The sequence below is a fragment of the Lynx rufus genome, unplaced genomic scaffold, assembly GCF_022079265.1.
Source record: "Lynx rufus isolate CCGP_SWC_20201006 ecotype Redwood Valley unplaced genomic scaffold, mLynRuf1.p SCAF_27, whole genome shotgun sequence".
In the NCBI taxonomy this organism is placed as follows: Eukaryota; Metazoa; Chordata; class Mammalia; order Carnivora; family Felidae; genus Lynx; species Lynx rufus.
Window position 1 is genome coordinate 10597997 of NW_025814842.1, and position 140096 is coordinate 10738092.

The following is a 140096-nucleotide window of genomic DNA, read 5'->3' on the forward strand; positions in this document are numbered from 1 at the left end:
CGCGCCGTCTCCTTCCTCGCCCTCCCGTATCCGTTCCACGCTGCACTCTGTCTCAGACACGTACCGTCACACCCGCACACCCACTCACACTCCTGATTGTTTAAGCGTGCGCTGTTCCGGCCCCGGCAGACTTGAGGAGGAAAGAGAGAGGAGGCTGTGGATTCCCAGGGCTCGGGGGGTTAGGCCCACTTCCCGCAGGCCCAGCCGGGGTCTCCTCGCCTGCGCCTTCCTGGGCCCCACGGGCCCTCCTCTCCCTGCCGGCCAGGCCAGGCCCACCGATCTGTCGGCATCCCAGAGGGAAGTGGCCGAAGGCTGCTGTCACGGAGTCCCCGATTCGGTCGGGGTGATCTGGGCCGAGGCCCCGCCTTTGCCACATCCCGGCCCCGGGGCTGACGGTCAGGGTGCTCGAGGCTCGACGTCCTGTTCTGGAAAGTGAGGGCGGTTGAGAGATTTAACCAGACATCGGGGTCTAACCCTCCTGGGTACTCAGGAGGCAGCCACGTTGCTCTGTTTACTCCCCTCTGCTGAGCCCCTGGCAGAGAGTGGCGACCCGGCCCCATATCTTTGACACTTGCTGTTTGGGGCCCGGGTCTGTTCGGGCGTCCCCTGTGTGTTGCTCTGGACCCCTGGGCCCACGGTGCGGAAGACTGGTACCTGAGCCCCTGCCATCCAGTGCACAAGCCCTGCCCCAGTCTCTCTCTGCTTGCCTCCAGCCGGGAGCCTGGCCAGCCCCACGGGCCTCTTCGGCCACCTTGCTGGCCTGTCACCATGCCTGGGTTTCCACCCTGAGCCCCATGCATCAGAATTAGAGGAGTCCCGCCCCAAGTAGGAGCAAAAAGGGACTGTGTGTGCCAGATGTCCCCAACGTCATTCTGGCTTGGTTGCTCCCTTTTGAGCAGGAATGTCCTAGAGGACTTGGTTTCTTTGCCCTTAAAATGGGCGGAGTCCCCTCCCTTCTGCCCGCTCCCTGGACAGAGGTCACAGATGTCAGGGTGCTTGTGAATGAGACAGCAGTGTCCGAGGGGACCCTGGTGGGCAGCTATGTCAGTGGTCATGAGGGTGACCTCTGGGAGAGGAGGAGGGAGTTGGTGGCAGAAGCAGGGCAAGGAGGGGGAGGGAGAATGGGGGCGTGGGACCCTCAGATGAGGGGGCATCCAGATGCTGGTGGGGAAGGGGAGATTTACTTACTTCATTTATTTACATGTTTATTTTGAGAGAGAGAGAGCAGGGGAGGGGCTGAGAGGGGGACAGAGGATCAGAAGCGGGCTCCGTGCCGACAGCAGAGAGCCTGGTGTGGGGCTCGAACTCATGAGCCATGAGATTGTGACCTGAGCCAAAGCCGGACACTTAACCGACTGAGCCACCTAGGTGTCTGGGAAGGGGAGTTTCTTTTTTTTTTTTTTTCGTAAATTAAAAGAAACAAGTTTATTTATTTTTGAGAGAGGGAGAGAGAGACAGTGTGAGTGGGACAGGGGCAGAAAGAGAGGGAGACACAGAATCTGAAGCAGGCTCCAGGCTCTAAGCTGTCAGCACAGAGCCTGACGTGGGGCTCAGACTCATGAACCGTGAGATCGTGACCTGAGCCGAAGTCGGACGCTGAGCCCCCCTGGCGCCCCCCAGGAAGGGGAGTTTTAAGTGGGCAGGGCTGGGGGTTTATCCGCAGCCCTGGCTTTTTTGCTCGCATACCCCCTCCCACCTCCGACCCCATCAGCCACTTCGGCCAGCTCTTGCGATCATTGTGGGAGGTCAGGTGCTCGGGAGAGCAAGCTCCTGTCTCCCCAGGCATGCAGGCCATGGGAGGCAGAAAGGACGAGCGCAAGGACACCCCCCACGGAGCCTTCCAGCTGGCCTGCAGTGCCCAGTGCAAGGTGTTTGGGATCGAGGTCCCCAGCTGAGGGTGCTCTCTGCCAGCGCTGGCCCCCGAGGCCTGCCGGGGTGGGCTTTCTGGGCCCGACTCCCATTGGGTGCCTGCCCACTGGAGACAGGTCTGCCTTGGGTCGGGGCAGTGGTGACTCAGACAGGGACACAGGCGCTTGGCTGATCTTTGGCTCAGAGACCGGGCTGGCTCCAGCTCTTGGCGGCCTGCAAAGCCGCTGCTGTCTGGGCAAGGGAGTCCCCAGCTGCGGGGGACGTGGGCAGCAGGCAGGGAGAGCAGAGCTGCTGGGAAACTGGAACCGTGCCCGGAGATCATCCAGGCCCTACCTGGCTGTGGGTCAGCCTTGCCCGGGAACTTAAAGATACAGTGTCCCCAGCCCGGCTGCTGACCTGTCGCCTCGGGGCTTCTCGGGGGCGGGAGGCTGGGATCACAGATACAGAGTGGTGGGGCAGGTGTCTTCCCTCCGTCTCCGCCTCTTAGTGACCGTTCCCTGTGGCTCACACCTGGTCTTCAGACAGCTCAGGAGAGTGCCCTCCTCCTGTCCTTGAGGTCTCCCTGGACAAAGTGGTCCTGTCCCCTCTCCCGGGACCCCCCAAGCCTGCCTCTCACCTTATTAGGTAAAATTGATTTTTCGGACCTGGAAACAGGACCTACTGGCCATCCCTTTGCCTCCCTGTCTGTGTCGTTCTCAGCAGCTGGGAGGGACGTTTTGGGCTTCTGGTATATTAGTCCCTGTGTCGTGGGGTGACCAGCTGTCCCAGTTTGCCCCGGACTGAGGGGTTTTCCAGGACAGGGGACTTTCTGTGCTCAAGTCAGGAAAGTTCCAGGCGAACGAGGGGACGTTGGTCGCCCTCCTTGTGTATCATCCGTGGAGTCCATCAGTTGATCTTTCTGTTCCCCGAGTCCTGGTGGGTGAGAGGAGTACAGTCCCCCCCGCCACTTCTTTATTTAGTTTATTTATTTATTTTGAGAGACAGAGCACGTGGGGGAGGGACAGAGAGAGGGAGGGAGGGAGAATCCCAAGCAGGCTCCACACTGTCAGCACAGATCATGAGATCATGATCATGAGATCACGACCTGAGCTGAAGTCAGATGCTCAACCGACTGAGCCACCAGGCGCCCTTTACCACCTCTTGAAGACAGGACCAGGCTTGAGGACAGACAGACAGACAGACCTTATCCCTGCTATCCACTGACTGGGGGCCTCGGGCAAGCCCCTCTGCGCCTCTGCGTTGGAGGAGGAAGCAAGCAAAGAGGGTTAACTCACCACTGATGCCCCCCCACAGAGCAGTGTCCAGGGGCACCGATGCAGGCTGCTCAGAGGAGTACCTGTCCAGGACACCTGTCTGAGCCAGCAACCTCTGTCAGTTTCACTTCCTGGACTGTTCCTCTGATCCAAGTACATCCCGCATTGTAGTGTCCCACATTGCCCCCCCCCTTTTAATTTTAGTTTTCTGAGAGCCTGGCAAGCCCAAAGTTGTCACTCTGTTTATAGCTTATGAGCGTCCCAGTTCCTGCCTGACGTGGCCGACTGTCACACCGGTTAGTTCCCCGAGGATTCAGGGCGTGCCCATGAAAACCCGAGCAGGCGTTCGAGGCAGTGGGCACACCGTAAACCCAGCAGGCATGGCCCTGGCCTCCCGGCGCTCACGTTCCTGTTGGGGAAGTCGGGTGAGAAACACACGAACGGGTCCCTTCAGATTGCAGCAGGTTCTGTGCGGAAAATAAGAGACGGGGAGCCAGGTGCCTGGGTGGCTCAGTGGGTTAAGTAACCGACTCTAGATTTCGGCTCAGGTCCGGAGATGGGGTGCGGAGACTGCTTGAGATTCCCTCTCTCCCTGTTTCTCAAAGAAAGACAAACTAAATTTATAAAAAAAGAGTTGGGCAATCAGTGGGGGGGGGGGGCTGCTGCGTGGTCTGTGTGGTCAGGGGCCGTGCACAGAGGAGCTGGGGCTGGTGGAGCGGGGGAATCCGTGGGAGTTGGAGGCCTGGAAAAGCCTGCTGCGCAGGGGAACTGCAGGCAGGAGACCCGGAGAGGGGAGTGCAGGTGGCAGGTGAGGGACACGAGGGGGAGGGAGCCAGAGCCCATTGCAGAGGGGAGAGGGCAGATGGGCCAGAGAGGGCAAGTGGGCCCAGGTCACATGGGGTACGCGCTCAGGGAGGTGTTCTCTCCACTCTTCTAAGCAGGAGGGCAGCGTGAGAGCGACGTGGCTGCTGTTTGCAGGAGGGACCATGGGGGCAGGAGAAGGGCGGGGGTGGGGGGACAGCGAGGGGTTCTTTGCCGAAGCGTGAGCAACTGAGGGTGGTGGCCCGGGTGGTCAGGTGGCCCTGGTGGTGACGAGAAGCAGGCAGATCTGGGTGCTTTCTGGAGCCACAGCGACGTGATTCTCCCCCGACTGTTTTAGACATGAAGAGTGGTGCCTAGGTGGCTCAGTCAGTTGAATATCCCAGGTCTGATTTTGGCTCAGGTCATGATCTCACAGTTTGTGGGTTCGAGCCCCACATTGGGCTCCATGCTAATGGTGCAAGCCTGCTTGGGATCCCCTCTCAAAAATAGCTAAACGTTAAAATTTCTTTTAAAAATAGGGGTGCCTGGGTGGCTCAGTCAGTTAAGCATCTGACATAAGCTCAGGTCATGATCTCATGGTTCATGAGTTCAAGCCCCACATCAGGCTCTGCGCTGACAGCTCAGAGCCTGGAGCCTGCTTCGGATTCTGTCTCTCTCTCTCTCTCTCTCTCTCTCCCCCTCCCACCCACCCCTGCCATAAATAAATAAACACTGAAAAAAATTAAAATTTTAAAAACAAAAAAACAAATGAGAGAGAAGGGAGATGAAGACAAGGCCTCTGTTTGAACCTGAGCACCTGGGCGAATGGCCGGGAGAGGCAGGTCTAAGCAGGGAAACACGGGGCCTACTCCGTTTAAGTTGCTTGTTAGACGTGGAAGAGGACAGGTAGGGAGAGAGAGAGAAGCCCAGAGTCACCAGCCTGTAGGTGACATTTAAGCCAAAACATTGCAGCGAGGGGCAGAATTGGACAGGGGAAGAGGAGGGCCGGTTGGGGGTGGGGGGACTGAGCCTGAGCCCTCCTCCCGGGTTAGGTTAGCAGTCAATGCCAGCAATGTGAGTGGCCAGGAGGTAGGAGGAGAATCAGGTTGCCGGCACCCTGGCAGCCTCTAGAGAAGAGTCTGTCGAAGGAGAGGAGAGAGACAGAACTCGTGGCCTCCGGGCCCTCACAGGCCTCGTCCATCCAGGAGCCCGAGGGCGGCTGGCAGGCCCTCGCTGCTTGTGCCTTGCTTCTGGGGCCAGCCACCTGTCACCTGAGGCGTCACTTCTGGTGTCCCCTCCTGGGGACCCCAGAGCAGCTCTTGGCTGCCTCCAGCCCGGCCTGGCCTGGCCCTGGCCGCCAGTGCTCGAGGGCTCCAGCTGTGGCTTCTGTCCTCACCACGGGCCCCCAGGCCCCCGGCGTCTGTCCTGTTTATGCCAGGCACTTGCCTCCTGCTTTACTACTCTCATCTTCGTATTCTCTGTTCTGTGTAGTCTGTTGGTTTTATTGAGTGGTTTTCTCCCCGCCTCAGGTTAGAGCCAGCCCCCCACCCTACAAACGAGGAAACTAGGCGCGATGCCTGGGTGGCTCAGTCAGTGAAGCGTCCAATTCTTGATTTCCGCTCAGGTCCTGATCTCATGGTCGTGAGTTCAAGGCCTACATCAGGCTCGGTGCTGACAGGGCAGAGCCTCCTTGAGGTTCTCTCTCTCTGCCCCTACCCTGCTCGCTCGCTCGCTCTCTCTCAAAATAAATAAACTTTAAAAAAACACTTAAAAATTTTTTTAAAGTTCATTTATTTTTGAAGGAGAGAGAGAGCACGAGCAGGGAAGGAACAGAGAGAGAGAGAGAGAGGGAGACACAGAATCTGAAGCAGGTTCCAGGCTCTGAGCTGTCAGCACAGAGCCCCACAAGGGGCTCAGACTCACAAACTGTGCAATCATGACCTGAGCTGAAGTCAGATGCTTAACCGACTAAGCCACCCAGGCGCCCCCCAGAAACCCTTTAAAACAAATGAGGAAACTAGGGTTTGGGGTAGTTGACCCGACGTGGTCTCCCCGTGTGTGTGGCTTACGGCTCCCGGCCCGGCGCTCTGGCCCCTCTGTCCCATCCACAGCAGCTCTGGCCACATGGGACCCTCTCTCCGAAGCCTGGCCGTTTGTCAGAGGGGGGACTCTTCTCCGTCTTGCCTCCCGAAGTGCTCCCACCTGCTCGGGACAAGGAGTCAGGGGACAGCCCAAGCCGAGCCCCCTTTTCCTCCCTCCCTTCGTCTCTGAGTCCCTGGTTCCTTCCTAAATGGATTAGGACTCTGCAGGAAGGAGCCAACAGCGGTCTGGGTGACCCGGAGGCCGGGGCCGTCTGGTGCCTCCTGCTTTGCCCTGATTCAATTTGGGCCTCAGCAGCTGGGAGGCTGGCAGGCTGAGGTCCGTCTGGGGACGGCTCGAGGGGTGGCCAAAGGGAGGGGAGAAGCCTTCCAGCGCCCCAGGCGGGCAAACCTCTCAGCTGCTCACACGGCAGACCTTCCGGTGGTCTTCGTGCCACAGAAGGCTCCAGGGGAGGCCACCGGCCGCCTGCTGGGCCCTTGGGATGTCCCGTACGTGGCCTGTCATGCCCTCAGCATCCCTTAATACTGTGGACTTCAAGCATTTGTAAAATTGCAACCTGGGAGAAGAAAGGAATTTTATAAACATTTAGAAGTGAACCCAATTCACATTCCAGCCAGCGGCTGCCTGGCCTGTTGTTAAAATCAATATTTATTCACAGCCAAATAGCAGACTGGGGCCAGAGCCGAGGCCGGAGCCGGGCTCCAGAGTGTTCCTCGTTCGTTTGCGTGTTTCCATAACCGAAGTTCGGACGCTTCTCACCTGGTTATGTGTGAGGCACTCTGACACTTGTATTGCGTCACTGACCCATGACTCACAGGAAGCCTACAGACTGCGGTTTGGACCACACCCCCCCTTGGCCCGTCATGCACATCGGGCCTGAGCTGGGCCCCGGGGGTCACCAGCCCTTGCCCTCACAGGGCTTACAGTCCAAGGGGCAGCTGCGGTAACAGAAGGCATTCTGGGTCTGGCACCCTTTAAGGCAGCAGGCCCAGCTGTCAGCCCGCCCCCGGCGTCCCCGTGTGCAGGAAGCGAACGGGACGGGATCCACAGACTCCCTCGGATGCTCACTCCCCTGAACTGGCCACCGGCACCTGGCCTGGGGCCCATGTACAGAGCCCTGGAGGAGCTGAGCCCAGAGAGGGAAACCCAGAGTCCCTGCCTCCACTCTCTGCCCTCTCCTTTGCTTGGATTGGCGAGGGAGCAGCCGCCTCTGGAAGGCCCTGGCGCTGGGACAGCCTGTGGTGTGGGGGGGGGGTGCCCCCAAACCCTGGCCCTGACTCCTGGGGTTCTGGTGAGGGAGGGGCAGGGAGGAACTGGAAGCAGGGGAGGCTGACCTGTGTATCTAGTGGGTGCCCGTTCTGGGCTGCCTGGGGCAGCCCTGACATTGGGCCCTGGTCTGAGGGTGCCCCAGCGGGGAGAAAATGCACCTCTGTCCTCCAGGATCCTCGTGACTATGGGACAAAGTCCTGTCTTGGGGAAACCCTGTTCTGAGATGAAGTGGCCTCTGCCCCACGGTATCTTTCTGAGCTCGGGGGGGCCTCGGGGCAGTGGCCTGGCCTAGGGAAGCCTGTGGCTTGAGAGAAAGCTGTGACGGAGGAGCCTGGGGACATGTGGGAGGCCAGCAAGGACGCCTGGCCCAGCTGGGGCAGGAAGGGGCAGGAGGTGGGGCAGCGGAGGGCACCTTGCCAGCAGAGGTGACCATTAAAAGCAGGGCAGGCAGTCGGTAGAGGACAGAGGGACACTCCGGTCGGGGAGAATGGATGTGGGTATGTTTCAGAGACGGTGATGCTTGGCGTACCTGGAGCGTGGGGTGTGAGTGCGGGAGCTGGACGGGGGACAGGAGTCCAGAGGTGGGCAGTAGGGAGCCACGGAGGGTGTGTGAGTGAGGCAGAGCCACTGCCAGAGCTACGTGCAGGGGGAGAGTTGGTGGTTGAGGTGCCAGGCAGACTGGCCCTGGTACTGGCATTGCAGGTTCGGGGGACGTTTCGTGGAGCACACTCCCCAGTCTCCTGCCATCTGTGCCCGTGCCCCCGTGGAGCTGTGTGCAGGCGACTGTGTCTCCGGGCCTGTCGGGGCTCTAACGCCTTCATGCGTACGAGACCCTTGTGTGAAGAGGTGGCCAGCTCTTGATTCGTCCCACCTGGGAAGCAGAGGCGGCCCCTGGGGGCCTGGGCAGTGGGCAGCTGCCGAATGTGCCCCGCACACCCATCTCCTCCTCCTCCCTCCCTCCAGGTGACCATGGCCTTGTTGGGGAAGCGCTGCGACATTCCCACCAACGGCTGCGGGCCCGACCGCTGGAACTCCGCCTTCACCCGCAAAGACGAGATCATCACCAGCCTCGTGTCTGCCTTAGATTCCATGGTGAGTGCCCCCGTCTGCCCTGGAGGAGCCGAAGCCAACCGCAGAGCCGTGGTCTCACTCCCCAGCCTGAGTCTCAGTGGCCCCATCTGCAACAGGGCCCTCTGCCCACGTCAGCGGGCGGGAGGCTTAAGTGATCGGGATGGAAAAATCCAGCCCTGCGAGTAACCGCTGTCCCCTCGTCCCCTCTTCTTCATTACCTCGTGCCATTCGAGTCCCATCCCTGGGAGGGTCCCAGGCTTCCCTCCCTCCCCTGGGGTCCCCTGGAGAATAGCGTGTGGGCAGTGATTCGTGCGAGAGCTGTAATCCCCGATGTTAAAAGCAAGATCTGGGACTGCATCTCAGGACCAGGAGAGAGAAACGCGGCCTCAGAAATTGTACCTAACCCTATGGTAGTTTGTTCCAAGTAAGGAAATAGTAATGTCATTTTCCTGTAGCCTTTTCCTGGGGGAAAGTTCTGTGACAGAGGTTAGGTGGGTGTTAAAATCTGTCTGGCATCAGTTAGCTGCGCCCTTGCATTTTAGGATGGTGACATTCAAGTCCAGAGAAGGCAGTACCTTGCCTGGAGTCACACAGCTTGGCCAGTTTTTGTTTTATTTTTTAAAAATGTTTACTTAGTGATTTTGGAGGCAGGGATGGAACATGCACACGCTGGGGAGGAGCAGGGGGAGAGAGAGTCCTAAGCAGGCTCCCCAGCTCAGAGCCCAACGTGGGGCTCCATCCCACGAACTGTGAGATCATGAGCTGAAATCAAGAAGAGCTGGACGCTTAACCGACTGAGCCACCCAGTTACCCCTTCATCTTTATAGTTTTAACATGTTTGTGTCTCTAAAATTTTTTTTAATGTTTATTTATCTATTTTGAGAGAGCGAGATAGTGATCAGGGGAGGGGGAGAGAGAGAATCCCAAGCAGGCTCCCCACTGTCCACACAGGGCCTGATGCGGGGCTCGATCCCACAAACTGAGATCATGAGCTGAAATCAAGAGTCGGACACTTAACCGACCGAGGCAGCCCAGCATGATCAGTTTTTAAAGTGGCCTTTCGGGTGCAGAGTCTACGGTTTCCAAGAACAAGGGCCTCCTTCCAGGCTGTTCCTGCTTAGGGAGCTCGAGCGCTGTTGAGGTGGTGCGTGTGGGCCAGAGGCGGTAGGCACCGCTGGGGAGGTCGGCTGGGTACGACCCTGTCCCCGTGCAGAGCGTCCTTCGTGAGGAGGGGAACCCCAGGAGCTCAGCCGTGCCTGCTGCAGGGGCGGCGATGGCGAGGTCAGCTGTGACAATGGGCAGTTACGACCCGGTAATTGACATTTAAATTGTAGTTAGTCGAGGGGCGCCTGGGGGGCTCAGTCGGTCAAGCGTCCGACTCTTGGTTTCGGCTCAGGTCACGGTCTCACGGTTTCGTGGGTTCGAGCCCCGCGTCGGGTCTGTGCCGATAGTATGGAGCCTGCTTGGGATTCTCTCTCTCTCTCTCTCCCTCCCTCTCTCTCTCTCTCTCTCTCTCTCTCTCTCTCTCTCCCTCTCTGTCCCTCCCCTGCTCCCGCTGTCTCTGTGGCTCCCAAATAAATAAGTTGTAGTTAGTTACAATGAAATACGGTAGTTCAGTTGTTCAGTTGCGCTGGCCTCATTTCCGGGGCTTCGTGGCCACAGGTGGCTATGGCATCGGGAGTGCAGGCAGAACATTCCCATCGAGACGGAGAGTTCTGTTGGGCGGCACTGCCCTAGAGGGTGTTACGGAGGCTCCTCAGGGGAGCAGTGGCCCTGTAGCTGTCCTGGGGGCGTGGACAAGACCCGCCTCCCCCGGCCTTGGGTCCCTTTATGGCCTTCCTGAGGGACCCTGAGGATAACAATGACACTTGCTGTGCCGTGACCTGGCTGTGGCGTTGTCTGGGGCCCAGGGCCCGGGGCCTGGGTCCTCGGGTGGTCTGCATGGGGCCAGACCTCTTTTAGGGCGTTTCCTCACAGTCCAGGTCTCTGTGTCTCTGGGGACATCAGTTCCCGGGGAGTGAATATCTCCTCCAACAGCAGGTTGCTTTAATCTTCAGAGGAAATCAGCACACACCCTTCACCATGGGAGAGCCTAGGGGACAGGCTTGCTGGCTCTACAATGTCCCTGCCCCCCCCCCCCCCCCCCGCCTCCTCAGCAGAGCGACTCTGAAGCTGAAGCTGCCGCAAGAGGCATGATCATGGCCCAGAGAGGTTGAGGAACCTGTCCTAGATCACACAGCAGCAGGACTGTGATGAGAAGGCAGGCTTCCTCACTGCCAGCAGAGCTCTAACTCAGATAAAAACCAGCATTTATGAGGCGCCGAATGCAAGCTGAGAGCTTCGCAGGCAGAGTTTTTCTGCTGACCTAGGTCAGAGGGCTGAAACGCTCGTGGTCTCGGCTGCAGGGCCCCTGTGTGAGGGCTTCCTGTGCTGTGGGCCGGCCAGCCTCAACTCTGGGACTGCAAAAGTAACCTCTCCGATTGTGTACCCACACGAGGTGCCCCGGTTTAGAGACGTGTTTTCATGCCAACCAGGCCCCACGACCAAGCCCATTGAAAGCCTGGGCACTGGGCCGTTTGGCCCCATTAGTCCCAGAGCAGGAAGGCGCTGATGGGGGATTGAAGCCTGGATCTGTCTGAGCCTTGGTTCTCCTGGGGCCCCCCACCTCCTCCTCAGTTAGGACTTTGAGAAAACCTAAGACAGGATTGTCCCTGGGGCTGGGGCCAAGCCTCAGGCCGGAAGCCTCCTGCCCCCAGAGCAAGGCAGACCTGGGAGGAGGGACGGGCAGAGGCCATGTGTCTTCGTTCTCCTGTCTTCTCCCCTGACCTTGACCAAGCTTCGGTGGGGGCGGGGGGCATCATTCACTCATTCCTACTGCAGAACTGACCGAGAACATTGGAGGGGTGACCTCCCCCTCGAGCTGCTGGTGGGCTCTCAGGCAACTGGGAACTCCCATCGCACCCCCAGAGCCGTCACTGGAGGTGTCCCCAAGCAGGGGGAGCCTTCCCCGGGCTCACGTACCCTGCTCCCCCCTGCAGTGCTCGGCGCTCTCCAAGCTGAATGCGGAGGTGGCCTGTGTCGCTGTGCACGATGAGAGCGCCTTCGTGGTGGGCACCGAGAAGGGGAGGATGTTCCTGAGCACACGGAAGGAGCTGCAATCAGACTTCCTCAGGTTCTGCCGTGAGTACCCCGGGGCTCCGGGGGTGGGGCCTGCGGTCCCTGAGGGCAGGGGCTCTGGCGCATCTCTGGGTCCCCAGAACATTACCAGGTGGCCCTGTGTCGGGGTGGGGGGTGGGGTTATGTAGGCTTCCCAGTGTGGCATCGTTATGGGGGGCAGAGTTTTTATTGGAATCAGACACACAAACCCCAGGGGGGGCCAGGCCTGACCCCTCCACCTGCTCATTGACAGAAGGGGACACTGAGGCCCAGTGTTGCCCGGTTCCTGTGAGTCTCTGACATGGGGACCAAGTGCATCTGTTCACCTAATACTTGCTTAGTCCCTGCTGTGTGCAGCACCCTTTACAATGCTAACTCAGTTACCCAGGGCGGGTAGGCACTCTCATTGTTATAGTAACAATCTTGGAGCCGCCTCCTAGTGGCTCTTGGGGACCAAGTGACTGAGGACCCATGCAGCACGAAGGAAATGCTTGATAAACTCGATCCATAGGGCTTTGGGCCAAGCCGTGTGCTCAGCAAATACTTACCTCTGGTTTACAAATGAGAAACTGAGGTCCAGTGAGCATAAGCCACATCCCCCAGGGACACACAGCCGACAAGCGGTAGAGGCCAGGTTTCTGTTTTGAACACCGTGCTCTTTCTGCTACGCCCCTTCAAAATAGGGGAGGGACACCAGGACACCCCGCCCCCCCTGCTGGGAGCTCTGAAGCAAGGGTCTTTCTGAAGCCTCCAACTCCTCAACGCTACCTGGGCCTTTACACCCTCATAACTCAGCCCCTGGCTCTGCGTTCTCCCCTCCCAGCATCCCGCGTCCTCACCGCAGGCGGTGCTGTGCTGAGTGCTGGCTCACCTCCAGGTGCATTCTCACCTCTGCCCACTGGAAGGCCCTCCCTCCTCTCCCCTGCCCGCAGATGCCTCCCCGGCCTCCAGATTCACATTCCTCCCGCCCAGGCCCCCTCTGTGCCGCTGCCACTCCTTGTCCCCCACCCCAGCCCTTGCTCCCCACACTGTGCCAGCTTCCCATGCCCTAAGCTTCCATGCGTGCTCCTGGTAAGCTCCTGAGCGAGGTCAGCGTCACCTTTGTGGTGGGTTAGGTCCTACAGGGTTGGGGCCTGGCCCCAGCGCTGAAGGCCAGCATCCCTCCGGCCATTCAAGCCCACGATTTGGGACTCAGAGCTCTTGGGGTTAACAGAAGGCCCTGAAGTCAGACGTGTGGGGCCCTATCCTGGCTCCGCCACCTGCTGCCCAGTGGGCCTTAACCTCCTTGTCTGTGAAAGGGGAGGACAGTGCTGCACTCCTCGAGGGTCGATCCGAGGATGAAACAAACCTCCTAGAGGTTAGAACAGTGCCGGGCACGTGGTTTACACACAATATACGCTGGCTGTTTTTGTCCTTGCCACTATATTAGCATCTGCCTTATACCCGGGGTCTGGACCCTAGATCAGCCATTTCAGGGAAGGCTGTCCCCCGGCACTGGACTTCCAGTGCTCCCGGCTTCCAGATGCTTCCCCAGCCGCCCCCACCCCTACACCCACTCAGCTCTCAGAGCCTGTGCCCTCTCCCCAGGTTGGGTGGGGGCTGGACCAGGGTAGAGTAGACAGTGCCAGGGTCCTGTGGCCCCCGATCGGCCAGGCTGGGGTGTGTGCACCTGGCTTCCCGGAGCCAGGCAGAGCTGCTATTTATAGCCGGGAGCTCGGCTGGTTTATTTCAAGCTCCACGGATCCCGGGAGGGGAGCCGGCTCCAAGCTGCGAGGGGCCCTCCAGACCCTCCACCCATCCCCTTTCCAACGCATTTTCTAGCATTTCCCTACCCAAAGGTTCACTGATACTCCCAGGGCCCCACCCTGGCCCAGCCTGGCATGAACGTGCCTCTTTGCGGCCCCTTGGCCTCCTGGCGGTGTCCCCATCGTCTCCTCGTCTGGCAGAGCAGAAAACTGGGGCCTCGATCGTCTAAGACAGCATTAGTGTCAAAGCCCAGAGAGGGTTGGATGGAACAGACCTTGGCTGAACCCCGGTTCTGAGCCAGGCCAGCCGGTTTTTATGCGAGAGCTCACAGACTGAGGCCCAGAGAGGGAAGGGACTTGCCCAAGGTCACACAGTGAGTTAGAGGTGACCAGGAGGAAACCCAATCCTTATGCTAGGCACTAGGAACTCAGAGATGACCAGCCTTGCCCTGGGCAGGGGTTTGGGGCAGGGCCCGCTTGTTCATTCGTTCATTCGTTCGTTCGTTCATTCATTCATTCCTGTTCCGTGTTGAGTGTCTCGCTGCAGGGTTCAGCGCGGGGCAGGGACATGTCAGCTCGCTGGGCAGGTGGTGACGTGGGTGCTCGCCATGGCCCGACATGCTCTGTGTCCCGCAGGAGGGGCCCCATGGAAGGAGCCGGAGGCAGAGCATCCCAAGAAGGTGCCGCGGGGCGAGGGTGGCAGCCGGAACGTCCCTCGGTCTTCCCTGGAGCACGGCTCGGACGTGTACCTTCTGCGGAAGATGGTAGAGGAGGTGTTTGATGTTCTTTATAGTAAGATCCTTCCTCATTCCATTTGGGGCCCCCGGGCGGGTGGGAGCCCCGGTCCCTGCCCTGCTGAGGAGGCCCCTCCCGGCCCCACCGCGGGCCCAGGGCAAGACCTCAAGGTGTGCCCCCCCCCCCCAGCCCTCCCTCGTCTTGTATCCCCAGGCATGGCTCCTCCACCCCGGCCTTGCTTCCTGAACCACCGTCCCCACTGCCCCGGCCTGCCTGGCGCTGGTCACTGCCACCTGTCGCCTGGAGATGGCCCCCGGCTCGCCCTAGTCTCTTTTCGCCTGCGGGCTGGCTCCCTGCTGCCCCCACCTGTCCTTGACCAAGGGCCTCTTCCTAAAACACAAGTCTGACCAGGAAGCTCTTCCTTCCACTGCCCTGGGGGTTCCCCATTGCCCTCAGTGTGGCCTAAGCACCCACGTGGCCGGTCCCGCCCACCCCCAGCCATGCTGCCCTGCCTGACGGAACCGTTTTCCTGTTCTCCAGCACACTCCGGCTTCATTTCACACCTCCTCGCCTTTGCACCGCTGTGCCTTTTCAGACTGCCTTCCTCTCTGTCTGGTGGACGCCACATTACTCTCTAAGGCTCAGCTCTGGGAAACCCCCTGCCCCACTGGCTTAATGCCCCCTTTGGGTACCCACTGTGTCCTGTGTCCTCACCAGCGCAGTGCTCTCTGGGGTCAGGGTCTGTGCTTGCCTTTTCCGCTGTTCCCCAGCCTGTAGTTCAGGGCCCAGCAGCGGCAGATGTTGACAGGGTGTTTGTTGAACGACTGAGCGACGGCTAACTTAACTAGTTAGCCGAGTCCTTCCTGTGGGGGAGGTGGGCAGGCCTGGCCTCCCTCAGAAGCGTCAAGTTGCAGAATCTCTGGCCCAGTGGTAGCCTTCACACTCTCTAGGTGACCTTGGGCAGGTCCCTAAGGGTCCCACCTCTGGCTTTGTTCCCTTCTCTACTGCAGTCTTTGGTTGTGTGGAGCAAAGGTCTGTGAGGAAACTCCCCGCTGTCATCTAGATGTCAGGAGGAAGAGGAGGCCTGGGTGGGAGGGGAGGCCCGGAGGGCCTGGGTGGGCACGCTGGCCACCCTGGGAGGGGAGGACTTGTCACACGTGGTTGGCCAGGCAACCGCCCTTTTGGCAGCTACGGGGTTGGTGCCCACAGCCCCCCACATGCCTCGCCCCACTCTTTCCCACCACCGGTGGAACCTGAGGTGGCCCTGAGCTGAGCGGCCTCTTACTGGCTCCAGGTGGGGCTGCAGGGTGGGAGTGACAACAGTCATTCCTCACCCAGGGCCCCTGGGCCACCCTGAGTCCCCAGCCAGTCTCCCCTCAATTCACCCCTTCTTCAACCCCACCACCTTCTGTCCATGTGCTTCCTCTCTTCCTGAATCTGTTCTTCCTGTTTCCACTCCCCTCCCTCACCTCCTCCCTTCCTCCCTGCCGTCTCTCTCCCGCCCTCCTTTCTCTCTCCCCTGTGTCTCCTCCTCACCTCCCACCTGCAACCCTGCACCCCACCCTCCCCTCCGCCCGGGTGCCCTGAGAGAAGAGAATGGCGAGAAGCTGGGAGCCCTGTCCGTGGGGGAGCCCTGGCCCTCGGGTGCACACAAAGGGGACTTGTCCCTAGCGCTCGCCCACCCCTCCCCCCCACTTAGCCTGTCCTGTGTGAAGCTCACAGTGAAGGGGCCCGTGGGGTCCAGTTTCCTGGGAACCCGGCACCACAGGGAGTGACTCCACGTGGCCCCAGCCCAGCCTGGCTGCCCTCTCACACTAGACCCTCTCCTCGACCCCCTCCCCCACAGGCGAGGCCCTGGGAAGGGCCAGCGTGGTGCCCCTGCCGTACGAGAGGCTGCTCAGGGAGCCGGGGCTGCTGGCCGTGCAGGGGCTGCCCGAGGGCCTGGCCTTCCGGAGGCCAGCCGACTACGACCCCAAGGCCCTCATGGCCATCCTGGAGCACAGCCACCGTATCCGCTTCAAGCTCAAGAGGTGAGTGGGCCCGGGGCCTGGTGGCTGGACTGTGAGGTCCGGACCAGGACGGGCCAGGAGGGCGACCTGCTTCCATTCTGGCTCAGCCACCTGTGGCCACTTACCCAGTCACGGGGAGGGGACTTCAGACACCCGAGGGGGACTAAAAGCTCCCAGCCTGGCGGCGGAGGTGAGGCAAATGCCCAGTCGTAGAGCATGATCTGAGCCAGGCGTTATGTCACGGGGGCCCCCAGGGGACTTCGGTGTTGCAAAGAGGCTGGAACAGCCCTGGCCGGGAGCCACATCATGTGTACTCGCTGGGGTTATGTCAGGGGCTGGGGGGAGGCGAGGAGGTGGAGGCTGGCGAGCTGGGTCGAGCGCTGGGGCTGCCTGGAGACTGGCCCGAGGCCGTGGCGTTGCCCATGAGTGTTCAGCAACCACCCTCCGCGCACAGGCCCAGAACAGGAGGGATGTGGTAGGAGCTGGGGGGCGACCGGGCATGTGATGGCTGGGTGGGAGGCACGGAGGCCGAGGGGCAGGGCCCAGCTCCTCCAGCGGCCCTGGGCACATTACAGCCCTGCCCTGGCCTGCACCCCCGCCTGTAAAATGGGGACTAGCTCCCGTCCTGTGTACCTCGCAGGCCGCCATGTTGTGCGGGGGCCGGGCTGGGGGACTAAAGGAAGAGGTGGAACCTTCTGGTGGGTCAGGTGTATGAAGCCATCATGTGTCCTTCTCTCCTTCACCCAGGCCGCTTGAGGATGGCGGGCGGGACTCAAAGGCCTTAGTGGAGCTGAACGGCGTCTCCCTGATAGCCAAGGGGTCTCGGGACTGCGGCCTGCATGGCCAGGCCCCCAAGGGGCCACCCCAGGACCTACCCCCCACCGCCACCACCTCCTCTGTGGCCAGCTTCCTGTACAGTAGTGCACTCCCTAATCACACCACGAGAGAGCTCAAGCAGGAGGCGCCCGCCTGCCCGCTTGCCCCCAGCGACCTGGGCCTTGGCCGGCCCGGGCCTGAGCCCAAGGCCTCTGGTGCCCAGGACTTCCCCGACTGCTGTGGTAAGCTGCTGCCGGGACCTCTAAGTCTGGGGGTGGGACAGGGGTCACTCGTGTGGGGGCACCCTCCCAGGGCAGGTCCGGGTGCCCGGGCCCACCCCAGGCTGAAGGAGGCACGTTGGGACAAGGAGCTGGGACAGGACAGCTGGCGACCCTGGGCCTCCCCTCAGCCGTCTGTGAACAGTATCCTTGGCCTGGGGCCAAGCGATGTCCAGAGGAGTCTGTGGAGTCAGTAAACGTGCTAATCGGTCACATGCTGCATCCCCAGCCTGGGTTGGGGGTACTGGAGATAGAGAAGGGACACCTGGATGTGAGAGAGACCTGTGTTCACATCCTCGGGCTCCTTGGCTCAGTGGCTGTGTGTCCCAGAGCAAATCTCTACCTCTCTGAGCCTCAGTTTCCTCATCTGTCAAGTGCAGATGCCAATAGAACCTCTCACAAGGTTATCGTCCGGGTCAAGTTCCCGGGCCAGTCAGAAATGCACATTCTCAGGCCCTGCCACAGTCCTGCTGAATCTGAAGCTTTGAGGACGGGGTCCGGTCGCCTGTGTATTCGAATCTGCCAGGTGATTCAGATGGTGCTCAAGCTTGAGAACTGCTGTATTAAAGCACTGAGTCCGGGGCGCCCGGGTAGCACAGTCAGTTGAGCATCTGACTGTTGATTTTGGCTCAGGTCGTGATCCCAGTGTCATGGGATCGAGTTCCACATCGGGCTCCATGCTGAGTGTGGATCCCGCTTAGAATTCTCTCTCTCTCTCTCTCTCTCTCTCTCTCTCTCTGTCTCTTCCTCTGCCCCTCTCCCCACTTGCGCTGTCTCTCTAAAATTACACACACACAAAACCCCTGAGTCCAATGCTTAGTACATAGTAGGTGCTTAGAGGGGGCTGTTATCAGGAGGAGAATAAAGGGCTTCCCTCCCCTCCCCACCGCCAAATGTGTGGGCTGAGCAGCCGGTGGGACTTACACACCTGAAATAGGTGTCCCCGCCTGTAAAAGGTGTCCTGGGACATCACAGCTTCTCCCTGATCTCCCGTTTGGATAGCAGACTCTGCCCCTGGTCAGGGAACTTGCCTAGAGTTCGCGATCACAGGGCTCAGTTCTGGGGTCTCCCTGATGGATGAGGCTGTTACCCCAGAGCCAGAGTCTGCGCACCCAGGCCAGATCTGGGGGAAGCCCTCTTGGGGCCCACCTTGAACCTGTGCCTCTCCTCTGCCTTGTCCAGGACAGAAGCCCCCCGGGCCTGGTGGTCCTCTCATCCAGAATGTCCACGCCTCGAAGCGCATCCTCTTCTCCATCGTCCATGACAAGTCAGGTAGGACGGTGCCCATAGCAGTGCCCTGAGCAGACTGGGGACCCGGGGCTGGGGGTGGCGCTTCCCGAAATGGAAATGTGTCCACTGGGTCTTACAGGAGAGCTGTGCACGAGGGACCTTGAGTCAAACCAGAGTATGACAGTTCTGCATTGCTATGTGACAAACTACCCCGGAACATAGCTTAAAACAGCAAGTGTTTCCACCTCATGGTTTGCGTGGGTCCAGAATTCAGGAGCAGCTTAACTGGGTGGTCCTGGCCCCAGATCTCTCATGAGGTTGTGATCGGGTTGCCGGCGGGGGCTGCGCTCATCTGAAGGTTTGACCGGGGCCGAGGATCCACTTCCAGGCTCACTCATGTGGCTGGTGGCGGAAGGCTCCTTCCTACTGCATGGGCCCTCACGGGGCTGCTCGAGTGTCCTCGTGATGTGGCGGCTGGTTTCCTGACGTTAGCAATCCCAAGCAGAGTAGGGAGGAAGCCACATGTCTTTCATGACCTACGTCACAGGTCACCATCAGTTCTGCCGTGTTCTACCCGTTGTTTTTTTTTTTTTAAGTTTATTTATTTTGAGAGAGAGAGAGAGAGAGTGTGTGTGTGTGCGTGTGTGTGAGCAGGGGAGGGGCAGAGAGCGGGAGAGAGGGGGAATCCCGAGTAGGCTCTGCACTGTCAGCACGGAGCCAGACGCCGGGCTCGACCCCACAAACTGCGAGATCATCACGTGAGCTGAAGTCAGATGCTCAACCGACTGAGCCACCCAGGTGCCCCCGTGTCCTACCCTTTAGAAGCCAGAAATGAGCCACCCACGCTCACAGGGAGCGAGAGGAATTAAACTGCACCTCTTGAAGATGAGAGACAAAAAAATTATGTGGGCAGATATTAAAAGTACCACACGGTATTTGGGATTCATTTATACCCAAAGGGCTGAAGCAAGACTGTCCAGCAATTATGCCTTGTGGAGATCTCAGCCTCGGCTTCAGTGAGAGGCTCCTTAAGAAGACCTAGTCCCCTGGGGCGCCTGGGATGGCTCCGTCGGTTAAGCGTCCGACTTCAGCCCAGGTCATGATCTCACAGTTCGTGAGTTTGAGCCCTGCGTCGGGCTCTGTGCTGACAGCTCAGAGCCTGCTTCAGGTTCTGTGTCTCCCCCTCTCTCTGCCCCTCCCCTGCTTGTGCTCTGTTTCTCTTTCTCCAAAAATAAATAAACATTAAAAAAAAATTAGGGGCGCCTGAGTGGCTCAGCCAGTTAAGTGTTTGACTTTGGCTCGGGTCTTGTGGTTCATGGGTTCGAGCCCGGCGTCGGGCTCTGTGCTGACAGCTCAGAGCCTGGAGCCTGCTTCGTGTTCTGTGTCTCCCTCTCTCTCTGCCCCTCCCCCACTTGCGCTCCGTCTCTCAAAAATAAACGTTAAAAAAATTTTTTTTAATTAAAAAAAAATGAAGATGAAAAAAAATTTAAAAACGAAAATAAAAAAAAGACCTAGTCCCCTGAAGGGCGCCTGGGTAGCTCAGTCAGTTAAGCATCTAACTCTTGATTTCGGCTCAGGTCATAGTCTCGTGGCTTATGAACTCGAGCCCCACGTCAGGCTCTGTGCTGACAGCGAGGCTGGGTAAGACCCCAGACGTACAAGGTGTGAGGGTTAGTAGTCTGAGGTCAGGACTCGGCATCTCAGGGAGAGCACCCTCTCAGCCCCCTGCCTGTCTAGGGCAGGAGACACCCAGGATGGACAGGCTGAGCCTACGTCATTAGCCACTGCCCGTGGGGGCAGACAGAGGCAAGAGGAGAGAGCAGGTGTGGAGACCAGCAGGGCGTTGTGTAGGGCTGTCTCCTGGAGGAGGCTGGGGCCTCAGGGCCCCCAGTGGGAGTGGGTGGAAGGGGTGAGGCCCCTCCGGGGGGCTCTGCTGGAGAAAGCCCGGTGGCCTCGGCTGTGGAAGGAGTGTGGCTGTCCTGGTGCCCCGGCCCAGCGAGGAGGGTCTAGCGGGGAGCTGGACGCTCGTCACGAAGCAGCCAGGCCCTGGGCTCCCCGCTCCGACCCGCCCTCACTCGTACCTCCTGTGTTTTGATAGAGAAGTGGGACGCCTTCATAAAGGAAACCGAGGACATCAACACGCTCCGGGAGTGCGTGCAGATCCTGTTTAACAGCAGATATGGTGAGTGGGCGGCCCGGCCCGCTGTGTGGCCCCGGCAATGTGCTGAGCATCTCATTACGTGGCAGTCACTTGTGTTCCCTAACATGACAGCGGGAGCCATATGCTGGCACACCAGCAGTGCTAATGTCATCTCCTGTCTGGCTGGGGGGCGGTTGTGTCAATATTTCCCTTCCAGATTTCTCCGGGGGGGCGGAACTGATGGCAGAGCCCCAGCCTTGACTCACCTGTGGGAGGCGGGCGGGTCGGCATCCAGAAGACCCAGAAAAACGGCCGCTGGCCTCGCGCACTTGCAGGGTCCGCCCCATGCTGCGCTGTTTCCTGCCGCCGTGCCTCTGGGCCTCTGGGCCTCTGGGCCTCGCCCTCCGCCCGCTATGCCCCCCGCGTGTTTGGGGAGCACACTCCCACTCGTTCTTCGAGACTCAGCCTAGGCCGGCCAGGCCCCCAGAGCCGTGATGGGGTTCTCTCTGTCACGCGCCCTGCACCTGATGCCCCTTGTCTGTATCTGTTCCCGTGACGGCCAGGACCGCGCCAGCCCCTCCCTGTGTCCCCAGCACCCAGGACAGAGCCGGGCTCAGGGCGCATGTCTGCCCTCTGCACCTGGCTGGTCGCCGGGGCGGGCGTGCCTTCCACGCCGTCCAGCTTCACGCCCAGTGGACGGCGAGGCCACTGGTTGGCTGGAAGGTGGGGGCTGGAGCAGGTGGTCTGTAAGCCCCTCCCACCCTGGGTGCTCTGAACACCCCCCCCACCCTGTGCCACGCGCTCCGACACACCCACTCTCCCCGTCTCCCCGGCAGTCCTTGCTCACTCTGTCTTTATTGAGCTCCACCTGTAAACCCCACTCAGCGGATGGCCACGTGTGGCCCTTGCCTGCGTGGGCGGCTCTCATTTAACTGTGGAGATGAGACTCAAGTTCCCACAGGTCACCGCAGGCGTGACAGCCACCACCCGCTGAGTGGTGCCGCCCCACGGCGGGGAGTCCCTCCGTGGATGGGGCCAAGGGAGGAGATGGGGCAGGGGCCCCGGGAGCTCCCTGAACGTGCACGGTCCAGAACGAGCACTGTGCTGGGAGTCCATAGCCACTTGCCGGGTGACCTGGAGTTGGCTGTCACCCTCGGTAACCTTGGCCTTCTCAGCTTGAGCAGAAGGGACAGCGTGGGGCTTCACCCTCCTCTCTTCCTTCTGTCTCCTTCTGTCTTTCTGTCCTCGCTCTCTCTTCCACCCTCCCCTCCTGCCTTGATAAAGGAAAACCCTTTCTCCGACACTTCTGACCCCGGAAGGGTGGGTTTCCCAGCCCCAACAATTCTCCAGGCCTCTGGACACCAGCTGGGCGTCCTACAGTTCAGTCCCGACGCAGACCCCACAGGTTAAGGGCCCAGTCCCAAAAGACAGCCCCGCGGTTAGGCCGTTTGAGGCCTACGGTCATTTTTCCGCATCTTCCGGATGGTTCCCCAGACGGGCACCCGCACTTCTGTCCGCCTCTGCTACACATCCACGGTTCGCATGACCCCTCAGGCTCAGCCAGCCAGCCTGCCACAGTGGCTCACAGACCCCGGAAACACCTTGCTTGCCTTTACCTGTTTATTGTGAAGGGGGCGGACGAACAGCTAGAGGACGAGGTACACGGGGTGAGAGGCCTGGCGAGTTCTCGAGCGCTGGAGCTTTTGCCCTGGTGGAGTTTGGGGTGCACCCTCCCGGCACGTGGGTCCGGCAGCTCGGAAGCCCGGGGGAGCCTTTGGTTTAGAGTGTTTACAGGGGTCCCAGTAAGTCGGAGGGATTGGTTAAAACATTGTCCCGTGGTGATTCGCTCGATCTGCAGCCCCTCTCTGTCCGGGGCGGTGGGGGTGGGGCTGAAAGGGGCAACCCTCTGATCACGTGCCCCCCCACCCCGAAACCAGTCCCCGTCCTGAGGGATCTGGGGGCACCCCCCTCATTATCATAAACTCAGGTGGGTTAAAAGGGGCTTAATATAAATAACAAGGCTCTTCTCAGGCCTCTCTCTCAGGAAATCCCCAAGAACCTGAGTGCAAGGCCACGCATGGACTTCTTATTAGATCACGAGTTGCTCCCTCCCTTTTTTTTTTCCTCACGCTTTCACTGGTTCGCCCACTTATCAGTCATGCATCCTGAGCCTTCCCACCTTGTGTCGTGCACGCTGGCCAACGCTGGTCTCAAGGCACTTCAGCAGGTGCCTGAAGATGTGTCTTGGGTTGTAGTGTAGTGCCTGGCGGGGGGGGGTGGTGGTGGAGGGTGGTGGGAGGAGCCCTTGGAAAGACAGGACCACACAGAAAAAGGTGAGGTCTTCACAGGCTTGAGCAGTCGGGGGTGGCTTCATGGAGGAGGTGCCCTTTGATCCACGCTGGGGCTAGGGAAGCCTAGGCCTGCAGGCTTGGCAGGCTGTGCCTTCTGGATTGGGGCAGGGCTGAGCCAGGCTCTGGAGGCCTCGTAAGGAATCCGGCACAGCCTGGGCGTCTTTGATGTGGTCTTTCTGGTAGACCCGCTCCTCCCCTCTTGCCTGGACCGTCCCAGGCAGGTGTGAGCTGGATGGGCAGTAGGGGGAGGGGATCTGGGGAGGACTGGCTCTGTCTGCCTTGGGAGCCTTCTGCCCCAGCCGGGCTGGCACGGCGGCCTCCAGTCTTCCCGCCTGTAGTGCCCTCTGGATGTTTCCAGAACGCTGAACCTTTTGCGGATGCCAGCACCTGGCCTGGCCACATCCAAATCCAAGGAGAAGCACTGGGCTTGGAGTGGTTGAGGCCGTGTCCCTTCTCCGGTTTCCCCAACTCTGAGCTTTCCCTGCAGCTGTGCCGGGGAGAAGGCAGTCCCCAGGGGCACGCTGTGGCTGGCCTGAGGTATCCCACAGACCCTGGATAAGTGGATCCTGCCCCTGGCTCTGCCCTTTCAGCCACCAGCTCTGGGTGAAGTGGGCCAGCAGTGGGGCTGGGGTGCAGAGTAGGGGGGCGGGGAATAGAACAGAGAAGAAATGGGGGGAACCCCAGCCTCCAGGAAGCCTCAAGAACATTGTCACCCGGAAGGAGATTGAGACTACGAGGCACTGAGGATCCTGCACGGTGGCTCCGTTCTCCCGTCTCAGTGGGCAGAGGCTGGAGGCCAGGTGGGATTGACCGCTGTCCACTGGGTCCCCTTGCCTCCGAAGAGACAAGCCCAGCAAGTGAGAGGAACCCGAGTGGAGATGAATTGACACAGACTCGCAGAAGCCACCGCTGACGGGCTGGGGCTGGGGGTTGGGGGAAAGACATGGTTTGACAGCTGTTGAGATTTCGAGGGTTTAATTTGACAACGAGCTAAGTGTGGCTTCGCAGTGGGATCTGGCTGCCAGAGCCGCCAACGCAGACCCGGCTGTGTCAACAGAAAAACAGTCTTGACGGTGTGCCAGGGAGGGCCCCAGGCAGCTCGGCCCTGTCCCGCTCCGGGTGTGGCTGGAGGGGAGTCCAGCTCGGAGCTGGCACCTGCTGGGACACGGAAAAACGCGGTGCGGCCGGAACGGGGAAGGGCCTGAGGAAGGGCACGGAGACGCAGGACCACTGGGGAAGTTTGGAGGGATGAGGCAGGAGGGAAGCAGACACCCAGCCCAGCAGGTCTCCTGAGACCTCCCAGGCCCGGGGGGGGGGGGTGGGGGGGGGAGGGAGGGGAACAGGGACCCATGAAAGTCCCATCAAGCACATAGTAGGTGCTCAAAAAGTACTTGGTGCCTGAATGAGTAAGAACACGGGACGTAAGTGAATGATTGAGATGGCCTGAGACCGAACCCAAGGGTCCACAAGGAAGGAACAAGGAACCCACTTTGTAAACCCGGATTCTGCCTGCACTGCTGTTGGCAAAGTTTCTACAGTCTCATTTCTGGCCCTGATGAGTAAGCATCACGTGCACCCCCCACACCTCCCTGGAGGAAAGAGCATGTCTGGAAGGCTGCAGGAATCCTGTGCCGAGAGCCCCCTCAAGCCTGGCTGCCGTTCACTCGCTCACCGAGTACAGGGAGCAGCTAGTCTGTGTCCCATCCTGTCTAGATAGATCCCAGATGGGGAGCGGTTGGCCGCCTGTGTCCCCGTGGAACTGAGGTTCTGGACAGTGAACCAGCATACAGACGAATATGTGTATAGTGTCAGGTCATGGTGAATGTGGGACGGAAAACAAAGCAGGGCGAGATGGAGGGGACTGGCGAGGTGACATCTGGGGGGACGCTTGAATGGGGAGAGGGAGGAAGGGCAGTGTCTGGTGATCTGGGAGGAGAGACTCTGAGTAGCTGGTAGAGCATGTGCAAAGGCCCTGGGGCAGGTGCGTGTCTGACATGTTAGGGAGGCGACAAGGAGGCTGCAGAGACTGGGATGAGCAGAGGGGGCACAGGAGGGAGGTGAGTCAGAGGTGATGGGGTCCTGGTCACGTGGGGCCTCGTAAGCCCAAGTAGGACTTTGGCTGTCACCGAGGGGGATGGGAGCCCGTCGGCATTTTTCAAGAGGGAAGTGACATGCTGCTCCATGGCCGGACGGGTGCAGGGGATGGGGTGGGGGGAGGTGATGGTGACCACGGCCCTGGGGCCCCGCATGTCCTGCAGCTTCCGTCCCGCGCTCAGCCTTGCCGTTGCCCTTCCAGCGGAAGCCCTGGGCCTGGACCACATGGTCCCCGTCCCCTACAGGAAGATTGCCTGCGACCCAGAGGCCGTGGAAATTGTGGGCATCCCCGACAAGATCCCCTTCAAGCGCCCCTGCACGTATGGGGTCCCCAAGCTGAAGCGGATCCTGGAGGAGCGACATAGCATCCACTTCATCATTAAGAGGTACAGGGCGGTGTGCGGGCCTGGGCTCGGGGTGCCGCGGTGTAAGGGCTGGGCAGGGCGCCACGGCAGGCGCGAGGCCGGGCCCGGGGAGGCGATGATGACGCCTGGGTGGGATGAAGAGGCTCTGACAACCGAGAGGATGGGCGGGCCAGGGAGAGAAGTCGGCCTCCTTAACCTGACGGGAAGGCTCTTCCTTCCTGGCCTCTTCTGAGGATTGAACGGGGAAACTGAGGCATGGCGCCTGTGGACACTCAGTAAGGTCTTAGTAAGAGGTGTTTGCCTCCCCCTAAAGAAGACTGAGGCCTTTCAGCTTACCTGCCCCTGGAGGGGGGCCCACCTGAGGTCACACCCCACCTTGGGCTGCCCTACCTGCTGGTAGGCTGACTGCCTCTCCTGTCTCCCCAGGCAGCCTGGCGCAGGTGTGGGTAGGTGCGAGAAGGCAGGACAGGATGCACTTGAGAGCTGCAAACCCCCAGGGTGGCTGGGCTGGCGCGTGGGGGGAGCCTGCTGCTGCCCATCCCGCAGTGTCGTTGCCCGAGACTCTAGCAAGGAGTTTGCCCTCACAGCCGGTTGGACCCCCACCGTGCAAGCATGGGGTCTCCAGGCAATGCGTGGACTCCCTGGGATGTTTCCTCCTAAGTGGTTAGAGGCGGAGGGTGGCCAGAAGCCATGCCGTCCAGCCCCCTGCCTCCAGGCAACAGGGCACCTGCTCCGGGAGCTCTCTGAGGGCACGCCTCCAGGGTGTGCGTGTACTCACGGGCGTGCTTCCTGGACTAGAGGCAGGCACTGCGGGCGAGGACTGCGCGTGGCTCGTGGCTGAATTCCCAGTGCCTAGAACAGCCCCTGGTATGCAGTAGGTGCCCATTGTGTATGTGTGCAATGAGTGAATGAACGAACAAATACTTGTCCGGGGGTGCAAGGAGGCTGGGCATGGGCCTCCGGGGGTGCAAGTGGCCTCCGGGTGTGCATGGGCCTCCGGGGGTGCAATGAGTGAATGAATGAACAAATACTCGTCCGGGGGTGCAAGGAGGCTGGGCAAGCGGCTGGGGATCCACTCAGGGCACAGAGCTGTTCTAGAGCAGTGGGCAGGACCTCTGCAGGGTTGCTGGAGGCCAGAGCGGGGTCTGCTGGGCCCCTTGCTTTGGGGGGGGCAGCGAACAGCAGGCTCTAGGGCGACCAGGGCCCTGGAGGTGGGCAGATTCGGGAGGGTGCTGTGGCATCATCCCGGTTGGCGGTGGGTGGAAGGAGAGAGGTTGGCTCCATTTGGGGTGGATTCCGAGCTCTGCTGGGTTCGCCGGTGGGTGGACGGTGGGAGTGTGGAGGGGAGCACGGAGGCCAGGATCACGCCGTGTTTCTGGGCGTACAACTGGGGGAAGCAGGTCTGGTGTGGGGTGGAGAGTTCACGTGGGGTATGCTAGCCTGGAGATGATCGGATACGGAATTTTGAGAAGTCAGAAGCTCCAGAGGGAGGTCTGTGTCGGAGATAAGATTTCTGAGAGTTGTCCTCATGGGCCAGGTAGGGCTCTCGCCAGGGTGGAGATAGAGAGGAGAAGGGAGTCCCCACTTTAGAGGCCAGGGCGAGGAGGAGGAGGGAGAGGAGGAAGCGGGGAGGAGCCACCAGCAAGGAGACTGAGAAGTGGGGGGTGTGGGGGGCGTGGTGGGAGGGCAGATTATTCTGGAAGTCCGCCCTGACCGTGTGGTCTCCTGTTTGGAGCCCTTTCCAGCCCCCGGGGTACAGTGCATACTCTGGCCCCAAGGCATGTCGTCAACCCCCCCTGCCTTCCCTCCCTCACATGGAGCACAGCCTTGGACACCCTTCTCTGAGTCCAGGCCGCCTTACCGCCTCCAGGCCTTGGCTGAGGCTCCTCCCTCCGCCCGGATCAGCTCTCCCCAGCTTCCCACCTGTGTTCATCGTTCAAGGTGTGCTTACCTCTGGTCTGAGAGTCCTCCCCGGCGCCCTCGTTCAGAAAGGATTTCCCCCCGCCACGTTCTGGAAGTGAATTGAAACCAGTCGCCCTTCTGTCAGCCAGTGCCTGGTGCTGTGTAGCTTAAACGTGTCTTGCTGCTGCTGGGTTCTTTTCCTGCTTGACTCTCGGGAGGGGGACAGGGGGTAGGTGAGAAGAAAGCTTCAGGGACACCCCAGCATCCCCCCATGTGCCTGGCCATGGTATTTGGGTCCTCACCGTGGCTGACCTTGATCTCAGTCTAAACCAGAGCTTAATTAATTCTTCACTAGTATTTGCCAAGTGCCTGTTACAGGCTCAGCCCTTTGCTGGGCTCTACTGAGGACTTCACAGACAGCAGGCAGTCCCCAGAGGCCACCACCAGTCACGGCAGGAGGCGTGGGGTGGTCACTCCTGTGATGAGTTCAGGGCACAAGAGGACAACAGGTTTCCAAGTGTCGAGTCGATGGCAAGTGGCAAGCGGCAAGCCGGTGGGGCTTCCTGAAGGAGGAGGCTTTGGCATCAGGCAGATGGGGCTTAAAGTCACTCGAAGCACGATTACCTTGAATAGCCCTTCTCTTCTGAGCCTGTTTCTCGTTTGTAAAAATAAGGACAAGGTGTGGCCCTCTCCCCAAGATTTTCTCAACATAAAATGAGGAGGCAGGCCTAACACACCTGACCTATAGTAGGTGTTCAATAAACATGAGTCCTTTCACTTGACCTCATCTTCCTCACATATAAAGAAGTAGTCAAGTGCATCGGTGTTGACGGTCTGAGTTTGGGTCCTAGCCCTACCTTTCCCAGCTGTGTGTCCTTGGGCAGGTCACTTAACTGCTCTGTGCCTCACTTTCCTCATCCGTAAAAGGGGGCTAGTGGTGGTCCTTGCCTCACGGCGCTGATGGGAGACCACATGGCGGGAGGTGAGCAAAGTACCTAGAACAGCAGCTCCTCCCTCCCGAGCCCTCTGGACCTTTTCTGCTGTTACACATCCTCGCCTGGTCGGTGGAGCATTTGAGATGTGAGTCGGGCAGAAGTGAGTTGGGAGGCAGGGCTTGGGAGCTGCCAGCAGGCTTTCTCTGCCGTGGCCCATGTGTCTGCAGGGTCGGGGGCAAGTCAGGGGGAGAAGCTGATCCACAAGGCCTGGGGGTCTTATTATCAGCGGTAGGGGGCTCCCTGGCCCCCCAAACGCCCATTCTCACCAGGACACCAGCCCCGAGTGTCAGGGTCCAAGCTGACACCCGAGGGGCAGACACATCAGTTCTACCTAAGACAGAACTTAAGGGGCAAAAGCATGCGGAGGGGGTCCCGGGACTCTGGGATGTGTTCGGAAGATTGACTGCAACTGCTGGTCCGTGCCCGTCAAGCAGCCCTTGCGGGCCTGGCGGCTCCTGAGGGCATCTGTCATGGTCCTGGAGCCTCGTCAGACCTCCCTGTCATCTGCCCCCCAATCCTCCTCCCAGGGAACCTGGCAGGCCATGGGCGCTGTCTCCCTGATGGACGACGGTAACACCGTAAATGATAAAACCAGAGTCGAGGCCAGCAGCCTCCCTGTCACCGGGTGGGGCAGAGGAAGCAGGAAGCAGGGCTCGGCGAGGAAGTCGGTCTTCCCAGAGTTAGTCCCATGGCTGCTTCTCAGCCTTAGGGGACCCAGATAAGTGGGGGACCCCAGGAGCAGCGGGGAAGGCGGGGCCCCTCAGAACGAGAACGGGAGGTCAGGCCCCGGGCCTCGCCTGCCTCCCACGCTGACTTTTTGGCCTCTGTTTGAATTTTCTGCCAGCCTGGCCTTGGGCATTACTAGGCCCTTGTGTTGGGGCTCCGACATCCTTTCTTGTGTCTCGTGTAGCATCTGTAGCCTGAGTGTCACAACCGAGGCCCTGTCCCCTCGTCCGGCTGTTCCATGGCACACAGACTCTGCTCAGGAACCCCCACCACTAGCTCCCCACCCCGGTGGGTGCCACCAAGGTGGGAGCCCGGGTGGACAGAAAGAATACCAGCCCTGAAGGCCGACAGGCAGCTGACCCCAGCTTCCTTGCTGACCTTCACCCCACTCTCGTATTCCTGGCTCAGACTTCAGGTGTCTCTCCGGGATGACGCGGGGGTCCCGAATGGTCGCAGGCCCCCAGCCACCCCTCCTCCAGTCCGCAGTCTGTGTGGTGATGGGGTGGTCTGGAAGTGCCACGTTGCCCTCGGAAGCTCCCCATTGCCCACGGGGCAGAGAGCACGTGCCTGAGCCCAGCATGGAAGGCTGTTCCCCTCCCCCACCAAAGTCTTCCCAGACCCCTTCTCAGACTGGGGCGCCTTGGCTCCCGTGTGAGGGGTCCCCTGTGTCACCCGCATGTGGTGACAGGCGTGGCTCGTTGAAGTCAACACGGAGCTTCTTGGGAGCAGGGTCGGTCCCCGTACCTGTCACTGAGACACAGGCCATGACGGGTCGAAGCCCACAGGGCCCTGGCGGGAAAGGGGTGTATATCGTCTGCCACCTGTGGCCAGAAGGAGCTCGGGGCTGGGGCACCGAGATGGACAGCTCGGACCCTCCAGGACCAGCCCGCCTTGGCTGGAGAGACGTGCTCCTGGCTGTTCTGAACGGTGGCCTCTCCTGCCCCCACGCGTGGCCAGCCCAGGACTCCGGGCTGCAGCGGCAGCCGTGTGCCTGGGACTGGAGTGAGCATCACCGAGGGGGCCTGGAGGCCTGTCCCTGAGCCCCGGGGGGGTGGGGGAGCCCTCGGCCTGCATTGCTCTCATACCTGTCTCTCTCCTCTCCCCAGGATGTTCGATGAGCGAATTTTCACAGGTATGTGCGGGTACCATCCAGTCCGTTCTGAACCTCTGAGCTGATGCCCCCGAGGGCTTGAGCCGCCATCCCACGGGGACCCTGGCGTGGGGAGGGGGCCTGGGCGTGGCCACCGCACCCCGGGCAGACACAGCCCCCAGCTCCCGGTGCAGACGCCCCCTTCAGGGACAGTGAAGCTAACGTTTGCTGAATACTGACGTGCGGCGGGCAGTCTGGCTGGGAGCCTGTTCCGTTCTACTTTAATTTCGTTTTGAACAGTCCTGTGAGGCGGGTTCTGCTCTTCTCCCTGAAGCCCAGCCAGTAAGCCGTGAGGCTGGCCGCAAACCCAGGCGTGTGGCCCCGAGCCCGGGCCGTAACCAGTAGGCGGCGCGCCCCTCAGGAAGAAGAGGAGGGCTCTGCGTGATGCAGCAAAGGGGGCAAGGATCTTGGGTCCTAGTCCTGGCCCTGCGGCCCGCCAGCTTTGTGACCTGGGCAGGGTTATAGGAGCCTCACTTTCCACATCTGTGATATGGGGGGCGATGAGGGCACCCAACTTCCTCTGGCGTTCTCCGATAATTAAATGAGAGAGGGGTCCCGCAGTATGGCCTTGGGGGCATCGGCCATTTTCCGGAGGGTTCCCTCAGCCTTAGGAGTGTACGTGAGGTCGGGACAGACGTCCTGTAATCCTCCCAGATGCCTGGCCTCCTCCGGCGCTGGGGCCCATGTTCCTTCTCCCAGGAGGCATCTCTGCTCAGGACCTGTTCCTGGCCTGGCAGAGGCCAGACGACCCACAAAGGGCGCCCCCGAGAACCTCCCACCAAGGCCCGTGCCCACGTGTCCCACCGGCCGGAGGCTGGCGGGCCTTTGTCCTGACCTTCCTCGTCTCTCCACCCAGGGAACAAGTTTACCAAAGACCCCACAAAGCTGGAGCCAGCCAGCCCACCGGAGGACACCTCTGCAGAGGTCTCCCGTGCCACTGTCCTCGACCTGCCTGGGACCGCTCGGTAAGGCCCCCCCCCCCCCCCCACCCGGCGCTGGGCTGATAGTGTCGCTGCAGCGGGGAGCAAGGCCGGGGGCTGGCCAGAGGATGCTGTGCCCGGCGTCTCCTGACAGCCTCACACCGCGACACCCCGGGTAGGCACAGGGTCACTCCACGCAGAGCCCCCTCCCGCCTGTGTCCCCACCCTGCTGCGGGCCAGGGAGAATCTGAAGGGACAGATTCTCTGCCGACCGTTTTCCAGCTGGAGAACCCTTGTCCCCACTCAGGATCTTAGCCGGATGTTGCCTGATGTCTCTCGCGGGAGCCCTTCCTTTGCACCCAGACTAGGTCAGGCAGCGGTCCTGCGTGTCCACAAGGCCCTGCGCTCAGCTCACGGCCTGGTCGTCGCCGCCCGCCAGTGCCCCCCCGACCCGGGCTCTGGGCTCCTGGGGGCCAGGGATGGTCCCTTTGTCCCAGAATCACCGCATCCAGCCCAGGCCTCCCCCACAGTGCTCTGCGGAGTTACTGAATTCCCCATCCCAGGGGCCCTGCCCAACTTTGCTGCCCACCTCTCTTCCCAGACCTCTGTCCCCGCTCCAGGCTGGTGGCCTCTCAGCTCCCCCTCCCACCAGGAAGTGCTGATTGAACCCCACCGTGCTCAGTTGTGGGGCTCCCAGACTGGCCAGACCCAGGCCCCAGGAGCTCCCACCCGGTGGGGAAGGTGGGTGCCCAGACTGTTCACCCCAGGATAGGAAGCAGAATCTCTGCTGGGCCAGCCGGCAGCTGTTGTCCTGAGAGACCAGGCGCTGAGAATCTCGCTCATGGGGAGGCCCATCCTGTGGGGACGGGAGTGACCGTGGACAGGGGTGCGTTCGGCATTGGCAGCCGCTGTGGGTTCCTGGCTGCCTGGAGGGGAGAGCTGGGGCTGACGTGTGTTGTTTCTTGGCTTCCTTCCTTCCTTCCCTCCCTCCCTCCCTCCTTCCTTCCCTCCCTCCCTCCCTCCTGCCTTCCTTCCTTCCCTCCCTCCCTCCTTCCTTCCTTCCTTCCCTCCCTCCCTCCCTCCTTCCTTCCTTCCTTCCCTCCCTCCCTCCCTCCTTCCTTCCTTCCCTCCTTCCCTCCCTCCCTCCTTCCTTCCTTCCTTCCTTCCCTCCCTCCCTCCCTCCCTCCCTCCCTCCTTCCTCCTTCCTTCCTTCCTTCCTTCCCTCCCTCCCTCCCTCCCTCCCTCCTTCCTTCCCTCCCTCCCTCCCTCCTGCCTTCCTTCCCTCCCTCCCTCCCTCCTGCCTTCCTTCCTTCCCTCCCTCCCTCCTTCCTTCCTTCTTTCCCTCCCTCCCTCCCTCCTTCCTTCCTTCCTTCCTTCCTTCCCTCCCTCCCTCCTTCCTTCCTTCCCTCCCTCCCTCCCTCCCTCCTTCCTTCCTTCCTTCCCTCCCTCCCTCCCTCCTGCCTTCCTTCCCTCCCTCCCTCTCTCCCTCCTTCCTTCCTTCCCTCCCTCCCTCCTTCCCTCCTTCCCTCCCTTCCTCCCTCCCTCCCTCCTTCCTTCCTTCCTTCCTTCCTTCCTTCCTTCCTTGCCTCCCTCCTTCCCTCCTTCCTTCCTTCCTTCCCTCCCTCCCTCCTTCCTTCCTTTCTTTCCTTCCTTCCTTCCCTCCTTCCTTCCCTCCCTCCCTCCATCCTTCCCTCCCTCCCTCCCTCCTTCCTTTCTTCCCTCCCTCCCTCCCTCCTTCCTTCCTTCCCTCCCTCCCTCGTTCCCTCCCTGCCTCCCTCCCTCCCCCCTTCCTTCCTTCCTTCCCTCCCTCCCCCGCTTCCTTCCTTCCTTCCTTCCTTCCCACAGGTCAGACAAGAACGGTGTGTCTGAAGACTGTGGGCCAGGTAAGGAGACGTGGAACCCTGCTGTGTGTGTCCTGGGGTGAGAGGGCATCTGCCAGCCCCACCCGGCAGCCTTGGGGAGGAGACCAGCTCAGACCATGAGCCGGGAGTACTACTAATGAGTTACCTCTGCCCACCCTGCCCCCCAGGCCCCAGAGCATGCTGGGAGCTCCCTGGTGGGGGGGCTGGAGGTGGGGAGGATGTCAGGAGACCTGGATTCTGGCGTTACCACTACTCTGTGACAAGTGGCTTCTCCTCTGTGTGCCTCAGTTGCCGAGCCTATGAACTAGAGACCCCAGGACGGACCTGAGGGCCTGCTTGACCCTCCACTCCTGGTCTGGGCAGGGGCTTGGGGCCAGCCTGACTTTTCCCGGGGCCCTACCAACAAGTCACAGACACAGGAACGTTCCAGAAGCAGTTCGCTTTGCCCGGCCCTGCTCGCGCCCGCCCACACCTGACCCCTCCTTTCCTCTTCACAGGAACGTCAGGGGAGCTGAGTGGGCTGAGGCCCATCAAAATCGAACCAGAAGATCTAGATATCATCCAGGTCACTGTCCCAGGTACGGAACAGTGTCTGAAGGGCTGAGCCTCCTGCCCAGCCTGCCCAGCCTGAGCCTATAGGAATCGAGCAGCTCCCAGAGCAGGGCTCCCGGACCTGCCAGAACCACCGTGTCCCTCCCCGGCTGGCCTCTCTGTCTCCCGAGGGCCAAGAAGGGGTCTCCAGGCCGCTGTTTCTCTAGTTTGACCCTGCGAGCAGCGGCGGGCGTCACAGGCGCTTCCTGCAGCCATGTCTGCCCTCTGTGCTGGGAATGTCTGTCAGCTCCAAGACCTTCCTGAAGTTCCCCCCCCACCCCCGACCGTCCGGCTCAGGCCTGGCTCCCCTGGGGTTTGTAGGCAGGAGGGAGGAGAAGAAAAGGTATAGGAGTAAGAGGGCCTGCGTTTGATTCCAGACTTAGAGCCCCCTGTGCCTCAGTTTCCACATCTGTGAAGAAGAGAGCGTATTTGGTCTCTGGAGGCTCAGCGTGGGGTCCCACACCCCTCAGGCACCTGCCTCGCCTCTGGCAGAACTGGTCACTGAAGCTGTCCTCCCAGACTTCTAGGACACGGCTTCCTTAGGGGTCCTGCTCTGGGGGGGTCCCTGGGGGACCGTGACAGGGTAGGATAAACAGAAGATGCTGTTGTCATTTTCCAGACCCTTCGCCAACCTCGGAGGAAATGACAGACTCAATGCCTGGGCATCTGCCCTCGGAAGATTCTGGTTATGGGATGGAGATGCTGACTGGTAAGAAACGGGCTAGGACCCCACCTCCCTGGGGCGTACTGGGAGGGGTGGGCCAGGAAGCCCCCAGGCTTTCCTTGCTATTGACTTAGAGAAAACCCAGGGTATGCCTGACTCCCTGTACAGGCCAGATTTTTTTCTGGAAACTTCAAGTAGGCCTTGGTTTACATTGTCTGGCCTCTGCGTTGTTCCCAGGAACCCCCATCTGAATTAATGTGTTCGTTTGTTCAACAAGTATTTATTGAGCACCTACTGTGTACCAGGAGGTGCTGGGGACAGAGACGTATGTATACCAAACACCAAGGTCCCTGTGCTCCTAGTGTAGGGAGACAAAGAGTAAAGAAATCAATAGGTAAAATAGGAAGTCAGATGGTGGTAAATGCAGTCAGGGGAGAACAAGCCAGGAGGGGAAAGTGTGAAGGGGTGGGCGTGCGGTGGTTATTACAGGACTTGGGTGGTCAGAGAGGAGCTCGCTAAGAAAGTGACGTTGGAACAAAGAACTGAAGGAGGGGGGAGCCATTGGACGTCAGGAAAGAGCTTTCTAGGCAGTGGGACCAGCGTGTGCAAAGGCCCTGAGGTGGGTTGCATCCAGCATGTTCAAGGAGAAGCAAGGAGGCCTGGGTGACTGGAGCAGAGTGAGTTAGGGAAGGCGAGGTCAAGGAGGTAGGTGATGGTGTGGGTCATGCAGGGCGAGTACGTCGAAGGAAGGAGTGAGGGCTTGACTCTGAGGAGACAGAAATTTCTCGTGGTGGGGTGGTTGGAGCTCATGAGGGACATTTTAACAGTATCTGCTCTGCCCATGGGGTTGAGAATAAACCACGGAGGAATGAGAACAAAGGCAGACACAGACTATTGTGCTGTCCTAGCCAAGAGGAGTGGTCCAGCAGGTAGACAGCTGTGGGGAGGAGGGTGCAGTGTTCTCTGTTTTGTCTTTTTAATTTCATTTTGGAAGTGTTCAAAAACACCCAAAATTGAAAAGAGTTATTTAATGAACCTCAGGTGCCCAACTCCCATCTCAAAGCATTATTAACAGACATTCTGTGATTATTATAGATGGGAAAAAGAAGAGTTTTCATAGGTAAAGTTTAGAAGTTGATTATCACAAAGACGAAACAAATGGAACGTAAAATATGTAGTACACAGGGTTCACAGGTACAGCAGAAAATGGCGTTAGTACTCAAATGATTCAAATTTGGAAATCTCTGTAGCAAAGGATGCAGGGCCAGACCATGAAACTTGAACACACACCCATGTGTGTGATACCCCCTGTAGGCCTCATGGCGGCGGGGGGGGGGGGCAGTGGGGGTGCTTAAGGCTACCATATGGCACTTAAGTGACCAGCCCAGGGGTGCCTGGGTGGCTCAGTTGGTTGAGCATCTGCCTCTTGATTTCAGCTCAGGTCATGATCCCAGGGTCGTGGGATCGAGCCCCACATCGGGCTCAGTGGTGAGCATGGAGCCTGCTTGGGATTCTCTCTCTCTCCCCCTCTGCCCCTCTGCCCTGCTCGTGCACTCTCTCTCTGAAATTAAAAAAAATAAAAGTAAATAAAATAAATAAGTGACTAGCACAGAGGCACCTGGCTGGCTCAGTTGGTAAAGCGTGCGACTCTTAATGTCGCGATCGTTGAGTTTGAGCCTCGCGTTGGGTGTAGAGATTATATAACAACAGGAAAACAAAATAAATAAACAAATGGTGCAAAGAGGTCTCAAAAATGTAAGGTTCAGTGTGGAAAGCAAGTGCAGAAGGGTAGGGGAGATACAGAATTTATGTAAGTTTAGAAACATAAAAACGGTGTGGTTTAATGTTTTATTTAAAAACTTAGGGCAGGGGTGCCTGGGTGGCTCCGTCGGCTAAGTGTCCGTCTTCGGCTCGGGTCATGATCTCACGGTTCATGGGTTCGAGCCCCTCATTGGGCTCTGTACTGACAGCTCAGAGCCTGGAGCCTGCTTCGGATTCTGTGTCTCCCTCTCTCTCTGTCCCTCCTTGGTGCAATCCCTCTCTCTTTCTCTCTCTGTCTCTCTCACTCTCTCTCTGTCTCTCTCTCTCTCTCTCTCTCAAAAATAAACATGTAAAAAAAATTAGGTGCAAATATGACAAACGCTAACATATATCCTTTCCAGCTGGTGGATACATGGGTGTTTGTTACGACATTCTGTGTGCTTTTCTGCACTTGAAAATTTTTTCCCCAACCAAAAACAGATCCATGACTGGAGAAATACGGGAGGTTTCCTGCTGGCCCAGGAGGATGGTGCCGTGTTAATTGGTGACCGAATGGAAGCAGAGCGTCTCTGCTCCGTGTCCGCGTCCATCTTCTCTGTTAGGGAGAATGGCCTGGAAACAGGAAAGCTGAGCAGGACTTGGGAGTCCCACTCAGTGAGGGGATAGGGTCTACAGAGCCGCTGTGATGGAGTGGAGGTCTCCAGCTTCTGAGGAATTGGATCCCAGGCTGATAATACGTAAGATCCACTGTCCACAGCGCCTGAGAAGTCATGGGGGGACAGAGGATGAGCCGGCCATGGGGAACAGACTTCCAGAGGAGGGTTTGTCCAAACTGCAAACAGGTGCACCTGTCCCAGGCTCGGTTCGGAAACAGATTTCCGCACAGATGACTGGACCATTGGAAGGGAGCCAGCCAGCGTGGGCTCATTCTTTGGGACTGAGTCGGCTCGGGATCTGGGTTTGACTGTGGGCCAGCCGGGGACGCAGGGCTGCACGGGGACTCCAGCCTCCTCCTGGGGCAGCTTTCCCACGGTGTCCTGCTGGGCTCGGTCCTCCTTCTTGTTTTCATCAGTTGGGTGAAGGCGGTTCAGGCAGCAAGACGATGCAGTTTCCAGAAAGAATGGACAGTGCACCGAGGAGTGATGTTCCCCATGGCCGTCAGAGGCCAGAACACTGGGCTGGAATCCACAGGAAACATTCACAACCCGAGGACCATGTCATGGGTAGGGTTCCCCGGGGGACAGACTCTGGGATGGGGTTTAATGTGTGTGTCGGGGGGTCATTAGATGCATCTATGTAAGACAGGGGATGGAAGTTTGGGGAGGTTGCCGCTGGGGAGTTAGAGCCGTGATGGAGCCCCAGCAACGGCATCTGCCAGCACCATGGGAAACTCTAGAGCCAGAATGGCCCCCTGGGGTTGTTCTGAGTTGGGCTGGGACATCCTCAACCGGTCGTGGGATGGGAGCCACCCCTCACGGGCACCTGCCGCCAGCTGCCCACATTCCCTGCTGCTGGGCCAACAAGCGTTTCCTCGAAGGGGACCGGAGTGGTACGTCCCAGTGTCCACCCCAACGTGAACGGATGATTGTACAAAAAAAGAAAGCGACAGCCAGCAAAACAGACGCGTGCGGCCTCCGAGAGACGAGGGCTCGGACTAAGGGGCATCTCTTTTGCACCCCTTAGTTGGGCAGAACCTCCGTGGAGCGTACTGGGAAGTGGGTGCTCCTAGTCCTGGGAAGAATGCGCATCCCCGAGTTGCTTTTTAAAGAAATTTGTCAGCTGCAGGAGCCGTCAAAATGAGTGATGCTGGTAGTTCCAGGGGTCCAGTCCTAGGAAATCATCTGAAATACGGACACCGTTTTCTGCACAGAGACGTTCGTGGCCGTGTTACTGGTAGCAGCGAAAACCTGGAAAGAGCCAGCCCACCTGTCCGGGGAGCTGTTGATGGCATCCTCCTGACGGGCTGTCAGCAGCCACCAAAAATAGGCAACAAGGCGGGGAGCATGTGAGGGCACAGGGCTGCTGTTTGCAACCGTTGAAGACATAATCACTGGTTCAATAAACAAAGCAGAGGATCGGCGAGAACAGTAGCTATGTTAGATTAAGCGAGTTATCTTCTTCGGAGTTCCCTCCATCGGTTATGATGTGCTTTTAATACCTTGGGAATGAAGAAAGAATATTCTCGATGGGCCGGGTAGGACCGGACTTGGTAGCAGTCTTGGAGAAACTGTGTGGAGGCTCAGGATGAGCGGACAGAGTGGCCCGGCCGCTAAGGTCGCACGGCACCTGGCTGTGTTCACAGCGCTGTTAGAGAAGACCGTGGGTGTCTGTGGGTGTCGGTCTCAAGGTTTGGACACCAGGGGGGCTGGGCGGCCGTGGACCCGGATGGCTGTGGTCCATTTCTTTCTTTTCTTTTCTTTTCTTTTCTTTCTTTCTTTCTTTCTTTCTTTCTTTCTTTCTTTCTTTCTTTCTTTCTTTAACATTTATTTATTTTTGAGAGAGAGACAGAATGTGAGTGGGGAGGGTCAGAGAAAGAGGGAGACACAGAATCGGAAGCAGGCTCCAGGCTCTGAGCTGTCAGCACAGAGCCTGACGTGGGGCTCAAACTCACGGACCGCGAGATCATGACCTGAGCTGAAGTCGGATGCTTAACCAACGGAGCCACCCAGGCACCCCACCCTGGTCCATTTCTATCGGAAAGGCTTCTCTTCTTTGGTTTGACCGAGTGGGAACCTGAGGCCTGGCCTTGGGCTGCCGATCCAAGGCTTCTTTCAAAGCACCCCGCTCAGCACCCTGGTCAAGTGTGAAGATTTGAAGGTTTTCAGGACCACCGTGGATCAGAAGGGTGTGTGTGTGTGTCCAGGCATGTGTTTTTCTGGTTGCACGTGTGCATTGTAAAATAAATGCTATAGAACCGTGCAGGGAAAGCTGCATTGCCCCCTCCTTGGGCAGCTATTAGTTTAGCATCCATACTTCATGTGTCTTTTCTTTCTGCACATTGCTAAGTGCTAATGGATGCTGCTACTCTTTTGCACAAGCTGGTGCTTTGGCCGTCTCTCTACGGCACCATGGTATTTGCGTGTCGTTGATCATTTCTTGAGGGTATTTCTGGTTATTCACCGTTGAAAACGGGGGAGCGGTGAGCACGTAGGTGGGCTCGTTCAGGGTAAATAGCCCAGCCTCCAACGTCTGGGTGGAGAGTCCGGCAAGTTCCCCACGTTTGGTATTTGGGACCCCAACGCACATGGGTCAGAGCCCCTAGGAGTCGACCCAGCTTAGTTTCCTTCCTTTTTTTTTTTTTTTTTCCAACGCTTATTTATTTATTTTGAGAGAGCAAGAGAGAGAGAGTGAGCACAAGCTGGGGAGGGAGACACAGAATCTGAAGGAGGTTCCAGGCTCCAAGCTGTCAGCACAGAGCCTGATTTGTGGCTCGAACCCACGAACCGTGAGATCATGACCTGAGCCAAAGTCGGATGCTTAACCGACTGAGCCCTCTAGGCGCCCCCCAGTTTCCTTCCTTCCTCCATAGTGGGGCTGAAGATGCCTGGATTCGGTGGGGAGCTGGGGCTGGTCCTATCCCTATCAGCTCTCCAGATTGTTGGTCCTGCCGGAAAGACGGCACATGGACAGCTCACAGCAGGGATGGACTCCCTGGCCAGGTCTCCTTCTGGCTTCGTGTCCCTCTGGACCACCTCGTAACCTTAATTGGTGCTCCAGATTCACACTTGGGCTGTTCCCTTCACCTGGGACTGATAGTTACCTGGCTCCTCTTGTCACGGGTCCCTGCCCAGGGAAATCCCCTGGTGGCCCTGCCGGTCCCACCACACTCCTCTCTCCCTGTCCGCCCCCCTCTTCCTCTAGAAATGGCACAAATGCAGTTTATGCGCAGGACCTTCCGGAAGCTGACCCTGAGATAAGGCTTTGCTTGCATGCGTCTATTTGGGAGGAGATCCAGGCGTGCCGGCGTGGGGTGGGAGGCAGGAAGTGTTACGAGGCCCGTTACTGCTGCGGACCGCTGAGCCACGGGACCAGAGAGCCACGTAAAGCACGCGTTGGAGTTAGGCAGCCCAGTGAGGAGGGAGCTGGGATAGTGATCCTCTAAATCTCCCTATGTCGTTGGTCGAGAGCCGTTTCCAGGCGGTTTGTTGTGCGGGACCACAGCTTGCTGGGGTTGTCACTGCAGCCAGAGTAAATCCTTCGTGCAGAGTCAGGAGGGCCCAGCACCCACCGCCCACAGGGTGCCCAGGGCTGGCCCTCTACCTTTTCAAGTCAGCTGAGCATAGGTGAAACCCTCCAGAACCTTCCAGCCCCTTCGGAGCTGAGCCCCAAACTTTGGGTTTGTCCAGTGATCCCAGACGCAGGCTCACTTTCCCTCCATCCTGAGCGAATTTTGACTCTTGGCAGCTCTCCCCAGGATCAGCCCCTTTCCTTCCAGCTCACGATCCTGTCCGGGACCGGGGACAGCGCCCTGTATCCCTCGGTCCCCAAGTGCTCCCTGCAGGAGCTGGCGGGGGAGCAGACGGGCACCGGCTGGGAGTGTGGCAGGCCTGGGGTCCACCTGTTCCACCGCTTTCCAGCTCCGCTGCACGTCGTGAAGGGTCAGTCCCGCGTGTGAAAGCACCTGGCCGCCCAAAGTGCCAGCGGGCTTCCCAGATGATAGCCTCCTTCCGGTTGTTTCAAGCATTGAAAATCCCCGATGCCTTCCTTCCTCCAAACCCTGGCAATAATGGGCTGCTGCTCAGGGAGGCCCCGCGGTGCGCCTGCCCCGCTCGCCCCAGCACCCCCCCCCCCGCCATCCACGTACATGTACTTCTTCCTGCAGCCAAAACCTCAGTTTACCCCCCACCCAAGCTGCTCTTCCCTCCCTGCTCCCCCCCTGCTGCTTTTCGTATCATAGACCCTCGTATCCAGGCAGGTGTCCCCCTCCTGCAGGAAGCCCCCTCTCCTCAGCCCTTCCCCCCCACCCCGGCCACCAGGAGCCCCCACCCCCATGCAGCTTTACCACCCACCTTCCGAGTTGCTCGCTCACCGTGTCCTCGCTTCCTGGGGACGAGGCTGGGTCTGAGCTGGGAGCTTAGGCCAAGGTCAGTGCCATCTCATCAGAGAGCCCCCTGGGCCACCTGACCCAGGATAGGTCCACGCTCCCCACTCGCCCTCCCCCCACCCCCGTCCCCTCATCCAGCTGCTTTTCTTGCGACATCACCACTGACTGGCATTACATGTTCTGTCTGGCGTCACAGCAGGACAGGGTTTCTTTTGTTCCCGTGTGTCCTCAGTGCCTAGAACAGAACCCAGCACGTGGAAAGAACGGACTGACTCGGGTCTGGTCCCCAGAGGTACCAAATGTGCTCCGACACCTGGTCTCTGAACGTGCCCTCCTTGTGCCTTCACAAGGAGGGCAAGTTTAGTCCCTGTGCAGGGTGAGGGTCCCCAACCCCACCTGGGGAGTTGCCATGCTGTGCTCTCGCCCCCCACTTGTCCGGCCTGACTTTTGCAGCACAGGGCCCAGCAGATGATGCACATGGCTTCCTGGCACCCTCTGTTCTCTTTCAGAGAAAGGCCCCAGCGAGGACCCGCGGCCTGAGGAGAGGCCCACAGAAGGTGAGGCTCTGTTCACCTCCCCCGTCACACCCCACCTCTCCTCGCCTCCCCCGCCCTTCCTCTCCCCATTGTCTCCGGTTCTTTCCAACATGCCGTTGGAGGTGAGGGTCCTGTGGGCTTCCTAAAGGTGGGAGGAGTTTACAGATGCGTCTCCTAGAACCAGGAGGCACCTGGTCAGAGGTACAAGCAGCTCTTTCTGGTGCGCGAAATGCAGAGCATCCTCTTTGTTTTTATACACACCCTGCTTCTTTCACAAAGGTTTTAAGTCTGGAGACTGAGCAAGTAGAATGGGGGCCGGAAAGCATAAAATTGGCTTTGTGTCCAACAGACCGGCTCATTCTCAGGAACACTGCTCATTCCCTTCCTGTTGAGTGAGAGTAGTGTGCAGGAAGAGAGATCAAAGTGGGGATGTGTGTGTTTCCTCTTGGGGGTTTCTGCCCCTGGAATGGAACGAGTGGCTGTGAGAGGAGAGAACGGTCATTTCCCCAAACCCAGCCTGACCGGGGGCAGGGATAGAAAATTCCACTGCCACCTGGTGGTGGCATACTCAATTTACAGGCTTACCATTCCCCCACTAGCTAAGTCACTTCCCGAGCTGGTCTAGAGTGACGGACACACCCTTAGAAAGGTCTCTGGTCATTCTTCGGCCGCAAAATTGCCAGAATCTTCCAAATCACCATTCAGCCCTGGTGGTACCTTAGACCCGATTTTAAGAGCAGACGTTTGAGTTTGGGAACCCTGCGGACCAGTCTGGGAGTGCCATTTCTGGGGAAAGAGGTTACCCGCCGCCGCCACCCGGCCTTCCCCCCCCCCCCCCCCCTTTCTAAGGTCCCAATGCGGGGTCATTCTTGGTGCTGGCAGAGCTGGGACATAAGCTGAGGAGCGGGGTCCTGCTGCCCCTGGGGAGGCCCAACAGGCTTCCTTTTGCCTTCCAGACAGCCACGGTGACGTGATCCGGCCTCTGCGGAAGCAGGTGGAACTGCTCTTCAACACGCGATACGGTGAGCAAGGAGCTGGACAGGCCAGGGCGGCCAGCCCTCCTTCCAGCCACCCTGTTTTCAGAGGGACTCTGGGCCCCGCTGCTCCCTGCACAGGGGCAAGGGAGGGAGGGGCGGGGGGGGTTGCTGGGGCACACTGGGAAGGAAATTGGGACACCCAGGGAAACTGAGGCATTGCCCTCCCCCCCCAAACGCGGCCCCCAGCCTTCTTCATCCACACGCTCCCTCGGTCTGCCTCAGCCGCACATTGGAGAGCCCATTCTGTTCACTGCAGTGACCGCTCTTCTGTCCTCACAGACACCCTCATCCAGGGTCCTCAGGAAGACTCTTATATAGCAAGGACATTCCTAGTTGGGAGTCCAGGAAAGAGTGTATGGGAGGGGAGAGGAGGCTATTCTTTTGTTGGGTGCCAGTGGTTTGCCGGGCACTGGCTAGGGGTTTCACATGAGCTCTCCCGTCCCGCAAAACCCTTGCGTCCCCATACCCATTTTACGGATGAGGAAAAGTAAGGCCTGGGGAGATGATTCGGCTTGTCTGAGCATGAGTGGCAGTGAGTGGCTGGCCTGGGTCTCCAACCTATCCCATTCCTAAGCTGTGGTGCTGGGCCACACAGAGTTTGGGGGTTATTTCTGGTGGGAGGGGGACTCCAGAAGGCCGTACCAGCAGCGCAGGGGATAGGGGGCTTGGGTGGAGCCAATGCCAGGTGTCACCAGCCATCAGTGGTTTCAGTGCATGAGGGCACTGACTATGTGTGGGTTTGGGGGTCCCACTGACTCGGGTTCACACCCCCCAGCCCTGGGGCTCTGCCACTGAATCATGTCCCCTCTGAGCTCCCGGTCTCTTACCTGCAGACTGGGGGTAACAGTATCCATCTCTCAGGAGGGTTGGAGGGTCAACTAACACCTGATTCTCTAGAGCCCTCGCACCTGCACACACATACACACACACACACACACACACACACCCTGCACAGACGCGGGAGGCTAGAGCGGAGGCTCATAGCCCCCGTAGCCCTGGGTGGCCCTACAGCAGCCATGTCTCCGCAGCCAAGGCCATTGGCATCTCGGAGCCCGTCAAGGTGCCCTACTCCAAGTTCCTGATGTACCCGGAGGAGCTGTTTGTGGTGGGGCTGCCTGAAGGCATCTCCCTCCGCAGGCCCAACTGCTTCGGGATCGCCAAGCTCCGGAAGATCCTGGAAGCCAGCAACAGCATCCAGTTTGTCATCAAGAGGTAAGGGCTGGCCGCGTCCACGGGGGGGGGCCCTCCGGGCTTGCCCGGCGCCTGGGAGAAGCGCCAAATCGTGGGGGGAAAAAATCGTCTCATTTTTGTCTTTTTTTTTTTTTTTTTAAAGTTTGTTCATTTTGAGAGAGACAGAGAGAGGCCAGTGGGGAGGATGGGGAGAGAGGGAGGGAGAGAATCCCAATCAGTCTCTGCACTGTCAGTGCGGAGCCCAGCACGGGGCTTGAACCCACAAAGCCGTGAGATAACCGGCCAGGCACCCTTGTTTTTGCCTTCGAGGGCCCAGCGGAGCGCCAGGGGATCCAGCCTGTGTGCCCAGCTCAGATATAAAATCCATGAGGAAAAGGTGGAGGCAGCTACTGATTTAAGGCGGGGAGGGGTGTCTGGGGTGACCTGTCTGTTGCTACTGTTACATCACGTAAATTTAGGCTTGGTTTGGTTGAAAGTGGCAAGAAAGAGGAGAGTCTTAAGGGTTTGTCCCCCCTCCCTGGGGGAGTAGATGGCCCCCCAAATTGGGAGATTCATGGCAGCCTTTGTGCCTAGAGTGGCAGGCAGGTGACGGGGTGTGGAGCAGGGCGCCCTCCCACGGGGCCTGGTTTGCACCAGGAGGAACAAGGAAGGGGGTGCTCCGAGGGACCCAAATAATGGACATGTGGTGCCTTCCTTCAACAAGTACATCTTGAGTGCAAGCCGTGTGCAGGTTGTGAGAAGCAGCAAATGCTGAGTTCTACCCTTGAGTTGGCCAGTCTCGTTGACTAAAACTACCATATAATGTCAGGCAAAGGCGAACGCTATGACACAGGGTCAGGGGGCAGAGAGGGGCAGGAGGAACCTATTTAAGGAAGCAAGGCATGTTGATATCTGGCGAAAGGGCATTCAGGCAGAGGGAGCGGCAGGTGCAAAGGCCCTGAGGCAGGGGCACGTTCACATGTTTGAAGACTAGTGAGGTGCTGGTGTGACTAGGCAGACTGAGGGAGGAAAGAGTGGTAAAGCCTGGGAGGGAGCAGGGGCTGGATCATGCAGGGTCTCGGACAGGCTTCAAGAGTTCGGATTTTATTTTACATTTAATGAGAACTCACTGGAAGATTCGGAGGAGAATATGACGTGATCTGGTCTTTTTTTTTTTTTTTTTTTATGAGGTGGAGGGTGACCTGGGGACTGTGGGCAGGGGCAGCAGCAGGGACCAGCGAGGAGGCTTTCCTCTGGCCCCATGGACAGGGTAGGAGCTTGGTGAGAAGTTCAGGTTCAGGCAGCATTCTGAAGATGGGCTGTCTGGATATGCTGACATGTTGGCCGTGGGGTGGGAGAGAAAGGGGGGCCCGAATGACTCGGTCAAGGCTGATCCCCTGGGGGGGCGGTAATCCATTCTCTGAGATGGAAGGGGTGGAGGCTGCCGTCAGGAGTCAATCTGATGCATGTTGTGTTTGAGGTGCGTGGGGGGGGGGGGCTTCTGGTGGGTGGATACCCAAAACTCACCCCCTGGGTAGGGCAGACGTCAGGGTGGGGACAGGGCATTGGGAGCCAAATGTCCTGAGTGTCCACATTCAGGAGGGAAGGGACACATGGGGGCTGCCTGCCCCGTCCCTCCCTCCAAATCGAGAACCTGAAAGCCTCGGAGGTAGGAGCCAAGTCAAGAGCGCCTCCTCAGTAAGCTGACCTGGGTCGATGTTTAGTGCAGGGACAGCCTTTCTCCTCTGCTCACGAGCATTTTTTTGTGCCCCTTTATACTTAGAAAGCGAGGCCGATGAGCCTGGTGACACTCGGTCTCCTGGGGCTGAGTCTGCACCTCCTGTTACTGCCCGTGACCTTGGGCAAGCTGCTCGGGGTGTCCAATGGGAAGCACCATACGCTTCCCAGAGTGGCAGTGTGGAGGTCAAGGCTCAGCCAAGGGCCTGGTGCACTGTAAGTACTTGATCAAGATGGGTTTGTTTTTTTCTAGCATCAGGTTTGTTAGGGTTTAATTCATATTCAGCAAAATTCACCTTTTTTTTTTTTAAAGTTGTTTATTTACCTTGAGAGAGAGAAGAGAATCCCAAGCAGACCGTGTGCTGCCAGATGGAGCCCGTTGTAGGGCTCGAACTCATGAACTGAGAGGTCGTAACCTGAGCGGAAGTCAAGAGTCGGAGGCTCAACTGACTGAGCCACCCAGGCGCCCCTCGCCCTTCTTAAGTGTACCCTCTTTGAACTCTGACAGGCTCTTACAGTCGTATAACCGCCACTGTAATCAGGATACAGGACAGTCCCATCACCCCCAAAATTTCGCGTGTCCCTTTGTTGGCCACCCTAGAGCCCCTGGCAACTGCCGATCCACCTTCTGCCATCATTTCGCCTTTTCCGGAATGTCCTTCAAATGCAGCGGTCCAGTGCGCAGCCTTTTGAGTTGACTTCTTTCTCTTAGCTTTTGAGAGAAATTCATGTGGTTGCCTGGATAAGGATTTCACGTCTTTTAAAATATATCAGTTTTAAAAAGTAAGTTTAGGGGCGCCTGGGTGGCTCATTCGGTTAAGCGTCCGACTCTTAATTGCAGTTCAGGTCATGATCTCGCGGTTCGTGAGTTTGAGCCCCGCATCGGGATCTGTAATGACCATGTGGAGCCTGCTTGGGATTCTCTCTCTTTCTCTGCCCCTCCCCTGCACTCGCCCACTCTCTCAAAATAAATAAAATAAAATAAAATAAAGTAAAATAAAATAAAATAAAAGTAAAATAAAATAAAATAAAGTAAAATAAAGTAAAATAAAATAAAGTAAAATAAAATAAAGTAAAGTAAAATAAAATAAAATAAAATAAAATAAAATAAAATAAAATAAAATAAAATAAAATAAAGTAAAGTAAAATAAAAAGTAAGTTTAACTGATTACAGTTTTCTGCAAGCCAAGCAAAGAAAATGGCTCAAGTGGGAGAGAGCGAAGGCTTTTGCCGGGCATGGCATTTGGGGCTGTGGAGCAAAGGCTTTGCTGGGTAATTTTAAGAGACTGAGCCCTTAGTGTGCTTACTTTGTTATTTCTCATTTTAAAACTCAGCAAAACTACTGTTGGGAGTATTAAGTGAGAAAGAGCCACGTCTCACTTTAATCTTACCTTAGGAAAGGGTGCTTTGGGGGGCGATGTAAATGTTCTAGAATTAGGTAGAAGGACAGCTGTATAAACAACTTTGTGAACGTGCTGCAAACCACAGATTGGTATACTTTAAATTTTTTTTTTAATGTTTATTTATTTTTGAGAAAGAGAGAGAGAGTGTGAGCAGGGGAGGGTCAGAGAGAGAGGGAGACACAGAATCGGAAGCAGGCTCCAACTCCAACGCGGGGCTCGAACTCACGAACCGTGAGATCATGACCTGAGCCAAAGTCTGATGCTTAACCAACACCACCCAGGCGCCCGAGATTGGTGTACTTTAAAGATGAATGTTATGGTATATGCATTCCATCCGAATAAGGAATATGTATGTACCTCATGTATATGTATGTAGATATGCATATTAGCGTGCTGGGCCGGCAGTAACAAAGTGTAACAGACATTTATCTCCCCTGGCTCTGGAGACCGGAAGTCCAAGATCAAGGTGCTGGCAGGTCGCGTTTCTCTGGGGGCCTCTTTCTCTGGCCTGCAGGTGGTCACCTCTTCACTGTGCCTTCATATGGCCTTTTCTCTGTGTACATACATCCCTGGTGGCTCTTTCCATGTGACCTAATTCCTTCTTCTTATAAGGGCACCAGTCAGGGGATGAGCGTCCGCCCACATCCTCATGTAAATTTAACCACCTTTTAAAAGACACTGGCTTCAAATACAGTCACATCCCAAGGTATGGGGAGGTCCGGGCTTCAATATATGAAATTTGGGGGAGATACAGTTCAGCCCATAAAAATATAAAGTTGACCTTTGAACAGTACAGGGATTAGAGGGGTGTCTGGGTGGCTCAGTCGGTTAAGTGTCCAACTCTTGGTCAGGACCTCACAGTTCATGAGATTGAGCCCCATGTAGGGCTCTCTGCTGAGAGTGCAGAGCCTGCTGGGGATTCTCTCTCTCCCTCTCTCCCTTCCCCTCCCCTGCTCGTGTGCATGCACACACATGTAAGCATGTGTTCGTGCACTCTCTCTCAAGATAAATAAACATTAAAAAAAAATGGAGGTTAGGAGTCCTGACACCCCCAGTCCCCATGCAGTTGAAAATTCACGTATCACTTTTGACTCCCCAAAAACTTAACTACATACCTCCAAAACTAATGTAACATTGTATGTCAACTATAATCAGGCATAAAAAAAGAATAGGAAAAAGAAAAAAAGTAACTGCTAATAACCCACTGTTGACCCGGAAGCCTTACCAATAACACAAACAGCTAGTTAACACGAATTTGTATGTTGTATGTATTATATACCATATTTTTACAACAAAGTAAGCTAGAAAAAAGAAAATGTTCAGAAAATGTAAAGAAGTGGGGTGCCTGGGTGGCTCAGTCGGTTAAGCGTCCTGACTTTGGCTCAGGTCGTGACCTCACAGTTTGTGGGTTCGAGCCCTGTGTCGGGCTTTGTGCTGACAGCCCAGAGCCTGGAGCTTCGGATTCTGCGTCTCCCTCTCTCTCTACCCCTCCCCCACTCATGCTCTGTCTCTGTCTCTCTCTTTCTCTCTCTTTCAAAACTAAGCACCAAAATTTTTTTTAAAAACTTATAAACAGAAAATATACAGAAGAGAAAATGCATTTACAGTACTGAACCGTATTTTTTGGAAAAAAATCCGCATGTGAATGGACCCACACAGTTCATACGCATGTCCGTCAAGGGTCAACTGCACATTTGTATATATGAGAAGTCATCACCTGCAGGAGACGTCAGTAATTGACCGACACACTTTCTGCCTGTACCTGACCTCCACATCCTTGTGGAGGACATACTTTGGACAACCTCTACCAGTCATTACAACTGGCACAAATCAGATTAAACTTTCTAAACTTTTGATCGGAAAGCATTCTTTACACCTTGAGCTTGTAAGCCAGATGTTCATATTCTTTGGTGCATTCTTGTGGGGAGAGGACCCCTTGCTTTCATCAAATTCTCCAAAGTTTAGAAACCTTTTGGAAACTTAAAATCGTAGGTGGGTTCACACGGATAGGAAATCGCTACCCGGGAGTCGTGGCGGAGGGCTCTGGCTGATGTAACGCCACAGTGAGATCTGATCCTGACCACAGGGCATTAGCAGATGCCACAGGTTCAGGGCACGGTCTCCAACAAGACCACGCCCATTTCAGACCCCAGCTGCAAGTTCGGGGGTCCCTAGGCCACCTACACTTCTGAGCATCTGGTCCTAAATCTGAGGCTTCCCACAACTCCAAGTTCAGTAATTAGCTAGAACAACTCCCAGACCTCGGGAATGTGCTGTATTACAAATACCGTTTTATATGAAGGGTACTGACCAGGACCAGCCAAATGACACTCACAAAAGGCGAGGTCCCCATGTTATCAGGGCATATGTCACCCTCCAGCCCCGAGTTCAGTGTCCATGATTATTATTGGGATTCTTTCCATAGGCGTGCTCGATCGGGTCATTGGCCATGTGACTGAGCTCAGTCTGTAGAAATTAGGAGGGTGGGCTGATAGCAGGTGGCTCAGAGCCTCAGCCCTCTGATCACGTGGTCAGTCTTCCAGAATCCCAAATCATCTCCCTAGTATAAACTTCGGTGTGATCCCAGGGTCCCAACCAGGAATAATAATAACGAAGACGCTCCCGTCACTTGAGAAATAACCAAAGATGAGAGTTTACCTCCCAGGAACCAGAGACAGAGACCAAAGTCTTTATCATATAGCACGGATTCTAAATGCCCTGTTTGTAATGCAGACTTGTCCAGCTATTAGAGCAGGCCTGTCTGCTCGAAGAAAGGGAGGCATGTTCTGGAGTCTGTGGCAGGCTGAGGATGTTGGGGAGGTCAGGCTGGCTGGAGGAGGGCTGACGGGCCAGGGGGGATGATGGAGTGGGACGGGTAGTGGAAAACTACTCCTTCGAATCTCCTGACGGGTGTCGTGGGGGTGGGGTGCTGGACCAGGGTTCAGTGTGAGTATGGGTCTGTGGGTGAGGCTGCTGGGAGAGGTAATGACCTCTCCGTCACGGGGGTAACCAAGAAGTGGCCCAGAGGAGACCCTGCCTAGAAGGGAGACCAAAGGCCAGACTCAGGGCACCCCCACCCCAGGTCAGGTGGTCAGTGGATGAGGATTTGCTGCCTTTCCTGGCAGCAGGCATGTGGGCACGTGCCCCGAGCTGGGCTCACAGGGCCTGAGGGAGGAGGACACACAGCCCTGCCTTGGAGCCCAGCCTCAGGGGCCAGAAGAGGCCTCAGGCTGCATTTAGAAACTTCTCCACCACTACCTCTTCCCCTTCTCCTTATGGGGAAACTGAGTCCCAGAAAGTGAAATGACATCCCCACTGTCACCTGCGAGAGTCAGGAGCCGAGCGGGGCTCCTGCTGTGTCAGACGAGACAGCAGAGGCCCTGGTGGGGAGGTGTCTCGGCTGTGAGGGGGGGCGGGGGCCTTTTCTGAGCCCTGCCCGATCCTGCCGTGTGGTCCTGGGCACGTTGCTCAGTCTCCGCATCCTGTGAATGGAGTGATGGAAACAGTGCCCGCCTCAAGGGGGTCGAGAGAGCACGCCATGACATCTGGGGGGTCTCTGTGGGGTCTGGAGATACCGGTATTAGTGCACAGCTGGGGTCGGTCCCCGAGGCCCCCACTGCAAGTGACCCAGCAGCTCTCGGGTGTGAGCCGGAGACCCGGGACCTGCCCTGTCGCTCTGAGATCTTGCCGCCTGCTTCTGCACTTCAAACTGGCCCCGTGGGGACGCATTGCAGAACTGAGCGACAATGGCAGCTCCACGTGGTTGGGGCCAGGCTGGCCTCCCTCTGGGCGGGGTCCTCAGAGCCCAGCACAGCCCCCCCAGTACCCACACGTGGGTCGGCAGGACAAGGGCGAAGGACGGGGACCCCACACCTGGGCTGTCCAGGGCTGGGAGGGCCTGTTGCACAGCTGGGTAAGCTGAGGCCCAGGGGTGCAGACTGAAGCTCTACCAGGAAGGCCCGGAGGGGCCTCAGCAATTGCCCTGCTGTGGTGTTTTCCAGACCCGAGCTGCTCACCGAGGGAGTCAAAGAGCCCATCGCGGACAGCCAAGGTACCCCGTTCAGGGACGCGGGCTGAGGCGCCCGCCGGGCGTGGGAGGGGTCCCAGGTCTCTGCCACCATCCCTTCTCCCTCTTCCTCTCTCCTGGTCCCGCCTCCCCTGGCGTCCCCCACTGCCCTCTCCACCGGGATCCCCCCCAGAGATACTGCCCCTGTCCCCGGGTCCCAGGAGCTGGCTGTTCACCCTGGCTTCTCTCCTCCCCCTTCCCCGCCCCCAGAGAGGGATTCCGGGGACCCTCTTGTGGACGAGAGCCTGAAGAGACAGGGTTTTCAAGGTAAGGTTGCAGCTCAGGATGGGGTCCGCTGTCCCAGTGCCATGACCTTGACCTGACTTGGGTTTGGAGGGCCAGGCTGCGGGTGGGAGGGGCTGGCCCCCACCGTCACGGCCTGGGGGTCTGAGTGAGGCTGGCTGGCAGGTGGGGCGGGAAGAAGAGTCTCCCTAAGAGTGCAGGGGGATGGCAGGGTGCAGGAGCGCACCCACTGTCCCCTCTGGGGAGGCAGTCAGCTGTGCTCGATGCCTGAAGCCAAAAAAGGGCGAGGTCCCCAAGTGCAAGGGGGTTCTATGGACGAGGAGAACCGTGGCTGGGCCACGAAGGGGTGAGGGACAGCGAGTGGGGCGGAAGATGGATGGAAGGCGGGAGAAGCTTGAGCAAATGCAGGGGAGAACCAGAAGCAGGAAGTCCACGTGCCGAGTTGGGACAGCGCCGGGGTGTGGCCGTGAGTCCCCGAGGGTGGCCCCTGGGTGGTCCCTGCAGCTCTGAGGAGAGAGCGAGGTCAGCGAGACCAGCCCAGGGAGTGGGGGGCCCAGAGATAGGACCCCAATCCCAGGGGGACGGCTGCTCACTGCCCTGTCTCTCTCGCTCCCTCCCGGGCAGCCAGAACTTGCCGCAGTGAGGGGCGCTCACGACTCCCACCCCACCCGTGACTCCTTGTACCCAGCCTCACAGAGGACTGGGGTCCTCACCGTAACCGCCCCCACCACCACCACCACCACCACTCAACCGCCCAGAGGTCCACTCCCTCCCTCCCTCTCTCTCTCCCCGGGCTGTGCCAGGCTGCAGTCTCTCGAGGTCAGGGGCCTGTCTGGGGCCCCCATGGCATGGGCTGGCACATGGGCTCCCTAGCAGATACCCCGCCCCCCCCCGGGTGAGAGAGGGACCCGGGGTGGCCCTCCCCACCGAACCCCTGCTCCTAGCCTGCTCTTCCTCGTGCCGTCTCTCACCTCTCAGGCTTATTTACTGGTTTAGTGGTTTTCAAATGTCAACAATTAACTAAATTTCCCACTCGTTGCTGTTGTCACAACAGTGTGCGTCCTTCCGGAAAAACCTACGTCTCCGTCTAGATGTTAGTTCTGAAGGACTCTGAGGGGCCCGCTCTGAGGAGGAGTTCCCCATAATTAGGCAATCCTATTCCTTAAAAGTCCCCAAGTGCCTTTTAATTGGACAGCCTCAAATCCGTAATTGTTTTTCACTTCGCAGAAAACTACGACGCTCGACTCTCGCGCATCGACATCGCCAACACGCTGCGGGAGCAAGTCCAGGACCTGTTCAATAAGAAATACGGTGAGCCCCGGGGTGCCCGGGCGGGAGGGCAGCCTGGCTGCCGCGGGAAGAGAGGCAGACGCTTCCTGCTGGTAGCCGTGGTCATTTCTGGGGAAACCATTCGCTCGCTCGCAGGCATTTCTTGAGCACTTACTATGTGCCAGACGCTGGGGATACGGTAGCGAAGAAAACAGAGGCCCTGCCCCCTTGGGCGCTGTAGACCAGCGGGGTCAAGACTGGGCTTGTAATTCGAGAACTACACACAGGGGTGTCTGGGCGGCTCATTCGGTTAAGCATCCGACTCTTGATTTCAGCTCAGGTCACGGTCTCCATGATTCTTGACTTTGAGCTTCATGTCAGGCTCTGTGCTAACAGCATGGAACCTGCTTGGGATATTCTCTCTCTCTCTTTCTCTCTCTCTCTCTCTCTCGCAAAATAAATACACATAAAAGAAAAACAACAAACTATAGGGGCACCTGGGTGGCTCAGTCGGTTAGGCATCCTTCTTCAGCTCAGGTCACGATCTCACGGTCCCTGGGTGTGAGCCCCGCATTGGGACTCTGTGCTGACAGCTCAGAGCCTGGAGCCTGCTTCCAATTCTGTGTCTCCCTCTCTCTCTGCCCCTCCTCCTGTCTCAAAAATAAACAAACATAAAAAAAAAAGGAAAAACTACACACAGAATCTAATAACAATGAGACTCTGTTCCACAGAGTCTCCAGCTCTGAGCTGGAAGTTCCAGCTTTGCAGGAAAAGAGCAAAGCTGCTCAAGAGAGAATAACTTGGGTACTTACCTTCAATTGGGAGCCAGGGAGGCCTCTTTAAAGAAAGAGGCCTCTTTAAAAAAAGAACTGAAGGGGTGGGTAAAGAGTTACTACCAGAGTATGCAGGAAGGGCAGTCCAGCTGAGGTCATAGCACGTGCAAAGGCCCTGAGGCTTATCCTAGGAAGGGGCAGAAAGCTGAATTGGGGGAGTAGAGCTACAGGAGAGGGACCCTGTAGAGGTGGCCGGAACACAGACACCCCATCACCTAGGGCCTTTAGAGGCAACCGTGTTCTCAGTTTTGTATTTTATGGTGAGGACTCAAGTGACAGAAGGCACTTTGTAGTTTTCTGTGGGTTTTTTTTAATGTTTATTTTTGAGAGAGACAGAGCACGAGCAGGGCAAGGGCCGAGAGAGAGGGAGACCCAGAATCCAAGACAGGCTCCAGGCCCTGAGCCGTCAGCACAGAGCCCGACGCGGGGCTCGAACTCACACACCGTGAGATCATGCCCTGAGTCGAAGTCGGGCTCTCACCCGACTAAGCCACCCAGGCGCCCCGCCACTGTGTGGTTTTAAAGCATCTTCCTGGCTCCCCGTGAGAAAGGTGAATGGGGGCAAGAGGGCGGGGTGGGGAGGCCAGCTCGGAGGGTGGAGCCGGAGTGATGGCGGCCTGGGTGGCCCTGGCCGGGATGCCGGAGGAGAGCGGATGGGATCAAGGCGAGCTTCAGAAGTAGGATCAGTGGGCGAGCAGGGAGGGAAAAAGGCAGGCGTCCGGTTTGAGTCCTGGCTTGGAGAAAACAGGCCAGCGCAGGTAAGATGCTGTATGGTCCCGAGTAACAAAAACAAAGTCGCACTGGCTTCAGCCATCAGGGGTGTAGATCGGCTCCTGATCCGGTTGCTATGACCACAGAGCAGATCGCCCCGAACCGAGCAGCCTAAAATAGCGGCCACTGGCTCTTTCTCATCTCTCCACATTTCCACGCCGTCCCTCCGCGTGGGCTCCCCAGCATAGCGTCTCCAGGACAGCTGGATTTGCCGGCCGGGTGGAAGCTGTTGCCTTTTGTGGCCCAGCCTCAGAGGTTGTGCGTCGTCACCTGTGCCGTGCTCTATTGGTCGAGGTCATTACAAAGTCCCCACCAAGCCCAGGTTCAAGGGGAGGGGACACAGGCCCCAGTTCTCTGTGGGGGAGTGTCGATGTGACGTGAAGAGGAGCACGTGGGATGGGAGAAATATTGGGGCGGCCGTCTTTGGACAGTATAATCAGCCATAGCTCGTAGCATGGGAAATCCAGCAGTGGGGCGGCCTTCAGGACCAACTGGATCCAGCAGTTCAGAGATGTCCTTGGTGTCTTTCCACCATGTTGGCTTCGTCCCAGGCTGGCTTCCCACTTGCTGGCAAAATGGCCACGGCAGGTTGAGACATCCCACCTATGCCTTGCGGAAGGGGGTGGGAACTGGCTTTTCCGCGGCGTTTCTCCAGAGAGGGAGGGGTTTCTTTCCTAGAATTCCCTGAGCCCTCCCCTTGCTTCTCATTGGCCCCCGTTGAGTCCCATGTCCATCCCTCACCCAATCCCTGTGGCAGGGAAATGCCACGTGCTCACTGGGTTACTGGGCCTGTCACTGTGACAAAAGGGAGGTGGGGGTGGAGTAGAGAGAAGGGGCAGCACCCTCACCAAGAGGGGACAGCTTGAAGGGGAGGTGATGGGTTCCATCTTGGATGTGTTGAGTTTGAGGGCTGAGCAGAGATGAGCCGTAGGCAAGTGGAGATCCAGTCCGCTGTTCGGGAGAAGGGTCTGGATTGGATGTAAAAATTAGGCCATTGGGTAGAGGAACAAGAAAGTAGCCAGACCAGAGGCCGAGGGGCCCTGGTATGTAGAGGTCAGGTCCAGGCAGTGGCAGAGTGACCAGAAAGGTGAGAAACCAGGAAAGTATGGGGTCACGGACATCAAGGAGGAGGCTTCAGGGAGGGGAGCGCGGTCACCTGTGCCAAACTTGGCCAAGAGAAATGCAGGCACCCTGCAGGCCACGGGTCATTGGAGCAAGAGCCGTTTTGGAGGTGAGAAGTGGAGACAGCAGTGTTCCTGTTTACGGATCACGGGTATACATTTTCCTTTCTGTCCCAATTATTTTTCATTGCCAAAACCATCTCTTAGCAGGGCGCCTGGGTGGCTCGGTTGGTTAAGCATCTGACTCTTGGTTTTGGCTCAGGTCATGATCTCACGGATCGTGAGTTCAAGCCCCGAGTCGGGCTCTGCACTGATGGTGTGGAGCCTGCCTGGGATTCTCTCTCTCTCTCTCTCTCTCTCTCTCTCTCTCTCTCTCTCTCTCCCTGCCCCTCTCCTCGCGTGCACACACGCATGTATTCTCCCTCTCTCTCTCAAAATAAATAAAAAAAAAAAAAAGATCGCTTAGCAATTCCTACCATATAAACTAGTCAGCAACAAAGTCAGGATAAAGAATCAAAAAGACGGGAAATCTATCAAAATAGAGTAGATTAGCTGTTGCCAGGGCACAGGGAAGTAGGATGGGAAGTGACTACTGCTGGGTACAGGGTTTCTTTCTGGAGTGATGAATGCATCCTGGAATTAGAGGGTGTTGATAATTTCACAACCTCCTCGAAAAGCCACTGGATTGCATAAGTGACACCAGTCATTTTTGTGGTATGGGAATTAGAACTCAATTAAAAAAACAAGGGGCGCCTGGGTGGCGCAGTCGGTTAAGCGTCCGACTTCAGCCAGGTCACGATCTCGTGGTCCGTGAGTTCGAGCCCCGCGTCAGGCTCTGGGCTGACAGCTCAGAGCCTGGAGCCTGTTTCCGATTCTGTGTCTCCCTCTCTCTCTGCCCCTCCCCCGTTCATGCTCTGTCTCTCTCTGTCCCCAAAATAAATAAACGTTGAAAAAAAAAAAATTAAAAAAAAAAATAAATAAATAAATAAAAAAAAACAAGAACAGGGGCGCCTGGGTGGCTCAGTCGGTGAAGTGGCCATCTTCGGCTCAGGTCCTGATCTCACAGTTTGTGGGTTCAAGCCCCGTGTCGGGCTCTGTGCTGACAGCTCAGAGCCTGGAACCAGCTTCGGATTCTGTCTGTCTGTCTGTGTCTTTCTCTCTCTCTCTCTGCCCCTCCCCTGCTCATGCTCTGTCTGTCAAAAATAAATAAATGTTAAAATTAAAAAAATTTTTTTAAATAAAAGCATACATACATACGCACATAAATAAATAGACAAGCAAAAATAGGCTGGAACACTGGCAAGAAGCCAGGGGTAATACGAAGACGCAGAAATTCTGTACTTGGTAGATACAGATGACAGATCAGGCTGTGAGTTTCCCGGGAGCCAGAGCAAAAAGGGAAATGTGGCCAGTTATGCAATTCCCAGTGTCCCTGAGATAAAAATTAGTTTACTGCACAGAGAACGTTCAGCTGTTCCTTCTCGTGCTGAGTCGTTCAGAGATTCTGTCTTCAGAAAGGGACATCCTGCACCACAACAAGCCCCTTGGAGGGACCGCAGTGTGCGCCTTCCCTCTGCCCAGGAGGGGCTCCATGGTGGACACCATCCAGTCAGCCTCACGGCACCCAGGCCTGCACCTGTGCCCTCGCCGCTGGGGACAGGAGCCACGGGACCGCCCGCGCTGTGCCTCGGGGACGGCCACTGACAGCAGGCGGCAAGCCCCGGTGGAGGGTGGCTCAGCAGTGGCCGTGCTGCCCCAGCACTGCCCCTAGGCCACCGTGAGACCCAGCACGTTCACACGGGTGCACACGCAGAGGGCTGGTGCAGGGAGCAAGGTCAAAGCCCAGACGCAGACGGAGGGTCTCAGGTCTGAGCCGAACCCTGCTGGCCTCGGGCTGGCTCCGCCCTTGCCCCCAAACGCAGTCTGCCCTCAGGCCAGGCTGGTCCTGAACCGGCGCGAGGCAGGCCCCGGAGGGGAGGGGGCGCTGGCCGAGGGCCAGGCCTCCTAGGGAGGGGCCCGCTGCGCCCACAGGTACCATCCCGGACAGGGGCTTGCAGCTTCTCAGGCGGTGAGGCCGAGGAGCCTGACCCGCTGCCCTCTCCCCAGCGGCTGGAGCCATATGAGCCCTGCCCGCTCCTCAGCCCCTCAAGGACACACACCGCACCCCTGCACGACCCACTGCTGACTCCCGGGCCCCCGCCGCGTGCCCCCGTGCCACACTCCAGCGCTGCTCTAGCTTCTGATGACACATCTGTCCCTCCTCCACAGGAGAAGCCCTGGGCATCAAGTACCCGGTCCAGGTCCCCTACAAGCGGATCAAGAGTAACCCCGGCTCGGTGATCATCGAGGGGCTCCCCCCGGGCATCCCCTTCCGAAAGCCCTGCACCTTTGGCTCCCAGAACCTGGAGAGGATCCTTGCAGTGGCTGACAAGATCAAGTTCACGGTCACCAGGTGCTCAGGGGGAAGGGTGAGGAGGCAAGACTGGCACGGGTGGGGGCCCTTGGCCTTTCCTTTGATCTGGTCCTGCCCCGTTCTGCCCTCCTTGCTGGACAAGGCAGCTTTCCGGTGCCATCCTGGGTCCCAGTGGGGGACAGAAAGGTGGCAGAGGGCCGGCCAGGGTGCAGGGAACCCCACTCAACCACCATGCAGCAGGGATAACCCTCACGACACCTCCTACCTGCCCGCAGCACCCACTCACTGCCCCCCCAGCCCCCAGGAAGGGTGGTCAGCCCATGTCAGAGGGGAGATCCCTGAGACGAGAGACTTGCCCAGGGGTCACAGAACCACCAGGGCGGGATTAGCAGGAGGCCCCGGTCACCAGGCCGCCCCCTGGTCAGCGTCCTGCCCCAGTGACGCCTCCCCGGGCATCTTGTTAAAATGCCGTTCCAATGCAGTAGGTGTCGGGTGGGCCCCAAACGTTTCCAAACTGCTCCCAGGTCCTCGCTCTGATGCCCCCGTCTCTGTTTCTCTTCCAGGCCTTTTCAAGGACTCATCCCAAAGCCTGGTAAGAGGCACTGGCCCGGGGGGCGGGGGGGGCTGCTTGGCGTGGGGGGCCGGCCGCTGCGCTGGGGGCCAGAGGCCAGAGCCCAGATGCCCGTGGGACACCAGGCCCTGCCCTTCCATCCTCCCACGTCCTCTGGGCACCGGCCCCGGGCACGAGGAGGAAGGTCACACTGGAACCTGAGGAAGGCCCAGCCAGGGATCAGGAGGGCAGGTCGGTGCCCTCCACTCCTGATTAGGGGCCGGGTTGACCTGAGTGTGCGGGTGAGGTTGCTGGCAGGTGGTTTCTAACCACAGAGGGAGGGGCTTGCGCATAGGGACCCCGCGAGCGAGCTAGCGAGCTTGGTGGTAAGATGCGGGTAAGTGCTTACTTGGCCGCCTTTCCAGGCCCCCACCCCCTCCGCCTCCTCCACGGGCTGTGCCCTGGTCCTCCCAAACCCTGAACGAGAGGGGCGCGTGGCTGGTTCGGTGGGTGGAACACGCGACTCTTGATCTTGGGGTCATGAGTTCGAGCCCCATGAGCCCCATAGAGATTACAAAAAAAAAAAAAAAAAAAGCAAAAAACCCAAACCCGGAATGAGCAGGGGTGACCTGACCATCTCGTGAGCGCTCTGGGCCGCCCAGGGTCTGCGGGGCTGAGGCTGCATGTGCTGAATTGTTGACCCTAGAACCTGTGTGCGGAGAGACTTGTCCCTGACCTCGCCCCCGCCCTGGCACCCGCCCGGAAGACGCTGCAGCTGCCCCTCACCCTTAGGGAATGTCGCCATTAGAGGGGCTGCACTGATGTGCTGGGAATGGAGGAGTGCCAGTGCCTGGAACCAACACAACCCGCAGGACAGGAATCCAGTCTCACGGTCACGGAGACTGGTCCCCTTGCCCACCTCGGTGCACACTGACCCCTGCTGCCTGGAGCGTTCAGTCCCTGGGCCCAGGCCTGGCTCGGTGAGCTTCTGGGGAAGGAGAGGCCATCAAACTGCAAGGGGACAGGACTTACAGAGGGGTGTAGTGATGGGGCGACTGCTGTTGTCCCGTGGGGACCCTAAAATGGGGAGCAAGAGCAGGGGCTTGCACAGCTCCCTTCTCACCGGCCGTGGGAGCCACCCGTGGCCCCTGGCCTGTCCCTGCGCCGTGACAGACCGCTCGGCCCTCTGTGGACCTGCTTTGCTCCAGGACCGTGGTAGACAGCCTGTGGTCCGCTCACCCGCCCTGCGGCAGGGGCCCAGTCTGCGGCATCAGGCCCGGCTGGCTCCAGGCTCCGGGGCTGCTAGACATCAGTGCTGAGTGCCCCTGACTCAGCTCCCAGTCACTGCCTGGCCCACCTGGGTTTCTGCCTGAGTCACTGTCATTGCTGGGCAGCAGAGAAGGAAGGACGGAACAGCAGCGGGAAGAATGGCCAGGCTCCCTCTGCTTAGGGAGAGCAGAAATGCAGCGAGGTGGCCTGTGTGCTCCCAGCCCCTCCTTACAGAAGGAGGCGTCCTCGTGGGGGCCCGAACATGTGACTGCTTGACTGCTTGGGCCGCAGGGCGCGCTCTTTAATGAGTTTGGAAAGCAGGAAAGGAAAAGTGATTCGTGACACCTAACGTGTCCTGGGCTGCAAGATGGGCGCTTTGCACTGTGACCTTTTCCTGCCTGCTTTGTGCGGGGGAAGAAACTGAGCCGGGGTGGGGGGACATCGGCGATTTGCCCAGCTGCCCCACCTGTAGTGAAGGAGCTCCAGAGCCCGGCTGCCTGCAGGGAGGCCCCGTGATCATGGGTGGCCTGGGATTCAGAACAGCCACCAAGCAGTGGAACGTCTGGGGCCGGGAGAGGGGGGGGTCAGCCAGCAGCCTTCACGCAGACCACAGGGCTTCTGGGCCCTTCCACTAACGAGGGTTTGCCCTCCAGCTCGGGTTGCTCGCTGGCCCACTGGCTGTTGGGACAGCTTCTTGAATCTCAGCCATTGCCCCTGGAGGGGGGCAGCTGCCCACCCCCCAGCCTCTGTGCCAGTCCGCTTGGCCACCCACCTACCCGGCCTTTGCTTTGGCTCTTCTGTGCGCAGAGAGCGCCCTTGGAAATGCTTTGTCTGCCCACGTGGTATGGAAGAGGGTGGCAGGCTGCCTGGAAGCGGAGATGGGGAGGGAGCTCTGGGCCAGCCCTCAGGAGGGAACCTGCCAGCGCCTTTCCAGGCATTGGCATCCCCGGCCGGTGGCAGCCTGGAGGGGCCGGGACAGACGGGCTGGCGAGCCGGCTCCGTGCTTACTCATGTCACTCGTCACGCTGGGCTGGGAAGGTGTCCAGGCTCCTGGGGCCTCCGAGGGTTCACCGGAGGTCACTTGAGAACCGTTCCTGTCCCAGAAAGGGCTGTTCCCAAACCCTCCATCGGACAGTCGCTGAAGGGAATTGGAGCAGGAGCTCAGGTCTCCGGCGGCATGTTTTCAAGTGCCACGATATGGGGGAAGGTGGGCTGAACCAGAGGCAGGTGCCCTGGGCACGTGGAGGGGTGGCAGATCATCTGATTTGGGTTGTGAGTAGATGGCAGCATGTGAGCCGTGGGAAAGCACAGGCTGGTGCTCAGACAGACCCGGGTTCAAATCCCTGCACCACCCCCTTACTAGCCAGGTGACTCTGGGCTCATTATTTCACACCCCCAAGCCTCCGCTTCCTCATCTGTAGGATGGAAAAAGGCATGCGTGCCTCCTTAGGTGGGCAGAACTAGGTAAATGGGTGGGCGGGGGGGGGGGGGTGAGGACTGTTTTTGCCCCGCTGTCCTGGGGAGGCTGCATCCTGACACCTGAGTGAGATGTTTGTAAACGCTTCGGCCCTGGACCAGCTGTGATGGGAAGTGCTCAGCCACTGGGGGGGTAGCGGTGGTTGTTCCTGGGGCTTGGGAAGGCTTCCTGGAGGAGGTGGCATGGAGCCAGGCCTCGGAGATGAGCCAAAAACAGTGCGTGGTGCTATTGATGCAGGGCTCAGCCTCAGTGAAGGCACAGAGGGGCTGTCGGGGGACGTGGCTGGAGCACGGGTCGGGGGGGTGACACCCCATGGCCAGGAGGGTGTGGCACGTCATGATAGAGACACAGGCCCCCTCCTGGGCACAGTGGGGCCTTCAAGACATTTTCCTGTTTCTTTTGTCCTCTTCCAAAAATATCGAATGCAAACTCAGAAGCACAAGACATGTAAAATTGAACCAGATTTCTACCGAAACCCCCCCATTGCATAGTGGCAGAATCTGAGTCCATTGAGGATTCCCCTTTCCCCTGGGCCTGTGTCCAAGTTCAGGAGGGATCCGTAGTGCCGAGGAGTTAGGCGGAGGGCGCCCCTAGTCTTGAATGTCCGTGTCTGCATTGGTACCTACAAGATATCCACGGACATCTGTCCGTGCAGATGGCTGCAGAGATGCCCTTTATTCCTACCCGCTGAGGCTTCCCCGGGGCCTGGAACCTTCTGTGAAGCTCGCCCCTGTAGCCCCTTGCACACTATGGAGGTTTGAGCATGAGCAGGCCAGTGACTGGGGATGGCCCTTGTCGGTGGGCCGTGCAAGGATGGGAGGGTGGAACCGGGTCGTGGGAAGGTGACTGTGCAGCACTGGGGGGGGGGGGCAGGAGCGTGAGACTTGGGAAGGGTGGGGGGCTTCCTGGGAGGAGATGGCTCTGAGATTTTCTAGATTGTTTATCAAAGGCTCCCATAGAAGCCTTTCCTAACAGGACAACCCGAGAAAGTGAATTCTAAAGAAAACCGTTATGCTTTGAAGATAAATTGGTCGTTAAACCTGGGCCTTTTCACAATCCTTCCTGGATCTGTGGACCGGGCCAGAGTGGTGCGAGGGGTACGGCCGTTCCTGGGCCAGTTTTGTTCTGGGTCAAAAGAGATGATCCCAGGAGGCCCAGAGGCCTGTAAGGGTTGCCCCCACTGGGGACATCACATCTGCCCTCAGGGTCTCCGTTTCCCCACTGGCGCCTAGTAGCCCTTTCTGCTCATGCCGAGTGTTGGGCAGGAGCCTGGCCAAAGAAGATGGCGTCGGGCGAAGTCTCAGAGGACAGTGGGTGGGATTTCGGGCCTCTGGTCAGGAGAGCTGTGGGCTTCCCGGACCCCTAAGGGGAGGGATGCTGGCCGGAGGGGGCCTGGTAGGGGACCCGGGGCTGCTGAGGGATGGCAGGACCAGGCCCTCTGCTTGTCCTAGAGTGAGCCCCAGCCCTGCCTTCAGTGGGCCAGGGTGACCCAGGCCTCAGGAGCCCTAGTGAGTGAGGCCCAGGGGGGATCCACGCTGCAGAAGCTCCTTGCCCCCTCGCTGGGCTGCTCCCCACCTCGCCTACCTGCGTGCAGGGCACGGAGTTAAAGCAGGGAGGCGGGGTGGGGCTGAGAGGCAGGTGGCTGGGGAGCCCTAGGACTCTCTGCCCTCAAAGTCCCAGGCACTCCGCTCTCGGGAACAGGTGCGCACCAGGGGCCACAAGTCATCGGGCCCCCACTGAGCACAGCGGTAGTGTTTGTCACAGAGGGGTTCTGGGTGAGCCCGGAGTGTGTTCTCAGCAGACCAAGTCCAGGCACTTTCCCCAAACCCAGAGGGTTCCCCCCCCCACCCCCCCACCCCCCCCACCGTGAACACCCAAGACAGCAGAGGAAGCTGATCAAGGGAATGCTGGGAAGGAGCAGTGGCAGCAGAGGAAGGAGAGGCCCTCAGCCCAGGGAGCTGGTGTAGTAACAACCCCAGAACATTCTAGCAGGTCATAAAACCTGAAGGGAAATGCAGATATGTGCCCATGGTGGAAATTTGGCAAGTGCAGAAATCTAACTGCCCAGATGGCTGTTCGTTTTTATGATGATACATTTCTTCCAGATTTTCCCCCGAGCTTATTAATTTTACATCTCAGTGTTGTTCTTTCTATAGATTTATACACATACACACACTGGAAACATAAGCATTTTCTGATATTTTTAAAATGCCTTATGATATTCCCTCATCAGGCTGCATCATCGTTATATAACTGCCCTGTCCCCTAACTGGGGACATTGGGCGACTCCTCACACACCGTGGACACCTAACATCCATATCGTGCCTCTGATCTTCCGATTACAAAGCCTTCCCACAGCAGCCCCCGTGCTCTCCCCCAATAACTAATCTTACTGGAGGAAACCGAGGTTCAGAGAGGTTAAGAGACTTGTTCGAGGTCACACAGCATGTGCCCATGCCTCCCCAATCTTTTATCCACACTGGGTGGCTCTTTGCTGCCCCCTTCTGGCTACCAGCATCTATAACATTGGTCCTGCCTCTCCCCGCTCAGGCTCACAATTAATCCTTTGGGTTTATTTGTACAAAAAAATATATGGAAGAGGCGCCTGGCTGGCTCAGTCAGAAGAGTATGCAACTCTTGATCTCAGGGTTGTGAGTTTGAGTCCCGCATAGGGTGTAGAGATTACGAAAAAAAAACCATACACACACACACACACACACACACACACGCACGTGCGCGTGTTCATATATACTGCCAGATTTATGCCAAGCAAGATCTAGGAATACAAAATAGACAAAAAATCTCTACCCTTGTGGAGCTTTTTTTTTTAACGAGGAAGACAGATAAATAAGGACAGATAGCAACATATTTGATAGTGACAAGTGCTGTGGAGACATACAACACAGGACTGTCAAAAGGACACTTTTAAATAAGCCAGAAGGAGTTAAGGCCTGAAAGAAATGAGGGTATGAGCCGTGTAGAAATCCCAGTCGAAGCATCTGCGGGAGGAGGCAGTCCGTGCAAAGGCCCTGAGGCCCTGGACATATTTTGAAAGTAGGGCTAACAAGATTGACAATAGAGTGAGTGTGGGGTGTGAACAACAGATTTTGTCCTGAGCAGCTGGAGGGCAAGAGGGATCGGGGTCTGAGTGTCATCCAAGTGGCTGGGTTGGAGAAGCAGATCCACAAATCAGAGCGGGGACTGCTGGAGACGTGCAGGGCGGGAGCCATTTTGCACGTAATGTAGTCATGAAACCAGATCACAGTGGGGAGAGTGTGGGCAAGTGGAAGGGGTCGAAATGTGAGCTCTGTCCCTCCTGCGTGTAGGGGTTGGAGAGATAAGGAGAGGCAGGTGGCCAGAAGCCAAGTGAGAGTCTTACAGAGTGACCACCTGGGCCAGATGAAGTATGGGGACCTGAGACTGGACCGGGGGGTGAGCAACCCCCAGAGGTCACCCCTCACAAGCCTACCAGGTACATGCTGCTATTCCCATTTCACAGCTGAGCACACTGAGGCTGCGAGAGGCAGCCTGGCTTAGCACGGAGCCAGAGTCGTACCCAGGTCTGTGCTCTTCTGGAGCCTGAGCAGGGGGTGTTGGGCACTAGGGGAGGAGGGTAGCAAAAGAATGAGGACCCAGACTTTGCTGGTGACTCAAGCTTTATCTTGTAGCATCGGAGGCTTTTTTTTTTTTCTTGGTCAATGAAATGATAGGATTCGAGTTGAATTGTCTGACAATTACCATGGCAACCGTGAATCCACCCACCAGGGGTGGATTGGAGAAGGCAGAACTGGGGCATCCAAGCCAGGGAGGGTTGCGGAAGCTGACCCCAGGCGGCAGGCGGCAGGACCTGGAGACAGGTGGCGCTGGGATCTAGAGGTGGCAGCAGTGTGGGAGGGAGGGCAGGCGGAAGGTTCCAGAAGGGTGATGATGATGGTACCTTTGCCCAAAGCTGGGTCTTTGGGCCCACGAGACATCCACGGGCAAATGGGCACTTGGTGGGACCCGATCGGTGCTTTAGAGCAGGCTGGCGACGGGGCTGGGCACACTCTGTGTGAGGGTGGCAGGTGCCATCACCACTGAGGCCAGTGTGTCGCCAGCGGAGAGGGCCCACGGGGCACACTGACCTCCAGAGGGCCTTGAAGGAAAAGAGCCTGTGAAGGAACAGAGGGAGGCGGAGCCCGCGGAAAGGAGGTGGAAGAATTTGCTGGTAAAAAGAGCTGAGAGCAAGGTCCTTCTGGGCAACACGAGCAAGATGAAGAGAATCACGTTCTAGAACTTTTCTCAAATAGCAGTGGCAAAGAAAAGAAAAAAACAACCAACCTTGTTGGGTAGTGAGTTCCCTGTCCCTGGAGGCATTTCAGTGGAGGTTGAGCAGCCACTCAGCAGAGAGACCACTTCCCACAGGGTGTGCTGCTGGGGAGGGAGGACCGGCTTTCCCAGCTGGAGCCACCTCGGCTTGACCTGCACCTGCCAGCCTGGAGAAAGGGAAGTCCTGGCCGTTTCGAACCTGGAAGGGCTCCGAGGGTCCTCCTCTCGCACCTCAACACTTCCCGGGGCCTCCCAGCTCCCGAGCTTCCCCAGGGGCCCCCTCTGGTGTTTGGAAACCACATGGTAACCCCGAGCCGGGTACAAGGCCCGGCCGCCCGGCCCCCGGCTCCTTCCTGGGCGAGTGCACTGGTTCCCTGGGGACCCAGGCCCGCAATCTCTCCCCTGGTTCTCCCCCGACCCCAGAGGTGCAGCCCTCCCCGCCAGCTCGAGCGATGACCAGCCGGGGGCCAAGAGGCAGGCCCCCCTCCTCCCCACTGCCACCCCAGAGCCGGGGCTCCGGGTCCCAGTGACAGAGCAGGGCTGCCGACTTCCTGTGTGACTCCAGCAAGTCAGCTTTGCCTGCCTGGGCCTCGGTTTCCCTACTTGTGGAACGGGAAGGTGCCACGCCAGGGGCGTCCTGGGGCGCGCGGCCAGGGCCGGGAGGGGAGGGCCGGGTGGCCCGTCGTGTGCGGGAGGTGGCGAGGCGGAGAGGCCGGCCAGGCGGAGCGTGGAGGGCCTGGAAGGCCTGGCTTTGCAGCGTGGACTCGACCCTGCAGACCCGGCCTTGGCAAGCCCTTCCGCTGACGTCCCCGAGGCCAGAGCCAGAGCCCCCCTGGGGGCAGAGCCGAAGTTCCGGGGGGGGGGGGGCAGCTTTACCTCGGAAGTCCCCGACAGTCTGCGTCCTAAACTCCCCACTGAAAATTATTTTTATTTATTTATTTATTTTTTTGAGAAGGAAAGAGAGAAAGAGCATGAGCAGGGGAGGGACAGAGAGGGAGGGAGACAGAGAATCCCAAGTGTCAGCACAGAGCCTTATGCGGGGCTCGAACCTCTGAACCCTCAGGTCGTGAGCTGAGCCACAATCGAGAATCAGATGCTTAACCGGCTGAGCCACCCAGGTGCCCCTGAAAATGAGTTTTAACTTAAAGAACTGCGTTCAATTATTCCGCTGAGGAAAATAAGTAATCGCACTTCACCCGCTTTGCACCCCCAGCACGGCCCGAGGCCCCGTTTGAGAAGTTTGGCTGTGGGTGTGGGGCCTCTCAAGCAGAGGGCTGAGGGCCTGTTTGCAGGGGGGACAGGGAATGGCATCTCTTGTCATTGTCCCCACCCCACCGGGGCCCCTACTAGGTCTCTCTGTGGGGTCTCCTGTCACTCAGCAGGTGCTGTGGGGAATGGGCTTCCTGGATGAGGGGGGCCTGGAAGCCAGCATGGGGTCTGTCGCAGCACAGGATGGAAGGGAAGGGGACTAACCAGCAGGAGCAGTGACAAGTCCCCTTCGGCGCCCTCAGGGAGGTTCCACCGCTTCTGAGCTGCGTGATCTTGGACAAGTTAACTTCCAGGACCTGGAAGGTCTCTGGACCTCCAGGTCACACAGAGCAGGGCCCCCAGCTCCGTGGCCCCCCTGGCCCTCTCCCTTCAGCCGCCCGGAGGGTCATTTCCTCTGGCCCCTGCCCCCTCCCCCCGCCGTCAGCCCTCCCACCCCCTCCCCACCCTTCCAACGCTGTCACGCTCTCGAGAGCTCAAAATAAAACCATCCTTTCTCAAGTTTCTAAAGATATCACAGTTCCAGCGCCAGCCACATGTTTCTCCGCTTAATTATCTCTGCTTTTCTTTGTTAATTAGGCTCCAGTAACGATCTCCCTTCTGCCTTCCCTGAAAGATCTGGCATCTGCAGGGCGGGGCGTGGGGGCCCCTGTGGGCAGATGCCCCGCTGCCGGGCCCGGCCTTGGCACACCGCCTCCTTTCTTCCAGGCGGGGCAGCTCGGTGGGCGGCTGAACGGTGTCACGTCGGGAGGCCCGTGGGGAGCTGGGTCCCTGCAGCGCCATCCCGCCCCTGGCTTGGCTAGGGGTCCCAGCCCTGTCCTCCCCGGGCCCTGCCAGTTGGGGAGGGGGACCCCACAGTTCTTAGAGATCCTTAGGCTTGGGGGCTCCACGGAAGAAAGCCGCGGGGGGCTTCAGACTCTTCTGGAACATTGCAGAAAACCACACAGAAGCCAGTCTCTTGGCTCAAACCACCCAAGCTCATGGGAACAGCCAGCACCTTTATCTGGGCTGGAATGAGATCGACTCGAAGGGTCGCTGGGCACCACGTGAACAGAAGTTTCTCGCTGGCTGATAAATGCATCTTTGAGCCACGACAGTGGAGGCGAGGGGGCCAGGCACCAAGTATAGGTCAGCAGGTATGGTTGACTGGCTGGACTCCATCTTTCCAGCCTCCTAGGGAGGGGTCTGGCGACAAGAGGCCGCCTGGTGGGAGGTGGGGGTAGGGGACACCCAGCCCTAGCCCTCTGAAGCCCCCCAGGCACGGGGACTGGAACAGTCCCCTTTGGGAACCCAGGTGTATTACTTCGTCCATGAACTGTTCCAGGGTGTCTGTGGGCTGGTGCTGGGCTTTTGATCAACACCAAGTGAAAAAAAAAAAAAGCCTTGCTTCATGGAGCTGACCTTCTGGTGTGGATGCAGAGAATAACGCACAAAATGTAAAGAACGTTCAATGCGTGCTCAGGAGAAGCGGGGAGGCAGATGGGAGAGGTGGAGTTTATTTTTAGGGGGTTGCAACATGAGCGAGGCGGTGGCCAGTGAGGGCCTTTGAGTAATAAAGCAGGCGGTAGTGAGCCAGGGGGCTAAGGGAAGAGCAGTGCAGGCAGAGAGGAAAATTGCAAAGGCCCTGGGGTCACCTGCCGGGGCGTCAGAGGAAGGAGGTAGGAGGTGAGGTGGAAATGGAGAGGCGGCAGATTATGTGAGGCTGGATAGAGCATTGGCTTTTGCTCATTCGCTGGGAGCCAGTGCAGGCCTCTGAGCAGGGGGGAGACAATCCAATTTAGGACTGAACAGAGTCCCTCTGGTTGCTCGGTGAGGACAGACAGGCTAGAAGCAGGAAGAGACAGAGGGAGGTGGAAGTCACAGCCCAGTGGTGGTGCCCCTGGCGGGAGCGGTGAGGACAGTGGGGAGTCGGCGTCTCCAGGTCTAGTTGGTAGCTAAAGCCAGCAGAACTTGCTGGGGTCCCGTTTGACCTCGGATTCCAGCTGGGCTTCTTGGAAGGTAAAGGTACCAGTAGCTCAGAGGTAGCTGAGACGGGGCAGGTGCAGGAGGAGTCGTGGGGGTTGGGGGAGGGGGTGGGTAGAGTATCAGCACTTGATTTATGCCGTGTTGAGTCTGGGGTGTCATCCAGTAGCATTTGGATGCACAAGTGGGGCGTCCAGGGGAGCAGTTGAACTTGAAGGATCACCTGGGGAATCACAAGCCTGTCGCTAGTGTTGAAAGCCCTACAACAGGATGAGATCATCAGGAGTGAGGCGAGTCGCAGGGCTGTGGCCCTGGTGCCCTTCAGCAGTCCTTTGTGGGTCAGGAAGATGAGGAACTTGGCGAGAGGAAGGGGAGCCAGGACGGGGGGGTGCCCTGGAGCTGGGCGGAAAACCCCGTTTCTCCCTGGGGCAGAACCTTCTCCGCTTGTGGCTATGAAGGCCCCACGTGGCCCAGAGACGGCTGAATATCTCGCAGAGATGTTGGGGTCAGGCTCTAAGCAGTGGTGGCTCTGCGGTGGCCCCCTCTGCAGGAGTATAGGTGCCACACAAGACAGGACAGGAGAAACCGGTTGACCCCACGCGCTCCATGAATTAGGGGAGCCCCGGGTTCCCGTTATGCGTTCTGTTCTAGTGAGCAGGTTCCCCGTGACATCTCTGGTGTTTGGAAACGGGGAGTGTGGCAGCAGCAGAGTGGACCTTGTGTGCCGGGGGAAGGAGGACGGGTTTGCCCCACAGAGTCCTCAGCAGGTTTAAAGCAAAGGAATGACAGGGTCGGATAGACTCTTCAGAATGGTGGACAGGGCTTGCGGAGCAGGGAATGGGCTTGGGGAGGCCAGGTGGAAAGTTCTCGCCACAGTGAGATGGGCCGTGGGCTGGGCCTGCAGGAAGCGTCTCTGGGAAAGTGGCCCATCGTGGGGACCGCCTGCATTTGTGGATGGCGTGGGGGACACAACGGGTTTGCATGGTTTTCCTGTGGCCGCTGACCCAGATCACCCAAGCTTAGGGGCTTAAAATGACACATTTCTTTTTCCCCCTTAGACTTGTAAGGGTAGGAAATCCAGAATGAATCTTTTTTTTTTTTTTTAAGTTTATTTATTTTGAGAAAGAGGGAGCTTGCAGGAGGGCAGAGAGAGAGGGGGAGAGAATCCCAAGCCGGCTGTGTGCTGTCAGTGCAGAGCCGGACGAGCGGCTCGAACTCACGAACCGCGAGGTCACGACCTGAGCCGAAACCAAGAGTCGGCCGCTCAAGCAACTGAGCCACCCAGGCGCCTCCCGAAATGAGTCTTAAAGGGCTCGGGTCAGGTATCAGCAGGGCAGGTTAACTCTGGAGGCTCTGAGAGCAGAATTCTGCCTTGTCTTTCTCAGCTTCTAGAAACTGCCTCCATTACTCAGCTTGTGGCTCCCCTCTGGCTTCAGAGCTCTTCACTCTGACCTCTGCTTCTCCCGGCCCAACCCCTGCCTTTGACCTTCTTGCCTCCTTCTTACAAGGACTCTTGTGGTTACATTGAGGGCGCACCCAAATAATGCAGGACAGCCTCCCCGTCTCAAGAGCTTTACCTTAATCACACCAGCCGGTGTCTTCAGCCAGTAAAGAAACATAGTCACAGGGGCTGGGTGGCTCAGTCGGTTGAGCGTCCGACTTCAGCTCAGGTCACGATCTCGCGGCCCGTGAGTTCAAGCCCCGCGTCGGGCTCTGTGCTGACAGCTCAGAGCCTGGAGCCTGTTTCGGATTCTGTGTCTCCCTCTCTCTCTGCCCGTCCCCCGCTCATGTTCTGTCTCTCTCTGTCTCAAAAATAAATAAAACATTAAAAAAAAAAAGAAACGTAGTCACAGGCTCCAGGGACCAGGACGAGGACAGCCTGGGGGCCGCTGCTCAGCCCGCTGTGGGGTTGAAGGCAGCTGAGGTTTCTCTCCTGAGCCAGCAGGTGGAAGGGTGGGGCCTGGGACCCGAAAAGGAAGCCCAGGAGGAGGGTCGGGTGTGAGGCTGCTTGGGGATATGCAGAATCAAAGGTGCTCCAGGAGGCAGTTGGAAGCATGGGTTTGGGGGGTGCGGGTGCAGAGACAGGGAGGAAGGACTGCAGTGTGGACAGCGTCCGAGGACCTGCTCTCCCCTCCCTGACGTGTAGAAACCAGGTTCTCAGAAGGAGTCGGCACGATCATAAGCCTGGGGTTTGGACACTCCCCCATCCCCACGTGTTTGTCTGTGCCCTCGCCTGTGCCTCAACTGCCCGAATCTGTCCGTCTTCCCAATCGGGTCTGCTCATCACGCTTAGTGCATGGCATTCTGGGCCTGGCTGGTTGTGGCCACGGTTCAGCCTAGGGCTTGACTGGCCTTGGGTCAGGGCTGTCGCTCGCCCTGTCCACTGTGTAGCTGGGATGTCAGAAGAAGGAACAGAAGAGAAGGAGGTGATGTCCCTCGGGAAGGATCATGTGTGCGGCTGGCCCCAGGATTGCCTGTCCTGGATAAACCCCCATGAGAAAACCTGGTTCTTGCTCTGCTAAGCCTGGCTGGCAGGTTCAAGCCATAGGGCTGCAGGAGGGTGTTGTGTTTTGTTTTGTTTTGTTTTAATTTATTATTTTTGAGAGAGAGAGAGAGAGAGAGAGCACAGTGGGAGAGGGGCAGAGAGAATCCCAAGCAGACTCTGTGCAGACATGGGGCTCGATCCCACGAACCGTGAGATCATGACCTGAGCTGACATCCAGAGTCGGACGCTCAACCGACTGAGCCACCGAGGCGCCCCCGGGTACCTTTGTCAAAACTGAGAAATTGACGTTGATCGGTGCAACACGATTAACTACGCTGGAAGCTTTATATTTAGATTTTGTGAGTTTCTCCACTAATGTTTTTTTAGGTTCTGGAATCCAATCTAGGATACGACGTTGCGCATAGCGCTCATTTGTTTTTCTTTTTTTTATATATATTATTTTTTTCTTTTTAAGAGACAGAGTGCAAGTGGGGAAGGGGCAGAGAGAGAGAGGGAGACACAGAATCCGAAGCAGGCTCCAGGCTCTGAGCTGTCAGCACAGAGCCCGATGCGGGGCTCGAACCCACCAGCTGTGAGATCATGACCTGAGCCGAAGTCAGACGCCCAACCGACTGAGCCACCCAGGCGCCCCGATTTGTTTTTATTTTCATTCGTATTCCTGCTCATTTGTCTTCTTGTTAATAAATACTACAGTGAACGCCATGATCCCATCACCATCCATCCAAGAATTAGAACAGCACCAATAATGTGCCCCCCGCCCCAGTGCTCTCCCTCATCCTGCCTTCCTCTCTCCCCAGAACAAATACAGCTGTCCCCCCTTATCTGCGGTTTCATTTTCCACGGTTTTGGCCACCCACGGTCAACTGCGGTCCAGAAACAGATGACTCTCCTGATATATCGTCAGAAACTCAATAGTAGCCTAACGCTACATCACAACACCTACATCGCTCACCTTGCCTCCTCTCCCCACGTAGGCATTTTATCATCGCAGGAAGGGGGAGTACAGTACCCTAAGATGGTTTGAGAGACCACGTTCCCGTAACTTCTACGACAGTATATTGTTCCCGTTCTATTTTATCATTATTGTGCATCTCTTACTATGCCTGATTGATAAATTAAGCTTCATCATAGGTATGTGTGCATAGGGAGAAACCTCCAGTATACAAGGTTCGGTACTATCCACGGCTGCAGGCATGCCCTGGGGGTCTTGGAACCCCCAAGGATTGGGCGGGGGAACCACTGTATGCAGTCACACCTTGTTTTACCGCACTTTGCAGAAATTCTCTGTTTTGCACCTTGACGGTCTGGGGCAGGTCTGTGTCAGGCGAGTTGGTCGGCGCCCTCTTTCCAGTGGCATTTGCTCACATTTTGGTCATTCTTGTGATATTTCAGACGTTTTCTTTATCACATTTGTTGTGGTGATCTGTGATCAGTGATCACGCTTTGCTGAAAGCTCAGAGGACGGCTAGCGTTTTTTTTAGCAGTAACGTGTTTTTGAGGCACCTGGCGGGCTCTGTTGGTGGAGCGTGCAGCTCTTGATCTTGGGGTTGCGAGTTCAAGCCCCACGTCGGGTGTGGGGATTCCTTAAAAAAAAAAAAAAAAAGAGCAGCTCTTTTTGCCCACGAGTCCTGTCCCTGTGCTTTAATAAAACCACCCTTTTTGCACTGAAAACAAAGGGGGACTAGAGAACAATAAAGTATGTTTTTAAACTTATTTAGAAAATCTTTTTAATGTTTATTTATTTTTGAGAGAGGGAGAGTGTGAGCAGGGGAGGGGTGGAGAGAGGTGGGGAGACAGAGAATCCAAAACAGGCTCCATGGGGCGCCTGGATGACTCCCTCGGTTAAGCATCCGACTTCGGCTCAGGTGGTGATCTTCGTGGCTTATGGTTTGAGCCCCGCATCGGGCTCTGTGCTGACAGCTCAGAGCCTGGAGCCTGCTTTGGATACTGTATCTCCCTCCCTCTCTGTCCCTCCCCTGCTTACGCTCTGTCTCTCTTTCTCTCTCTCTCAAAAATAAATAAACATTAAAAAAGAAATTTTTAAAAAAATTTTTTTTTTCAACGTTTATTTATTTTTGGGACAGAGAGAGACAGAGCATGAACGGGGGAGGGGCAGAGAGAGAGGGAGACACAGAACCGGAAACAGGCTCCAGGCTCCGAGCCATCAGCCCAGAGCCTGACGCGGGGCTCGAACTCACGGACCGCGAGATCGTGACCTGGCTGAAGTCGGACGCTTAACCGACTGCGCCACCCAGGCGCCCCAAAAAAGAAATTTTTAATAAAAATATAAAAAAGCAGGCTCCACGCCATCAGTGCAAAGCCCAACACAGAGCTCGAACCCACGAACCGTGAGATCATGACCTGAGCCGAAGTCGGATGCTCAACCGGACTGAGCCACCCAGGAGCCCCTAAAGTATTTTTTAATTAAGGTGTGTCCATTGTTTTTTTTAGACCCAATGCTATTGCACACTTCATAGACTACAGTATAAGTGTAAACATAAGGTTTATATGCACTAGGAAACCAAAAATTTCATTTGACTTGTTCGATTGCAGTGGTCTGGAACAGAACCCGCAGTATCTCCGGGCTGCACCTGTATTTGTCATTCTCTTGTTATTTCCTCTAAAATTTGAAAAATGCAGGGAAAAAAAGAAAGAATAGCGTAATGACTATATTATAATAGTATATCCTTTTTCTGGATTCATTATGTCTTAACACTTTGCCATGTTTCCTTCCCTTCCTCCCTCCCTCCCCTCCCCCCAGAGACCCTGCCCCAATTATATCTGTCTCTGTCTCTGTCTCCACTCGAAGTGAGTTGCAGACATCTTGACTCTTTCATGCCTAAATATTTCAGCACATCCCTCCCACATCTCAGAACGGTGGTGTTCTTTTACACATTCACCACGCTGTGATAACACTTAGGAAATGTAATAACTCCCTATCATTTCCTATACCGTCCGTATTCAATTCCCCAAAAATATCTATTCTTCTCCCCCATGATAGTTATCGCTCACAAGTCGACTTCTTTTTTTTTTTTATAATTTGTTTTATGTTTGTTTATTTTTGAGAGAGACACAGAGTACGAGTGGGGAAGGGACAGAGAGAGAGAGAGAGAGAGAGAGAGAGAGGGGGGGAGGGAGGGAGAGAGACACAGAATCCGAAGCAGGCTGCAGGCTCCAAGCTGTCAGCACAGAACCCCAGGCGGGGCTCGAACTCACGGACTGTGAGATCATGACCTGAGCCGAAGTCGGACGCGTGACCGACGGAGCCACCCGGGCGCCCCCCAAGGCGACTTCTTAAATGGCTTCGTTGTGTGCAGTGTTTGCTTAAACCAAAAGTGTTTCATCTTTGCTTGCTTTTCCCTTTTATAAGCGAGGTTCGTCCTCATGTATCAAGTCTGGACTCGCTCTTTTCACTTGACCTTATGTAACATGACCCTGAAATGTGACGCTGCGCTGGTTTGTTCTCACTGCTCCATGGGTTTCCATCCGCTCTGCTGTCCTAGGCCATTTGGGCTGCTTCCGTGGTTTTCCTGTTAAGAAGAGTGCCATTAGCGAGCGCTCTTGAACGCGCTTCCTTTCGCACACGTAAAAAGTTTCTCTTGGGTGTGTGAAATCAGGCGCCTGATCTCCCCCGGGCCCCTGAGCAGGGGACGTGGAGGGCAGCTGTCCTGCCAAGGTGGGGCCACCCGTGGCTGTCTGCCCTCTGTTCTTTTGAGAGTCTGCCTTGTGCCTGGATCGCCCCGGCCCAGGCCTGGCAGAGGGGGGGGGGGCCCATGGAAGGGCTAGGAGAAGGGAGAGGAGAAATCGTTCTCCCTCCCTCCCCACCTTGCGTCCTGCCGACCCGTCGCCTTTGCCCCCTTGGGATCACGATTGTCAGTTCACAGTCACCAGTCTGGCTGCAGACCTCAAACTAGTGGAGAGAGGACACAGCTGTTGAGGGTTCTCGTACTTTGCCCCCGAGCCGAGCTGACTGCTTTGGAATTGTGTACGTAGCGTGGCTGTGATTTAATAAGCTTGGTTGCTTTCTTCCCTCGGGCAAAATTCAGTTAATCCTCAGGCTAACAGACGGCAGATTAGACACGACCAGATGACAGCTCCTGGGGCAGACAGGAGGGAGAGAGAGACCAGTAAGCTGGAATGAGCAGGAAGAGGGGGCAGAAATGCCCACAGGGCCGGCCTGTCCGCAAGGGATGTCACCGCCCAGGGGACGGGGTGGGGGGTACGGGTGACCGCTGCTGGGCAGGTGCAACGGATCCCCAGGGTGACCCCTCCTCCTCCCCGCTCCGCCCCCGCCCCCACCCTGTGTACTTGATGCGTTTTAGAAAATGGCTTGTCCCCGAGAGGTACAACCAAGCCAGGGGACTTGAGAGAATAAGCATCCATCATCTGGAAGAATCTCTCATGTAAAGTTTAATTCCCTGAGACTGCAGGATAATTGAAACATTGATCTACTAATAACGTCAGCCACAACCTGACTCTGATGACGCGAGGCCTTAAACGTTTTTATATGTGGTATCACTGGATCCTCCGGGCCGGCCCGGATTCCCAGCTGAGGGATGTGGAAACAGGCCCAGAGAGGTTGAATGACTTTCCAATCACATCACATTAGCGGTAGAATCAAGATTGCTTCGGGGCGCCTGGGTGGCGCAGTCGGTTAAGCGTCCGACTTCAGCCAGGTCACGATCTCGCGGTCCGGGAGTTCGAGCCCCGCGTCGGGCTCTGGGCTGATGGCTCAGAGCCTGGAGCCTGTTTCCGATTCTGTGTCTCCCTCTCTCTCTGCCCCTCTCCCGTTCATGCTCTGTCTCTCTCTGTCCCAAAAATAAATAAAAAACGTTGAAAAAAAAATTAAAAAAAAAAAAAGATTGCTTCGCAGCCTGCTGAGCCAGGGACCGCCCCCCCCCCCAAAACCGCCTCCATCACTGGCCCTGGGGGCCCCCTTCCTCTCCACTTCATACAGACATTCAAGCAGGTATATATTTTTTTAATGTCTGTTTGTTTATTTGGGGGGCAGAGAGAGAGGGAGACAGAGAATCCCAAGCAGGCTCCGCACTGTCAGCGCAGAGCCCGATGCGGGGCCAGAACTCACGAACCGTGGCGCTTAACAGACGGAGCCACCCAGGTGCGTTGAGGGCACACACACGCCACGTTGAGCCCTACCTGTGACCTCTCCACATGGAGAACATTCTACCATATTAGCAACCATCGGTGTCTTTTATAGCCAGCCTGGGTTTAGGGGAGCTCGGGCAGGTCCCCCCAGAATAGCTCTGCTGTCTCAGGCTTCAGGGCAGTAACACTAGCCCGTGGGCCGTGCCGGGCACGGGCATAATGCCCCACTTGGTCCTCAGGGCAGTTGCACTCGGTTTCCCCTGTTGTGGTAGCGACCCAAAGTCCAGCGGTTCGGAGAAGTGTTCAAGGTCATGAGCTGATACCAAAGGCAGGATTTGAACCCAAGCAGTCAGGTATCAGAGTCAACCACGAACTCCTGGCCTCAGGGCTGCCCTTCAGGCTCCAGAAGACCACTGGGTTTAGGGGCGCCTGGGTGGCTCCGTCGGTTAAGCGTCCGACTTCGGCTCAGGTCATGATCTCGCGGTCCGTGAGTTCGAGCCCCGCGTCGGGCTCTGTGCTGACGGCTCAGAGCCTGGAGCCTGTTTCAGATTCTGTGTCTCCCTCTCTCTTTGACCCTCCCCCATTCATGCTCTGTCTCTCTCTGTCGCAAAAATAAATAAACGTTAAAAAAAAAAAAAAAAACGACCACTGGGTTTATGGCCGGGGCCCCACAGGGCCCCCAGTGGTTGTATTCTCCACCCCACCCTGTGTTCTCTGAGGCAGTTTCCTGGTCTTTGTTTTGCCCACAAGCAGACCAGACTGGGAGTGACAGCTCCCCTGGGGCCTGTGGTGCCCCAGCCAAGGCTAACTGGGGCAGCTGTCCCCACGGCAGTGCTTGGGGCAGTCCCTGGTGACCAGCAGGCCTGGCCTCACCCTCTCCGGATGGTGAATGTAGGGTGGTGGTGGCAGAAGCCTGGCTGTGTCGGGACGCCGTCTCATGACCTGCCCGCAGCCTACCCAGAGAGCCGCTTGGCTGGGCCGTGCAGGCCGGCTCTCCCCCTGTGGTTGGCTTGGGCGGTCCCACCTCCTGTTTTTTCTGAGCACCCAGAGGGGCAGGGACCTCTCCCCTCCAGGCCCCACCAGAACCCACCCTCGCCTGTTTCATTCAGGTATGTATCCTTTAAGAAAAATGGAGCTCCCTTCCTCCAAATTAAATGAAAACAAAAAATTATTTTTTTTGTCGTAGGCTCCGTGCCCAGGTTGGGTCTTGAACTCACGACCCTGAGATCAAGACCTGAGCCAAGATCAAGAGTCAGGTGCTCAACCGACCGAGCCATCCAGACACCCCCCCCCCCAAAAAAAAAATTTTTTTTTAATTAAAAAAATTAAAAAACAAAATTTTTTTTAATTAAAAAAAAGAAAAAGAAAAAACAGGGGCACCTGGGTGGCTCAGTCGGTTAAGTGCCAGGCTTCAGCTCAGATCATGATCTCTCGGTTTGAGGGTTCAAGCCCCGTGTCGGGCTCTGTGCTGTCTGTGCGGAGTTGGCTTCACATCCTCTGTCTCCCTCTCTCCGCCCCCCTCAACAGAAAATAAACCATTTAAAGTAATAAGTTAATATAAATTGTAATCGATAATATATTAATGACAAGTTGCAATTAAAATAATAAAAACAAAGAGGCGGGAGAAGCCAAGAGGCATCCTTTCTGAGGCCTGGCGCCGAGCTGAGAATCGGGCCTGGTGGTCTGTCCACGTGGGATGTGCTGGTTACACGGCAGGAGCTGGTGTCCCCGCCACGCTCCAGAGGTGTCCGGGACACTTCCCGGTGCCACCAGCGCCCCTCAGATGGCCCAGGTCTCGCTTTTCTGTCATGTCACTGGTCCCACCATTTCCGGCTTCCGCCCGGGACCCGAGTGTGCTGCCTCTTGGCTGACCCCTGGTGTCACTCCTCCCTGTTACCTACAGCCTGGTTTCCCCGTGCTCTCCCTGCCCAGACCAGGCAGGGTTCACATACTCATGTGCGTTGAGCACTCACGGGAAGCCCGGGGGCGTCACACACCGCCCACGTGAGGCTGCATCCCAGGGGGCCTTGGGAGGTGCGGCGGTCACCTCCTCTGGGAAGCCCGCCCTGATTCTCAGCTGGGTTACGATTCCCCTGTGTGCTCCCACAAGCCCTGCACTGACAGTTGTCAAGGCCAGTGGGTCACCAAGCATCCTTTACCGTCCCCGCCTGGGACCAGGGCTGTTTTCTGTGGTCTGCTAAATGCCCAGGGATGGCACCACATCCAGTGGGGGTTGGTGCTTGTGAAATACTTGTCCAAGACAAATACGGTGTCGAGACTGAGCAGAAACACCGAGAGGGGGGACGTCATGTGACCCCCCCCCCCAACGTGGCAGGGCTGGCGCGAGTCCAGCTTTGTGGCTTCAGGTTCTGTGCCCTTCCGGGGGCTGGCGTGGCCTCTGCCGGGGTGAGGGCGTTGTGAGTGAGGCTCAGGCCTGTCCTGTGCGTGTGTCTCTCCGCCCGCGTAGCCGCCGGAGCCTTGAGGCCAAGGCAGGGTGGGCGAGACACCTGTATGCACCAGAGACGGCCACAGCCACAGTGACCTCAGCTTACTGGGCTCGTCTCCCTTTCGATCCAGCCGGCTTTGTCAAGTGCGGCTGTGTCTGCCCTGCCCTGGGATCCGGATGAGAGTGTGAGCTGATAGGACAGGAGACTCAGAGGCAACACCACCCTCACGGTCAACCCTTCTTTCTACAGACGGGGAAACAGATTTCAGGGGACCCAGGGCTCTTGGTCAGACAGACACTATTCCTGGCTCTTAGCGGCTCTGTGGTCTTGGGAGGTTACTTAACCTCTCTGAGCCTCTGCGTCCTTAGCGGTGGTGAGGGGTGGCTGTGATCGTGTCCGGGAAAGCTGCCGGCAGAGCATGTGACACCCATTGATGGGAACCCAGGCCGTCCTTCCCTGTCCTGTGCAGAAAACCCTGGCCACCAGAGCAGTCCCTCTGCAGAGATGGGAAGCGTCTGCAGCCTCCCCTCAGGCTCTGGGTGGCCCTTGGGTCACCAGGTTGTCCGCTGAGGACCTGGAGAAGGATCGGGTTGATTCTTGCCAATGTAGGGTCCTGAAGACCGTCTGGAAGAGCCATGTTGGGGGATGTGGGGAGAAGGAGGCTCCGAGGGGGGCTGAGTTCGGTGTCTTGGTGCGACGGATGGGGCCATCACTCCCCGAGAGGGGGACACAGGAGGAGGACGTTATCTGGGAAGCCTGACGTTTGCCGCGTGTCAGGGGCACCCGGGTGGCTGGATGGTCATGGTTGGAGAGGCTTGTGCAGAACTCCGAGACACGGCAGATCCAGAGTGAGGAGCGTGGGCATGACCGGGACCACACGAGGCACAGCCGGCACTCGGGAGGCCCCAGGCGGCAGGTGAAAGAGCCCCGGGAAGAAGGGGCATCGAGCAGTGCCAGGCAGTGCGGGCGGCCCCCACCCCGGGGTGGGGAGGGCGGAGCCAGGCGCACACCAGGCGCCGGTCCTGAGTTGGCCTCCTACGTGCAACTGTGAAATTTTCCAGATGAAAACAGGAGTTGTTTTTCTCCACAAATCCATTCTGTCCGCTCTGCCCCACGTCTCCCAGGCCCTGGCTCCCTGCCTGCTTCCACTGCACTCCCGCCCCTGGGAGCCCAGCCAGCTCAGAGCACCCTGCCTGGAAACTCCAGCCCCCTCCCCAACCCCAGGACACAAGCCCGCAGGACCCTTCGGGCCCATCCACACGTCCCCCTGCGCAGCCCAGTCCCTGTCTTGGGGCTCATCTGACCCGCTGCTCCTTTGGACCAAGGACAGGGTCGAGGGGAGCCGAGGGTCCAACAGCAGGTGCCCATGAAGGGCCGCCAGACAACGAGGCCAGGAACGGGCTGCCTTATACTAAACTCAGTGGGCGGGGCCTGGCAGGGCAGCCCGGCGGCAGGGGAGGGTGCGGGTGTCGCACGGAGCCCGTCCAGGGGGCGTCCTTGCCGACCTTCACACCCCAACGTCTTCCTCTTGTAGATGAAGATGACGCCAACAGACTAGGGGAGAAGGTGATCCTCCGCGAGCAGGTGAAGGAGCTCTTCAATGAGAAATACGGTCAGTGCGTCAGGAGCGGGGCCCGCGGGGCAGGGTCTGTGGGGCCCGCCTCCCCTGGCAGCCCCTCCTCCCTCTACGGCCAGCCTGGCCCCCAGTGACCCCCAGCTGGCCTGCCTGCTCCCTGGGGACAGAGCCGCCCTGCCCACGACTGCCGGGAGCCGACCCCTCCACTCCCCCGACTGAGGAAGGGGAAAGAACAGGGCGGTGACCGCGGTTAGCATTTCCGCCGCTTTAGGGCCGGGCTGTGCGGCAGAGACGCGGTTCGCGCATCTGCCCAGCACACAGTTAGCGTGAGGACTCCAGGGAAGGAGGTCCCATCCCTGCCAGCCTGGGGCTCAGAATCTGTGCAGGGAGGTGGACGCGGAATAGGTAAAGGCCACGAGATGTTAGGCCCTGTGCTGACGGCATCCGGGCGCCAGGGCGGAGCCCAAGATGGGGACAATTAACAATAGGGTCACCTGTGGCCTGGCTAGCTCAGCCGGTGCCGCCTGCGATTCTTGATCTTGGGATTGTAGGTTCAAGCCCCACGTTGGGTGTAGGGAGTACTTAGAAATAAAATCTTAAAAATCAAGTCAAATAGAGTTTTAGTAATAATAACTCTAAGGTTATAAGTGAGCCTCTCTCGATCGCTAAGTGCCACGCTATGCGTGACGTTGTCTTTGTGACGAATTTAGTATTATCTTCACTTTGCACAGGGAGACAGGAATCAAAACAGTGTTTTTAGGTAGAATTTCAGAGAGTGATGAAGGAAAAGACTAAACTGCAGTGGCAGGACGGGGTGGGGGGCCGGCAGGGAAGCCCTCCCCCCGCCAAGACTCGAATGTCAGGAGGGGACGCACATTCCAGGAAAAGCTTGCCAGGCGGAGGGGACAGCTGGGTGACCGGGTGAGCAGCTGGGGGGACGGTGGGCAGGCCTAAGAAGGCACGGGGGCTTCATTTCCAGAACGATGAGAAGCGACTCGGCTGGTGGATCTCTATTCACTTGTTATTTTGCAATCAGAATCCAAACACGTATGGGGGTGGGGGAGTGACCCACCACGTCACCCGAAGGCAGCTTCTACGATTGCCAGCATTTTACCAGTCTTCTTCTGTACACACTTCTGTATTTGAAGTACTTAAAAACAAACTCAAGACACCATGTCATATCCATAAATATTTAAGCGAGGGCTTTGTATTTCTTCTAACATAATAGTAGGGTTCTTTTCTATTCATTTATTTTGCAAGAGAGAGCGAGAGCATGAGCCGGGAAGGGGCAGGGAGAGGGAAAGAGAGAGGATCCCAAGCAGGCTCCGAGCTGTCAGCGCAGAGCCCAACGCCGGGCTCGAACTCACGAACCGTGAGATCATGACCTGGGCCGAAATCAAGAGTCGGCCGCTCAACCAATTGAGCCATCCAGGTGCCCCGAAAGTACATTCTATTGTCACCACTGGGTATTAAACTTTTAGTTTTGCTGAGTGGATTTAAAAAAAAAAAAAAAAAAAGCGTGTGTATAGATTTATAAACTCCCTAGGACAGTGGCTGGCTGAGCTGGGCCATGCCAGCATCCAGCGCTTTCCCCAGAGGGCTTGGCCCCTAACAGGGGCCCTTGCGCTGACCCGCCGTGTCTTCTAGGTGAGGCTCTGGGCCTGAACCGGCCTGTGCTGGTCCCTTACAAACTGATCCGGGACAGCCCGGATGCCGTGGAGGTCACGGGCCTGCCCGACGACATCCCTTTCCGGAACCCCAACACATACGACATCCACCGGCTGGAGAAGATCCTGAAGGCCCGCGAGCACGTCCGCATGGTTATCATCAACCAGCTCCAGTGAGTGCCCCCAGCGCCCGGGCAGGGCGGGCACAGTGAACAAGGGCCACAGGAGAGGGTACTGCTTGGATCCGGTGGGGAAATTCCCAAAGCAGGCCCAGCCAGGAGACGAGAGACAGACACAGACAGACAGACAGACAGGTGCTTCTCACTTGCACAGAGTCCAGGAGACAGGCTAGCTTAACACTCTCATCTTTTTTTTTTTTTTTTAAGTTTAATTTATTTATTTTTAAGTTTATTATTTTAAGTTTATTTAAGTTTATTTATTTTTTTAAGTTTATTTATTATTTAAGTTTATTTATTATTTAAGTTTATTTATTTATTTATTTAAGTTTATTTATTTATTATTTATTTTTAAGTTATTTATTTATTTTGAGAGAGAGAGAGAGAGAGAGAGAGAGTAGGGAAGTGGCAGAGAGAGAATCCCAAGCTGGCTCCGTGCATGCTGTCAGCACAGAGCCCGATGTGGGACTCGATCTCACAAACCGTGGAATCATGACCTGGGCCGAAACCAAGAGTCGGATGCTTAACCCACGGAGCGCCCCTCCCCCCCCCCGCCCCGGGCGCCCCAACGCTCTCATCTTAAAGATGAGGAAACTGATACCCAGAGCCAGGAAAGGGCCGGTATAAGTCACGGTGGGTCAGCTGGGCTGCAAACTCAGATATCTTACTCCAGTCAAGGCCGCTGTGACACAAGACTACAGACCAGGGAGCTTATAAACAACAGACATTTACTTCTTACAGTTCCGGAGGCTGGGAAGTCCAGGATCAAGGTGGTGGCAGATTCAGGGTCTGGGGAGGACCCACTTCCTAGTTTCTAGATAACCATCTCCTCACTGTGTCCTCATACGCGCCCTCACATGCTGGAAGGGGAGAAGGGAGCTCTCTGGGGCCTGTTTTATAAGGCACTGATCCCATTCCTGAGGGCTCCTCCTTCGTGACCTAAGTGCTCCCAAAGGCCCTGCCTCCTAATGCCATCACACTGGGGACTAGGTCCCCACATAAGAATTTAGTTCAGGAGGGGGGCGCCTGGGTGGCTCAGTCAGTTGGGCATCCGACCTCAGCTCAGGTCATGATCTCGCGGTTCGTGAGTTCGAGCCCCGCGTCGGGCTCTGCGCTGGCAGCTCGGAGCCTGGAGCCTGCTTCGGGTTCTGTGTCTCCCTCTCTCTCTGCCCCTCCCCTGCTTGCACTCTGTGTCTCTCTCTTTCAAAAATAAACATTAAAAAAAATTTTTTTTATGTTTACAAAAAAAAGACAATTTAGTGGGGGTGGGGGGAGAGGGGGGACACAGACTTCCAGTCTGTAGCTCCGTGTGTCCTAATTCCATCCCTTTCCAAACACACAGCCTCACCATTCATGGGTGTCGGTTTATTTTTAAAAATTTAATGAAATTTGACTTTTTCTGACTATACCATTAATGTTTCTCCATTTCAGTTATTTAGAAAATAATGGTTAGTTAGTACTCCCATCATACAGAGATAATTACTGTGCATATTTTACCATATGTCCTTATCGTCTCTTTTTATTTTGATTTTTAAGTGCTTTTAAAATTTATAATTTACTTTTGAGAGAGAGAGAGAGAGAGCACAAGCAGGGGAGGGACAGAGAGAGAGGGAGACACAGAATCCGAAGCAGGCTGCAGGCTCCCAGGTGTCAGCACAGAGCCGGACGCGGGGCTCGAACCCATGAACCGCGAGACCATGACCTGAGCCGAAGTCGGACACTTAACTGACTGAGCCACCCAGGTGTCCCCTTATAGTCTCTTTTTTAAAATACACTCATTGACTAGAATATTTCTAGGGGTGCCTGGCTGGCTCAGTCAGTGGAGCATGTGACTCTTGATCTTGGGGTCATGAGTTTGAGCCCCATGTTGGGGGTAGAGATTACTTTATTTATTTTTTTTAATTTTTTTTTTCAACGTTTATTTATTTTTGGGACAGAGAGAGACAGAGCATGAACGGGGGAGGGGCAGAGAGAGAGGGAGACACAGAATCGGAAACAGGCTCCAGGCTCTGAGCCATCAGCCCAGAGCCTGACGCGGGGCTCGAACTCCCGGACCGCGAGATCGTGACCTGGCCGAAGTCAGACGCTTAACCGACTGCGCCACCCAGGCGCCCCTGAGATTACTTTAAAAATCAAAACAATTGGGGAGCCTGGGTGGCTCAGTCAGTTAAGTGTCTGACTCCGACCCAGGTCCCGATCTCACAGTTCATGAGATCTCTGTGCTGGCAGCACAGAGCCTGCTTGGGATTCTTTCCCTTTCTTCCTCTCTCTCGGCCCCTCGCATGCTCATTCTCTCTCTCAATCTCTCTCTCTCTCTCTCCCTCAAAATAAGTAAATATTTAAAAAAAATTTTTTTTAATTCTTAAAAAATGAAAACAAAATAATGCTCAAAGTAAGATACTACAGTAAAAATCAAGAGATAAAAAAAAGATACCGTGATGAATCTTCACTTAGATAAATCTAGGCACACGTTCCCGATCCCTCGCTCGAGCGTCACCCTCGAATTCTGGACGAGGACACCAGGCGCACAGGGGCGATCGTCTGCCCGCTCTGGCGGGTGCTCGCCATTTTCAGCCGGGTCTTACCCGACTGGCCCTCCAGCGGCGGTGGCAGCGTCTCATGAGAGCTGTCGCCCACCTGCGGGGAGCAGCTGAGAAAGAAGAGCGGAAACCGCATTTTCTAACCGCCACCTCCTGTCTCTCGTCTTTCAGACCTTTTGCAGAAATCTGCAATGACGCCAAGGTGCCAGGTAAGGCGGAGGCCGAGGAGGCCCCCTCTCTGCCCCTCGGGGACCAGAGTCTGCGGGCAGATCTGGTCCAGGTGGCATGCAGTAGGTAGCTGACCACCTAACAGAGTGTCGCGCCCCCGCCCAGTATGACCACGGGGAGCCTGAGCCTTCCCCCTGCGGGGCCGGTATCCCCAGAAGGCCCCGGGAGCCTGCAGGTGCCCTCCAGAGGGGGCCCTGCCACAGCGGCGGCTGAGCGGGTCAGAGCCGCTGGAGGCGACGAGGGCAGGCGGGAGCCTGGAGGAGAGGATGTCACATGGGATCACGGAAGCCACCTGGGAGGAGAGGGCCGATGTGTGTGGCCAGCAGGGGGAGGCAGGCCCACGCCAGCCCCGGGCCTGTCTCCCAGAAGCCTGGGGTTCACAGGAAGCTGGGAGACTGTCTGGTGGGATGGTTTCCCCGGGTGACTGGGAGACGTGCCGCTGATTCAGAGCACTCATCTTGTCCCAACCGCGTTGTGCAGCTGGGAAACTGAGGCCCAGAGAGGGAAAGGGGCCCGGCAGGGCCACCTGGGGAGTTGGTGGCCACCTCGAGCCTGGTGTCAGGACCATCCATCTGACCCGCAGGCCCCACCCAGGCCTCAGTGGGGACAGTGACGGGCCCCCATGCTGGCCTGAGACCCGAGGCCCCCACTCCGGGTGGGTCCAGGTCCCCCAGGAACTCCACGGCCTAGGGTGGCACGGCCCGACCAGAAGCCCCCGCCCCCCATCCTGCGCCAGTCACGGGGGCCAGGTGCGGCACTAGATTTGCAGGCAAGGAGGCCGTGAGTTTGGGAGCTGTCCCTAGGTTGAAGGCAGAATGCAGATGGCCCTTCAGAGGCCTCGGGAGGAGAGTCTGGGACACGTGCTCAGAGGGTAGAAGCTATGACCTGCGTCTGCCCTCCCCTGACCTTGGCTGTCTTTACGGTCCTACAGTGACGCTGGGTTGGCCACCGCCCTGGGCCAGCACCTCTGACTTCATTTTCGGGCGGAGCCTTCTACAAAATCGCTTTGCTTGACCCATTCCCAGGGCTCCTTCTGCCCCCAGAGTCTTCTGTTTCCCGGGGTGTCTATTTATGCCATGTCACAGACCCCCCAGCCTCTGGTATTTCTTCACCAGCTGGACAGTCACCTCGTGGGCCCAGCCCGCCCTCATGCTGTGTTATTATGACCCTTCTGGTTTCTACTCAGTGACCTGGCCACTCAGTCAAGTGCCAAGCCCTGCTTGTGTAGCACACGGGGGCACATCCTTTCTCGAAGTCTCATATATTCATACCAGTTTAATTTGGTAGCAACAGAACACCTGCCAAGTCGTGCTTCGTGTCAGGCGGGGTACCAGGCTCTTGCCGACACATGATCTCCTTTGAGGCTCACGTCCCGTTGTTTTCCCCATTTGGCTCAGAGAGGTGAATCAGTTTGCCCGGCGTCACACAGCTAGGAATGGCAGTAACGGAATTTGAATTTACGACCTCTGACTGTAAACCAGAGTCTCTTCCCACGGGGGCGCTGCCTGTCCACTCACGGTACTTGTGGACCGTCCTCTGTCACAGCGTTACCAGGTCAGGGTCATCCCACATCCACAGCTAACAATACCAACGTCGATATGTGTTCTCGGTCGCTAAGTCGTTCTGGGGGCCCGGGCATATTGTCCACGGGAGCCTCCCAGCTACTGTACAGGATCTTACGTTTCACTCACAGGGAAATGGAAGCACAAGGCCGTGGAGTGACTTCCCCCAAGGCCCGAGGCCGAGCCCTTCACCCCTGGAGTTGTGGGGAGGCCAGGCCCCATGGGCTGGACGGTCTGGGAGCAGAAAGAGGGCCAGGGCCTGAACTGAGCCCGCTAGGGACCCCCCCCCCCCCCGGGGGACGAGGCAGGCCGGAGAGCCACTGGGCTGTGCGGCCTGGTTAAGGAAGGGGGCTGGAGGGATGGGCCTTGGGGCCGGGGGCGGGGGGTGTCTGGGGGCTCTGGAGCCCTGAACGCTGAGAAGGGGACTTGAAGCACGAAAGCAGAGGCCTCCCCCACGGGGGCCCGAAGCCGAGTCAGAGCAGCCCTGGCGTCTGGTGTCAGCAACCTTTTTTCCCACCAGCCAAAGACAGCAGCATTCCCAAGCGCAAGAGAAAGCGGGTCTCCGAAGGGAACTCCTTCTCCTCCTCCTCCTCGTCTTCCTCCTCCTCGTCCTCTAACCCAGAGTCCGTGGCGTCTACCAACCAGCTCTCACTCGTGGTAAAGTTGCACAGATCCGGGCCTGACCGCTCTGCTCTTCGGCCCTCGCCCCGCTTTCGGGCAGGGCCGGCTCCTCTGGGACGTGGGTTTGGGGCGCAGGGAAGCACTGGGTCCGAGCGGGGCTCCACAGCCTCGGGGTGGCAGTCGCGTCTGCCCGATCGACCCACCAGATAGTCCAACCCTGTCACTGGCTGCTCCCGCGTCCCTGCCCTGGGTGGGAAGTCACACCCCCCACTGGGCAGGTGGGCAAGCCGAGCCCCCCCCGCCTCCACCCCTGGAGAGGGGACGGGGGACTCCCCTGGGCGGTGCTAGAACGGGGACCCCCGTGCGGTCGCCAGGTTAATCTCTGCTCACATCGCATGCTCTGGGCCTCACCACAGCCCCGTGAGGTTGTAGGCGTTACCCACAGCGTGTGGAGGAGGAAAACAAGGGGCAGAGGCTGGTTGACTGTGGCCTTACTGCGGTCAAGCCTCATTAGGGACACACACACACACACACACACTCGAGAGTTCTTTCTGACTTCAAAACACTAGCTCGGAAGTCCTGAGTCCCAGTGGAGAGAATACTGGAACACATTTGGTGATGACTTGGAGATGTCTTTGTCCTTTGACCCTGCTTCCCCCCCCCCTTTTCTTAAGTTTAATTTTTATTTTGAGAGCACAAAGAGGGGAAGGGAGGGAGAGAATCCCAAGCAGGTTCCGCACCGAACAGCACAGAGCCTGACACGGGCCTGGAACCCACAAAACTGTGAGATCACGACCTGAGCCGGAACCAAGAGTCAGACGCTTAACCAACTGAGCCACCCAGGCGCCTATAATCGTGCCTCCCTTTAAACCTGGCAAACCCCAAAGTTCAGGCTGTAGGCTGTACCTTTGTCCCCACCTAGGGTGCCTCCAGAGGGTCACTGGCTTTTCCCACCTCCAAGAGATGGGACTGGCTCTTTGGCATAAGGCCGGGGAGGGGGTGGAGTTTGTGGGCGTGCTCCCCTTCTCTGAGCGAATCCTCGGTTCCCCCTGGTCCACCAAATAGCCCCTGGCACACGGGTGGGAGCAAGTCAGAAGGCCCCAGCCCAGGCTCTCCAGGGCCACTGGCAAAATTCATGACCTTGGACGGGTCCCGGCTCCCGTCTGGACCGTCAGGCTGCCTCCAAATGAATCCAGTGGGGAATCCCTTCAGAAAGCAGAGCTAAGTGGTCTGGTGTTCTTTCTGGGTCACCCGGAGTCCTAACTCGGGCCATTTGTCCCCCTCTCTCTAGCAATGGCCAATGTACATGGTGGACTATGCCGGCCTGAACGTGCAGCTCCCGGGACCTCTGAATTATTAGACCTCAGTGCTGAATCAGGACCTCACTCAGAAAGACTAAAGGAAATGTAATTTATGTACAAAGTGTATATTCGGATATGTATCGATGCCTTTTAGTTTTTCCAATGATTTTTACACTATATTCCTGCCACCAAGGCCTTTTTAAATAAGTAAAAAAAAAAAAAAAAAAAAAGTATTGCCCTTGCTCATAACTTCTGCGTAGTCTCATTTGGAATTAACAGCTGTCACTGAGGCGAGGCCAGGAAACCTGGCTCAGGCAGCCTGCCAAGGTCCCCCCTTCCTTTGCCAAAGCAAAGGCGGTGTCCCTGACTGCTGGGCCGTGGTGTCTGGGGACTGACTTCACTCATTTCTCTGCGTGACCTCCAGATGACGTGTCCTGGGAGGCCAAGTGCCAGACTGAGCCCCTGGCCTCGGGGCCACAAGGTGGTAGGGGGCTGCCTGAGCTCCAGGAAGAGGTGAAGTCCAAAGTGTGAACTGTGATCAAGTGTGGAATCTCCGTGGCTGCAGAGAAGGCACCTTGGCAGAGGTGCTCTGGGTTGGACCTGGAGGGGTGGGGTGGCTTTTTGATGGAGCTCAGGGCATTTGAGCAGCAGAGGGATGGGTCACAGCTGTGTCTCGGAAAGGCCACTTTGGTGGCAGGTGGGAAGGTGAAGGAAGGGGTGAGACTGGAGGCAGAAGGGGTGGGGGGTTGAGAGGGCCTGGCCCTGGGCAGCTAATGGGGGAGGCAGGGCGGCCTCCCCTGGCTCCGAATCAAGAACCATCCGTGATGCTGAGACTTAGAGAGCGAGGCTGGGGTTGGCAAGGCAGAGCGGAACACGTGGGGCAGGACGGCGTTCTGGGAGAGCCCCTTGTGCCAAGGGCAGGGGGGCTGTGCCAAGCGAGACCTTGGGTGTTCCAGGAACAAGGTGTGGCTGGAGGTGAGACCAGGGATTCCTGGGGACACTCCCCAGACAGGGCCCTGCACTCGGAGCCAGACTGAAGGGGGGAATGAGGCAAAGCTGTGCACCCCAGGGCCAGTCTGCATCCCTTTCCTCCCTGGCCTTGTGGAAGTGTGGAAGGCCCTGGGGGCCAGGCCCCGGGAGGCTTGGCTTGGAGGGAGGGGGCAGCCACGGGGGGGAGGTGGGGTAGAAGCTGGGAGACCACGCGGAGGCTCCTGTAGTTGTTCCAAGAAGAGCTGGCCGAGGTTCCAGCCAGGTGGAGAACAACAAGGAGGTCAGCCAACAGGACTTGGAAGTCAATTGGACAGAAGTGCTGGGGCACGAAAGGGTCAGGGTGACCGCAGGGTCTAGCCAAGGGCCAGAGCCAGGCCTTTGACTTGGAGGAACCGAGTCCTGAGTCAGCTAATTACATGATCAAAACAGGCCAGAAGCTTCTGCCAACCCATGGGGTCAGTGAGGTGCCCAGATGGGGAGGGAAGGCCCCGTCCCAGCCTTCCGGACTCAGCTTCCTTCTGGAAAGACGCAAGAAGCCAGAAGCCACAAGGTTGGCAGGCGGTGCCCGCACTGTTCCTCTGGCGGCTGCCGCCACCACTTTGCAGTGTCCCCAGGACCCACCAGAGCGCTCCACTGTCCACCCTCAGACCCCTGCCCCTTTCAAATCTCCAGGATCAGGGCAGGGGCGCCCCCCCCATATCCACCACCACCCTCGAGGCAGAAACTATGAAATCGAGGATAACCTTGCAGCTGCCACCTTGCCTTCAGACCCCGCTCCTGGGGGCCGTCCTCCCCCATCTAATCCCGTCTCCCCGGATTAGGCGCCGCCGGTGCTTTTCCTGCCCCGCCCCCGCCCCACCCGCACCGAGCGCAAACCTCTGGGCCGGCGGGGCGGTTCGGGCTCTTCCCCTCCCACCCCCTCCCCTGCCTCTCACCCCACAGTCCGTCCCCTTCCTTCTCCACCGGGGCCACCGAGCACGAGCGGCTTCCGCCCGGACACCCGCCTCCCCGGGCGCCCCCGCAGCGCGCCCGGGCCGGCTGGCGCCTCTCGGTCGCCTAGAGACGAGCCGCCGCCCCCGCCCAGACCCGCGGCCACGGCCGGAAGTGGCTCCTGCCCGGCGGGGGGTGGAGCGCCCGGTGAGGGCCCGGGAACCCCAGCGCTGCGGCCTGCGGGGCCTCCGCCATCTGTCTGCTTCCACTCCCGCTGTGCAGGCGCGTGCACCTAATCGGGTTGTGCAGCAAAACCCCGCGCCTCGGCCCGACCTCACTGCACGAAAGCAGAAGGGGGGACCCCCACCCCCAGGGCAGCCTTTGCACCAAGAGGTGGCCTACGTCGGTTTCACCTCCTGTCTCGGGAGCTCTGCGCTCTGGGCCGCTTGGCCGGCCGGCCGCCCCCTCGCTTTGCCCACGGTGCCCAGTGCCGGCCCAGCCCGGATCCGTTGGGGATGCCTTCCTAGTTCCCACAAGCAGGCCTGCTTCCTGCAGAAGAACCCAGATGCTGTTTATGCAACCTCTCCAGAATCTCAGAGTACTGTACTTTTTAAAGTGATTTGATTCAAAGCACTCATTCTTTAATTAAAGTTCATTTAGCTGCCATCTGTCTGGGTTCAAAATGGCTTCGTGTTTTGCAACTCTAAATGAGGATTGTTATTGGATTTGTAAACACATCCACCAAAAAAAAAAAAAATCACAAAACATTTTCAGAAGTAATAAATGAGGAATGTGCAGAAGGAGTGTTACGAGCTGCATCTTAAACGTTCTAATTGCTGGGGAATGTATTCTGGTGGGTACATAATCATTTTATATACAAATCTTTGTACAAAAATCTGGTATCAGTGAAAAGATCAAGATTGTAGAAAATGCCGGAATTATATCTGACTGAAAACAGTAATAAAGCAATAATCAGCGCAGGGACAAAGCTAGGGCGAGGCGGGAGGGGAGGGGAAGGAGGGGCGGCTCTCCAGCACCTGTTCCCCCTGCAGCCTTCCTCCCTCACCGCCCAGGTGCCTCCCTTCTGCTAAGAAGAGGGTGATCCTGAGCTCCAGGGGCAGAGGCTTTGCTAGAATCCTGCAAAGGATCTTCTCTTAAGCAGTCAGAGCTTTACAGGGCACCTGGCTGGGTCAGTCGGTAGAGCACGTGACTCTTGATCTCAAAGTCACGAGTTCAAGCCCCACTCTGGGTACAGAGATAACTTAAAAATAAAAAGCTTATTAAGGGATGTCTACTGAACCACAAGGTGTCTCACCTAGCCCAGCCAGGATGGAGAGGGACAGTAGCCCTTCACTTATTTTAATTTTGTGGTGCCATATGGAGTGGCTCAGTGAAAGGGCTCTTTGGGGAAAAAATATTCTTCACTGTGGAAACGGAGGCACAAGGTCAGTGGAGGGGCAGGGCGGCGGCTCTCAGAATGTACCATTCCTGTTGGCAACGTCCCGGGTGATGTCTGAGGGTACGAGGTGGGGATGTGGGAAGAAGCTGAGATGTGGATCCAAACAGGACCCAACGGGGGCACCTGGGTGGCTCGGTCGGTTAAGCGACTGACTCGTGCCATTGGCAAGACTTAACAGGTCATGATCTCACAGCTCGTGGGTTCGAGCCCCGCATCAGGCTCTGTGCTGAGGGCGCAGAGCCTGCCTGGGACTCTGTCTCCCTCCCTCTCTATCCCTCCCCCAGTTGCCCTCTCCCTCAAAATAAATAAAAATAAATAAAACAAAACCAGGACCCAGTGACCCTCAGACTCTCTGCATGATTTCGCCTCTGCCTCGTGCTTCTCAGATGCCATCTTCAGGGCTGTCTGCGCTGTGCCGCCTTTCCCGCCTTTCCCTCACGTGGGGTTGGGGGGCTCCTTCTTCCATTTCCTCACGCGGCCCCCTCCCTTTCTTCCCAACTCAGCATGGCACCTCCTCCCGGGTTTACCTGTCACCGAAATGTGCCCTCCTCAAAAGGCCTTTCCAGAACACCCAGTCCAAAGCAGATTGCCCCCACCCCACGATTTTTAAAATTCATTTATTTTTTTTTTAATGTTTATTTGTGAGATAGAGACACAGACACGAGCGGGGGGAGGGGCAGAGAGAGAGGGAGACAGAATCCAAAGCAAGTTCTGGGCTCCGAGCTGTCAGCACGGAGCCCGACGCGGGGCTTGAACCCACGAACTGTGAGATCATGACCTGAGCTGAAGTCGGACGCTTAACCGACTGAGCCGCCTGGGTGCCCCCACCCCTGCCTTAAGCTTTATGATGGCGGGGACGGTGTACCCTGGTACTTAGCCCAGAGCCCGGGACGGGAGTACTGCTCGCTGTGGCCTCAGGGATTCATGAATCAATCACACCCATCTGCACAAGGAGCAGAGAACGCATGATCCCTTAGCCCTAAGTCCTCCTACGTGACTCCAGTGACCTCGCCCCCACCTTACCTCCACCTCCGGAATCCATTACGGGGGAACCATGACCGGTGCCTCTGCCTGTTCTGCCATGAAAGCTCGCTTTCTTGATTTCTGGCCAGGTGTTTGCACTCCAGAGGCCCGAGATTTCGACACTGATGTCCCTGAAACAGCTCACCTGAGATGCAGGTGATGGGACTTAGGAGGGACACGAGGTGCCAGAAGAGGTACCAAAAGCACTCTGCCTTGCTTACGCTTGTTTCTTTATTTTTGGAGAGAGAGAGAGAGAACATGCGCACACACACTTGAGCAGGGGAGGGGCAGAGGGAGAGGGAGAGAGAGAGAGAGGGAGACAGAGAATCTTAAGCAGGCTCCACACTCGGAGCAGAGCCTGAAGTGGGGCTCAATCCCAGGGCGGTGAGATCATGACCCGAGCTGATATTAAGAGTCAGACCATTAAATGACTGAGCCACTCAGGTGCCCCGCCTTGGATGCAACTTCTGCAAAAATCATCAAAACATCAAAAATACACTAAATGTTACAACGTCACAGCCTAACGTCAAGCAAGATTTTGCGTGCACCGTTAATTCTCACAGCCCCGCAAAGTAAACGTTTCTTCGTTTCACAGATGAAGAACCTGAGATTCAGAAAGATCAAGGGTTCGATCCCGGGTGACACGACCGGGAAAAACTGAGCACCAAGCCAGGATTCAAAGCAAAGATTCAAGGCACACCTGGGTGGCTCAGGCAGAGGAGCACGCGGCCCTTGATCTTGGGAGTGTGAGTTCGAGCCCCACACTGGGTGTAGAGATTAATTAAAGAAAAATAAGTAATTTTTTTAATGTTTATTTGTTTTTGAGAGAGAGACACACAGAGCGTGAGTGGCGGAGGGGCAGAGAGAGAAGGAGACACAGAATCTGAGGCGGAGGCTCCAGGCTCTGAGCTGGCAGCACAGAGCCCGATGTGGGTCTCGAGCTCACGAACCACGAGACGTGACCTGAGCCGAAGTCAGGCGCTTAACGGACGGAGCCACCCAGGTGCCTCCAAAATAAACAGATTGTAGAAAAGAATGTTTAGGGGCACTTGGGTGGCTCCGTCCGTTAAGCGTCTCTTGATTTCGGCTCAGGTCATGATCTCGCGGTTTGTGGGTATCAAGCCCTGAGTCACATTATCAGTGCAAAGCCTGCTTGGGATTCTCTCTCTCTACCCCTCCCCCACCCCACCCCCCCAAATAAACAAACAAACTTAAAACAAGTGTTTGAAACGAAACAAAAAGCTAAGATTCAAGCCACCAAGACCACCTCAGGGGGGATCCTGCGCTCAGCTGCCCTTCCCAGTATGGATGGAAAAGCAGCAGGCAACTTCAGGCTCGGGGAAGCTTCTCTTCTGTTACCCCGCCTTTTTTTTAAATTTATTATTATTATTGATTTAAGTAATCTCTACACCCGACGGAGGGGGGGGCTCGAACTCATGACCCCAAGATCAAGGGTCGCATGCTCCTCTGACTGAACCAGCCAGGTGTCCCCTGTTTAAAGAACACAAGTACAGGGCAGGGTGCCTGGGTGGCCCAGTGAGTTAAGCGGCTGACTCTTGATTTCGGCTCAGGTCATGGTTTCACCGTTCGTGGGTTCAAGCCCCGCATCGGGCTCTGCACTGGCAGTGCGGAGCCTGCTGCTTAAGATTCTCTCTCTCTTTCTCTCCCTGCCCCTCCCTGCTCACTCACTCTATCTCTCTCTCAAAAATTAACAAATAGGGGCGCCTGGGTGGCGCAGTCGGTTAAGCGTCCGACTTCAGCCAGGTCACGATCTCGCGGTCCGCGAGTTCGAGCCCCGCGTCGGGCTCTGGGCTGATGGCTCGGAGCCTGGAGCCTGTTCCCGATTCTGTGTCTCCCTCTCTCTCTGCCCCTCCCCCGTTCATGCTCTGTCTCTCTCTCTGTCCCAAAAATAAATAAATGTTGAAAAAAAAATTTAAAAAAAAATAAAAAAATAAAAAAAAAAAATTAACAAATAAAGGGGCGCCTGGGTGGCTCCCTCGGTTAAGCGTCCGACTTCAGCTCAGGTCACGATCTTGCATGTCATGAGTTCGAGCCCCACATCGGGCTCTGTGCTGACAGCTCAGAGACTGGAACCTGCTTCAGATTCTGTGTCTCCCCCTCTCTCTGCCCCTCGCCTGCTTGTGCTCTCCTTCTGTCTCTCAAAAAATGAATAAATGTTAAAAAAAAATTTTTTTTAAATAAACATTAAAAAAACAAGCACACACAGGTACATTGGAAAAGGAAGAAATGGGTACCAGCTAGTTCGGGCTTGCTCAGACCAGACACTGCTCTCAGCCCACAGGAAAGGAACATCAGGAGGCCACAGCTGGAGGGACCAGAGGCACACATACACTCGCACACACACATACACAGTCACACACACACACTCGCACGTACACGGTCACGCACACAGGCACACGCTCACCCACACTTAAAAACTTATTAGAGGAGGTGTCGCAATCCCCAACCACAGTGTAGAGCCCCGCTTGAGGATATTGAGAAAGTGGCTTCTGAAAAAGAAAGTGCAGCACCAAGGAGCTGACCTGAGCCACAGCTCTGAGCATGCTCCACCCCTGCTAATGCTCACCCCTTCCAGCCTCCGCTGCCCCAGGAGGAAATCCACGGGCCTCACCCTGGCACCCGAGGCCCGGCCACCAGCTCCTTCTGTATCTCCCGCTGTGCCTTGAGCTCCAGCCAAAGCAATGTCCTCACTGTCCTCAGAACATTCTAGAGCCTCTTGTACCCCCACACCTCTGCCCAGGCCTTCTGTCTGGCTGGCCCCTTCCCCTTTCCTTTGCTTGACAAGGGGCCGCCCCGCTTTACGATCCAACAGAAAGGTCCTCCCAAGGCCAGCCCAGCCCGGCAGGTGCTCTCAACGCCACGTGCCATTGTCCCCTGAAAAAGATATTGAAGGCCTGGCCTAAAACAGAAGCTCCTAATATCTCCTAAAGATCCTCCAGCTAAAAGAATGTTCTTTTGTTCTCTGCAGGCTTGAAGATGTCACGCTATGAAGTCTCTGAGATACAGGACTTCCTTGCTCAGGAAATCGGCCATCCTTCTTCAAGCCTGCTTTTTTTTCCCCTTTAACCCACCCTACCATGCTGTACTATTTATTTATTTTTTAAGTGTACTTATTTATTTTGAGAGGGAGCACGCGAACGAGAGAGGGGCAGAGAGAGACGGGGGGAGAGAATCCCAAGCAGGCCCCGCAGTGTCAGGCTGGGACCCGACACAGGGCTCAATCTCACGAATCCTGAGATCATGACCTGAGCCAAAATCAGGGGTTGGATACTTAACAGACTGAGCCACCCAGGCACCAACCCCCACAGGACTTGTTTACTTTATAACTGGTGTAACTTCACCCATTTCACCCACCGCCCACCTCTGACAACCGCCTATCTGTTCTCTGTATCCAGGATTTTAGTTCTTTTTTTTTTTTTTTTTAAATGTTTATTTTTGAGAGACAGAGAGAATGTGTGAGCTGTGGTGGGGCAGAGAGAGAGAGGGAGACACAGAATCCGGGGCAGGCTCCAGGCTCTGAGCTGTCAGCACAGAGCCCGACGTGGGGCTCGAACCCACAAACCATGAGATCATGACCTGAGCTAACGCCGGTTGCTTACCCGACTGAGTCACCCAGGCACCCCTAGGACTTTGGTTCTTGAGAGTTTGGGGAGTTTTGTTGTTGTTGTTTTAGATTGTGCATATAAATGAGATCAGATGGTATTTTTCTCTCTCTGATTTATCTCACTTAGCCCAATGCCCTCAAGGTCCATCCATGTTGTCACAAATGCCAGGATTTCCTCCTTTTTTACTGCTGATTAACATTTCATTGTATATACACACCACATTCTCTTTCTTTCTCTCTTCCTTCCTTCCTTTCTTTCTTTTTAGTAATCTCTACGCCCAATGTGGGACTCCAACTCACAACCCCGAGATCAAGAGTCGCGCGCTTCACCCACTGATCCACCCACCCACCCACCCACCCATCGATGGACACTTAGGTTGCTTCCATGTCTCGGCTACTGTGAATAATGCTGCAGTGAACACGGGCTGTCCGCGTCTTTTCAAGTCAGTGTTCTTATTTCCTTCAGAGAAACACCCAGAAGTGGGACTGCCGGATCATATGGTAGATCTATTTTTAATTTTTTGAAGGACTTCCACACTGTTTTCCACAGTGGCTGCACCAATTTGCATTCCCACCGGCGGTGCGCGAGGGGTCCGTTTTCTCCACGCCCCCGCCAACGCTGGCTGCCTTTGGTCTTTTTGATACAAGCCATCCTAACAGGCAGGCGGTGAGAGCTCACTGTGGTTTTGATTTGCATTTCCCTGATGGTGAGCGACGCTGAGCACTTTTTCGCGTACCTGTTGGCCACCTGCGTATCTTCTTTGGAAAAATGTTCTATTCAGATCCTGTGCCCACTTTTTTAATTGGATTTTTTTTTTTTTTTTTTTTTTTTTTTTTGCCTACTGAGTTGTAAGAGTTCTTTATATATTTTGGATATTAACTCCTCATCAGATATACGATTTGCAAATATATTCTCCCATTCAGTAGGTTGCCTCTTGTTTTTTTTTTTTGGTCTCTGACGCTTTGTCCTTCCCCACAAGCTCTCCCTGCTCTACCCTCCGGTGTGGTCCTGTAGTTGGCCAGCTCTGTGGCTGCAGTCTGCTTCTGTCTCCTTTGCTTCTGGGACTTTCTTTTTCTCTTTCTTTTACTCGTGCCCCACCTCCTAACAAGAGATGCTCCTAGGGCACCTCGACAAATATCTATTTTTTATTTTATTACTTTTCGAATGTTTATTCATTTTTGAGAGGGGAGGGAGAGGGGGACGGAGAACCCGAAGCGGGCTCCGTGCCGACAGCAGCGAGGCCGACGCAGGGTTCGAACTCGCAAACCGCAAGATCATGACCTGAGCCGAAGTCAGACAATCAACCGCCTGAGCCATCCAGGCACCCCAAATATATGTTTTTGTTTTTTTTTAAAGAGAGAGAGGCCCCTGGGTGGCTCAGTCGGTTGAGCTTCTGACTCTTGATTTGGACTCAGGTCATGATCCCAGGGTTGTGGGATTGAGCCCTGCCTCAGGCTCCACACTGAGAACGGAACCTGTTCACAGATTCTCTTTCTCTCTGGGGCACCTGGGTGGCCCGGTGGGTTAAGCGTCCAACTTTGGCTCAGGTCATAATCTCACAGTTTGTGAGTTCGAGCCCCACATCAGTCTCTGCGCTGACAGTGCAGAGACTGCTTGGGATTCTCTCTCTCTCCCTCTGTCTGCTTCTCTCTGCCTCCCCCTGGCCAAAAATCAGTAAATAAAAAGATTCTGACTGTGCTCTCTCTCTCTCTCTTTTTTTTTTTTTTTAAATTTTTTTTTCAACGTTTTTATTTATTTTTGGGACAGAGAGAGACAGAGCATGAACGGGGGAGGGGCAGAGAGAGAGGGAGACACAGAATCGGAAACAGGCTCCAGGTTCCGAGCCATCAGCCCAGAGCCTGACGCGGGGCTCAAACTCACGGACCGCGAGATCGTGACCTGGCTGAAGTCGGACGCTTAACCGACTGCGCCACCCAGGCGCCCCTCTCTCTCTCTCAAATAATAAAATAAAATAAAATAAAATGGAGAAAGAGAGATGTTCCCAGTGCTCTGGGTGAGCTCCCACTTGTCACACCCGTTACCTGAGGGGTTTCTCCTCTCCGGGACCTTGGGTGTCCTCAGGGTGTCCTCAGGGCCTCAGCACCTTGGTTCCCTGGATCCAAAGGAAGAGAACGGTTGGAAGAAAATCTGCAAACAGGGAAGGGACTGCAGTGGTTGGGGAGTTCCCTGGTGTGACTTCGGTACGTTTGTGAGACACGGCCTCCTGGGTTGGCTGTCAGGGGCGGGAGGTAGAAGTGACCACGGTGTCTTCCCAAAAGGCCGCGAGCCCACGGGAGAGACAATTCGTTGGCTCATCTGGCCACAAAACAAGCATCAGCCACGTGCTTTGCCATGACCCGGAGCCTCCTGCCTGGGATGGACAAGAAGCAGGTGAAACAGCGGACTCCCAACCGCAAATGCAGCCCAGAGCCGGGAAGGAACGTGAACGGGGTGTAGGGACCAAGGCTGGGGTCTGCCAGGCCAAGAGCACGAGGAAGACAGATCCCCCCGGAAAGAGGAAGCACAGAATGGTCCCTGAGATTGGGCGGGGGGAGGGGGGTGCGGTGCAGGCGAAAGGCCTGCCTTCTTCGAAGGTGGTGAGCGCTGGGTGAAGGGGAGAGGGCCGTGAGGCTAGAGAGGTGAGTAGAGGCGAGACTTCACCGGAAGGCCTGGAGGACACAGCCAGAGTCCATCTGGTCAGGGGAGCAACAGATTGCAATTTATGTTTGGTTTTGTTTTAATTTTTTCATTTAACTTTTATTTATTTATTTATTTATTTATTTATTTATTTATTTATTATTTTTTTAAATGTTTATTTATTTGAGAGAGAGCAGGGCAGGGTCAGAGAGAGAGAGAGGGAGAGAAAGAGAGAATCCCAAGCAGGCTCTGCCCTCAAAGCTCGGACCCGACTTGGGGCTCGAACCCACGCATCGTGCCAGCACGACGGGAGCTGAAATCAAGAGTCGGGTGCTTCACCGACTCAGCCACCCAGGCGCCCGACCCAAAGCACATTTCTTGCAGAGCTTCCTGGGATATCCTGAACTGATTTAAGGGGAACAAAAGAATAAGAACAAACAGCCACTGTCAGGCCAGGAGATAACCTAATCATATCAGGGGCAACAAATCAGTGACAAAACTCCCAGGGCTGATCAACATCAAGATCGACCTGACACACATTCCTGAGTTATCTTTACAGGATCAAAACTCTGGCTTGGGGCGCCTGAGGGGCTCAAGTCAGTTAAGTGTCTGACTCTTGATTTCAGCTCGGGTCACGATCTCATGGTTTGTGGGATCGAGCCCCACATCAGGCTCCGCGCTGATGCAGAACTCTCAAAGTAAATAAATAAACATTTAAAAAAATAAGTAATAAAAATAAATAAAACTCAAGCGTGGTCACAGAATTGGCAAGGCCGACCCTTGCTGGCCCTCGTGCCTTCGACCCTGGACAGACAGATCACCTTAAGACGACCTGCCCTATTTCCCAGCTGAATCCCCCGCTGCACAAGGCCCTTCACGAATCTATATGCATCCCTGACATAAAACTTCCCAGTTCTGTGGTTTGAGGAGACACCACTTTGGGAGACGGTCCCAGGGTCCTCATTTACTTGTCGCAAGTAATACCCTTCCTTTCTTTGGCTTCGTTGTGTCTTTTGGCTTCGATGCCCACCAAGAGGCAGACCCAGTTATGGGTAACACTAGGACGGCAGTTGTAAAGAATAAAACAGAAAATAACAAGTGTTGGTGGGCATGTGTGAGAACTAGAACTTTCATGCATTGCTGGCAGGAATGTAAAATGGTGCAGCCACGAGGGGAAACAAGTTCTCAGAAGGCTAAACATAGAATCATCACATGAGGGGCTCCTGGGTGGCTCGGTCGGTTAAGCGTCTGACTTCGGCTCAGGTCACGATCTCACGGTTCGTGGGTTCGAGCCCCGCGTCGGGCTCCATGCTGATGGCGCAGAGCCCACTTGGGGTCCTCCGTCCCACCCTCTCTGCCCCTCTCCTGCTCGTGCTTTCTCTCAAAAATAAACATTTAAAAATAAATAAATAAATAAACAAACTTAGGGGAAAAAAAGTTAAAAAAAAAAAATCATCATATGACCCGGTGGGATAGTGTTATATAATCAAATATATATATTTCGGCCTTCACCTGCATTCCTGGTACCAACACCTAAAACCCTGGGAACTTTCTGGTAACACTGGAGTTTAGTTAATGAGGTGGCTTTTGGAAAGCCCCTAAGGATGGCCACATCCGACTCCCAGGGAAGGGAGGGGGCTAGAGACTGAATTAATTATCAGTGAAAGCCTTCCTAAACACTGGGGCACATGAGTGGCTCAGTTGGTTGAGCGGCAGACTCTTCATTTCAACTCAGGTCATGATCTCGGTTCGTGAGGTCGAGCCCCACATCTGGCTCCACGCTGACAGTGCACACAGCATGCTTCTGATTCTCTCTCTCCCTTTCTCTCTGCCTCTCCCCCCCACCCCCAACACACTCGCTCTCTCTCAAAATAAATGAATAAACTTAAAAATATGGGGCGCCCAGATGGCTCAGTCAGTTAAGCATCCGACTTCGGCTCAGGTCATGATCTTGCGGTTTGTGAGTTCGAGCCCCGTGTCGGCCTCTGTGCTGATAGCTCGGAGCCTGGAGCCTTGCTTCAGATTCTGTGTCTCCTTCTCTCTCTGCCCCTCCACCACTCATGCTCTGTCTCTCTCTCTCCCAAAAATAAATAAAAACATTTATAAATAGATAGATAGATAGATAGATAGATAGATAGATAGATAAAATCCCGACAGTACGCATTCACAGCCCTTCCAGTTGGTGGACAAGAATGCATCCACATGGGTGGGTGACCTTCCCCAAACTCCACGGGGACAGAAGCTCCTGTGCCTGGACCCTTCTGGACCTCACCCTATGTATCTCTTCACCTGGCTGTTCATTTATGTCCTTAAATATCCTTTGTAATAAATCCAGAAATTTAATAAGTAAACTGTTTTCCCGAGTTCTGTGAGCCACTCTGGCAAATGCCCGAACCCAAGGAGGGGGTCACAGAAACCTCCGATTTATAGCTGGCCCATCAGAAGCGCAGGTGTCTGAACTGGGGGTCGTCCTATAGGACCGAGCCCTCAGCCTGTGGGATCTGATGTTAACTGCGAGTCAATAGTGTCAGCATTGAGTTAAATTGTAGGACATCCTGCCGGCATCTGAGAATTGTTTGGTTTTGGGAAACCCCCTCACATCCGATGAGCGGAAGTGTAGCGTGTTGTAGTCGAGAACAGAGTTGTTCTTCTTACCCAGCAGTACCCACTCTGGGTAGCCGAAAGGCAGAAACAACCCAAGTGCCCACCAGCAGATGAATTGATAAACCAGATATGGCCTCTACAGGGACACAATGGAACATTATTCACCCATAAAAAGGGATGAAGCTCTGATACATGCTTCCACAGGGATGCTCTTTGAAAACACTATGCAGAGGGGCGCCGAGATGGCTCAGTTGAAAGAGCCTGCGACTCTTGATCTCAGGGTGGTGAGTTCAAGCCCCATGTTGGATGTAGAGATTACTTAAATAAATAAAAACTTAAAAAAAAAAAAGTATGCTGAGTGAAAGCAGTCAGACACAAAAGGACAGATTGGGTGTGGTTCCACTTGAATGAGGTATTGAGAACAGGAAAATTCATAGAGACAGTAAGTACATTATAGGTGACCAGGTGCTGGGAGGGGAGGGAAAAGAGGGGAGAATTATTGTTTCAAGCAATTTTTTAACGCTTATTTATTTTTGAGAGAGAGAGAGAGGGAGAGAGAGAGAGGGAGAAAGAGAATGAATTGGGGAGGGGCAGAGAGAGAGGGAGACACAGAATCCGAAGCAGGCTCCAGGCTCCGAGCTGTCAGCACAGAGCCGGATGCGGGGCTCGAACTTGTGAACCGTGAGATCATGACCTGAGCCGAAGTCGGACGCCCAACCGACTGAGCCACCCAGGCGCCCCAAGGGGAGAATTATTGTTTAATGGGTACAGAGTTTCTGTTTGGAATGATGAAAAAGCTCTGGAAACAGGGGCGATGGTTGCATCACATTGTGAATGTATTTCATGCCACTGAGTTGTACTCCTAAATGGTAAATGTTATGTTATCTATATTTTTACCACAATTAAAAAAAAAAAACAAAAACTTTTTTTTTTTTTTTTAAGCATCCTGACTGCTGTGTGGAGGTGAATGGTGGCTCCCCTGGTCATCAAAATCAAATCCCCTCCTTCCATTTTCCCCCGCCATGGGAACATGCTGGGAAAAAAGGGTAGTATTAACAACACCCTGGGTCTGCCCTTCAAAGACTCCCACCTTTGTCTTGTCCTCAGCCCACCAGGAGATCTGAAGCCCCTGGGCACCTAGGTGGGCATCTGAAAGATGCAAGCTTGCCTTGATCAACCCAACCCAGCTGGTCCAGGGAAAGCAAGTCCCCCAGAACACTTCACTGCTCTTGAAGCTCACAGCCACCATTCTGGGGTCACCGGACAAGGCATGGCCGCGTGGAGGGCTTTCAGTTGAGGACAGCAGCACCATGACAGCCAATGCTCCTGGGAGGGAGCCCTCCCAGATCCCCGAGCAGCCACTGGGTACCAGGAAGAGGAAGAGGGCAGGTGCAGGGCCCGGCCGGGACTGAGTAGCTCTCCCTTGGAAGGAGGGAAGTGGAAATTCCATATTCCTGGATCCCGTTTTCATGTCTATATCCTCCGCATGCCATCAGCCAGCCAGCTGCTTAAGGGCTCCTCTCTGAGACTTGGTCTGGCACACAGCAGGGGTATGTGTGGGTGCTTGGGACAAATGTGATGAGTGACTGAGTGCTGGAGGCCACAGATGCCAGCGAGGGAGCCCAGGGAGGCCCAGCCACTGCCCAGGGTGACCCACAGGAAGTTGGTGGCTGAGCCAGGGATTGGCACCGGGTACCTCTCCCAGCCCTGCCCTCTCCCCTGGGGCCTCAGTCTCTGGCCCTCGGGGGTGGGAGGGAAGGAACAGCTGTGGAGTCACACACCGGCTCTCTCTCTCCATGGGGAGTTTTTTCTTTCCTGCCGTCTTCTCTCCTCCCTCTCTTCCCTTTCTGGAACATCTGATTAGAGAACTTTGAAAGCTGAGCCGTCTTAGGATCAGGTTGCCAGATTTAGCAAATAAAAATACAGGATGTTCAGTTAAATGGAAATTTTAGATAAGCGACAAAGAATTCTTTAGTGTAAATCTGTTCCATGTGATATCTGGGTCATAACCCAGTTCGGGAAAATGGCGCCTTCCCCTCCACGGGCTCCCCCTGCACGTGGCCGGGCCGCCCGGCTGAGCCGCTGTTCCTCCCATGGCACACCTTGGACCAAACCCGGAGGCTCTCTGCTAGGTCCCAGCCTGTCTGAGCTTCCGAGAGCAGGAGCAAGCCAGACACCTGCTGCAAGATGTTGCAAAAGAAATGGGGAAACTGTTCAGACAGGGGAGAGAACAGGAAACCCCTGGGGCCACAAGAGAGGAAATCAGTGCGGTGGGAGGGACGGGGGAGGGAGGCGGGTCCACGACAGCAGCCCTGTCGCCCCCACCTCCAACCCCTTGGCTGCACAGGGGCTCAGCACAGAATAGGAGCCATGAAGGCTCCAGGAAGCAAAGAGCCACTGACTAAGAAGACATATGTCACGTCCACAGTCAGCTGCACGACACTGTGATTTGGTCTAGACGCCCGGTTCCTGTGTGCCTCAGCCCTGCTCAGGTGCCTGTACGGTGGGATCCAGCTACAAGCCCAGGTCCTCAGAGCGGGGAAGGTGACTGAGGCCTGTTCCTGAAAAGACGGACCCATCTCTGGGGAGCCCGGGACCAGCGCCCTGTGCCAGAGCCGTGCTAGGTCACAGGCCAGGGCCCTGCCTTGCATCCCCTGGCCCCGGACCCCAGACCCCAGCTTCCCTGTTTCCCTTCTCTGCCGGGCTGCACCTGTGCCTCCGGGCCTCCTGGTGGGGTCCCGATGATCTCCTGAGTATCTGGCCCTCCACACCAAGGCCTGTGCAACAAATCTGAAGCTTGTAGTGTTGGCTCAAACTGCAGAACTATACCGAATATTCCATTTGCTCAGACTGTCCACTCCTAGCTCCCTGCATTATGGGAGGCACCGGCCCAGTCACTGAGGACCGGCTTTGCCTTGAGCTTGAGCTGGTCGAGTGATAACCAGTAATTCCAGAATGCTATTGTACACTTTCTCTTTCTTTCTCTCATACATACTATATAATTATGTATTATATATAAATATATTATACACATGTGTAAATATTATATATATGTGTGGGTATACTCTATAATTATGTATTATATATATTATATATGTGTGTATATTACATACGTATGTATTATATATGTGTGTGTGTATATATATATATAACATGTATTTTAGTATATGTGACTCTTCCTTTTTTTTAAAAGTATTTATTTGGGGCGCCTGGGTGGCTCAGTCGGTTAAGCGGCCGACTTCAGCTCAGGTCATGATCTCGCGGTCCGTGAGTTTGAGCCCCGCGTCGGGCTCTGTGCTGACGGCTCAGAGCCTGGAGCCTGTTTCAGATTCTGTGTCTCCCTCTCTGACCCTCCCCCGTTCATGCTCTGTCTCTCTCTGTCTCAAAAATAAATAAACGTTAAAAAAAAAAGTTTAAAAAAAAATAATAAAAGTATTTATTTAAGTAATCTCTACACCCAATGTGGGGCTTGAACTCACAACCCTGAGATCAAGAGTCACATGCTCTTCTGACTGAGCCAGCCAGCACATCGACTCTTCTTCTCTTTTTATAAGCTTTGTGGACATTATTATAGTGTGTCACAAAATTAATAAATATTTGGTATAATGATGTAAACAGAGTAAAAATAAAAACTTCATCAGCTGTCCTCTACCTCCAGTCTTACCCCTTGCAGTGAACTGTCAATGTTTGTTTGTTTGTTTGTTTTTAGTTTATTTTTATTTTTATTTATTTTTGAGAGAGAGTGCACGAGCAAGGGAGGGGAAGAGAGAGAGGGAGACAGAGGATCCGAAGCAGGCTCCACACTGACAGCAGCTCGATGCGGGGCTCAAACTCCCGAATCGAGAGATCACGACCCGAGCCGAAGCTGGTCACTCAATCAACTGAGCCACCCGGGTGCCCCTAACGGTCAATGTTAACAGTGAGCTATGTGTCCTCCTACATCATCATGCTCATGTAAGTAATCACACACATACACATACACATGACTTTTCTCCCTTTTTTCTTTTAGATGAAAACGGTAACCGGGATCACATTCAAAACCTAAACAGTGGCTTCACTGAGAAATATGTTGCCTCTTTCTCAGGTGACAACAAGCTTAGGGTCACATAGTGCACGGTGCCATGGCCGTGAAGCCGCATGCTCCATTCCTTTATGCTTCCCCATCCTGAGAGTGCGACTTGGGTCCCCACAGTCACAAGACGGCCCTGCCCTCCGGGCACCAAGTCTGTTCCACGCAGGAGGAAGAAGGCAGGCACAAGGGGACAGGCACGTACCGGCTGACTCTGGTTATACATGTAGTACATGCTACTAGAAAACCAGTAACTTTCCTGTGGATTTCTGCTTACATCTCATTAGCCGGGAACATGTCACATGGTTGTGCCTGGCTGCTGCGAGGGAAGCTGAGAAAGCGAGATTTTAGTGTTTTGGTGTTTTTGGTTTTGTTTTTTGAGAGACTGCAAGCAGTGGGGGGTCGTTAGAGAGAGAGGGACAGAGGATCTGAAGCGCTGACAGCAGCGAGCCCGATGTGGGGCTTGAACTCATGAACCACGAGATCGTGACCTGAGCCAAAGTCTGACGCTCAGTCAACTGAGCCACCAGGTGCCCCGAGATTTCAGTTTGGGAGCTGGAAACATGATCTGTGAATAAGGAGGAAGTGGAGGAGAGATGTTGAGGAGTTACATCCAGCAATGGCTCCCACAGATACCATACACGTGATTCTACAACCGTTTTGCTCCCCGCTTGACAAGCCGTGGATCTTTCCAGATTGACACTACGGACCTGTCAAAAACTGCGCAACGGTCCCACAGAATGGTATCACCCTCATTTCTAATTATGCCCAATATTTTTCTGAGGCAAAGGCAGTGGCAATAAACATCCTCTAGATACATCCTTCGTGGCTTCTGTGTCTGAAGTTAAGATTTCCCCTAAGTAGCTTACTGAGTGGAAGAGTTGGCGTGTCTCTTGCTCTCCATTTTGCTGCGAAACAAGAGCCCTGAAACTTAATAGCTTAGCAACCTTACTGGAGCGGGGGCACCTGGCTGGCTCAGTTGGTACGATATACAGTTCTTGACCTCGGGGTCGTGAGTTCCACCCCCCTGCTAGGTGTAGAGTTATTTTTTTGCTTGTTTGTTTTTAATAGATTTTTTTTAAATAAATTAAGGAAAAACACACTTACTGTCTAGTATTGGTTCTGAGGGTCAGGAATCCAGGGGCAGCTGGAGGAGTGCTTCTGGCTGTGAGCGTCCCAGGAGCTTGCACTCCAGCCATGGTTGGGTAGCAGTCACCTCCTGGAATCGGGGCAGGAGAATCTGTTCCCAAGCTCGCTCACGTGGCTGTTGGCCAATGGCTTCACTTTCCCAGCACCTGGGCCTCTCCACGGGGCTGCTCACATATAGCAGTATGATTCTCCCTGGAAAGAATGATTTAAGAGAGAAAGTGAGCACCCGAGACAGAACCACTGTCTTTTTCATGACCTAATGTCATCACTTCAGCCTTATGCTACTGATTACACGCAACAGCCCTTGTATAATTCAGGGGAGGACTACACAAGAGTGTGAACCTTGGGGGTGGGGATGCTGGCGGCCATGTTCCCTCAGTGGCTGGCTAAATATACGGGGGCACATATTCTTTTATATTGCCTTTTCCTTTTTCCTATTATTATTATTTAAGTTCATGTATTTACTCTGAGAGAGAGAGAGAGAGAGAGAGAGAGAGAGAACATGAGCTGGGGAGGGCCAGATAGAGAGGGAGGGAGGGAATCCCAAGCAGGCTCCACACTGTCAGGGCAGAACCAGATGTGGGGCTTGATCTCACGAACCATGACTTACCTGACTGAGCCACCCAGGCGTCTACCGTTTTGTTTAAACCTTACTTTGATTGAAAGTGTAATACATGCCAATTTCAGAAAAACTTGAAAACACAGAAAAATAGGAGAAATCTCAAACACCCCTAACCCCACCACTGAAAGATACTTGCAACTTACATTTTTATTCATTTCCTTCCACTCTTTCTTCTGTGCGTGTAGTGCTTCTGTGCTGGGATGTTTTTGTCAGATAACAAAAACCACCCTGACTCAAAAAAAAAGCTAAAATGCAAGGAAAGCTGTTAATGGCCTCAGGGAACAGGAAATCTAGAGGCAGTCAGATGTCAGGGCTGGTGGAGAACAATGACATTCTCAAGGACCCAGGTGATTTTCCTCCCTTCCAAACACTGACTTCATCTCGAGGGTCTTTTAGGCAGGAAGATGATGGAGGGGCCGAAAGTCTCCTTTTCAGTCTGATTTGCACACACCCACTCCTGACCCAGATGCTATCACTGGGAATGCTACAGGCTAAGTGACCAGTGTAGACTTGGTTACATGGTGGGATTACCGCCATTTACTTAGAGCAATCACCCCCAGAGCTGGGTCAGTTTCCCCTGAGTCACATGGTCTTTTAGGTTGAAAGAAGAGGGAAAGGAGGATGTGTGGCAACAGTGTCTCCTACACAAATAGATTGACTTAGTCGATAAGATATAATTTCATATCCTTATTATTTCAAATGATTGTAATACTATAAACATATTTTTTTAAGATTTTATTTTTAAGTAATCTCTACACCCAACATGGGGCTTGAACTCACAACCCCAAGATCAAGAGTCGCATGCTCAACTGACTGAGCCCACCAGGAGCCCCTGAACATATTCTTTATGGTTGAAATGTTTAAAAATAAATGGCCATAGAATAGTCCAACAAGTTATATAGTATAACTTACTTTTTACAACAGCTTATTGAGACACAATTCACCCATTTAAACTGTACAATTCAATGGTTTTTAGTATATTTCCACAGTTGTGCAACTATCATCACAATTTTTTCTTTTCATTTTTGAGAGAGAGAGAAAGAGAGACAGAGAGAGAGACAGAGCTCAAATGGGGAAGGGACAGAGAGAGAGGGAGACACAGAATCCGAAGCAGGCTCCAGGCTCTGAGCTGCCAGCACAGAGCCTGATGCGGGGTTCGAACTCATGAACCGTGAGATCATGACCTGAGTTGAAGTCAGACGCTTAACTGACTGAGCCACGCAGGTGCCCCTATCATCACCATTTTCAACACTGTCATTCCCTCAAAAAAAAAACCCTCATACTTACTAGCAGCCACACTACATTTCAAGCCCCATAGTACCTGGCTTCTCTCAGTTAGTACAGTATTTTCAAGGTTGATCCCTGTTGTAGCATGTTTCGGTATTTTATTTCCTTTCATTGCTGAATAATATTCCATTGTGTGAATATACCACGTTAAAAAAGTCTATTGATGAGTTAATGGACATTTGGGTTGTTTCTGGGTTTTCTGGCTATTATAGAGATTGTCTTGGGGCGCCTGGGTGGCTCAGTCGGTTGAGAATCTGACTTTGGCTCAGGTCATGATCTCACAGTTTGTGGGTTCGAGCCCCACATCAGGCTCTGTGCTGACAGCTTGCTCCGAGCCTGCAGCCTGCTTCAGATTCTGTCTCCTTCTCTCTCTCTGTCCCTCCCTGCTCATGCTCTGTCTCTCAAAAATAAATAAATGTTAAAAAAAAAATAAAAAAAAAAGATTGTCTTATTTCATTCAGGCTACTATAAAAAAATGCCATAGACTAGGTAGCACGTAAACAACAGAAATTTATTTTTCACAGTTCTGGGGGCTGGGAAGTCTAAGATCAAGGCACTGGCAGAGTCAGTGTCTGGTGAGAGCCTGCTTCCTCATTAAGGGCCAGCTTCTCATTGTTAATCTCACATAATGGAAGTGGGGAAGGAGCTCTCTGGGATCTCTTGTAAAAGCGTATTTGTTGAAAAGACCATTTTCCCCCCATTGAATGGTTTTAGCACCCGTGCTGAAAAATCAACCAATCATAAAAGTGAGAATTTACATCTGGGCTCTTGGTTCTATTCCACTGATCTCTAGGTCTATCCTCGAGCTGGTACTGCACTCTATTTTTTACTGTCACTTTGTAGTGATTTTGAAATCAGAAAGTAGTGAGTCCTCCAACTTTATGCTCCTTTTTCAAGATTGTTTTTAGCTATTCTGGATTCCTTATATTTCTATATGAATCTTAGGATCAGCTTTTTCAATTTCTGGAGGAAAAAAACTAAGATTTTGATAGAGAACACTTTGAATCTAGAAATCAACTTGGGAGGACTGCCATCTCAACAATACGAAATCTTTCAATCCATGAACATGGGATGCCTTTACATTTATTGAAGTCTTCCTTAATTTCTTTAATGATGTTTTATAGTTTTCAGTATACAAATCTTACACCTCTTTTTAAAAATGTACTCTTGGGGCACCTGAGTGGCCCTGTGATTGGGATTCTCTTTCTCTCTCTCTCTCTCTCTCTCTGTCCCCCCACCCCCCGCCCCACTCATGCTCTCTCTCTCTCTCTCTCTCTCTCAAAATAAAATAAACTTACAAAAAATTAACTAAGACAGAGGGAGAACAGCGATAATGAGGAGACAAATGGCAATGTCTGTGTCTCAGGGTCTATAAAGGAAACCCTACTTTCCATGTTGGGCTCCTAACACCAATGCGTTACCATCATGGCATCTGTTCTGGGCTGCAGGTTAGCTATTGTCGACTTTATGTGGCAGAGGCTGCCTGGTATGATGTGCACATGTTGGGGCTGGACTTGGTGTGTGGAGCTTGAACATGCCAGGGCAGTGGTGAGTGACCCACATCTCCAAACACACACACTTACTCGGAGACCTTTTTAAAAAAAATTTGTTTTATGTTTATTTTTGAGAGAGACAGAGCATGAGTGGGGGAGAGGCAGAGAGGGAGGGAGACACAGAATCTGAAGGAGGCTCCAGCCTCTGAGTTGTCGGCACGGAGCCTGATGCGGGGCTCGAACTCGCAAACCATGAGATCGTGACCTGAGCTGAAGTTGGACACTTAACCCACTGAGCCACCAGCCCCACCACAGAGATCTCTACTGTGACAATATGAGTGTGCCCCGTTCATGTACGCCTGCTTTCACCAAACACAACCGAGCCATGCTTGACATCCTTTGTCAGCAAAGGGGATTTCAGAGACGGACCTGTGTGTGGACAATGACACGAGGACAGTAGCAGTGGGAGGTCACACTTCAAGAATGCTCCCTCTGTGCCAGGCCCAGCTCTAAGCACCTACTGAAGACTAACGCAATTAAAGCTCATAACAACCCTTTGAGACGATGCTTTTGTTTGCTCCCTTTTGCAGCAGAGAAAACTTGCCCAAGGTGACACAGCCAGTGACGAGCAGAGTCTGGATTTGAACCTGGAGCCGGAGTGCTTAGCTATCATGCTATTCCCTCCCTCTACAAAACTATCAAAACAGAACAGATAAAGTGCTACAGCGGTAAATACGGTAACAATAAATAAATAAGACTCTGGCAGCGGGCATAGGGTCCTGCAGAAGAAGTTCACTCTACCTGGTGGAGTTGAGTTTCCACTGAGCCTTGAAAAAAGAATTCACTAGAACCCAACAGTGGGAAGGTTGTTTCAAGTCGGTGTGACAGCAGACAGCCGTGCAGGGGCTCACGGTGTGCAGCTAGCATCGGGCTATATGTTACAGAAGTGCTCTCCTTAAAGTCATAGGGAAGAGGAGCTACACAGAACAATTTTCTTTCTTTTTTTAAATAATTTTATTTATTTTAAGAGAGACGAGAGAGAGAGAGAGAGAGAGAGAGCGCACACACACGTGAGTGGGGAGGGGCAGAGAGAGAATCCCCAGCGGGCTCTGCACTGTCAGCACGGAGCCCGATACGGGGCTCCACGCGGGTTTGAACTCATGAAATGTGAGATCATGATCTGAGCTGAAGTCAGAAGCTCAACTGACTGAGCCACCCAGGGGCCCCCACAGAAGAATTTTCTTAATCATCATGTCTTCTCTCTCTGCTCATTTCAATTGCAACTGAAATAACATTTTATTTAAACCAAAAATATTTTAAAAATTTAAATTAAAAAAAAGCTTTACATTTAAAATACATATTGTGGGGGGCGCCTGATTTCAGCTCAGGTCATGATTTCGTGGTTCACGTGAGTTTGAGCCCCTCCACGGTCAGTGCGCTGGAGTCTGCTTTGGATCCTCTGTCCTTCTTTCTCTCTCTCTGCCCCTGTCCCACTCGCACTGTCTGAAAAAAAAAATTAAAAAAAAATTAAATACATATTTTGGAGGGCACCTGGGTGGCTCAGTCGTTTCAGCATCCGACTCTCGATCTCGGCTTGGATCGTGATCCCAGAGTCGTGGATCAAGCCCCTTCTTGGGCTCCATGCAGACCTTGGAGCCTGCTTGGGATTCTCCTCTCAGCACTAAATAAATAAATAAAATATCTATTTTTTAATTTAGTAAGTAATCTCTCCACCCAAGAAGGGCCTTGAACTCACGACCAACCCTAAGATCAAGAGTAGCACAACTCCTCTGACTGAGCCAGCCAGGCGCCCCTGAAATATTTTTAAGAGAAATATTACTTATTGTTTTCTTTTTTTCCCTTTTATTTATTGTTTTTTTCAATCTTTATTTGAGAGAGAGAGAGACAGAGAGACAGAGCACAAGCATGGGAGGGGCGGAGAGACAGGTAGGGAGACACAGAATCCGAAGCAAGGCTCCAGGTTCGGAGCTATCAGCACAGAGGCCGACACGGGGCTCGAACTCACGGACGGCAAGATCATGACCTGAGCCGAAGTCGGACGCTGAACAGACTGAGACAGCCAGGTGCCCTCTTTTTTTGTTTTTTAATGTTGATGTTTTAATTTTTTTAATTGCTTGATTTCTAATCGCCACGTGTCTATGATACTCTAACTGCTTTTCAACGGGCCCAGAATGATATAAAACAACAGCTGACAGGCCCAAAGACCTCCAGGGGCTTTTTGGTCTGAGGGAACGTGCCTTGGTAGCAGTAACTGGAAGACCATGGAAGATGGTGGATTCTTGCCTCAACTGGAAATTTATAAAAATTTTCCATGAGGTGGCAGCAGCTGCTCAAGCAGTCCTGGAAAATGAGCTCAGCTGAAAATTCAAGGTTGTTGTCGTTGTCGTTGTTGTTGTTTGCCATTAGAGTGAGATCTCTTTCAACATTGCCTGTCTTTGAATAAAATCTATGCGTTAAAAATTCTTTGATTTAGAAATGAAAACTGGTTTCTTTTTTTTTTTTTAATGTTTACTTATTTTTAAGAGAGAGAGAGAAAGAGAGAGAGAGACTGGGGGAGGGGCAGCCAGAGGGGCGTGTACAGAGGACCCAAAACAGGCTCTGTGCTGACAGCAGTGAGCCCGGATGCGGGGCTCGAACTCAGGAACCATGAGATCATGACCTGAGCGGAAGTCAGACGCTCAACCTACTGAGCCACCTGGGCACCCCTTGACGCTATTTTCTACCCGCTAATACTGACCTAGGCTCTCTTGTCTTTCAAGGTCATTTCGGAGCCGTCAGATGAAAGATGCAAAATTCAATTCCCACCACAGCTACTAGAAAGCAGGATTTAATTTTAGCCCTGCCAAACAACGTGGAGCGGGCGGGAAGTGATTTTGGCATCTGGAAGTGTTTCGTGCTTCACACCAAGTGAGCGCGCCTCTTACTCCGCGCTCTCGGGCCGGCTGTCCTGTGAATTTCTATTTGCTCAGAAATTATGCTGATCTCAGTTTCCGCCCTGAGCAAGGAAAACGAGGGTAAGAAAAGAATGGAGCGAGCCCAAGTGCAGGGAACAAAACATAGAATGGATGGGCCTTCACAGAAGAGGATTGTTTCAGTCCCAGAACAAAGGGGCAGATGGATTAGGCCGGTCTGAGCCCTGGCTCCGCCTCTTACCAGCTGGGCCCTCACCTGATCTCCAGAGCAGACAGAATGACAATACCTTTTCGCAGCACTGCCGAGTGCAAAGGGGAGAATGTCCTCTGGGCCACACCAGTTGGTTGGAACTACAGCAGATACTTTATCGGGTCGCTAAAATATGTTTACCCGCTGACTTTTCTTTTTTTTCCTTTGCCTGTTTCCCCACACAGGAAAGACGATGGAAATAAGATCAAAGTCATAATCCTCTTGTCGATCTACGTTGGGCCGCTGGTCATCCCTGGCTGCATGTCAGAATCGCCTTGGAGCCCTCGCCCCAGCCCAGGGCAATGGCCACAGTCCCTCTGGGTGGGGTGTGAATTAAGCAGCCACTTCCCAAACCCTCTGAATGTCCTTGAAGGGACTCTGCCTCACCCAGAGTGGTCACGTGATTTCCTTGCTAAGGACACTGCCGGCCGAGAAACCAAAGATTTTGCTTAAATGAATCTGTTAACTGCTTCAAATCCGGCCTTGCAGATCCCTTGGGGTATAAAGCGGGCCTGACCTCACCGCGTTAAATGGACACACTTTCATTCTGATCTTAGAGCAGCATCTTAACGAGCATCTTTATAGACTTATTCCACATTGAAAGTGGGTATCTGTGACCTATAATTTGCAAGATCTTTAATTTAACATAATTATAAGGACACTTCTGAAATTAATGGTCAAGTGAACGACGGCACTAGATAACTATTCCAATATATTACTTCAACACCTTCCTTCCTTCTCTCTTCTCCAAAATGATGTTTCAATTCAGGTGGTTCTTTGGGTTTTTTTGCTTTTTGGTTTTGTTTGTTTGTTTGTCTTTACTGTTTCAAGTACTATTTGTTGTGCCCAAGTTATGAAGGCTCTGTGGAGAAAATATTAGCAGTTTTTGGCTAAATCAGTTTTAAGGCAAAGGCATTCGTTAATAAGGCATTTTCTCTTTTTATTACTAATTTTTTTAGTAAGGAATTTTCAAATGTGACTATTCCAGAAGTTTTCTCTATGCCACCTGATCAAGATGAATTTACTGTAATATCCCCTTTTTCTGGAAGGTAGCTGCATATATCTGGACGGAACTCATAACTTTTCTAAATATGTGCACAATTAAAAAAATATATTCTGTATTAAAACCCAAACAATTTTCATACCACTTCCCTTTCCAGGCTTTCTTGTAAAACGTTGTCCTGACATGTCTTGGTAAAAAAAAAAAAACAAATGTGCACTGAACTTCCTGTCTTCAAAATAGAGATATTCTCTTCCTGCAGCCTTGGAAACCAGAGAGCAGCCCACACTAAGACTTCTGGTCAAAAGCAAAACTCAGGCTGCTGGGGTCCAGGGATTTCTCTGTTAGGGGCCACACATCCAATGGGACGTGGCCACTATGCGTACCTGAAGCACCTCTCTTATATCATCCTAACCACATCGACGGCACATCCTAACTGCTGACTGCATTTGAAAATGATCCCCAGGCACAAAGCCATCCAGTGTCAGGTCATACAAAGCCACAAAATATTCATGATCTTCTGCAGACCCGGCAGATTGTTTCTTAATTGTGGTAAAGTGCACATAACATAAAATGTTCCGTCTTAACCATTTTCAGCATACAGTTCATTAGGGGTAAGCACATCGTGTTGTTGTGCAATTGACCTCCAGATCTCATTTCATCTTGCAAAACTGGAGCTCCATACCTATTAAACAACTACCCCCCCCCCCCGGCCCCCGGCTCCTGGCAACTGCCCTTCTGTTTTCTGTCTCTACGAACATGACTACTCCAAGTATTGCACCCTTTTGGGGAAGCAAAATGTTTTTCCTTTTAAGCTTATTTATTGACTTAAATAATTTCTACACACGACATGGGGCTTTAACTCTCAACCCCAAGATCAAGAGTCACACGCTCTTCCGACGGAGCCAGCCGGGTGTCCCTGGAAGCAAAATGTTTTTAATCACAACTGCATCCCATCAAATTTACAGCCAGAAAGCGGAAGGTCTGAAAGTTTGAACTTTACGATTAAGTATGTAAAACATACTCAGACACACGCATCCACACATACTCACGAACACACAATTCTGATAGAACTGAGCTTGGCGGGGCAGGGGGTGGCGCACCTGGGTGGCTCAGTCGGTTAAGCGTCCGAGTGGATTTCAGCTCAGGTCATGATCTTACAGTTTGTGAGTTCCAGCCCCCCCCATCGGGCTCCGTGCTGATGGCACGGAGCCTGCTTGGGATTTTGTCTCTCCTCGCTGCCCTCACCTACTTGTGCGCACGCGCTCTCTCTCTCAAAATAAATAAACTTAAAAAAATAAATAAAAAGAACTGAGCTTGGGACAAAGTCCATCTCTGGGGGCCACTGAAGGCCTGTTTCGTGAAACTGCTTCTCCAGGTGTTTTACCTGGACGAGCAGAAAAGTGTGCTTTCGGCAACTGGCAAGGGTCAAGGTCTTTTAAGTTATACAAGAATGGGCCTGCAGAGAGGGTTCTCAGGATGCAACCTGGAACTGAAACCCGACATGAAACCAGCTGCAGAAGGGAAGAGCCGCCACCTCTGAGATCAAACCCAGGGCCAGGTGTGTGCAAAGGGGCCTTGGGGGCTCGGAGCACTAGCCTGCGAATTTCACAAAAGACTCATCTGCTTCTGCAGATTTGGCTTTGAGGATTTGTTTCCTATGCCTCCCCATGTTTTCTGCAGCTCCCATGCCAGCCTGGCCCAGGGTCAAGGTAGGCTGGATCCAAGAAGGAGAGGGGAGCAGGTGCCCTGAGGACTCTCACACAGAGCCCATCAGGAACAACTTATTACTGCCTCCATGCTGAAAACAGCTGTGTCCTTACCTTACAAAAACGTAGAAGGCGTTGCTGGCTGTCCTCTGGCGGCAGGGCCAGGGTAGGGCCAAGCACAGGTCAGCAGCCTGAGTGACACAGGAGGCTTGACCTGCGGCTTCACCCATGTTCCAAAGACGGGCTTCAGGGGGCGCCTGGGTGGCTCGGTTAGTTAAGCGTCCGACTTTTGGTTTTGGCTCAGGTCATGACCTCACGGTTCATGGGTTCGAGCCCCACATTGGCCTCTGTGCTGACAGTGTGGAGTCTGCTTGGGATTCTGTCTCTGCCCCTCCCCAGCTCGTGCTTGCTCTCTCTCTCTCTCAAAATAAATAAACTTAAAAACGAAAAAAAAAAAAAGATGGGGCATCAGGAATGTGGCGGGGAGGGCCCTCACCGAGGCCTCAGGACTGTTATTTTTCCCCTAACCTTCTGTTGCTGTGCAGTTTGTCTAGATAGTTCTGTCCTTCCTTTTTAAACCACAAAGGCTTGCAAGAGACTGGCCTCCACTGCCCAAGTGTGACAATGGCCACTTCTGGGGCCTGGTTGGGGGAGGGGTTGTGGGATGTGGGGCTGGCTCCTGGGGCCACCGGATCTCCTTCAAGGCACTGCTTGTCCACACAGCCCTTTGCCCATGTCCTGCCCTCCCTACCCTCCCTGAGGCCTCGTCTCCAGCCGTCCCACCCCCAACCTGCATGGGCCTCAGCTTCCTGGGGACTCGAGGCACCTGCCCCGGCATTTCCATGGGGGCTTCTCTGGTCCCATGGAATATTCCACATGCTGGGGGAAAAAGGGACTTCCTTGGGATGCCAGCAGTGGCCATGGTGGTTTGGGCTGGCACAGAGATGTGGGTGCGTGGATGAGTGACAGCTCCCATGCCCCCTCCCCTCTCCTACCATAATCCCTCACCAGCCAAGGGAAGCTAACGGAATGTCTGTGTTGAGAGTCTCTCTTTCCTTCTCTCCCCTTCTCTTCTCTCTCAGTTTGGCACTTTGCTAAAAGTTAAACATGCATCTGTCTACCTTAAGAACTAACAACTCCACTTCCACTTACCCAAGGGAAGTAAAAACATGTCCACACAAAGACTTATATAAGAACATCGACGGCAGTTTTATCCACAACAACCCCAATGTGGAGACGCTCCAAATGCTCATCACGGATGGAGTGACTGTGGCTGCACAAAGAAATACCACTCAGCAGCAAGAAGGAACAGATTACTAATACACACAATAACATGAATCCGACTCCAAAAGCATTAGGCTGGGTGAGTGCTGTAAGCCGGATGAGGCCATTTATATGAAATTCTGGAAGAGGCAAACCGGCGACAGAAAACAGATTGAAGATTTCGGGGGCCTGGGATGTGGGAAGGTGAGGTGAAGAACGAGCACGAAGGGGCACAAGGGTGTTTTTGAGTGACAGAAATGTTTTGGATCTTGATTCTGGTGGGGGTTCCACAGGTAAATACATTTGTCAAAAACTCATTGAACGAAACACATAAAAAGGAATCATCTGATTCTGCGTAAATAACACACTTCGATAAAGGTGTTTTTGTTTTTGTTTTTTAAAAAAAAAAGCAGCTCAGTCTAGCTTCCCCAAGTGGGTGGCACCATTTCGCCTGGAAACAAGCTGGAATGACAGGCATCCTGACCGACATGTCCAGCACAAACTACTTAGGTGGCACAGAGGGCCCATTGTGACCAGACCGCAGAGTCTCTCTCCAGCCCGTCCTGCACCCTGGCCCTGAGCCCCGGCCAGCACAAACTATTTACCAATTCCCTCTGCGAGCAGTGCACTTTGACACCTTCCGTGTCTTTGACCTGCTCTTCTCTTTGCCGTCAATACTCACCCCCAACCTTTTTGCTGGGGAAGTTCCACGCATCCTTGAAAGCTGGACTCAAGCGTCTCTTCCCCACCTCCTCTGGGCTCTCCCTACAGCTCTGCAAGCCACACTGTATTGTATTATAAGCTGTTACCCTCCTGTCCTGCCTCCTCCCATCCTCCCACAGTCCGGAAACCCCTCGAAGCCAGGGGTGGTGCCGTATTTCGCTCTGATTCCTTTAAAGTACCTAGCACATTCCTTGAATGTCTGTTGGGCAAGATGGTAGGCCTAAGTTAGCTAAACAGAGAATCACAACCTTCTGAACCTTCTCCCCAACTTGCAGATGAGGACATGAGGCTCCCAGAGCTGAGGCGATGATGCTGAAGACCTCAGGGGTGGGATGTGGCATTGTTAAGTGGCAGGTGCAGAGGGAGGACGGTGAATGAAGCCCCATCCCAGCCGTCAGTGAGCTCATGGAGGACAGAGGCTCACAAATAGTGGGGAAACATAGGCCGAATGGAGACACGAGGGAATGAATTCATTCATTCATTCATTCATTCATTCATTCATTCATTCGAGTCGCCCTCCCTCCCCCTTACAGTCTGCAGCACCATGCAGGAGTGGGCATAACAGGTGCTGTCTCCTCCCCTACCCCCACCCACCCCAGAGGGACCTAACCCACGGAACTGCAGCATAACCCTTCTTAAAGGCAGCCAGCTATGGACCTCAGGGATTAGTTTGGCTAAAGGATTCGTAGTTTTTTGTTGGGCTTATAGTCACAGCTGTGCTGTTTTCTTCTTTTTTTTTAATGTTTTATTTATTTTTGAGAGAAAGAGCACAAGCAGGGGAGGGTCAGAGAGAGAGGGACGGAGTATCTGAAGCAAGTTCCAGGCTGACAGCAACGAGCCCAATGCGGGGCTCGAACTCATGAACCACGAGATCATGACCCCAGCTGAAGTTGGACCTCAACCGACTGAGCCACCCAGGCACCCCTGTTTTTTGCTTTTTTTTAATGGTAAGGTTTTTTTTAATCTTTATTTTTGAGAGAGAGTGAGAAAGACAGAGTGCAAGCGGGGGAGGAACAGAGAGAGAGGGAGACACAGAATCCAAAGCAGGTTCCAGGCTCTGAGCTGTCGGCAAAGAGCCCAATGTGGGGCTCAAACCCACGAACCGCAAGTTCATGACCTGAGCCGAAGTCAGACGCTTAACCAACTGAGCCACCTAGGTGTCCCATCGCAGCTATGTTTTGTACTTTATTATAAAAACTCTTTTGATTTTATTAACGAGGTTCGTGGTGGCACGGCTTGCGTTTTGGCTAGAATGTGAACCTTGCATAAATGTCATGGCTCTGTGGGTGCCTAGAACAGGGCTGGAATGTAGCAAATGTTCTGGTATTTGTTGTAAGTTCTGTCCCATCTCATTTTCTGAAACTGAATTTTGGGGGAGTAGACTGCTGGTCAGATTTTTTTAAAAAATCTTTTAATTTCCTATGTCTGTCTGCAATATGTTTGAAAATTGCTCACAGATAATTTCACTTGACTTGAAAACAAAGTATAACCTTTTGTTTGGAGCCAAATAAAGTTTTTTCTTCCTTTCCAATTTATTGGTAGAATGGATAAAATTGTGATACGTCATCTTACCTCATGGTATCACCCAGAACAATGCAGTTGAGAAACTCGTACCTGTGTTCTACTTTATGCCTTTGTAAGAACTAAACCTAGTGTCAAATTATGATGAAACCAAATTATTGCTGCTTCTGGGAACCTGGGTGGCTCAGTCGGAAAAGTGTGGCACTCTTGATCTTGAGGGAGTTGAGTTCAAGCCCCATGATGGGTGAAGAGATTACTTAAATGAAACTAAAAAAAAAAAAAAAAAAAAAGAGGGGCGCCTGGGTGGCTCAGTCAGTTGAGCATCCAACTTAGGTTCAGCTCATGATCTCACAGTTCATGAGTTTGAGCCCCGCATCAGGTTCTGTGCTGACAGCTCAGAGCCTGGAGCCTGCTTGGGAATTCTGTGTCTCCCTCTCTCTTTGCCCCTCCTCCACTTGCACTCTGTCTCTCTCTCTCAAAAATAAATAATAAAACATTAAAAAAAAAGAGTATATATGCATCATGATTCTGTTTACATAAACTTCAGAAAGAGGTGGGGAGCCTGGCTGGCTCAGTCAGTGGAGCGTGTGACTCAATCTCGGGGGTGTGAGTTCAAGTCCCAGGCTGGGTGTAGAGATTACTTAAAAATAAAATCTTTTTTTTTTTTTAATGTTTATTTTTGACAGAGAGAGAGAGAGAGACAGAGCATGAGTGGGGGAGGGGCAGAGAGAGAGGGAGACACAGAATCCGAAACAGGCTCCAGGCTCCAAGCGGTCAGCACAGAGCCCGACGCAGGGCTTGAACTCACAAACCGCGAGATCGTGACCTGAGCCGAAGTCGGACGCTCGACCGACTGAGCCACCCAGGCGCCCCCTACTATTATTCGTTTCAATGTTTATTCATTTTGAGAGAGAGTTTGTGCGTGTGTGCATGAGCAGGGGAGGGGCAGAGAGAGAGAGAGGGAGAGAGAGAGAATCCCAAGCAGGCACCACACTCTGCACAGAGCCCAACGTGGGGCTCCATCTCATGAACTGTGAGTTCGTGACCTGAGCCGAAATCAAGAGTCAGACGCTTAACCGCGTAACCCACCGAGCCACCCAGGTGCCCCTGTTTTTTTAAACTGCAGCGTGTGACATTAGTTTCAGGTGCACCACGCAGTGATTGCACAAGTCTACGCCCTATGCTGTGCTCACAAGCGTAGCTACCGTCTGTCAGGTACAGCTACAACACCACTGACTACATTCCCTGTGCTGTGCCCCTTCATCCCTGTGACTGACTCATTCCCTAACCGGAAGCCTGGACCTCACGCCCCTTCCTCCCTTTTGCTCATCCCCCTGCCGCCCTCTGTCAACCACCGGTTTCTTCTCTGTATTTATGGGTCTGTGTCTGCTTTGATTGTCCATTTTTTTGTTTTTCAGATTCCACATATAAGTGAAATTATACGGTATTTGTCTTTCTCTGTCTGCCTTATTTCACTTAGCATAATACCCTCTGGGTTCATCCATGTTGTCACAAATGGCAAGACCTTCCTTTCCTTCCTTTCCTTCCTTCCTTCCTTTAGCTTATTTATTTTGGGGGCGCCTGGGTGGCTCAGTTGGTTCAGTGACTGACTTCGGCTCAGGTCATGATCTCGTGGTTCGTGAGTTCAAGCCCCACATCAGGCTCTGTGCTGTCAGTGCAGAGCCTGCTCAGGATTCTTGCTCTCTCCTCTCTTTCTGCCCCTCCCCAGCTCGTGCTTTCTTGCTCTCAAAATAAATAAACTTAAAAAAAAAAAAAAAGTTGTCTAAATAAATAAATAAATACATACATACATAAATAAAGTTTATTTATTTTTGAGAGAGGGGCAGAGAGACAGAGGAAGAGAGAGAATCTCCTTACCATCAGTTTAGAGCCCGATGTGGGGCTCAAACCCATGAACTGTGAGATCACGACCTGAGCCAAAACCAAGAGTTGGACACTTAACTGACTGAGCCACCCTGGTGCCCCAAGATCTCATTCTTTCTTAGGGCTGAGTAATATTACCTGTATCTATTTTAATTGATTGATTTCTTAGGATTTTGCCCCATGTGATGGTCTCAATTTGTTCTTACAAATTTGTTTAATAAACAAATACCTTTTAAAACTGAACAACTACCTACCTAATACATGGAAACAAAATTTTCCCAGAGTTTAATTCCAAGTTAGTACCTTCCGGTTTCTTGTTTTGTTTGCTTAGTAAACAATGTTCAGGTGTTAAATGTGACTAGGTGAGGTCCAGGGTCATTTTCAGATTCCAGACAACCCAAACCAGCCAATTCTGCAAACTAAAGAGCTATTACACTATTCCTTTTTTTTTTTTTAATGTTTATTGATTTTTTGAGTGAGAGAGAGAGAGAGAGAGAGAGAGAGAGAGAGAGAGAGAGAGAGAATGAGTGGGGGAGGGGCAGAGAGCGAGGAAGACACAGAATCTGAAGCAGGCTCCAGGATCTGAGCTGTCAGCACAGAGCCCAGTGAGGGGCCCAAACCCACCGAGAGAGCATAACCTGAGCTGAAGTTGGACGCTTAACCCACTGAGCCACCCAGGCGCCCCATCCTTTTTTTTATTTTATTTTTTAACCATAAGAGACTCTTTGCTTTTTTAATTAATTTATTTATTTTGAGAGAGAGAGAGAGAGAGAGAGAGAGAGAGAGAGGAGAGAATCCCAAGCAGGCTCCCTACTGGCAGCGCAGAGCCCAATGTGGGGCTTGAATTCACAACCCTGAGATTATGACCTGAGCCAAAACCAAGTTGGATGCTTAACCGACTGGGCCCCCCAGGCACCCCAAGAACTAGCGCCATTCCAATATCCGTAATGCTCATTTGTAAACTCCTTCCTCTCATATTTATTTTTTTTTTCACTTCGTACTGTGAATATTTTATGATTAAAAATCAGGAGAGTTCTACCAATATCCAAATTTCCAGCTTCTCTGAATCAGAAAATCTGGTGACAATGGAACTATGTTCCTGACTGGGAACAAATGGCTTACTCATATTTATTTTATCAGGCATCTGTCATGTGACAGGCACTTGCCCTGTGCCAGGATCAGACATCAAGAAATGAATGAGATGGAAAAAGAAAAAAAAAAAAAAAAGAAATGAATGAGATGAGATCTCTGTTCTCAAGAAGTTAGAAACAAATAAATGAGAAGTACACAGATATCTATAATACAAGATAGAATGTGATAGGTAACCTACCAGATTTACACAGAGCTATAAAATAACAGAGAAGGAAGACATAACATCTCAATGGAGAGCCTCCCAATTATAAAATAAAATATTCTCATCATAGAAAAGTCAGACAATTAAAACATATAAAAGACTATTGGAAAACATTCAATCATAATACCTCCACACACCTTGGTATTTCTTTCTTTCTTATTTATTTTTTTTTTAAGTAGGCTTCATGCCCAGTGTGGAGCCCAACACGGGGCTTGAACTCATAACCCTGAGGTCTAGACCTGAGCTGAGATCAAGAGGTGGATGCCTAACCGACTGAGCCACCCATGTGTCCCTTTGGTATTTCTTCCAACCTTATTTCTATGTGTACTCCTTTTTTTTTTTTTTTTTCAAGTAAGCTCTATGCCCAATGTGGGGTTTGAACTCAATGACCCTGAGATCAAGCACTGTATGCTCTACTGACTGAGCCAGCCAGATGCCCCTCTATTTATATCTTTTTTTTTTTTTTTTAATTTTTTTTTTCAACGTTTATTTATTTTTGGGACAGAGAGAGACAGAGCATGAACGGGGGAGGGGCAGAGAGAGAGGGAGACACAGAATCGGAAACAGGCTCCAGGCTCCGAGCCATCAGCCCAGAGCCCGACGCGGGGCTCGAACTCACGGACCGCGAGATCGTGACCTGGCTGAAGTCGGACGCTTAACCGACTGCGCCACCCAGGCGCCCCTCTATTTATATCTTAATTAAAGTGACATACCATATTATAGCCTGCTTTTGGTTGCCCAAGATATGGTGTGAGCATTTTCTACACCATTGTTACTTCAGAATCCCGATTTTTTGCATTTTATCACATAATATAGATGCAACATTGTGGTATCTATTGCCCTATTGTTGAGCATTGAGACTGTAGTTACTTTTCTGCCATTATGAGTATGCTAAGTTAAATCTAACTTATTCACAAGTATTTTCTTCCCAGCTACAGAAAATTTCTTGAAGGAAGTGCCATTTGGAGCCTGCAAAAGTTGGTAGAAAGTGTGCAATATCATATTTATATATTTTATATTTTATACTTACAGACACTTATATTTTATGAAATTAAATAGTTTAAATATTTATATTTATATACTTTATATATTTGCATACTTTATATTTACATTTTATATTTATATGTATTCCTACCATGTTTATATATAAATAAAACATTATTTTATATATAAAATGAAGACATACTTAATTATAATTTTTATAATATGTTATAACTTATACTTATGATATAAATTTTTACGTACATTTATATATAACAGAGTTTCAGGTGTAACTGGGTGGCTCAGTTGGTTAAGCATCCACCTCTTGATCTCATCTCAGGTTTTGATCTCAGGGTCGTGAGTTCAGGCCCCTCATCGGGATCCACACCCAGCATGGAGCCTACTTAAAAAAAAAAAATTCTTTTTAATTTAAGCACACTTATATATTTAACAAGGAAACCTAATAGAACTACTTCAAATGGAAAAAAAAATCAGTATAGACATACAGATCATTGGAACAGAACAGAGTCCAGAAATATACCACCTATATATGACCAATTGATTTTTATTTTATTCTTATTTTTTATTTTTTTTTAAGTAGGCTCCACGCCCAATGCAGGGCTTGAACTCATGACCCTGAGCTCAATACCTGAGATCAAGAGTCAGATGCTCCACTGACTGAGCCATCCAGGTGCCCCACAAATAATTGATTTTTTTTTTAATAATTGATGTTTGATAAAGACACCAAGGTTGGGGCGCCTGGGTGGCGCAGTTGGTTAAGCGTCCGACTTCAGCCAGGTCACGATCTCGCAGTCCGTGAGTTCGAGCCCCGCGTCGGGCTCTGGGCTGATGGCTCAGAGCCTGGAGCCTGTTTCCGATTCTGTGTCTCCCTCTCTCTCTGCCCCTCCCCCGTTCATGCTCTGTCTCGCTCTGTCCCAAAAATAAATAAAAAAAAAAAAAAAAAAAAAAAAAAGACACCAAGGTAATCCAGTGGGGAAAGGTAGAATGTAAAATGAAGCACCCACTTTGGAAAAACAGTTTGTCGGTTTCTTATAAAATTTCTTACCATCAAGACCTAGCAATTGCACTTCTAGGTATTTACCCAAGAAAAATGAAAATGTTTGTACAAAAACAGTCATAGCAGCTTTTTTTAAATTTATTTATTTTGAGACAGGCTGAGAGTGCAAGCAGCGGTGGGGCAAAGAGAAAACTGAGAGGGAGAATCCCAAGCAGGCTCTATGCTGTCAGCCTGACTCGGGGCTCAATCTCACAAACCATGAGATCATAACCTGAGCTGAAACCAAGAGTCAGACGCTTAACTGACCGAGCCACCCAGGCGCCCCATCATAGCAGCTTTATATTCCCAAAGTGGAAACAATCCAAATGTCAATTAATGAGTCAAGGGATGAGCAAATTGTGGTGTACCTATTCAGTAAAATACTCAGCAAAAAATGCAACAGAACAAAACACCAAAACCCGCTAATATGGACAATAATATAGATGAATGTCAAAAACTGCTGAGTGAAAGAAAACAGACGCGGAAAACTACGTGTTATGAGACTCCATTTAAATAAAATTGTCAAGATTGACCGTTTAAAATTTTTTAATTGTTTTTTTTTTTGAGAGAGAGTACAAGTGGGGGAGGGGCAGAGAGAGAGAGGGACAGAGTACCTGAAGCATGCTCTGTGCTGACAGCAGAGAGCTCCATGTGGGGCTCAGACTCACGAACTGTGGGATCCACAGTTGACCTGAGCCCAAGTTGGACACTTAACCGACTGAGCCACCCAGGTGCCCCAAGACTGACAATTTTAACCTACGGTGATAGAAAGGATTCGTGAGCTGGGAGTAAGGGGTGAGGATTGGATGGGAAGGAGCGTAAGGGAGACTGCGGGTGCTACAAATGGGCTCTATTTTTATGACAACGGTTGTCATGTATTCATAAAAACTCAAAGAACTGAGAACTATACTCCTAAAATGGGTGTATTTAAGTTAATAAAAAAAAAGATCTATTTTGGGGGCAGTGGAGTGGCTCAGTTGGTTGAGTATCCGGCACCTGATTTTGGCTCAGGTCATGATCCCAGGGTTGTAGGATTGAGCCTCAGGCTGAGATCTGCCAAGCATGGATTCTGCTTGGGATTCTCTGTCGTTCTCTTTCTCTACTTCTCTCTCTCTTAAAAAAAAAAAAAAAGTCCATTTTGTTCTCATCGCGCATGTGCGCACACACACACACACACACACACACACACACACACGAGGTAACTATGTGAGGTGATGGATGTGTTAACTAACCTTATTATAACTGTTTCACTATATACATAAAATCATCAGGTTGTGTACCTTAAGCATACACAGTGTTATGTCAGTTATATCTCAATAAAGCTGGCAGAAAACATAAAAAATAAATACCTATGACCAAAAAAAAAAAAAAAAAAATCCATTCCAGTGCCACACAAAAAGGTTACATAGGAAGCCCTAGTGGTTGGTCCCTCCTCCAACTGAAGCAAATGTTGAGCTGAAAGGAATGGCTGTAATCAACTATTTCAGAACTCTGGAGCCTGATCAAACCCTTGTAACAACCAGAAGAGTGCTTGATGAGGGAGAGACTGCTGTTTCGTAACCAGAGTGCACAAAGCAGCTACTACTGCCCATTCCTCAGCCCCCGCCATGAAGGTGGGGACAGCAGCCTATGTTCCTGGACTGGCTGGACAGGTGCCAGGGAGGGCAGTGGGGATCTTGTCCTTCACTAATTTGGGATCATACACTTTGGTTAATCCGGTGGTTACCAGAGGGACTAGTGTAGACGCTTAGCTTAGTTTTGGGCACCCCCCCCCCCACCTGCCCTTAGGCTACAGCAGCTTCCCTGGCAGTTATCGAAAGATTTAAGGGAACAGCCTTTTGCGGGGGGGGGGGGGGGGAGGAGGTGGACATCTTCCCAGGTTACTGGCTAACCGCAGAGACAATGGAAAAGAAATTTCAGTGACCACATGCAATAAGGAATATACACCTTATAAGAAGTCTGGAAGGGGCTCCTGGGTAGCTCAGTCAGTTGAGAGACTGACACTTGATTTTGACTCAGGTCATGATCTCACTGCTCATGAGTTTGAGCCCCACATTGGGCTCTGTGCTGACAGCTCAGAGCCTGGAGCCTGCTTCAAATTCTGTGTCTCCCTCTCTCTCTCTGTCCCTCCCCCACTTGTGCTCTCTCTCAAAAATAATTAGACATTAAAAATAAGTAAATAAACATTTAAAAAAATTAAAAACAAACAAAAGGAAAAAAAGAGAGCACGAGAGAGGCACATCAAGACACGGACTTTTAACTACAGAGAACTGATGGTTACCAGAGGGGAGTGGGGGGGGGGGTGAAATCGGGGATGGGGATCAAAATGTGCACTTGTCATGGTGAGCACTAGGTGTTGGGTTGGAAGTACTGAATCGCTATATTGTACACCTGACACTAATCTAACACTACATGCTAACTATATTGGAATTTAAATAAAAACTTTAAAAAAATTGGACCAAGGACCTGATTTCTCCAAAGATATACTCATGGTCACAGCTTCATTAGTCATGAGGGAAATGCAAATGCAAACTACCCCCAATGGGATACCGCTTCACACCCGGGAGGATGGCTATCATCAGACACGGGGGTGTGCGCATGCGCTCGCAGAATGGAAAATAACAAGTGTCAGTAAGGATGGGGAGAAACTGTAACAACAGTACCCTGCAGGTGGGAATGTAAAATGGTGCCGCCCCCCAGGGGAAAAGTTTGGTGCTGCCTCAGAACGTTTGACATGAAATTACCATAGGACCCAGCAATTCCTCTTGGAGGACTATATCCGAAAGAACTGAAAACAGAAACTCAAACAGATACTTGGGCATGAATGCTCACAGCAGCACTATTCACAATAGCCAAAAAGGTGGAAATAACAGCTGTGTGGATCGGCAAAATATGGTATATACATACAGTGAAGTATTAGCCATAAAAAGGAATTTTCTGTTGCATGCTATACAACACTGAAAACTTGCCAGATGAAATCAGCCAATCAAAAAGAACAGACATTGTAGGAGTCTCTTTTTAGGAGATATCTAGAATAGGCAGAAAGTAGAACAGAAGTTACCAGGCACTGAAGGGAGAAGAAAATGGGGTATTAGGGCTGAATGGTAGCCCTAATTCTCTCTCTCTTTTTTTTAAGTTTTATTTATTTATTTTGAGAGAGAGAGAGAGAGAGAGAGAGAGAGAGAGAGAGAGAGGACAAATGGGAGAGGACCAGGGTGAGAGGAAGAGAGAGGGAATCCCAAGCAGGCTCTGGACCGACAGCACGGAGCCCGATGTGGAGCTTGATCTCACGAATCTGAGCTGAAAGTAAGAGTCGGATGCTTAACCAACTGAGCCACCCAGGCGCCCCAATGGTAGAGTTTTTTGGATGATGACAAAGTTCTGGAAACAGATCATCCTGAAGGTACTGAATCCTGCTGAACCGCAAACTTACAAATGGTTCAAACGGAACATTTTAGGTTATATATATTTCATTTACCGCAATGAAAACCAAACCCCTCTCAACTATTTGGGCCAATGATGCTGTCTGGCAAACAGGATTAGGACGAGGACTGGGCAGGCTAAGTCATACTAGGCAAGCTCAGGCCGGCTGAGCTATAAAACCAGAATACTGTTCACCTGGGCACCATTTCCAAAGACGGACAGACACGACAGACAGAGCGGACGGGGCTTTTGTTTCAAGCTGTTCAGGTCCTGTCCACAAACGCGCAGGCATGGAATCCCTGCCTGCACTGGGACGTCTGCGCTCGCTGGCAGCTGCCCCAGAGATTGCACCAGCTTTCAGGAGGATCCTCCCCCCTGTCTCCCACCTCCTCACCCCTGCCAGTGCCCTGCCAACACTCCTGCGGCCATGCCCAGAACCTGAGAGCTCCCTGCCTCTGGTGAGGCCTGATCCTAGGGCGGTGGGAGCCTGCGGGAAGGGCAGAGCGCCCCCACCTGGAAAACCATGGCCCTAGGCTGCAGGGGAAACAAGACAGCGCGGGGTCCTGCCGCCAGCCTGGCTGGACAGAGACCAGGACCCGACCCGGATGGAAAGCCTTAAAGGCACCCTGAAATAGAAAGCCCACACGGCTCAAGCAAACAAGTGAGATGTACAGAGATGGAAATGCAGAAATCTTGCTTGGACAGAACGTGTATGTATGTGTGCCTATATACATACATGCCTATATCGGCAGATCTATGTCTCTGTATCTATGTCTGTATAGATCTTGGTGTGGGGGAGGCTTTTCTCACTAGGGATTTTTAAAAAATGTTTTTAAAAACGTTTTCATTTATTTTGGGGGGGGGGGCAGAGAGAGAAGGGGACAGAGAATCCAAAGTAGGCTCTGTACTGACAGCAGAGAGCCCGATGTGGGGATCGGACTCATGAACTGCAAGATGATGACCTGAGCTGAAGTCGGCTGCTTAACCGAATGACTGAGTCACCCAGGCGCCCTCACCGGGGATTTTTAACACTGAGCATGTGAAGGGAAGAAAATGGATACATTCGACGAGGTCAACAATGAAACTTGAGTATAACAACACAAAAAAAGTCATGGTCAAAAGACAAACCAGGCAAATATTTGTAACACACCTAAGGACAGAAATGCAAATTTCTTTCATTTTATAAAGCACTCACACAAAAGAACATGGGAGAGAAAGCAAAGGATCTAACTGAGCAAATGCAAACATGGATATTGTTTGCAGAAACGTAAATGCAAATGGCAAATACAAGTATGAAAAGACAACTCTACTCGGTTCATCATCAATGTGCACAGAAGAGCTGCGGAAAAAAATGCTACTTTCCACTGGAACTGGGCGGGTGTGGAGGAAATTGACATGTTCACACCCTTAAGTACAGTGGTGCAATTTTTCTGAAGGGCAAGTTGGCAACGTGTGTCAATATTTTAGATGCACAGGTTGTTGTGATCATTTTGCTTTTGAGATACAGAAGACTAAGAGAGTCCTCTGAACGTCTGCTTTTTTTTTTTTTTAAACCATATTCATGTTATTCTGTTTTTAAAAATTGATCCATCCAGGGGCACCTGGGTGGCTCAGTCGGTTAAGCATCTGACTTTGGCTTGGGTCATGATCTCACAGTTCGTGGGTTCAAGCTTCACATCAGTCTCTGTGCTGACAGCTCAGAGCCTAGAGCCTGGAGGCTGCTTCGGATTCTGTGTCTCCCTTTCTCTCTGCCTCTCCTCCACTTGTGCTTGCTCTCTCTCTCTTTCTCTCCCCCCAAAATAAAAGAAACATTAAAAAAAAAAAAGTCCATCCATCCATTCACTGCATATGCAACCTCCTCCATGAAAAATGTCTTGCTTTACCTCCAACCTTCTGGTACCATCTCATGGCATGAACCTGAGTATACCTTGTATTTGATTCACTTATCATATCTAGCTGGATGAGATGGCTGTAGCCTACCAATAGTACTAGTTAAGAATTCGGGCTTGGATACGGGCCGATTTAGAGTCTAGATTTGGCCATCTATGTATTCTTGGCTAAGTACTTCAAGCTTTCTGAGCAAAGGGGGAGGTTCTGAGCACTCAGCACAGGGCTACTTGTGTGTGTGTGTGTGTGTGTGTGTGTGTGTGTGTGTGTGTGAGGTGGGGGGGGAGAGGTCAGCACGCAATGCAATAATTAAGCACAGTATGTGGCACTGAAGAAAAGGAACGGTCTTATCTGGACAACTGAGACAGTCTCACAAGGTTTCCAGAATGGAATAGATAGTCGGATTCTTTTCAGTTGCTTATGTGTCCCTTACCTTCCCCAATGATCTCAGGGCCAATCTGAGTTCATTTGGGATGGGACTGCACACTTTGCTGTAATAAATGAAGTGTCTCTAAGAGCCCAGGTACAACCCAGAGCCGGCCAGCCTGCTCCCCAGGTGCAGGGGAAGGAGAGGGTGACTTAACACCTTCCCACTGTTCGGAAGACCACTGGAAGTACTTGACACAGCCATGGTGGCTAATTTCACACTTGAACAGCTTCATTTTCCCTGGTTTTTTTTTTCCTCTCTAATCCGTTGTTCAAAAATTCCCTTTATTCTTAGTTGAAAACTTCCCCAAGCGCATGTACCTTAATAATTATAATAAACACAAGGTCTTGAAAGGGGGTTAAAAAGGTGGTTATGGGGCTCAGTCGGGTGGCTCAGTCGGTTAAATGTCTGAGTCTTGATTTTGGCTTAGCTTATGGTCTCATGGTTTTTGAGTTCAAGCCCAGAGTCAGGCTCTGTGCAGCACAAAGCCTGCTTGGATTCTCTCTTCCTCTTTCTCTGCCCCTCCCCTGCTATCTCTCTCTCTTTCTCAAAATAAATGAACATTGAAAAAATAAAATAAAATATGCTTTAAAAAAAAAAGCATTTTTCACCAGAAAAAGAGGAAAGTCTTGTAAAATGCAAAGATAAAGACCCAAGAATTTGGACAAAGAGAAGAAGGAAGGAATGGGGATATTTGTTTTCAGTATGTAAACGAGATTCCTTTTCTTGGTGTTATCAGAGCAAGGCTATAGGTTATGCATTTGCTTTGGAAATAACTTCCCTGACACAACTTTACACTGAGGTTTCTGAGTCTTCTACAATAGTTTTGACAGATATATATTCTGAAAGGGTGTGCTGCTTGCATTACTAGTTATTTCATTAGTTATATCATCTCATCAGTCAGCTATGATAACAGGTCCACCTTAATTCAATGATAAGAGTCAGCCTCAGTAAATGTATTTTCTCAAATATTAGCCTATAAAGCATTTTTACAATGAGCAATATATTTCTTCAGTCAGAACAGAAACATGGACGTGTTGTTCACATTTAAAAATAATGTTTGGAATGCTAAATTATACCATGTAATATTTATAGAACACTCAACTTAGAGTTTCTAATGTATTTTCGTTTACATATCATCTGATTCCCCCAAATCCCTGAGGAAGGCAGAGAAAATATTACAGAGCTTTTACATTTTAAAAATTAAGTTACATGGGGCGCCTGGGTGGTTCAGTCAGTTAAGCGTCCGACTCTTGATTTTGGCCCTAGGTCATGATCTCCCGGTTAGTGAGTTTGAGCCCTGCATCCTGCTCTCTCTCTTCATCTCTCTCTGCCCCTCCCCTGCTTGTGCACGCAAGCTCTATCAAAATAAATAAAGTTTAAAAAAGTTAAAAATTGTTACACAACTACAGCAATGTGAACATAATGTTAAATAGAAAACCATATTCATCTAAATCCTGTAAACCCCCCCCCCATATCTTTATTTCAACAAGTTTTACACAGATAGTAGGTTTATTGCATAGGGCAGGTGCTTGCACAAAAGACACAGCAAGAGCTGGAAGGTCGGTTTAGATCACATCTACATTATTAATTGTTATGAATAAATTATAGCTCGGATCTAGTTTTTGTTTTTGTTTTCCACTTTTGAAAGAGTTCTGATAAAAGGTCATTTATCTAGCATTCTAAATATTCAAATTATCCAAACAGAAAACTGTCCAAAAACAGTGGTTTAGAATCAGTTAAAAAAGTATCTTTGGGGGCGCCTGGGTGGCGCAGTCGGTTAAGCATCCGACTTCAGCCAGGTCACGATCTCGCGGTCCGTGAGTTCGAGCCCCGCGTCAGGCTCTGGGCGGATGGCTCGGAGCCTGGAGCCTGTTTCGATTCTGTGTCTCCCTCTCTCTCTGCCCCTCCCCCGTTCATGCTCTGTCTCTCTCTGTCCCAAAAATAAATAAAAAAAGTTGAAAAAAAAAATTAAAAAAAAAAAAAGTATCTTTGTAAGGCGCCTGGGTGGCTCAGTTGGTGAAGCACCTGACTTTGGCTCAGGTTGTGATCTAGTGGTTCATGGGTTCAAGCCCCACATCAGGCTCTGAGCTGACAATCTACTTGGAACTCTCTCTTTCCCTCTCTCTCTGCCCCTACCCCACTTACATTCTCTCTCAGAAGTAAACAAACTTAAAAAAAAAAAAAAAAGTATCCTTGTAATAACGAAGGATTTATCTTCTAACAGGGAGATACCCTCCAAAATCTAACGATGTCACTGTGGCCCAACCTGTGTGATTTGGATGGAGTTGTACAAATCCTATTTGAGAACACTGATATAAAAGATCACACTGGCACCCTACAAATGACATATATTTTATGGCCCATTCTCTCAATAAACAGTGCTTATGCATACTGTAAAGAAAAACCAAGAAACTGGACCCAGAAGATATTGGGCCTGCATCGGGGCCGTTATGGGAAAAAAGACCTCTGTTTAGTTTCAATCAAAAGCCTGGATGTATTCCTGAAACTAATGTAAATTGTGCCCACTGTATTTCAATAAAAATACGATAAAATAAAATATTAGAAAAAGAGACTGGGGAGCCTGGCTGGCTTGGTTGGTAGAGCACGGGACTTTTGATCTCAGGCTTGTGGGTTTGAGCCCCAGGATGGGTGTAGATATTACTCGAAAATTAAAAATAGATCTTTAAACAAACAAACAAACAAACAAACAAAAGACTGGGTGTGTTGTGAAAAATGGGTATGTCAAGAGCACTTCAACTTTTGCTTAGAATGACCGTTTTGGACGATCGAAAATTCATGACAGAGTCACAGAAAGATTAACTTACGCAGTTTGGATTCAAAAGAGTATCTTTAAAAAGAGCATTAAATGATCTCTCAACAACGGTAACCTTGACCAAGTGGCGTGAGCATGGTTCTGTCGGCATGGGTGGTCAGGGTTTCCTATCCAGGGTGGGTCCATGTCAAATAGTCCCATGTTAATGCAGAAGGCAGACTTCTGATACCAAGCATTAAAAACCCCAGGAGGATGTGATTATTTTTTTACTTTTAAATGTTTATTTATTTTTAAGAAGGAGAGAGAGCGAGAGAGAGAGCAGTGGAAGGGCAGAGAGAGAGAGGGAGACACAGAAGCTGAAGCAGGCTCCAGCTGTCAGCACAGAGCCTGCTGCGGGGCTTGAACTCATGAACTGTGAGATCATGACCTGAGCCAAAGTTGGCCCCTGAACCAACTGAGCCACCCAGGCGCCCCTGATCATTTTTTTTAAAGACTGGTGAACACATTCAGACATTACCACTTGCTATTTAAAAGTAGTGGGGGCACCTGATGACTCTGTCGGTTAAGCGTCCGACTCTTGGTTTTGGCTCAGGTCATGCTCTCGCGCTTTTGTGACTTCAAGTCCCACATCGTGCTCTACGCAGGTAGCACGGAGCCTGCCTGGGATTCTCTCTCTCCCTCTCTCTCTCTGCCCCTTCCCCACTCGAGCTGTCTCTGTCTCTCTCAAAATAAATAAACCTAAAAAAAAAAAAAAAAAAAAGCAGTCAACAAGGCTGTAAACCCAGTCTATATGAAAATGCATTTGTGCCTGGTGTAAGAGTTCACAGCTGGTCTAGATCCATCTCTTGACTGGCCAAGGCCCATTAGACTTGGCTTTTGTCTCTCAGGTATTCAGTAGGACGGAGTCATGCTATATGGATACTCATCTGCACACACCAGGTTAAACGTTAAAAAGAGAAATATTTGAAAAAATCCAAAATAAATAACACCCAAGGTTCTGCCACCTGTTGGCTTCTGTGCCCTTTGGTCTTAAGTGAGCACGATCCAAGAGCTGCACATCAAGCTTAGCATACACATCTTGCTATGCTGAGTGTGATTCTGAACACAGTGAGCTGAGTGCAACTTAACAAAGGATTCCACCCCTAAACACAAGTCGTGGTTTTGTTTTTTTTTTCCCATCTGCTGCACAACCCCCCAAACCAGCAATTTGATCCTATGGAAAAACAACTCGAGGTGCTGAGATGGTATTCAGTGGCTCATCACCATGATCACAATGAACACAGCACCTGTCCCCGAGGAGAGGGACCGACTGGCCAACAAAAAGGAACAAGTGTAATGGTAACTGCCAAGGTGGTGAGCCAGGCCTTCGGAAAGACCATAAAACTGTATCCGTGACTATAAGACAGAAATGTGAGGGGTACAGCCCCCAACAACAGTAGGCAGATTAAAAAAAAAAAAAAAAAGAAAAAAGAGTTGGCCTCCACACACCCTTCAAACCACACACCATTCCATACGCTGTTCATTGTCCCAAAAGGGCCAGCTTTCTATCTAGAGGCAATTCAAAGCTAGCTAAAGCTTGAGAAAGTGTTTTAGGATTTAAGAATTTTTATGTATGTATGTATTTATTTATTTATTTTTTAAATCTTTTTTTTTAATGTCTTTTTATTTCTGAGACAGAGAGAGACAGAGCATAAGTGGGGGAGGGGCAGAGAGAGAGGGAGACACAGAATCGGAAGCAGGCTCCAGGCTCTGAGCCATCAGCCCAGAGCCTGACGCGGGGCTCGAACTCACCGACCGCGAGATCGTGACCTGAGCTGAAGTCGGACGCTCAACCGACTGAGCCACCCAAGGCGCCCCAGGATTTAAGAGTTTTTAGGAACTGCCTCACCCTCAAAGAAGTTGGGAGTTGTTCATGAAGCAGCAGTTTCAAAATTCCACAATGAAGTGTTAAATGCATAGAAGCGAGGGGCTATCTCCCAAACAAGTTTTTAATGGTGACAGGCATGATCTTGGCCAAATGAACTTTTTTTTTTTTTTTTAGCCTTACCAACTAACTCACTTTCTAACACTCCCAAATGCTACTTCATGACATTTCACCCAGTGAATCCTTCCTTCACTGTCCTCAACATCCAGTGTCCTCAGGAAACCATCTAAGACTGCGGCCGCATAAAACGTACTCACCGGTGCTCACAGCGGCTGAATGTTTGTCCCTGGAAGGCTGACTGCTCCCATCAGCTCAATTGCAGACTTTCTCAAAATTTGGTTTGTTCCTTACATAGATGTCAGTTTTACGTGCTACTGGGAATACGGAATTTAATAGTCCAGTATGTTAATGAAATACGAGTGCAAAAAGAAAACTTTTCATGAAAACGAAATGAACGCTTTGGAGAGACTCGACAAAGGAGAGTCACAATCGGGTTAGGCGGGGACAAAATGCCTGTAAAAACGTTGCAGGGGAAATCGTAAAAATGTGGAAATCTGCAATCGGACCGCTTCTGCAGGGATCTTTAAAGTCTCCCTCTATCTTAAAGAATCCCAGCATGGAAATTCTAGATTCGGCTGCCTTATGGGTGCGGTCTATTGCAAGAAAGATGGGGAACGCCAATCTGGAACGAAGAGTCAAAGGGAAGGTCTTGGACCTACATCAAAAGCCTGGCTGCTCGGAAAGTTTTCTTTCCAGCGACAAAGGCTGGAAAAAGCGCCGTGGTCGCCACCTACCGAGGAGGAGGGGGAGGGGGAGGATGGCCGGCGTGGTCCCCCCCATCTCCGCTGGGGGGTAAAAATCGCAAAATCACTCGATCTTGTGCTGTACAGAACTGTCTAAGCCCTCGGGGCTCGAGTTTGGTAAACTTTGGAGTTTCGCTTAGGTGAACAGCAATGTCTCATCCTTTTCGAAATTCGAGAGCTCAAGTTGAGAAGCAAAAGAATTAGTCGCGGGGGGAGAGGTTTCGGTAACCTTTCTTCGCGGTTGACAGAACAAAACGGGCTACACGGCAGGTTTTCTGCTCTCACTCGGTGGCTTTCCCTCAACTTTCCTTCTAAATGTTGAGTGAGGGGGCGTGAGGAAAGCAAGCCTGGGGTGAGGGGCGGTAAATAAAAACAGGAGCGTCCCCTCCCGTCGCCCGTCCAAAGTTGGGGCAACAGTCTCTTTCGGACGCTTTTGAGGCAAGCTTTTCAAAACTAACAGAAGTTCTTTGTGTCCCGAAGGGTGGTGCAGCGCGGAGGAAGTCCCTTGGCGGAGCACCGAGAGCGGCAGGCCGGCTGGGGCTCCCCGGCCTCTGCCGAGTTCCGGCCTCGCAATCGGCAGGGAATCTGGGGTGCAAGAGTGGGTGCGAGTCCTGGACGGTGGCTGAGGCCGGCTGCATCGGGGCAGTGAGGGGGCGGGAGCTACCCCCGGCCTAGATTTGCGCCCCCGTGCCCCGGCTCCCCTCCCCCACCCAGGCGGCCGCGCAGGCCCCAGGTGCAGCCATGTTCTTGCTCCCACCACCCGCGCCTCCATTGACAGTCCTTGCCGGAGAGGGCCGGGCGCCGCGCTCGCCGCGTCCTCGGGTTCGGGGCTCGCCCGCGCGAGGCTTCCTGGGAGTCGTAGTCCACCGCCCCCGCCGTCGCGTTGGTGGGGACCGATCAGAAACTACAACTCCCGCTGGGCGGCGCTGCGGGTGCGCACGCGCAGCGCGCCTTCGAGGAACAAAAAAAAAAAAAAAAAAAAAAGGAGGAGGAGGAGGGTGAGAGAGAAGCTCGGAGAGCAGAGAAAAGGGGCCACCGATCGCCCCCCCGCTTCCCCGCACGCGCTCTCTAGCTGAGGCCGCCCGCCTGCCGCGGTTACCCCGGCCTCTCCCTCGGTCCCCTGTGATCGGATCTAGGTGCTGAGCGAGGCCCTGCCGGGGCGGCCATGCGGCGGTGACAGGAGCTCGGCCGAGACGCCCGGGCCCCTCGCCCTCTCACCTCCTGCCCGCTCGCCAACTCGCCTCAGCCTGAAGCTGCTCCGCCGCGGCTGCAGCTCTCGCGCGGCCCACACTCGCTTCCCTTCTGCTCCCCCGGCCCCGGCGCTGCCTGGAGGCGGCTGCACTCGGGTGAGTCCCTGTCGCCTCATCCCCCGTCCCCCGCCCCGGTTGCCATCGCGAGTAGGGCCTTTATTTGAGACGCGCCCCCTCCGGGGCCTGCACACACTGGGGTCTGGGGGTCGTCGGCGGCAGTGTGGGGGTACCCGACCACCCCCCCAACCACCCGGCCAGCCGGCGTGGGGGTGGGGCAGGAGCAGACGCGGTCGCGGGGGACGACAGTTGCACGCGCGCGCCTGGGTGCGCGTGGGGGAGGGGCGCGCGCGCTGGCGCTGCGTGGGGGGGCCTCACGCGTGAGGCCCGCGCGCGAGCGAGCCTGCGGGCTGCGCATGCCCGGCCGCTGATTGGCCATCTCGGGCGGTGCGGGTGCGCGCGCGGTGCCAGGCCCGAGCCGTGGGGTCGCGCTCGGCCTGGTGTCTCCGGGGCTCGTGCGCCCGGGCAGCAGACGCGCCGGATTGGCCGGCGGGCGGCCGGGGCGGCGCCGCCGCGCTGCCTGGTAACTGCGGCCGGCGGGCCGGCGGGCCCGGGAGCGCCGCCCCTCCCCGCCCCTGCCCCTCCCCGCCCCTGCCCGCGCCCAGGTGGAGCCCGGAGTGGGCTTTGTCCCGGGCCCGGTCGGCGCGCCGGCCCCGCGGGCCCGGTTCTTTGGGGGAAATAAACACAATGACCGGAAGGAAAACCTCAGCCTTCAGGCCATGAAAATAAGCCGTCTGGATCCCGCCAGCACCCAGACGGGGTTTCGGGGAGGGAAGAAGATAAAAAACTGTCCTCTTTCCCTTCTCTCTCCCTCCCTCCACTTTTATCCAAGTTTTGCCCTTTAATAAAGCAAGTTGGGTTTTGTTTTGTTTTGTTTTTTGCGGCTGAGAATGTTCAGAGGTCTACTTACACTGTTGGAGCAGTGCTCGCTCCTGCTGATGGGGTGGCTCCGTGCAGACTTCTCACCTCTCGCAGACAATGGCTTGATAGGCCATGCAGAAAAGTAGTCTTTGGGTGTTCAGGAAACAAAAGGGGGAAGTTAGTTTGCAAATGTGGGTGCATTAGAGTGCCCCGAGGAGGCCGAGCCTTCTCCCGAGACTAAGGCCTACGACTGTGACATTTACTCCTGCGACTGTGTGTTTTGTCAGTTCTTCAGCCCGAGTTCTGCCTGGCGCTTCTTTCCTTTTGCCTACTTGTTTGGACCTTGGCTCACACTTTTCGGCCGGAAGGACTTTTTCTTCCCTTCAGGCTCTCCCTTCTTGCTTATAGGCATCACTTAAATCCGTCTCTTGCGTTGTTCGGTCAGAATTTGTTCGTACGAGGTCCCAATCAACTTGTTTGCCCCTAGGAGGGCATCTTTATTTTATTTACCCAAGGAGTGTGTTTGGTTGTCTTGTGTACAAGTCCGTAGGTGGGTAGGTAGGTAGGAGGGCTAGGGATTAAGCTTTTTCCGCCTTTGTCTCCCTCGAAGTGTACTCCCCGCCCAAGAGCCTTGTATACAGTAGTAAGAATAGCTAACATTTGAATGTTTCTTAAATGCCTGGCATCGCTCTTAAGCGCTTAACGCGTATTTTCTTATTTAATCTTCAAAACAGCCCCGTAATTCCCCTGTGTAGATGAGGAACAAGTCTGGAGAAGCGGAGTAGTTTACTCTTGATTACTCAGCAAGTCAACCTTGACTCCAAGATTTGAACCTAGGCAGTATGACTCGTAACCCCTAAGCCAGTGGCTTTCAAAGTCTGGAGCATCAGCAACCCCTGGAGGGCTTGTTAAAACACTTTGCCCGGCCGCACCCCAGACATTCCGATTCTGCAGGTCTGGGGTGGGGCCCGGGCGTTCGCCTTTCTAACTAGTTCCCAGGCCGCCCCACCGCGGCACTTTGAGAGCCATTCACCGCGGTGCAAAATTAAGTTGTAAGTGTGGGAAATGGATTCTAGATTCTCATTAAAGCTTTTCATTACTTTAAAACTGCGTCTTAAAGAACCAAAAATAATTCAGACTGCTTACTGTCGATTGCTTGGAAAGCTGATTGAGAGTTGAGAATTTTTGTTAGCTGTGATTACAAAATTAAAAGTTTAATGAGTCTCCGGTTTTAAAAGGAGCCATGGATTTAAGTATAGGATAAAATTAGAAGACTAAATAATCTTAGCTTTTTTTCCCCCCCACTCAGTCATTTATCAATTTATTTATGGCACTGGCATTTATTATCTTCTCCCAGAGATGGCTGAGGCATCCCATCTCCACCACAGAGTCTAAAGTCTGGGAGCCAGAAAGGAGTGTGATAGGCCTGAACTTGACGTTTAGATGGGGGAGGTGCTGAGCACCTGTAGCCCAGAGTCTCCCCCCACCCCACTCCTTCCAAGCCCCGGGTACCTCCAGTGATTTGGTTTACTTTTTTTTTTTTTTTGTAAGCTCCATGCCCAACCTGGGGCTTGAACTGAGGACCTTGAGATCAAGAGTCACTTGCTCCACTGACTGAGCAGCCTGGCATGCCAATTTGGTTCCCTTTTAATAATGACTGCAAAGACTGTCCTTAAAATGTAGGTTTCTGGCGTTTTCTTGGAGCACAAGTCTTGAAAGGAAGATTTTTCCTTTATTATAATGGATTTCCTTTTGGAAGAAAGTAACTCAAATTAGGTAGAAGGAATGGGATTGGTTTACAGTTATGTTCTGTCATTTTTGATGATCCATAGATTGCTCGTGTGTTCCAAAACAAAATAGAAAAGACCATGGCCCTTCTCCAGGTTGTTATTAGAGAGCTGTAAATAAAACACTGACAAATCACTAAACACTTAACCTTTCCTGTTATTATTGCTGACTAGCTTGTACATTGCATTCCACACCTAATTCAGTTCTACTGTGGTTTCATTCTTCTTTGAAAACATGAGTGTAAATATTGCAGTTCTCCTCATAATGCTGTGGTATCA

The 140096-nt window shown here is 54.0% G+C and overlaps 2 protein-coding genes and 1 long non-coding RNA gene across 12 annotated transcripts in view; 2 read left to right on the forward strand and 1 right to left on the reverse strand.

Moving 5' to 3' along the window:
* Window positions 1-8261: 8261 nt before the first annotated feature.
* Window positions 8262-88250, forward strand: GTF2IRD1 (GTF2I repeat domain containing 1). 3 transcript variants are annotated; one of them, XM_047089535.1, is made up of 26 exons: window positions 8262-8384; window positions 11402-11543; window positions 13799-14056; window positions 15846-16029; window positions 16756-17066; window positions 18285-18374; window positions 20431-20514; window positions 25120-25303; window positions 30012-30037; window positions 30912-31020; window positions 32821-32858; window positions 33335-33415; window positions 34048-34137; window positions 41407-41454; window positions 42390-42455; window positions 43499-43682; window positions 50782-50831; window positions 51057-51113; window positions 52317-52400; window positions 57352-57535; window positions 58060-58088; window positions 79922-79999; window positions 81611-81803; window positions 84518-84555; window positions 86657-86793; window positions 88049-88250. In XM_047089535.1, the coding sequence occupies exons 1-26, from the start codon at window positions 8262-8264 to the stop codon at window positions 88115-88117; spliced, it is 2937 nt and encodes a 978-aa protein (XP_046945491.1). In that variant the 3' UTR covers window positions 88118-88250. The 3 variants fall into 3 exon arrangements, with proteins under 3 accessions (XP_046945491.1, XP_046945492.1, XP_046945493.1); XM_047089536.1 differs by having other exon boundaries at window positions 13901-14056; window positions 50782-50835; window positions 51013-51113; XM_047089537.1 differs by having other exon boundaries at window positions 13901-14056.
* A 9833-nt stretch (window positions 88251-98083) lies between these two features.
* Window positions 98084-136547, reverse strand: LOC124519375 (uncharacterized). Of its 2 annotated transcripts, none has more exons than XR_006964088.1 (3): window positions 135317-136547; window positions 106504-106737; window positions 98084-98199 (listed from the first exon to the last, which is right to left on the reverse strand). It is a non-coding gene; the product is annotated as an uncharacterized LOC124519375 (long non-coding RNA). The 2 variants fall into 2 exon arrangements; XR_006964089.1 differs by lacking the exon at window positions 135317-136547 and adding an exon at window positions 123830-123867.
* Window positions 136548-136849: 302 nt separating this feature from the next.
* The window catches only part of GTF2I (general transcription factor IIi), a 109349-nt gene continuing 106102 nt past the window's right edge, over window positions 136850-140096 (forward strand). For all 7 annotated transcript variants that reach the window (XM_047089085.1, XM_047089088.1, XM_047089086.1 and 4 more), the window contains exon 1: window positions 136850-137208. The gene's annotated coding sequence lies outside the window, so the exon portion shown is untranslated. The remainder of the gene's footprint in view (window positions 137209-140096) is intronic.

What these genes read in the sequence shown, in the direction of transcription:
- GTF2IRD1 (XM_047089535.1), top strand. Translation starts at nt 8,262, where the DNA reads ATGGCCTTGTTGGGGAAGCGCTGCGACATTCCCACCAACGGCTGCGGG. An exon ending in GGACTTCCCCGACTGCTGTG is followed by an intron (nt 17,067 to 18,284) that starts GTAAGCTGCTGC and finishes TGCCTTGTCCAG; the next exon opens with GACAGAAGCCCCCCGGGCCT. An exon ending in CATCCAGGTCACTGTCCCAG is followed by an intron (nt 33,416 to 34,047) that starts GTACGGAACAGT and finishes GTCATTTTCCAG; the next exon opens with ACCCTTCGCCAACCTCGGAG.